General features: G+C 30.7%; 2 protein-coding genes across 4 annotated transcripts; both read left to right on the forward strand.

Annotated features, from left to right (window-relative positions):
- Window positions 1-1,127: 1,127 nt before the first annotated feature.
- On the forward strand, window positions 1,128-75,151 carry Ect3 (Ectoderm-expressed 3). Its single transcript, XM_075370228.1, has 12 exons — window positions 1,128-1,773; window positions 4,196-4,377; window positions 26,682-26,832; window positions 36,899-36,962; window positions 40,231-40,325; window positions 44,949-45,129; window positions 48,712-48,942; window positions 53,905-54,029; window positions 59,223-59,480; window positions 64,143-64,277; window positions 69,974-70,192; window positions 72,757-75,151. Exons 1-12 carry the CDS (start codon window positions 1,702-1,704, stop codon window positions 73,006-73,008), a joined length of 1,965 nt encoding a protein of 654 aa, XP_075226343.1. The 5' UTR covers window positions 1,128-1,701; the 3' UTR covers window positions 73,009-75,151.
- A 14,325-nt stretch (window positions 75,152-89,476) lies between these two features.
- Window positions 89,477-139,456, forward strand: LOC142327920 (uncharacterized). Of its 3 annotated transcripts, XM_075371292.1 has the most exons (4): window positions 89,477-89,736; window positions 106,771-106,910; window positions 136,194-136,318; window positions 136,483-139,456. In XM_075371292.1, the coding sequence occupies exons 3-4, from the start codon at window positions 136,208-136,210 to the stop codon at window positions 137,197-137,199; spliced, it is 828 nt and encodes a 275-aa protein (XP_075227407.1). In that variant the 5' UTR covers window positions 89,477-89,736; window positions 106,771-106,910; window positions 136,194-136,207; the 3' UTR covers window positions 137,200-139,456. The 3 variants fall into 3 exon arrangements, 2 of the variants coding, with proteins under 2 accessions (XP_075227407.1, XP_075227408.1); XM_075371293.1 differs by lacking the exons at window positions 89,477-89,736; window positions 106,771-106,910 and adding an exon at window positions 124,170-124,307; XR_012757126.1 differs by lacking the exons at window positions 106,771-106,910; window positions 136,194-136,318; window positions 136,483-139,456 and adding an exon at window positions 100,628-100,809.
- The last annotated feature ends 4,723 nt before the right edge of the window (window positions 139,457-144,179 follow it).

Genomic DNA, 144,179 nt, shown 5'->3' on the forward strand with positions numbered 1-144,179 from the left:
CTTATTGTTATTTTTAAGAACAAATAAAATAAATATTTTTAAAAGTAAATATGTACAATTTTTCTCAAAATCGAATGATAAAAATAAACTTTAATATGAAACAATGGTGTTATTTAAAATCTCATTACATGTATTCTTAAACAAACATGGCCAGATTTCATAAAACTTTCAGCATATACGAATACAGTTGGTTAGTTTAACTTTTGGCAAATTCATATATGCCGAAAGTTTTATGAAATTGATCAAAATAAATTTGGCAAAAACAGAATTATATAAATAGTTATTACAAAAATTTGAATGTTTTCAGTTCTTACTTTTCTTTTGAGAAAAGAAAATCAAAAATTTTTTTTATCAATACCAATTAACATTTAAATTGATGAAAAAGTAGTATTGAAGCTTAAAAAACATTCCAGCAAGGAAAATAATTTTTAAAAAAAATTTCCTTTACTGGGAAACTGTTTTTAGTGCATTCATACAAAGCATAAAAACTAGTTACTTTTTTTGTACTTTTTATTGTGTCTTACAAGGTAAAAAATATTGATGAGAGTAAAATTCTACACATATACCCATAGAGAATAACTATTTATGTCATAACCAAACATTCTAGTATACGATATTCCAGTCACTACTGAAAAAACTGTATCACAATTTCCAAAAATAGTAATTCTCCTCACTCGCTTACTAGGGAAAGTAAACCGATTTCCTTTTTTCACCCAAATATAGCATTGCAAATGACCGTACTGTCCCATCGAAATGCAGGAGGCCACACACTTTGTTCTTCACAGTTACTGGCCACAAAATAGACTCAGAGAAAACAGTCCTTTCAGTTTCTCGATTGAAAAGACTCGTCCCCTTATAATTCAGATAATTTACATACATCACAGCCATAAGAAAGATTGGGCCAGATAGTGTAAAATAAGAAATTAATATAGCCCTTTCTGTGGGAAACTACGCTGACTTACCGTCACTTCATCTAACTAAAAAACTAAAGTATATAAGTATTAAAATATATAGCAGGGTAATATTTGTAGGTGCTATACTGTAAACTTCTGAATAACGCCATAAGATAACTTAACATCGATAATATCGGTTCTCGATCGTATCGACGTGGTCAGTGTAGTTGAATCGTTTTAAATTGCGTACATTAATTGTTCTCCGTGACTTCGAAGGCCAGCGTTGAATAAATAATAATTATTATGATTATTTTCAGACGCTTGTTAGTTAAATAGCTTTGCCTCTTTGTGATTAGTTGTAGTGGTTTTGTTGTGATTGTCCCTGGTTTTTTTTTGCATTTTGTACTGCGTGAATGAAACTCATTGCATTTCAACAGAACGAGACGTTAAACAACAGATAGCGTTGCAGTACGACCGAGATACTCCCGTTTCTATTTATAGACTAAAGGTTAGGGAAGTGGTAGTTGTAGTTCGTAAGTCGACTGGATGTACAGTGCATGCGTCGTGTCGGTTTGCGCGTCTTATTTTGGATCCGCAAAATTTTCTGTGCAGAATAATTGAATATTAACGAAGTATGTTTATTATAAATTAGTTTTACTTAAATATCTAAATGGATTAAACTATTATCCGATGTAATTAATGATAATTTTCTTTCGAATTTTTATTTCTAATTCAAATATAAAGTTCAAATACCGTCGCGCGGTTCTTTGTGTTCTTTTGAGCCGATCGGTTGACAGCGTCAAGAAAAATGTCTCGAAGCATCATTACCGCCCTAATTGTCTGCTTCCTAGCAGATATATTGTGTGAAGAACCAGATAAAGTAAGCTATAATTTTTAATTAAACAGTAGATTCATGATAGCGAAAAAAATATTCTTAAAGTTCACTAGAGAAACTATCTGATGATTATTATTATTTTATCTTTTTTTTAACATCAATTATTCTGTAAAATTTGTTGCAGTTTTTTTTTTGTTTTCTGTCTGCTTTAGGATGTTTTTAATTTTAAAATTATGCTTATTACAATCATATAATGATTTATTTTTTATACATTTTCTTTCATTTCTAAGACGCTGAATAAATTATAACTTTCTTGTATCTTACTTTATTTTTTTATCTTTTGTCGTGTACTTTCTTTGTCAATTTTTATAGTTACGTTTTATCAGGTCTGTAAAGTTTTAACGTCTTGTTAACCCAAAAACATTATTTTTGTCTTCAGTCATTTGACTGGTTTGATGAAGCTCTCCAAGATTCCCTATCTAGTGCTAGTCGTTTCATTTCAGTATACCCTCTACATCCTACATCCCTACCAATTTGTTTTACATATTCCAAACGTGGCCTGCCTACACAATTTTTTCCTTCTACCTGTCCTTCCAATATTAAAGCGACTATTCCAGGATGTCTTAGTATGTGGCCTATAAGTCTGTCTCTTCTTTTAACTATATTTTTCCAAACGCTTCTTTCTTCATCTATTTGCCGCAATACCTCTTCATTTGTCACTTTATCCACCCGTCTGATTTTTAACATGTAAAGCTGATTTATTTGTATATCGGCTATCCTTTGTTATTAGAACAGCAAAGAATTCTTCCTGTCGATTTTAGGAAGAAAGAAATTCTCTAATAATTTATGCACTGTGTAGAAGAAGGTATTAAGCGGATTATTATCGCTTCAAAAGTTCGATTCCACTTTATTTAGGGTTTAATGTAGTAAACAGCATCTAAATAAATTGTTAGATTTAACGGTAAATTAGACTTACATAAATTAAGTTTTCCTCTAGTTAATTAACAATTGTCATTATTCCCCTTTAATTAGCATTATGTTGCGTGGTCTATTAAATATTTGTTTGGAATTATTATAAAATAACGTTTTATCGGTGCGAAGGAAAAGGAGTCTATTTTTAACTCTTGTGTAAAAAACGCTATTTAGTCGTAAACACTCCCCGTTCCAAAACTAAATTACTGGACGAAGTTGAACGTATCGATGATAAACCGATATACTAAATTTCATATATATTTCCTCGCTGTACGTATTTCTTAAGTAAAGTAAAATTAAACCGGAATAAGTGTAATTTCCAAGAGAGCCGGCAAAGGGTTGTGTAACTTTCAAGGCTTTGGCTTGAGAAATTTTTATTTCAAATGCGCTGTAAGGATTTTAATTATTAACGATTTAATTGTTCAATAGTTAGAGTACAATTGCGAAAAAATGGAAATATTCAGTGAAAAAAATCATCAGTCTGCGCGACCCCCTTGAAATAACGTTTATATCATCAAAATTATACCGCGTTTGGAATTAAATTGATAAAAAATTAAAAGTTTTTATTAAAAAATTGAGTTCCACGCTCAATAGAAACCTCACGAATAACAAATATATTATCAGAAATTATAAAAAATTAACCAGTCGAGTCTCATGGTACCCTCTTTTTTTAAAAATGTTCCCACGTCGTCTAGATTAATACTAGATAGAATCAGAATTTCAGTCTTGAAAATTAAAAAAATATTTAAATTTAAATACGAGGCCCCTATTCAGCCCCCTTGTTTTTTGGGGGTTTAGAAGTTTATTTGAGTAATTATTTACTCGGACAAATATTTTATACTATTCATAAATATTTGTCGTTATTAAATAATATTTATAGACAGATATCTGCGGTCGACGAGTTTTGAGTTACGAGGCAAAATCGGTTTAGAAGTAATGTTGAACGTCATCCTCGTTCCTAAATAAAGCTTTGGAATTTCAAATAATTTATTATGCGCTTTCATTACTGAAGCTCGGTTTTTACAAAAGAAGAATCGTTATAGAAAAATTTTAAATGTTGAAATGTATCTCTCCCTCTTTTTTAATTTTTTCAAAAATTGAACGGCACCATATAAAAATTTTTTTAGCCGTTTTTGAAGAATTTGAGCCAGTCTGAAGGTACAGATTGGCTCAACATAATGTACTGCGTTAATACGCGTACATTAAAACAGCTTCTGGAAATTTATATTAATCTTCTTTTTTTTGGACTAAGGGGTTCTTGAAACTCGACTTGTATAAAAATCCCGATTCTTAAATGTTTGGAAGGTAGCCGTACTTTCTCTCCATAGCTGCAGCAGTGCAGCTGGGAAAATAAAAAAAATCTTACAGAGTATGTACGGTAGCTGAACTTTTTTCAGTCGATACGCTTATGCGGTTTTTTAAATTACATTTATTTTTCTGTTAATAAAAAATACTATTAGTAAGTTTAAAACTTATTTAGTTTAATTTTTTTTAGATTTTAATCGTAGAAAAACAGAACAGAAGCTTTGTAATCGATTACGATACCGATCAGTTTCTACTCGACGGAAAGCCATTCAGATATGTTTCTGGAGAAATTCATTATTTTCGAATGCCAAGAATTTACTGGGAAGACAGATTAATAAAAATTCGTGCTGCAGGACTTAATGCCGTACAGACGTAAGTTGTAATTGATATTTTAATTAGTAAAACTTTTATATTAATTACCGATAATAATTTTTGTTGGTACTTACGTATTAACGCCACCGCAGCTACAGCTTTATTTAAAAACAAAGTAGTCGATCGATATAGAGTTTAACGTAGATTCAAAACAGTCTCTTTATTAATTTGAATAAATGGTTATTTTAATTTTTTTTTAAATATAATTTAACCAAACTTAACCTACGCTCGCTTGGCTCGCTAACCTTGACTAATTAACACCGTGATTTTTGAGTATTTATTTAATAAATTCAGTAATTATTGTTATTTAAATAATTGCAATAATTACTGAATTTATTAAATAAATACTCAAAAAATTACGGTGTTAATTAGTCAAGGTTAGCTAGCCAAGCGAGCGTAGGTAAAGTTTGGTTAAATTATATTTATAAAATAAATAAATATAAATAACCATTTCTTAAAATTAATAAAGAGACTCGATTAAATAAATACTCAATTTTAAATTAAGTTGTAGCTGCGGTGGCGTTAACACGTAAATACCTTTTTTTTATTAGCTGTATTATTAATTTATTATTTTTTATTGCTGTCAATCACCGCTTAGCCATATCGTTTTCAAATATTCTCCTGTCGAACAGAAATATATACGTCTACGTACGATTCCCTTTCCTTTATTTTCGATCCGATTCTTTTCGATAACGTTGTTTAGGTTTTTTGTTATTTGACCTATCGGTAAACAATAAGGATCCGTTTAAGTTACTACATTCTTACAATGATACCGGTTGATCGACGTGACGGGTAATCGTGACCGCTATTTTCCAAGTAAGAGAACAAAAAGCCTGACCTTAAACGAGATGGTCTTCTATTCCCTCCAAAATTTTATTTCATCGCCTTAAGGTTTACTTACTACCGACGACTGTTTTATTTTCACTCCGACTACATTATAAAGAATGTATCGCATCTTGGTGATATGTCGAGCCCCAAACACTTGTTTTTACAAACTTTTTACGAAACAGAATTCGGTTCAGTCGTACAACTACATTAGATATGTGCTGACCTGAACGAACATAAATGCCTTCAGAAGAACAAAAACTTATTTAAAAAAAAGAAACGTATATATTTATTTGACGCTAATCAAACAAGATAATCGAATCGCTTGATAAGAAGAGCTTAATATAAATCGACTGATTTTTTAATGCTTTTAATCTCGCATACAGGTGCGATTTGCAATGTTTGAAGATACATCGTGCAAGAGTTAAACGATAATATAAAATTATTAAAAAAGTTTTATATATATATTTTTTTTTTAAATTTTTAATCGATAATCCACGACGATAAATGAAAACATTTTGTGATTATTTTACGTGTTATTTATTGCAATGATCGTCGCTTCATTCTTAATGAAGCGACGATCATTGCGAAAATACTACAAGAAATAAAATACAAATTTCAATATAATGAGTACAGTAATATATAAGAACGTACAAAATTGTTATAAATTATAAAAAATATCTTCGATCAAACAGAGATGTCTTTTTTCTACTTCGACTTGGAATTTATTTTCGGTACGGTTTACTTTTTATTTTACACATTCTATTATTAATTCTGAAGTCGAAATTGAATTTTGAAGTATCGTAATATTTTATTTAACTTCGATAATTACCTATTTACTTTTATCGATTTAAAAAAAAAGAAACTCGTAAATGTTTCTCAAACCGATCCTTCTGTTTTTGTGTATATTTAAAAGTCTTATGTTTTACCAAATTTATTCATTTTTATCAAATTCATTTTCGATATTCCTTTTTTATTCTATAAAGAAAGTTCGTAAAAAAGCGTGTTTTTGTCATTTTTTTGTAATTATGAGCTCAGCCGTGATATTTTAATAAGAAAGAATACGATCGCAATCTCTTTCCTAAATTATTCTTTCTTGAATTAAATCTAACATCGTCGGACCTAAAACCTTTTATTCCGATTATTTTACCGACCGGTACAGACGATTCATTAATATTTTTAATGAATATTGTCATAATTATTGAATAATGGATCGTTATATAAAAATATGCAAAGTAATATCAATTTTATATTTAAAATATTTTTCTAAAAAAATTCAAGAAAAGCGATGAGAAAACTTAAGGGAAAAAATCCATATTGCTGAATTTCAGAGAGCGTTAACTTATATAAGTCGTTATCTTATTCCCTTATAATATTTTTTTTTTTTTTTTGCCTTGGCAAGGTTAGTATTTTCTTGCAAACAGCCGCTTGTTTTCATATAGGCCGTGATTTTGTTTAGTTTTAGCCGTATATTAAATAAAAATAAAATTAGAAGTGTTTATTTTAAAATTTGTTATTTTTAAGATTATTTGTTATTTTAAGGTTTGTTATTTTTTCTAAAAAAAAAAAAAATAACAAATCTACAGTTCTGTAGATACTTAAGCTAATGTCAAATTAAGGGTTAGCGGTAGTAATTTGGGACCGAGCATCTCCCGGGATAAGGAAATCCCCTTCTATAAATGCCAACAGCTTCTATGGAGGGTGGAAGGCAGGGAACCCTCTTGCCCTCGGAATGGGAAACCGTTCCTAAAGGCGGATGAAACCAAAATTTCAACGGCGTAGGATGCGGAAGGCAAGGGGAAACCACCGCATTAAAGATCTTTGAGGTATCCCTACTCCCGCTGGACTGCGCTCTAAGTATGGAAGTTCCTGAGAAGAAATTGTCCGGAGTAATATACCCGCAATCGGATCTCCGGGTGGCGCTATCCAATAGAACTATATATCAAGAACGGGAGAAGTTATAAAGAAATGAAAGATAACGCTCGGTATCGAGATTTAAGAATGAGAATTAAGTTAACAAGTGGAGAGCGTCCGATTGAAACCTATCGTAAGACAGATCTATAAGAAAGAGAGAGAGTGAGAGAGAGAGAGATGTAATTAGACGTCGGTAATTGTTGGTTTATAATTTAGCGTTATATTGAACAAATTAAAAAAAAGGGTTGAAAAAGAGTACTTATTGAATGTTTTTTTTAATCAGTTTTGTTGTTATTTTATAACATTGATACTTCCGTATTTATTTCAACCAATCCGTTTGTCATGTAAGCAATCATGACAAAGTGAGATTAGGTGTAATCTTAGAAATATCCGAAATTCTTAATCGAAGTTGTATTTAATATCTTTTTAAATTGTTATATATATATATATATATTTATTTATTTATATTTCCATATCATCGTAAGATCATATTATTCCAAATCGATTCCTTATTTTAGATCGCGATGAAAAATTAAGTATACTTTGTACTTTTGTGTACGAAATACGAGACGACTCAGGCTGAAGATTGATTTGATCCTTATCTGTTATTATTGCTCGTTATAATAAGCGTAGTTACCTCCTGCGGTTCGCATAATCAGTCTCGATCTACACACTTAAACCTTCTAAACACTACCGACCTCAGCGGTAGTGTTTAGAAGGTTTACCGACCTCTGCCTTTTTCTGGGTTCTGCAGGTTCTGGGTTCTAATCTCTTTCACCCTTTCTACTTTTAATGCTATAAAATTCTTTTTTTCCCCTGTTTAACCTCCGGAACCGCCGTTAGGTACCGCTTCAGAGGATGAGATGAACGATTTGTAGCGTGTGTGAAAATGCCGTACCTGACCGGGATTCGAACCCGGGACCTTCGGATGAAAGGCCGGGATGCTACCACTCGCGCAACGGAGACCGGCACAAAATTCATTTGGCATCAAGAAACCGTAATTGAGCGACGGTGATTTTTTGTAGTAAATAAATAAACCGAATAAAATTGAGAAATAAAAAAAAAAATCGGAGTTGAAATGATAATAAAATCATAAAAAATGATAATTTATTTTATTATCATAAAATTATAAAATAAATATCGTCTATTCAAATGATAAGAGCGATATTAAAATCTTTATTATTATCTTCGTATTCGATTCTTATTTATTATATATTATATAATTGTAATAAATTTTAATTTATTTCTTTGTAATAATTTAAAACGATTAAAATTTATATTACTAAACGCCAAATTGTAACAAATATTGCACCTCAATTTTTACTGGTCGTAACTTTTTTCATTCCTTTTTCTTGAGTATGGATTCTGAGAAGTTATCGAAAGATTATTGTTTATGAAGAATAGAGCTCTCAGAGTTTTAAGTGCAAGATAGCATTAATTTTCTGTTTGAAAAAGGGATTAATAAATTTTGTTAAGTTTTATTAAAATCAGTTTCTCTGTTTTTGGATATCAGAATTCAGAAAATAAACCGATTTAAAAAGCATTAATATCGCAACAGAAATGGGTACATTAATTTGTTGTTTTACTCTCTTTATCCCTGTGACGTATTTAAAGCGACTAAGATACAAAACTCAACAGACAGAACTGGTTTCTCTGAGAGTTAGGGTGTCCAACAGTCCCTATTTTTTAAAGAGGGGAAGTGTCACGATGCCGAATATCACCTGGATTTTAGAGAATTTGCCATCGCCCTCTGAAATATTCAGTTGATACGCAACCGTATATTTTCAGAGTAAAGAAAGAGCTGTATTCCTCGATTTCCTTCGTAAGTCTGGTGCTTGTTATTCTTGAAAACGACTATGTATTTTTCACGGATGACTTGTAACTCATCAAGTCCGTCTTATAACCGTTACGATTACAGCATTTATCGTAAACATCATTTCAGTGCCGTTCAGTAACCCTAACCGACAAAGAATTTCAAAACATATTTATTTTAACGTGTAAATTTTTGATTTTATTAATACGATGGCATTTAATTACGTATATTTTTCAGTAAACAAATTAATTTTGTTACTATATAGTGTATGAGGATGTTTGTTAACGGTGCAGAAATCATCGAGACGGTTATTTATATTACTATTAATGGTTTGTTACAGTCAATTATTTGCCTATTGACTAATCGGTTATAACGATGAAGTTATTGCGGATATCTCTAGGACATTTTTAATTCGGTTAGATTTAAGTAATTAAACTTTCTATTTTTATAATTATTTCAGTCGATTATTAAAATAAAGTGTATATTTATTTATTCATTTTATTTTTTTTACGTAAAATTTGTTGAAACAATAAAAAAGGCTTAATAACGTGTTTCTTTAACTCATCGCTTGTTTTGTCGCTAATTTACTTGCGATACTTAATTTTTTTCTTACCGTTATTTTACTTTTTGTTTTAAAAACAATCGTTAAAAATATTACCCAGCCGCTGTACTTTAAAACAACATTCAAAAAAAGAGAACGCGTTAATACATAAACACTGTTCATTACGCATAGAATAACCCAAAAAATTATACACAGGTCACATACAGTATAAAACTTCCGCACGATTGCAAATTACTTCTTTTTTAATAATACCATTCTGATAGTTTCATTTTCCATCCGGTACGAATTAATAGCAGGTTTTGTATTACATATGTTTCTAAAAGTAAATAAGTACTGCGGTATTACAAATGCAATTAATTATCGCAGAGCTTAATCTTGAGAGAAAATAGATATCTGTTTCCGACAGCCTGTTTTGTAGATTAATAGCAATATAAATTATTTAAAAAAGTTATGGAAAAATTTCTCGTTATCTGTTTGAAAAGAATCTGTGGATGAAACTCACGTACCTGTAATTCTGTAACATATTAAGTATAACGATATTCTCTCATCCGAATAGCAATACGCTTATTTTTATTGTAGCGTTTGCAAATTAATTTTGAAATAATGAAAGAATCGATCACACTATGAAACGCATTTCTGTTTTTAATTAATAAATATTTTTAATTTCCTATTCTAAAATTATTTTAACCGCGATAACAATATTCAGAACGTTAATAAACTACGGAAACTCTTAAATAACTTCTCAGGAATTAGAAGTAGGAAAATGAAATTTAGATCTTACTTAGAACGATTTACTTTTAGTACGAGACCACCATATCTTACAGCGCCCAAGAGACCCCCACGGAGGAGCAATTCAAAATATTTAAATGAAAAAGCTAGCATCGCGACAGATATTTTTAAAGGCCGTTGAAAAACAAAATTTTGACAAAAAACTTCGGGCAACAACACTAATTAAAATGGCAGCCACGTGATACTTTTTGTTGCTGTTTCAAAAGCGGTCTACAGTACCTTTTAAATAAACGTTCGACAGTGAAAAACTAAAAAAATAAGATTTCGTTAAAGCGAGCTATTTTCATTATTAGACCGTCGCTCGGGATGTACTGCGGATAACTTTTGAAACTATACGTGGAAAACATTAAAATGCCTCCTTTTTAAGTACGATTGTCATAGCCCGTAGTTTTTTCTCAGAGATTTTTTATCGACGTCCTTTAAATAATTTTCCGTAACCCTATCTTTTCTATTTAAAATGTTTGAGTCGCCCCGCCTCAGCGCTCGGGATACAGCGGTCTCACACAAAAAGTAGATAATTTTGAGCTACAAATACCCGTTAAATTTTATTTTTCTACGTTTAACTGTTGAAAGATTATTTAAGGGTCGCCGTACTTTGTTGTACGCGTAATACTTTAAAAGAAATAAAATATTTACTTAAAAGAAATGTTTTTTTTTTTTTTTTTTAGGCGTACATGTATGTTTTTGTAACGGTGATAGGACTTTTACGATCGCATAAGGCAAACCGGACATAAATTAACGTTATAAAAATGATTATTTAAAATATTACATTTAAAAACCGATAATTATTGTACTTTTAATGAAAGAGTAATTTATTTACGTAAAATAAATCAAAACCGTAAGTAAGCGCAGTTACATATTTACATTGTATCCCGAGAAATTGAAACAAAAGAGAAATACGCATATTACCAATAATTACAGTTAATTAACGGTGTTTATTTTAATAGTTAATCTAAGTGTAACGATTTAATTTAATCGCTTATAATAAAAATTATGTAAATCGATAAATTTTGAATTCGATTACCGGGTACCCAAATATAAAACAATTTATACGTTCTGAAATATTGAAAAAATATTGTGAAAAATACAAAAAGCTCGCCTTAGCGGGTTAAATGTTTGGTAAATTATCAACTCCGCACATCTTTATTGAAAATAACCAGAGAAGTTCATCTTTTATAGGTATCCTCTTTTTATCGATTCAAAGATCCGCTTCGTTTTGGAAATAGCGTTTTGACTTCCGCAAAAATCGTTTGTATCTTTGATAATAAACTTACAGCTGCCGTTACGTCTGGTATTCTTTAAGAACAGCGATATGTTTAATCCGCACAAAGGTATTTATTTCGGCTAATTAAACGTCTTTTTTCTTAAAATTGTCAAGTAACAATCGCATATCACAAATTAATTAGAATAAATTTTAAGAAACATGAATAGTTAGACGCTCTGATGTCGTGGCAGTATAATAATGAATAAGTAATAAATAATTTTTTCTATGTATGTACCTGAATAATAAGATGTAGATTTAGTGGATTATTCGATGCGATATAAATATTAAATTCTTGTTATGAAAAATAGTCTTTGATATCAAATTAAGAAGCCGGAACAAAGATGATATCTCATTTTTAATTTATTTACCCTGATTGTAAAAAATTGACGACAAAAAATAATAATAGAAGTAAATTCCACACGTTTACTATATTAAAAAGTACGTCGTTTCTTCTCTTCGGTAAAGTTTTCACGCTTTATTTCTGATTTTAATCTTGTTTAGATTACGTAACAAAAGTTAATTATGATGGGTTATTAAATTATGCGACTACGGGTTACTTTTGCTTTTAGTAACTTTTTTTACTTTCCTGACGATACAACAAACATACATTATTTAGCTTGTTTAACAATAGTTTAATTTAATCGTATTAATTGTTACTATACGGTGTTAAAGATTAGAATAATGTTTTTTTTTTTTTAATAACTTGACTCCGTGAAATTCCATATGGAGAGTCAAATGTTCAATACGGAGGTTCCAAATGTTTACATTTTCATTAAATACTAACTCGGTATTTTAATTAGTTGTTTTTTACTATCTAAAGAAAGTAAACGATTAATTTTTACGGTCTTAGGACATGAGATCCCAAATGGGATTTCACGGCCTCCCGGTGGCACATATTTTTTTATTATATAAATTCTATACAAAAAGAATAAAATATATCGTATAAAATAGAGTATAAATTGCCGGTGTTAGTGTCTTTTTCTTTAATCAAACTTAATCGTGCGGTTTCTCACTTAAAGGTCGGTAACAGTTCATCTGTTGCTATTCTTGCCGGTCGGTCGCTATGAGAGTGATTTTTTATAGATGTTTGCTCCGATTCTTGCTAGATAAAATATATAACTACTCGATTTTTATAAATTTCCAAAATTTATAAATTTTTATAAGTTTTGTAACGCGCAATACAACGACTGTTTTCAGCTTACTAGCTTTTCACTAATTATTAATAAAAACTCAAACATCAAAGTGTTAAAACCCGATATTTGTCCGTAAAAATTACAAAAATATTGACTCCGCTAAAAGTTAATGTAAGAAGATGCTAAGCGTATCGATCTCTTAGAAAGAATGCGGCAAACGCATGTACATATGCCGTAAGAATCTTTGCGTCCTCCAAATTATCTGCAAATGAGATTCCAAATCGGATCTCACGGACGATTGAAGCGGGCTCGAAAAATCGGTATTGGACCGAATAAAATAAAGATCGAACAAATTTATATTAATAATTACGCAGTAACGGATTTCTAAATAAGCTAACTAGGCTATAGCCTACGGCGGCAATTTTCGAAGGCGATAATGGCCGCACGGCGGCGGCTCGGCGGCAGCGCCGGCTGGTCGTTCAACCGATAGGCGGAGCATTTGTAAATCCGCCTCTGTAATGACGTTTCGTACGGAAGGCCTCCTTCTTGCAAAAGAAACCTGTGTCCCCTTATGAAAGTTGGAACCGTTATCGTCTGGACATTTTCTTATCGGTCGTCCATTTACGTCTTTACCTGAACCCGATTACAAAGAAATTCAAATTAACCGTTTAGGTCGTTAGCATTTATTCAAGAAATTCGTCCGATCCGTCAGGAAACGACAGTCTAAGAACTATCTCCATTATCTCCAGCGGAAAAATAAATGGCTTTTTCCTTCGCGTAATCTGTCTATTGGAGACTTAGTATTAATCTGTAAGGAAAACTGTTCACCAACGCGATGAAAATTCGGAATTATCACTAAGGTTTATCCAGGTCCTGACCGATTAATTATTCGTTGATTTAAAGACTGCTGATGGTCAGCTCCAAAGACCTGTGCGTAAGTTGTCCTGCCAGTGTGTGATAATTAATTGAATATTATTTAAAATAAAAAAAATACTTCACATGTTACTAATTGAGAATATTGTTAATATTATACTTATTTTATTTTATTAATGCGATTTATATTATGGTCATAAATGTTACTTATTATTAATGTAATATTCTGTATATTTAGATCTTACTCTCATATGCTCTTCTAACACTCTACTCTATTATACTACATTTACATGTACATATACTACACACAAACACATACGCAGACAACACATACAATATAAACACACACACACAACAAACAGACATTGTATGTATGTTAGACGCAAAAAGTCACTAAATTTGTAATAAGTCACAATTATTTACACTTTAAATCCTATGGCACCATGGTCATTCGGACCATTGGACACATCTCCTGTGTCACGAACAACACACTTTCCTTTAAAATGTGAAATAAACAACATTACTAATTTTATATCTGTTCTAGCTAGACAGTATGTTTAACAGATATTTAAAAAAACCTACAGTCAGTTGGTGACAATTCTTCTGCAAAAATACCATCAACTCGGATGCAACATGTCCCTTAAGATCCATTTACTCCATTCACACCTTAACTTTTTCCCTTGTAGTTGTGAAGTTGTCAGTGATGTACTCTGAGAAAGATTCTATCAGAATATTTGTAACGAAACAAAGATATCAGAGGCGTTTGAATGAAGCAATGCTTGCGGATTACTGTTGGTCTGTGTGTAGGCATGCTCCAGGACTCTTAAGAGGAAAGCCAAAAAACAACGATCTCATGAAGCCACTGCATGATTCTCTTTAGACCGACCAACTGCCAGGTATTCTTTCATCTATTAATAACTCTTACAATGTAACTGTCGTTAAAAAAATGTCAAATGGACTTTCTATGTTGTCGATATAGGTAATTAAATTGTATCGTTTTCTCTTAATCCGTTAAAATAAAGTACTTCCCGCCTATTGTATATCGTACAAACTAGAGCTAATAAAAATTTTTACGTGTCGTATTCATTTTTCTCAACCAAAATTAGTAATATTTGACTCGTGAAGTGAAGGAAACATTCAAAAAAACTTTTTGTCGGGCAGTGTAACTATCTCCAAACGTAGATATATCTGTATCACCCACAAAGAGATTAAAATTAAGAGGTCCAAGGTTTTCAGACAGTTCATTAATAAGTAATAGAAAGAGGAAGGGACAAAGAACGCTTTCCTTTGTTACTCTGTAATCTAGATAGTGAAGCGAGGACTTAAATTTTACTCCTGTATTTTCATAGAAAGATGAAATTTCAACATTACGTTTACGGTCAGTAAGGCATGACTGTAACAGACTGTTAAATAGCTCGTCTGATTCCGTATAATAGAGTTCTTTCAAAGATAAGAAATGCAAAACTATCGAACGCTTTTCTGAAATCACAAGGAAATTGAAAATGGAATCCTTTTGTTACCGACACTATGTAAATAGAACTATTTTCCATTCCGTTCATTTATAAAAACATTAAAATAATGTGAAAACTAAAAAGTTTAGATTTTTTTTAAATTTTATAGAAATAAAATTTAAAATCTTGCATTTTTTTGTAGAAAGTCTTTTGCAATAAATTCTGATGAAAAAACTGAAGTGTTCTGCCATTTTCCAAGATGATTTTCCACTTTTGATTCGGTTCATTCCCTAGAATTAGATTAGTAGCTTCATTTGGTATTCTTAATTTAATATTTCTATTCCATATATATATATATATATATATATATATATATACAGACTACGTAAAAATATATCATATTTGTTTTTAGTCTCAATTAGATATCTATGTGACTTGAAACACTTTTTATAAATAAATCGCTTTTCATTTATGCTTGCAAATGTATAATTTTATGTTATAAATGATTAAAAGCTTAATAGATATACATAAAATGTTTTTCAGTGTATATAAATATAGTTACTGATAAAAAGTATTTAATAATTATAAAATAGATTATTTACAGACTAGCAGTAAACGTAGTGTTGTTATACTACTGTTACTACTTATTACGAAGAGTTAATTACACTTATCAATAAATGTTGAACACTTGTTCAACATTGTTGAATGTTATGTTAACTAAACAACTGTATTGTTAAATCGCAGTTATTTCATTATAGTTAAATTTTATTAACTACAAAATCTTTCAGTTCGGTATTAAATACCATTCCTGGTTTTTTTTCTGTTTTTCACATTTTTTGCTTTTATACCACTGTTGTAGTAATTTACTTATTCGTCGACTACCTTTGATGTTATCTGATTACTCCTTAGTTTATTTACATAATTTTGCAGTCGATTAACGGCATTTATGGAGTATTCATCGCCTTTTCCGAGATAAAAATTAAATTATTTTTAACTCTTACTAAGCGTTTATGAAATAAATAGGATTTTAGCAGATATGTTTAATATTGAAACTAAAATACAAGTCGTGATCTTCAGTAAAATTTAATCATTCTGTACATGAAATCTATTTTTTATTTTTATTTTAATTTATAAAAATGTGAAAAAAAATTATTTGAAAATATTATTTGACGTAGAACAATTTAAATAACATATATTAAATACTTCTTAACTGTTAAAACTAAACCTCTCAAGAAATAATTTTCATTTATTAAATATACCTGTACAAAAAACATGATTATTTAGCGTGTAATTATTATGCGTAACGTTAGCGTTTAAAAATTTTAAAGCCGCTGACTTAATAATGTGTTAAAAAGGTTTTGTATCTTTTTTTAAATTAGTTACATTTTTTCTACGCTAACAATATAACTTTTACAGCTTCACAAGTTCAAAGGAGTTTTTTTTAAATTAAAAATGTTAATAACCTACTCTTGTGTTTACATTAAGAATGCCCAATGTTTGCTAAAAATAAAAGTCATTTTTCTTTAAAAAAAATAACAGTAACCACCTCTATCAAACCGGAGAGCATAATTGTTTTCATATAAATCAACAATAGTTTGACTTATGAGAAAGGCCTTAATCTTATATCGTTTTTAATATATTACCAGACCTTTTAGAACTTTTAAATTATATTAATAATTTTTTTTTCTTTTTTTATAAAAATCTAAAATAATTTGTTCATTATTACTCAGATAAGTTTTTTAACGCCTTCGACCTGTAAACTACTTTGTTAAAGAATAAGATATATTTATTATCTAACAAACATAAAATTTATATTTAATATCTAATGTTAACCTTAACGTTAATCGTATATTTGTATTTTAAATAATTATTATAAACTTTAATCACCGTTTATTATTTATCTTATATTAAGTACGCATTCTGCGATGCTGTTCTGATGGAGGTTTTACCGTCTGATTTCCTTCGATCCATCAGGCAGATTGAGGAGATGCTTCCGTTTTTTAATCCGTTGAGCAGCATAATTATCCGTATGTGATGCGATCTATTATTATACAGAAATTTGAAATTTTTGTTAATCAGCAACTCACGAAAATAGGAATAATATTAATCTAATAATACGAGTAATAAAAGGACTTTTACTCTTTACGGGACTCTTTCATTATTGTTGGTATGTGCTTCGCATGACTGTCCCCCAACGCAGTCACATTTTGAAAGGGATGCTGATTTTTTTTGGTTATTTTGTACGTTGTGATGTCTTAATTTCGTTAGCTTTTTGAAGTCGTTTTACATTACCGTTTTTAATCGCATTATCTTTTTCAGTCGAATTACTGGTTTTCTCTTTTTCCTTTTTTTTTATTTACCGCTGGAGTAAATTCAGTTTGGTCCTCTCTCTCCTGCACTTCACCCCGCACACCAGAATTATTTTTCAAGCTCAGTATTGATGTCTTCTGTTCCACTGTGGTAGATGTGTTGTCGTGCACGCTTTTCAAACTTTTTATTTCTTCTTCCGATACTCGAATCGAGTGTAGTATATTTTTGGTGTCCTCTTTTAACGCTGTAAATTTGTTACACGGAAAGTTTGTTTGCGTTCCATTGTCGACCGACATTCGAGTAAAATCAAGACCCGGACAAGCTGCGGCAGAAGAAATGTCGCACTGGATACCGCAGTCTGAGGTCGCGGAGGATCGATTTGCTTTTTGGACAGTAATGTCTCGCCACTCGCGTCGTTTATATTTTCAACAAAGACCTGGTCAGTAAATTGAAGCGGCCTGATGTCAAACTCGATCGAGCGGTCTAGCACGTTACGGAGTTGCTCTTGTAGTCGGTGGATTTCTTCCTTTAACGTTTATTCTGCACGATCAGATCGCATGAATTTTCTAGAGGAAACGGAAAGAGCAGTAGTATCCGGAGCAAACCGACTGTTATTTGAAGTTTTCTCAGGTGTGGAGTGCGGTTCTACTAAAAGCGAACGATAAGCTGTTATCGATGTAATTGTAGATGATAGATCAAGAGGCGAGGCAGAGAACGCGGAAGACGCGGCGAGATTCGGTGTCGAAGGGACGGCCGGCAAAGGTCGTCTCGAAACGGGTTGCCCGCGCGGTAGTTGCGCAGACGAAGAACGGCTCGGGAAAGCACGAGTCAATAATTGGCGAATGTAGAGTGATATTGTATGCGTGTTTGATGCAGCAGGCGAAATGAGCAGGTGACAGCGACCTGGTGGTAGGCAGGGTGAGGCCGATGTATTTTCAGTTATTCGCCAACTTTGTTAATGCATTTCCGTCTGTTTTGATTGAGGCACCACAGTTCCTTCCCGTGCAGCGCCATGAGATGTCACCGTTCTTCGGTATTCTATAACGCCTGTATTTGCGGTCGCTAAATGTAATATACGGCACGCCCGTTTGAAGTTTCTCAACTTTAAGATTCATTTTTACCAAGTATAAAATATTAAATTTTATCGGACTAAAATTTTAAAATAAATATGAACTGCGGGTTACGTAGCCGACTGATAGAAGATAAATAGTAAGCCTTATATGGTTCACGAATAAAAAAATATTATAAATTTATCGGTATAACGACTTGTAATATACCTAATTTACGAGAATAAATTGCTGTAATTAGACGCCACAACCTTGTAAAAACTAAGTTAATATGTTTAGCCATTTTTAAAATTACCGGTAATTGTTACTGGTGTTTTTAAAAATAATCTATTACAATATTTTCATAATAATTTTTAATTTATTAAAACTACTGCAAATTTTCACTTTCATTATTTTCATAAAATGAAGTAAAAGTCATCTTTAAAAAAAATTTAAAAAACTGTAATAAATTTTATTTTTATATTATAATGAATGTAATGTGATGCGCAATAAACAAATTTTATTGTGGTCTTAACATAATTCTGGTCGCAATAATTATCTGTATGATTAATGAATTACACAGATCGCGTCAATATAAGATAAATTATAAATACAAAAACATAAATTATAAGACAAAAGTTGAAGAGATTTGTTTTTTCGGATCATTAATTCACCGTACAAACTTCGAAGGTTGTGCGCACGGGAATATGAAATGGAAATTTTTAGCGTATGAAAAATATCACGCCTGACCGGGCTTCGAACCCCGAATCTCCGGATGAAAGGCCGAGACGCTACCGTTCCGCCACGAAGATCGGCAGAAATTACGATTAAAGTTTACGTTCGTTTTTTTTAAAATAAATCCGTGAAATTTTCAAATACATTAAATATAAAAAATTACTACGAAATATTTCATAATTCGAAAGCCGCTAATGAAAATAAGTTTTAGTACTTATTTATGTACACGTTAAACGGATGCAGATAAATTGTTTTTTTATTTTTTTTAAGATTAGTATTATTTAAAAATTCGTCATAGGGTAATATCGTTTACGTAAAAGAAAATATTACAGAGATAGAAGAACAATTGCTAACATGTACAGGAACCAAACAGCAACAGTAATAATTGAAGAACATAAGAAAGAAGCCGTAATAAGAAAGGGAGTCCGATAAGGATGTTCCCTAACTCCGTTACTTTTTAATCTTTACATGGAACTAGCAGTTAATGATGCTAAAGAACAATTTAGATTCGGAGTAACAGTACAAGGTGAAAAGATAAAGATGCTACGATTTGCTGATGATATAGTAATTCTAGCCGAGAGTAAAAAGGATTTAGAAAAAACAATGAACGGCATAGATGAAGTCCTACGCAAGAACTGCCGCATGAAAATAAACAAGAACAAAACAAAAGTAATGAAATGTAGTAGAAATAACAAAGATGGACCACAGAATGTGAAAATAGGAGGAGAAAAGATTATGGAGGTAGCAGAATTTTGTTATTTGGGAAGTAGAATTACTAAAGATGGTCGAAGCAGGAGCGATATAAAATGCCGAATAGCACAAGCGAAACGAGCCTTCAGTAAGAAATATAATTTGTTTACATCAAAAATTAATTTAAATGTCAGGAAAAGATTTTTGAAAGTGTATGTTTGGAGTGTCGCTTTATATGGAAGTGAAACTTGGACGATCGGAGTATCTGAGAAGAAAAGATTAGAAGCTTTTGAAATGCGGTGCTATAGGAGAATGTTAAAAATCAGATGGGTGGATAAAGTTACAAATGAAGAGGTACTGCGGCAAATAGATGAAGAAAGAAGCATTTAGAAAAATATAGTTAAAAGAAGAGACAGACTTATAGGCCACATTCTAAGGCATACTGGAATAGTCGCTTTAATATTGGAAGGACAGGTAGAAGGGAAAAATTGTGTAGGCAGGCCACGTTTGGAATACGTAAAACAAATTGTTAGGGATGTAGGATGTAGAGGGTATACTGAAATGAAACGACTAGCACTAGATAGGGAATCTTGGAGAGCTGCATCAAACCAGTCAAATGACTGAAGACAAAAAAAAAAGAATTAATATTTTGAAATCTTCAAAATCAGCTATCTATTAAAAGCGGGATAAAAGCATAAGGAACGGTTCCATCGGCTGATTTGGTAAATGTGGAAATTATTTTATTTTTTAAAAATAAGCGACCGTAAATTTTAGAAAACATTCCGCATTAGTAAATACAAACACAAAGTTATCGTGTTTAATTTTCTAAATATCGGTCTACACGAATCGTACGTAGGAGCGCCATACGATGATCTGATCGCCCGTTTTTGTATTTTAAAATCTCGTTTGGCTGTTTGAGGAAAACCCAAGATTATTATGTAGACACAATAAACACGGTAATGGGGTTTATTAAGGCATTTCAAACCAAAACAGTACGCTTGTTTAAAAAAAAAACACAAAAAAAACGAGATTTATGTAATATTCCACTATCAGTTTTTATCACCTAGAAATTTCACATTGTGAGCAACAGAAATATTATTGTTATCGTTATTAGAAATTCTATCCACGCGATCAGCAATGTTACGTATATGTGAGAAGCACAATGCCGCGGTCGTATCCGTATTTAACGCGATTACAATACAGCTAGTGAATACTTTTTTAAGTTACTGTCGTACAATTTTCAATTCCTTTTACATACTTATCTTCAGATATAACTGCAGTTTTCTGGTCTTTAAAAAGTATTACGATGAATGTTTTGAGATTTTGAGATCTGTCATTAATAAACAATGAAAAAAATCCCTTTCGGCACGCCGGAAGACGGAGGTAGGTTTCACCGGTGCTAAGTCGGGGATAAAAAAGATTTTCACCTAAAAGATAAGAAAAACTTCAAATTTACTCGATACGACAACGTCGAATGTGAAAAATGTTTCACGTATTTAGCATATGACAAGCGTATCTTCTTACAATCCAGCAAAATTTTGGACATCCCTTGCCGTAAGGGTTGTTCGTATCAAAACTTGTTTCAGACAAAGGTCTTAGTTAATTTTTAGTGGACTAACGACCACTTTAAACCGATTCGATACTGTGCCTATTAAGGGTGGAATTTTTTTTTTATCTTCGAAACCCCATTTTTTCCACCTCCTGGAGCAACGGTTGGTGATATCAAAAAACTTTACTTAGATACGTTTTAGGCCCTTATCCAAAAAACGGTAGGACTTTAAACAAATTCGATATTTTACTTAATAAGAAACAGTTATAGCAATATATTTTTTTTCGAAAAAGCCCCCCTCCTATTACTATTCCTATGGTCCTATTATGGCAGTTAACGAACTCGACCGAGATTTTGGGTCGAGTTTTTTTAGGGAACGATTTAAAAGTGATTGTTGCAAAATTGCGTCGGTTATCGTGTCCACAAGAAAGTGAAATATAAATTTATATGCATATAAACGTTTGAGCTGACGGTGGTTTTGGAGTCTGAGGGATGTGAAACGCGAAGATATGTCGAAATTTTCCGGAAGTCGAATCACGGTACCTATTACAATAGGTAGTTTTGTTATGAGATCTACCTAAAAAAGCACGGGACCGAAAATACTTCTGCGGCGCTCCGTGAACATGAAACGAGTACCTAAATTTTACTTATGTGTTTTTATTAAAAGATGAAATTTCGACTTCCTGTTTACATTTTCTAAGGTTATGACTTTAATCGATTGTAAGCGGTTTCTCTGATATCGAAACTTCACATTTTTATATCGATAAAAAATGCGGCGCTAAATCGAATACATTATTGAGAACGAGGAAAAATTTTAAACGGAATCGTTTTGGTATAAATAGAATTTAAAATATTCCCAAAACCTAGGAAACGACGGCTTTGTCAGCCGGGCTGAGCATTTGTCATTAAAGAGTATGCTTTCAAGAAAGGTTTACGTCGATTTTTCGTAATTTAAAGAGTACGGCTAATAATGAATTCGGCCGATATTTTTGTAAATTAACTACCGAAACTTTCATAAGGAGGGATGAGAATAACAACATAAGTTTTAAGGAAGATAGGGAATACTTTCGCTGTAAAATGCATTTATTAAATTTTTAAGGGGGTAGATTACGTCGTTTAAGACTGTTTTTAAAATACGAACAGGAATATCATCAGTACCCGCGAAAAATTTACTCTTTAAAAGTTAAAATACAATTTTTAAATTTCTGGGTATCAACAGGAAATAAAAATTCTGATTATTAACAGAACTATTCGATATGAATGATGTTAAAACGGATAAATATCACTTTTTTAAATATCGGAAAAGAAATTCCTCCGCTACGTAAATAGCGGATGAAAAACGGAAGTCGACTCCTTTTGTATTTTGGTAGTTATCTGACCGATTTTTTTTTCAAATCCGCGTTTGATTTTGTCAACCGCCCGCACGGTTTTAGATTTATTCTTTAAATTAGATATTAAATTATCATCGTAGCGGTACGAATAACTTTAGTGTAAATTCGTTTGTAATTTTTCAAATAATTCTAGAAGTTATCCGTCAAATTATATTAAGATATTTCACGAACATTTCTTACCTTAGTCGTAGATTTTACAATTCCTTTAGCGATCTACGCATTTTTCTTTTTTCGTTTAAACTGTTTCTTTTTAACTAAAGAGCAAGGTAGATAGAAAACCTTCTGAAACCGGTAAAGAAAATGGTCAAATGTTTGATCGAAACTAATTTTGTTATTTCTGTTTTCAAATCTTTATCGATCACTCTTTTGAAAAAATAAAAGTAATCATTTTTTCGTCGCACGAGAAATTTCTTCACCGTCGATGCATATCTTTAATTATTATTACTCTTATTCGTCGATAGAAACGGTACGTTAATTTGTTAACGGTACGTTATTTGTTACATTAATTTGTTTTACATTATACCATCTGCGTCGATCATTCTTGTAGCTATTATGCATGTAAAGAATCTACGCGTTCAGGAGGCGCAGGTCAAAACTGCTTTCTTTGATAGTAACTGTGATCAACAGAATAAAGGTATCGCTTGAAGAGCGGAAATTAATATTTTTACAAACGAATACTTGTAAATAAAAAACAGTAGGGCGACAGAAAATATTTATTTCATAAAAACTTAATATTATTTTTATTATTTGAATATTTCAAAATAGGTGTCGTTTTATGAGCATTAAAATGCTCTTTTTCTTTCATTAAATTTTATTACAGAACGACCAGATTTTAAGAAATTCATCATTGAAAATTATGAATTATGAATGCCAGTATTTTAAAGATTTCAAATAAGTTTTTATTTACTATGCTGTTCGAAGTTCATTTACGATTTATGAATACCAAATTTTTAACAGATATCTTATCTAAATGAGAATTTATTAATTTTTACAAAAAAAAACCCGTACATAAATAAATCATTTTTATGTCTTTATTGACTGGACGTGATCTTTTGACACGGCCTTTTTCTAAACAGTATGTAATTGCATCATTAATTCGACGACAGCAAATTACAAATATTACTAATACGACGGTAAGTCAATTATTATGCGCACTGTAGTTCTAAATTTTATTGCAATACAAATAGGAAACTTACATGTACATCATTTTTCAACATAGTCCCCTTGCATTTCATCGCACTTAGTCCATCGTTACACAAGCTTCCTGACGCCCTCATAAAAGAAGCTTTTCGGTTGAGCTGCGAGTCAGGAATGCACCGCTTCTTTCACTGTTTTGTCCGAGGTAAATCGACGGCCCCTTAATGTCTCTTTGAGTGGACCAAACAAGCGATATTCAGAAGGGACAAGATCAGGACTGTACGGAGGACGAGCCGGTACTTCAAAGTTGAGTTTCTAGAGCGTTTCAGCAGTGCGGGCAGCAGTATGTTGACGGACATTGTCGTGCAACAACACAACACCTTTCGACAGCAGTCTTCGGCGTTTGCTTCGAATTGCAGGCTTCAGCTTGGCAGTAAGTATCTCACTGTAACGCGCACTGCTTGTTGTCGTGCCCCTTTTCTCATAATGTTCCAGTACTGGGCCTTGTGAGTCCCAAAAAGCGGTAAACATCAGTTTTCCTGCGGACGGTTGGGTCTTGAACTTTTTTTTGATGTTTCCATTTCGTACTCTGCCGTTTACTGTCGGGTTCGTAATGATAGATCCATTTTTCGTCACCGGTGATGATTCTGTCTAAGAAGATGTTCCATTCGTTACCATAGCGATCCAAATGTTTTTGGCAGATGTCCAAGCGCGTTTGTTTATGCGACTGTGTGAGTTGTTTTGGGACCCACCTTGCACAGACTTTATGAAACCCAAGTCTGTTGCGGATGATTTCGTGGGTAGAACCGTGACTAATTTACAGACGATGTGCCGCTTCATCGATAGTTACTCGTCTGTATAAGAAAACCGTGTTGCGTGCACGCTCAATGTTTTCCTCATTTGTGGCGGTAAATGGTCATCCGCCTCCTTCGTCGTGCGTAACACTTGTGCGACCGTTTTTTTTATTTTTCAATCCGTTCGTAGACACTCCGTTGCGGCAACACACTGTTCCCGTACTGTACCGAAAGTCGTCGATGAATTTCGGCCCCTGATACACCCTCCGACCACAAAAAACGGATCGCTGAACGTTACTCTTCTTTGGTGAGAACAACACGCGGGGCAGCCACGGTTAACGGCTGGGCAGCGATAATGGAGATAACCTAGCAACATCAAATCTGCACAGACATAACAACAATTAAACCACGCACGCGTCATCTACGCAACACAACAGTACTACCAACGTAAACAAAAATATAACTAATTTGCGGATAATAATTGACTTACCCTCGTATAAGTACATTCTTTTAAAAAGTTGTTAACAAACATAAACCTGAACCGGTAATAGGTTTCAAAACAAACTTTCAGTAACGTACTGGCCTTTAAGAAACACAACGCTTAAGAAACTAAGAACTATCACTCTTTTGAAAAAATAAAAGTAATCATTTTTTCGTCGCACGAGAAATTTCTTCACCGTCAATGCATATCTTTAATTATTATTACTCTTATTCGTCAATAGAAACGGTACGTTAATTTCTTAACGGTACGTTATTTGTTACATTAATTTGTTTTACATTAAAACCCGAGTTTTCAATTTTGAATTAAAGGAAGATAGAGGCTCTGAACGTAAGATAAACTGTACCGATCGGACGACGTTGTTTTTTACTTTTTCTGAAGGTAGAACACATTTAGAAAAAGAATAGTTCAAATGTAAGCGATTTCAATCTTTATCGACCGCGGGTGCTAGAAAGCTAGAGATCCTTGAGGAACAAGGAGACGATCGCATAAAAATAATATTTGCCGGTAGGATTACTGACTTAAAGAAATCGGCAGTTCGTTATCAGATATAAAGCATTCCAGCACACCATCTCTTAGCGTCGAAGTCAGTCGACAGCATAGGAGAGCTAAGTGAAGAGTCCTAAGAAATCAATACGGACTTGTATTCAAGAGAACAAGACGTTGGAGTCCGCAAGGATACTGCAAATTTGCATTTGATGCGGATGTACCGAATGAGAAAGTGATAAACGATGTTTATAATACCCAAATCGCGTCAGGAAATTAAATTGGTTTTACCCATCTTAGCGATGAAACGTGTTATAATGACGCATTCTGGAACACGTGCTTCACGATCGGATATATCATAATTATTCCTTTTGTAGGTTGTTACAGTTTAAAATAAATATTTTTAAGTGTATTTTAGTGCTAATTATGACGATATCCGAGAGCAGTAATTTTGTTATATAGGTGTTGAAATATACATATCGTACATCAAAAACATAAAAATCATAATATCAGAACTCTAACGATATGAAATTTACTATCGACAAATCGAACAGAAACGGCTTCTTAAAGGAACAAATCCGACTTAATTACTCGTACAATATTTTATTACATACTTAAGGGGTTCGCTAAACTTTTTAAGACAGATGCCATTAACGATGGCACCGGTTCCGCTAAAGAAGTTGCTGCTGATTAGCTTTTCTAAGAAAAAATTCTGATACTTTGAAAGACTATCGTTTAATATTTAATAATTTAAAAATTATTAATTAATAAGCAATTGTATTTAACTCTAGCCGATAAATTAATTTTAATAATAGGATAGTCGAGCCTACCTCACGAACAGGATACAGTTGAATTCCACTTCACTGAAACTAGCGTCGAGGAAATTAAACCTCCTTTTCTTGCTCTAATTTAATTAAATATATGTTATACAAATTAACTATTTCAAAGTATCCAGAATCGCTTTGAAAGCGATGTATACTTGTTCTACTTAAAAACATAATCTTTCTTTCATCTATTTCTTTTTCTTAATTATATGATTTCAGATATGTAGAATGGAGTCAACATGAACCGTCGCCTGGTGTTTATACTTTTAGTGGAGATCTTGATCTTGTACATTTCATAAAATTAGCTGAAAAGCACGATCTGTTGGTTATTTTAAGACCCGGTCCTTACATCTGCGCTGAAAGAGATTTAGTAAGTAAAGGATAATTTTCTATTTATTATGCTGATTTTTTTACTGTAAAATTTTCCTAATACGAAATAGTTACACGATTACAAAAATTTAATAATAAAATAAGGTGAATTGAACACGCCCAATCCTTACGTTTCATCAAACGGACGTATTTTGACGATTATTTTTTATTTATGCGTTTTTAACAAACGCGTGGTAGAACTAAATTAGCAAAGGCAAGGGAAATTTTTAATAGGAGAGGGTTATTAAACAAGAAATGAAGAAAGACAGCACCAAATTCCTATAAGTGGAATGTAGCGTCATATCTTCCTGAAACACGGACACTAAGAAAGGAGGATAAAAAAATATTACCGGCACTTGAAACGGATACGGAGGAAAATGAAAGGAGTAAGACGAAAGGATAAGGTAAGAGATGAAGAGGTGCTGGTAAGGATGGAGAAAGAAAACAAGTACTTAAAACTGTACGAAAAAACCCGACTCGAATATATAGTGGTCGAGAAGAGAATGTCTGCTGAAGAAGTGAGGGAACGACGGGTGGAAAAAAGGATGAAAGAGGTATATTATCTGATACCTCTTTCGGAGGTTAAGATCGGTTAAGATCGGAGGAAGACAAAATAGCACTAAGAGCGGCAGAAAATGATGAACCACTCAGGAACATAAAGCAAGGCCTAACAGAAAACAGAACACGATTGATCGATTGCTATTTTTATTTTGTGGAGGAATATTCAGTGGTGATGCCATTCTAAGGTTTTTTCACGTAACTTAACTGGAGTATTCTTTAACTGAAAAATCACTCCGCTAAATAAATTTGAACGTTTTAAGGAGTTTTTCATTTATTTTATTTTCGTAATTTTTATCGCTTTATACCAGATCGTTAAAAGTAAAATGATATAAATATAATGTAACTTGATTCTATATTCAAAATATTTTCAAGAGAATAAAGTTTCAAAAATATCGTCTGAAAAATTAAAGTAAATAATAGCGACAAATGCATATTCACATGTTTCATATGTCTCCTTAGTTCACGCAGTAATAGTATTGTAACAGGATCAGTATAACGGACCAAGGTAAAAGATTTCTTCCGATTAAGAAGAAAGAACGAGAAAATAATAACGAAAAGAAGAATCGAAAAGGAACTAACAGGGATCATTTTCTCAGAGTAAAAGTCCGTTTACCGATCTGTTATTTATAATACAGACAACGGCATCTCCAAAGGCTGTAGTTCGACTAAAAGGTTACCGGACCGGAATAACAACCTATAGAAAAACCTAAGGGAACGGACGATGAAAATTATTACGCTTCGACAATTAAAGGGAAGAGGCCGGTAGCCGGTTCTGCAGGCCAGGGGATATAAATACTGCTAGGGATCGGCGGATATAGTCGGTAGTTCTGCAAAGCCGCGGTCGTGTTCGGCGTAGCCTTGATAACAAGCTAAGAATAGTTTCGCAAGCCCGAGTTCGACGCGGTTGCAGTGGCGGCGATATCGATAAGCGTGTGGTAATAACGAGTGAAGAGTACGTCACGAGCATTCCGTTGTGGACATCGGGTGAATGCGGAAAGTTGTTAGGCGAGTTATTGGTAAACAGTAGAGCGAGTGACGGAATTATTATTCATTCGTAAAGTGGTAGGGTAGTTCTCTTGTATGCAGTAAAAGTAATAATAGTTGCAAAAATTGAATCGTATGAACTTTAGATTTTTCTAGTGCGGCTAATGTAGTGTGGCTTAGGTATTAATATTAGCAGTTGTAATAACGTTTTTAGTAAATCGGATTGTATTCTGGTTTTTATAATTTAACTCTCTTTAGAGTTAAAGACGTATAGTATTAAGTTGTTACAAGGGGTGCGCCTCCCCGATCTAGTTTTATGTTTGACAAGTGAGCGATTGGGACACTTCAGCGGGTGCTGTATGGCGCCCTGCTTAATTCGCTCACGCACGTTAGGTAGCTCACTAGGAGCTTTTAGGATTTGGGTTGCTAAACCGTTCTGAGGCTCAGTAGCCGTTTTTGGCACGGAACATTTGGTCTATGCTCTAGGGCGACCGAATGGGGTGGTGGTGGGAGAAATGCCAGTTAACCAAATTAACTCTCTTTAAACAAATCTTGTCCTTATTTGAGTTACAATTTGTACGTCGTAATATAAAAATTATAATTGTTTTTGTATTATAATTATGTATTATAATTATTTATTATAATTTTGTATTATAATTTGTTTTTTAAGACAGCATTAAAAGATTTAAATGGCAGAAAGGCTCCTGGAATAGACGGAATACCTGTAGAATTACTGCGCAGTGCAGGTGAGGAAGCGACTGATAGATTATACAAACTGGTGTGTAATATTTATGAAAATGTGGAATTTCCATCAGACTTCAAAAAAAGTGTTATAGTTATGATACCAAAGAAAGCAGGGGCAGATAAATGTGAAGAATACAGAACAATTAGTTTAACTAGTCATGCATCAAAAATCTTAACTAGAATTTTATACAGAAGAATTGAGAGGAGAGTGGAAGAAGTGTTAGGAGAAGACCAATTTGGTTTCATGAAAAGTATAGGGACAAGGGAAGCAATTTTAGGCCTCAGATTAATAGTAGAAGGAAGATTAAAGAAAAACAAACCAACATACTTGGCGTTTATAGACCTAGAAAAGGCTTTCGATAACGTAGACTGGAATAAAATGTTCAGCATTTTAAAAAAATTAGGGTTCAAATACAGAGATAGAAGAACAATTGCTAACATGTACAGGAACCAAACAGCAACAATAACAATTGAAGAACATAAGAAAGAAGCCCTAATAAGAAAGGGAGTCCGACAAGGATGTTCCCTATCTCCGTTACTTTTTAATCTTTACATGGAATTAGCAGTTAATGATGTTAAAGAACAATTTAGATTCGGAGTACAGTACAAGGTGAAAAGATAAAGTTGCTACGATTTGCTGATGATATAGTAATTCTAGCCGAGAGTAAAAAGGATTTAGAAGAAACAATGAACGGCATAGATAACAATGAACGGCATAAACAATGAACGTCCTACGCAAGAACTATCGCATGAAAATAAACAAGAACAAAACAAAAGTAATGAAATGTAGTAGAAATAACAAAGATGGACCGCTGAATGTGAAAATAGGAGGAGAAAAGATTATGGAGGTAGAAGAATTTTGTTATTTGGGAAGTAAAATTACTAAAGATGGACGAAGCAGGAGCGATATAAAATGCCGAATAGCACAAGCTAAACGAGCCTTCAGTAAGAAATATAATTTGTTTACATCAAAAATTAATTTAAATGTCAGGAAAAGATTTTTGAAAGTGTATGTTTGGAGTGTCGCTTTATATGGAAGTGAAACTTGGACAATCGGAGTATCTGAGAAGAAAAGATTAGAAGCTTTTGAAATGCGGTGCTATAGGAGAATGTTAAAAATCAGACGGGTGGATAAAGTGACAAATGAAGAGGTATTGCGGCAAATAGATGAAGAAAGAAGCATTTGGAAAAATATAGTTAAAAGAAGAGACAGACTTATAGGCCACATACTAAGGCATCCTGGAATAATCGCTTTAATATTGGAAGGACAGGTAGAAGGGAAAAATTGTGTAGGCAGGCCACGTTTGGAGTATGTAAAACAAATTGTTGGGGATGTGGGATGTAGAGGCTATACTGAAATGAAACGGCTAGCACTAGATAGGGAATCTTGGAGAGCTGCATCAAACCAGTCAAATGACTGAAGACAAAAAAAAAAATTGTTTTTATTATTATAAATATTATTTGTTTTATTATCGATGTTTTTAGAGTATTAAATTGTATTTATAAGAAGTTTTTAGTTTGTTAGTCTCTCAATATCCTGGTCGAGCTTCGAACACGCGACAATGTATTTAGTTAGTTTCTCTACGCTCTTTTTTTTTTTTTTGAAAAATTACGGTTTCTCATCTTTATTTACGAGCTTTCACATGAGTATCGTGTAACCGTATTTAAAACAACAAAAAAAATAGTAAATGCAAAGTAAATTTCTTTAATAAAAAATAATACTTAATCATAAAAAAAACTACAGTAAAAATTAAACATAACTGTTCAATCCTTTTTAATTTTTTTTTCATGACAGTACGAAATTACGAATTAACCAATAATTGATAACTTTTTTTTATTTTAACTTATTGTCAATAATTAAAGATTTCAAAAAGTACTATTTTATTAATTTTTAGCACAATTCTTTTTTAAGTCGACTTTTTTAAGAACTTTATCTTACTTTCACACAGTGTTCCGCTCGATTCATTAATGCTAACTGAGAATTCGTTTTATTCAAAAACAAAGAAACTCATTAAGTATTTAAATTTATACTTTGCAAAATCAACACGATATGTTTTTGAATAAATTAGTAATTGTATTATTGTGAAATAAAATTAGAATAAAAATCAGTGGCATGTACAAATATTTTTCATAATGTATCGAGGAATTGTTTGTTTAAAAAAGGCCAATCACTTAAATGCGTGTGTGTCTGTGTGCTTGCGTGCGCGCATTATTTACATTATTAAAAAAAAACATTAATCGATGCACAAGACCTTCATAACTTGTACTTTAAAACTGTCTACATCACTTCATAAATATGTTCATTTATTTTAATAACTGTAGCTCATTTTAAATATTCTAATTACAATTAAAAAGAATTATTAGCGACCTAATAACATAAAGATCCACATAATGTATGTAATTTTTTAAAACCGCTACCTTAGTCGAGTTTAAATATTGAAATAAAATTTGTGTATAATATAGCATAAACAGCGGTTCATACAACAGGTGGGTGAAGGAAGGTTATAAAAGTCTACGTAGAATTTTTCCAGCGAACTCAGTTATATTTTTAAATTCATGTTGATAATAACAGTATAATTAGGATGTCTTAGAATTTTTCCTTGAATTAGTCTTTATTTTTAACCGAGTGAAATTGACACCGCCGTTCAGTGGCGTGCGTACGATTTGGTTGCAGGTGAAAAAAGTTTTGCATGTTTAGCATACGACAAGCCCATCTTCTTACAATTCTAGCAACATTTTGGTCACTCCGTGTCGTTAAGTTTAGTCATATCAAAAATTGTTTCAAAAAAAGGTTTTAGGTAATGTTTAGAGGACTAGTTAACACTTAAAAAAGATTCGATTCTGCGCCTATTAAGGGAGGTATAATTTTTTCGTCTTCGAAACTTCATTTTTTCCATCCGCTGGGCCAACGATTGATGATATCAAAAAACTTTACTTAGATACGTTTTAGGCTCTTATCCAAAGAACAGTAGGAACTTTAAACGAATTCGATATTTTACTTAAGAAGAAAGTTATAGCGATATTTTGTTTTTTTCGAAAAAGCCCCCCATTTCAACCCCTACGGTCCGATTTTGCCCATTAATGAACTCGACCGAGATTTTTTGTCGTTATATTTTACTTATCAATTTGAAAGTTATTGGCGCAAAATTACGGCAGTTATCGTGTCTACAAGAAAGTGAAATATATATACAAACTTTTGAACTGACGGTAGTTTTGGGCGTCTGGAGGATGTGAAACGCTAAGATATGAAATTTTCCGGAAGAATTTTCAAAACAAAAAAAACAATTATTGTCAACAATTGAGACCTTCATAATAACATGACAGATAACGTTGACATTATTTTACCTTTTGACGATCGATTGTTATATTTATAATTTTTTTTTTTAAATTCAAGTTAGTATAATTACTTATAACACATCAATGTTCCTGAGGATGGATTACTAATCCGAAAGCGCTCGAACATACTATTAAAGGTTGTTGGTAAGTGGAAACTATTACATAAATAAAAGATTGTATAGTTTTTGAACAACCATAAAAAATGATGATGTCTCTTTGGCTGATCAACAAGATTCAGGGAATGAGCACTGCATAGTACAAACTCTGTAAAATTATTAATTTCCTTGATATCCTGATATTTTCTAGATATATCGACAACATTATCATAACTTGAGGGCGGACACTTTTTATATTTACATCGCACTCATTTAAATATTATACAAATTCTTGAGTTAAATCATTTTTTTAAAGGCGCAAATTTTTTAAATTGTTCTGTCAGTTCAAAAGTTTGCAAGTTTACATTAATAATTATAACTGTAAGCGATCGTCATGTGTCACATCATTAGTAGAGTCGACTGTAATTCCAAAATATTTTGATTCTTTTAAAACAGATATTTTGTTTCAAAATTGAAATAGTTATATCGTCTCCTAATAGTTGAATAAATTCATCGCAGATTGTTAAAAACAAGTAAGATATTTTAAAATTCTCGATATGATTTGATAGAAACGCGTCATATTTAGCCAAATGCTCGTCCGATACGCCTAAATAATTCTCGATGTTTACCGATGCAAAAATGTCATATTTACCTCTTAATGGAAGCCCACGTTGACGCAAAAAAATAATTAATAGTTCTTCGTAAAACTTTTTCTAGAACCCGCATTTCCTTTCAAATATATAGAGAAGTCGGGTTCCAAACGCTGCCGATTTGATCTAGAAAACCAACTGAAGCGCTTTGAATGTGAAGCACTATTTAATGTGATAATAGTCTGGATGCGGGATTTTTCCAGTCGTTGAAGCCTGTAATAAATTAATCTTGAAATTCTTCTAATAAAAATAACTTACAAGGTCCGCAGTACACGTTTTCAGCGAAAATATTAGCCAAAACTGATATCCTTTCCCATCGTTTTACATTTTGCGTTTAAACTTTGATTTTGAAATGCATATTTAAGTTACTCCGTTAATTTGTAACGTACATTTTATCATTTCTTTGTCTTTAAAATCAATATTCCGTACAGAAAGTCTTTTTCGATAAAACACTGTCTTAGTTCTTCAGACTTACTCCATTCAGCCGGATCGTTATAGATGGTGAATCGCTTTCGATTTCGATAATTTCATGTTCAATCTGTGATAACACGAAATCTTGTTGAACATTATACGGAGCCGAGCTGATGAGGAATCTTTTTGTTTCTGCGACTGATGTTTTTAATACAGATGTTTGTCCTTTATCAGATTCTTTAACCTTTTTTCCGCAAAATGTTATGTTTTCTACTCCACCGGCATATTGTCTTTTCATTGAAGTATCTACGACCAAAACAAAAATGAAACCAAGTTATTTTAAATTAAAGAATTAAACCGACGAGTAAACTTAATTTTCGGAAGATATTAGAAATTTTTATAAGTTTTTAGTATTATGTGTGTGTTGCAAACAGCACGGTTTAACGCAAAGTGTTTCCAACATGTTTTGGAGTTATGTTTCCTCTCCAAAGGATTTCCAGTAAACAGTCGCTGAGTCGGGGTAATGTTGGTGGGGTATTAATACGCTATTAGTACACATAATTGTTGATTGAAATGCCTGTCTTTAAAGTCAGTTAAACGTACAAAAATTATTTTCTATTCAAATTAAATATTTTATTTTATAAATTACAAGCTTAATAGGCTTCTTTTAAAACAACCAACAAAAGGTTCTTGAGAAGGAGGCCTTCCTGAGACTGAGCCCCTAGGGAAGTGCTTTATAAATAATCCATTTCTGGTAATCCTCGTAATTTAGTATTATATCGTAATATCATAATAATGTTAACAATATGTAGCCAGATGTCATTGAAGTATTCAAATAAAACTTTTAAAAAATTGTAGGAAAACTTAATTTAAAAACATAATACATATTCCTACATTCCGGCGAACCTTAGAATTAGGCAGTATTCTCTTTTAAATCTTTTTTGTTGGTTTAAAACTAACTTCAAGCGTTCTATTAAAATCCTCCTGACAGTTCCTTTTGAATTTTTTATGTCTATATATATATATATATATATATATATATATATATATAGAGGCCTATGTAAAAAATTTATGGCTCAAAAATCTCCAAACTACTGGATAAATTTCATTGAAATTTAGTTATGCTGTAGTAGTGTACCTAAAATTGTGCGTGTGTAAATTTGATGAAAATTGGTCGAGTTGTTCCTGAGCTCAATTAAGGCCGACAACAGACAACGTAACCTCAATTTGTGGAATTTTTTTGGTCGCAAAATGGGATTGGTGGGTGAAAATGAATTTTCTCTTAAGTTTTGAGGTATCAGGATTATGAAGATATCATTCGCGTATAAATTTTTTTGGCTTAAAAATCTCAAAAGTAACACGCACGAATAAAATTTTGCGGCTCGAAAATCTCCAAAAGTACTCGATCAATTTCAATGAAATTTAGATATGCTGTAGTAGTGTATCTGAAGCTGTGCGTGTAAAATTTTGATAAGATTGATCGAGTTGTTCTTCCTGTTACGCTCGATTTAATTTCCACAGTAGCAACACAAACTCAATTTTTGTTTATGCTGAGTTTGTATCGGATGTATTTTTCATTTGCTCTTATGCAGAATGAAAAAGAGAGTCACAGCGGTGAGTAAGGTGAAACTTGATGGTTGTGTGTAGGGTCTACTCATTAATTGAAAATATTTAGTGCGTTGTACTCTGAAAATCAGCATTTCTGACTGTGAAATAATAAGAGCATCAAAAATGAAAAGTCAGTCTTATTGCGCAAAACTGTTAAAGAATTTTTTTTATTAATTTTCTTAGCAATGAAACTAACAACTGACTTTGGTCACAGCTTATTTCTGTTTTTCATTAATTATTTATTTTTCTAACGTGTAAATTATTACATTATTGACAACCTCTTTTATTTATATAACTATTGAAATTTTTGTTTACCCATTTGTTTTTTCTAGAGCGTGCAAAAGTTTTAACACTTAAACCGATTTTTCTTTTTTTGAAAATAAGTTTTTTTTACGGTGAGTACATGAAATACACGAAGGAAATGTTTCATCAAAAGTTTCTAGACATTGATGTTCCTCCGCATTGTTATGTGAAACATGATTGAAATTTTCCAAGAAATTGGATGTGTCAAAAGTTGCATCCAAGTCTGCAAGTCACCCATCCTGAAAGAGATAAAGTCAGATATGATATTTCTAATCGCATTACTCAAAGTCCAGATCTTAAAGATTACTACATAAACATTTAAAACTATACAGTAATAAATCACCGCAGTTCATCAGTTACACAATAAATTGATCTTCCTAAATGTATTGAATACTGCTTTTGGATTTTATACGTGAAAAAGTTAGACGTTCTTGATATAACATTTTTTTTAGTTGTAATGTTATTTCATTTAGCAGGCCTGTCAACAGCCTAAACGGTTGGATATAGTCTGCGAATAATCCTCATGAGATCTTGATACAACAAATTACATGATGTTTTTCCAGAACCTACTATACTGATAATATTATCACAGTGAGATCAATTATCCTTTTATTGCCCTACTAAATGAGAAAGAAATTGCTTAAGTGTTCTTCCAACAAGATGGAGCAACAGCTCACGTCACCAATGTTTCACCAAATTGCGTGTGAAGTTTTCAAAAATAAATTCATTTCAAAGCACGTTTGACCATTGAAATCTTCCGATTTTATACCTACTAGATTTTTATTTACGGGGAGAACAAAAATAATCTGTTTACAAGAACAACCCTTATAACCTGAATGAACTGAAAGTTAATGTAACTGAATTTTTAAATGCAATCATTCCTGTGGCACTTCAGCATGTATTTTCAAACATGTTGAAACATGCTCAAGCTTCCTTGGAAGCAGATGGTGGCCATATTGAATATCTCCTGTAAATAAAGATTCGTAGTATTATTCCCGATTCTATCATTATTATTTGAATTTAATAAATTAAATGTTTGTAAATATTGACGCTAAGTTTTATTTGGTATATCCATAGCCATTTCTCCTACTTCAAGAAGTGGAGCCTATTTAATGTCAAAGAAACATGTAGTGAAACGTTTTTAAAAAATTCATCTTCAAGAAAGTGAGTTATCCTGTTGATCATCTTGAAGCTAGAGTGAGTAATGAATTCTATAAGGAGCCTTAGTAATTAGGCATAACTAAGAATTGATCCTAGTTATTGAAGATGATTTTAGTTTTTTATTTTAAATAATTGATACTATGAAATACCTTTTTATAGAATATTATACATTTTCTGAAAAAAAAAAAATTAATATGCAAACCTTTTTTGCTAGGGTGGATATCCACCATGGTTGTTTACTCTTCATCCGCATATAAGGCTGCGTACAAGTGATTTAGGTAAGTAAAAGTAATTATTAAAATACGAGTATGTTATAAGGTCTTTTTGTTTTCTTTACTAAAGTCCTGTGAAGTTTTTTTATACTCTCTGAACTATTTTTGAAAATTGGAACTTGGGGATAGATGAGAGAGAGGTGAAAATTCCATAACAGTCAAAAGTGATGACAGGATTGCAGGAACTTGATGATTAGCTTTTTGGGGTTTGTATATCTAATTTTGGCATATTGAATTTATTACAAATTTTAATAACTGTTAACTAATAATAATTCAAATAATTTTATCAATACTATATGTTTTTATATGGTACTAGTTGTTCTGTTCCACGTCGAGCCATCCGGTGCTGCGATCTAGTGGTTGCTAGCGCTAACTAGAAGGTGAGGCTTGTACCAGTATTCTACTAAGAGTCCTGCACAGTGCGGTCGCATTATTCATTTTGTCCAAATGGACAATTAGTGTTAATCATATTCTATATCAGGATCCCGCACAGTGCGATCGTGTTTTCATTTCAGTCCAAGGGAACTCATAGTTTCTTGATAATGTTCAAGTTCAATTATGACTAAAGTGTCATACATTCTTAAGTTTAATGTAACTATTGTAATTCAATTAAAATGTCAAGGGTGACAACAGATTAAATATAACGATTCAAGAAGAACATAGCGTTGCTTCATTTCATCATCTACCATCTCATCAAAAATACAGTCCAAACTAGCTCTAAATGATACCATTAGTAAAGAAAAAAACACTTCAAATACAAATTTCAGCAGTAAAAAATACAAAACATTTGTTGCTTGATTGAGAGTAGAAATAGAAGGCCTAGCTTTACCCAGTAAGTCCCTCAACTACTACTTTGACTTTTTGAATGACCCTCAAGATGGGAACGGAGACCTTGTTCAGTGCCACACACAGTCACAACCCATCTCAGATCCAATAAAGAAGAGGCTACCAAACGATCACAACATGCTGCCACAGATGGAAACAGGGGGCATAAGAATGAGGTAAAAGAGGAAAAGTAATCACCAGTAAAGAATCTACCTCTGATGAAGGTAATTTATTAACCTGATCAAACTATTTATTACCTTCTTGATTTACTATTCTCTTGTCTTGAACCAAAACACAAATTATTCTAATGAACGCAGAGAATACACATCTTTTCTACAAACAATAGAATGAAATGAACTGAAATAGTGCGTAAAGATTTTTTATCATCACTACTTTGGTTTTTGAGGCCGAGGTAGAGAAAGCCTATTCTCAAAATAAACTAATATATTCAAAAAAAGTATTATTACTGTAGCAATAAAGACAGACAGAAAAAGTAAAAAAGAAAAATTAGAGTGAGGAAAATATCAACCAGTAATAACACAAAATAGACATTATAAAAAACAAAATTCATACAAACAAATTTGATTTACTTGATGTCTACACAAATTTGACAGCTAAAATGATAATAAGTTCTCCATAGGGCAAATAGGATGTGGTTTTCAGAATAGTATAAAATTATATAGAAATATTTCATTCACTCTATTATGGAATTTATGTTTGCAAATCTAAATTTATTAAAATAAGCTACATATGTACAAACTTCAATGGCCACATCTTACATAAACATTAAAAGATTAAACCAGATATATTTGAGCGACTCTAAATATAGTAAATAAACATATAAAAGCACCATTCTGAATGAACAAGTTATGCATTTATTTACTCCATCAATAATTATATTTGATGGAGAAAAATAAATTTTATAACAAATGAAAAATAAAAAGGCTGATCACAATCTGAATGTAGAGCCTGCCACAAGAAAGACTTATCACTTACCGACAGTAAAAAAGTGGGTAGCTGAATTTAAGCATGGTTGTATATACATTCAAGATGGACACTTCTCTCTTTCTCTGTTTAGTCTCTAGAACCAACATAAGGTATTACTTCAGAGGATGAATGAGGATGATACATATGAACATAAATGATGTGTAGTTTTTTACAGTCTCAAGTCAACCGTTCCTGAGTGTGTGGTTAATTGAAACCCAACCATCAAAGAACATCGGTATCCACGATCTAATATTCAAATCCATATAAAAGTAACTACCTTTAGAAGGATTTAAACCTTAGAAGTCTCAACTTCAAAATCAGCTAATTTGCAGTGACAAGTTAACCGTTAGACCAGCCTGGTGGGATAAGATGGACACTTGGGACACCCAAAAACCACTACAAGAAATGAAATCATCACAAAAATCTACGATGCTATATTAAATGATTGCCTGCTGAAGATACCTGAACTTGCTGACATGCAAACATCTTGATACACATGTCCTCTATATTTTACATGATATTTTGTATACATTAAAGCTTCCTACTTGATGGGTGCTGCGCTTGTTGGTTGCTTCGTTTTTTACTAAAAACATTTGATATTTGAAAGAAGTATTGAATACGTTTTACAGCAATAAAAAAAATTTCAAGGCAATAGTAAAAAGTAGAAACAAATATAAATATTTTATTCTAGATCGTTATTATTTATTACAAATTATTTTCTTATTTTTTTTATCTTTATTTAATATTTCAAGAGAATTGTGTTTAAATTAGTCCTATTTAAATATTTACAAAAATATTATACTACAGCTTCCACCAACAAATTGAGAGAAGCAAAAAAAGATTGTTTTTGGACCATAGATGGTTATTAAGCTGTTCAGCAGTCAGCGTTATCATAAATGGTACAAGAATTTGGTGGGTAGGGGTGAGATGGAGCATTTCTAAAAATTCAGTAGGATCTTCTATATATATATATATATATATATATATATTATAATATAATCATATCAGGAATAAAAAATGGAGCTGCCACAACATCTGCCTGGAAGAATCAGGCAAAACTTTCATCAGAGCAGAACTGTAAAATATAAAATTACATAAATAAGATGGAGTTACATCTCCAAGTTATATGAAATATAAGTGGAGTTCACATTAGTACATAAAAATAAGAGTTATACACATAATAGTAAAACAAATAACTGAATTTAATAAATAATTAAAATCAGTACAAGATAAAATAACAATTTTGAAAATATTAATTAAAATCGAGTACATAATAATTGTGCATGTTAAATGAGGGTATAAAAGTCAAGTTTATTTAATTACTTTATTATATAAAAATTCATCAAGACAATATATGAACAAGCTTTCTACTTTAAATAAGTTAGATTAAGTTTTAATTTATTAAGCAATGTTTTAAATTTGTGTTCAAAAATGTGTAAAAAATATTTATAAACTGTTTCAGCTCATAAATTTTATGTTAACCAATGGATGAATGTTCTTATGACAAAAATTCAACCTTTTCTTTATGGAAATGGTGGACCAATAATAATGGTTCAGGTAATTGCTTTGTGTATTACGAATACTTTCATATATATATATATATATGTGTGTGTAAGTTTCAATTTAATTTGAAGTATGTACTCGTATAAAAAAGGATGATAAATAATGTATTAACAAATGCACTATTAAACAAACTATCGTTAAATGTTGATGAAGACTATATGCATGACTTTCAGTAACTACTTTGTTAGTGTACTAACTCAACTACAATATATGCAAGAATTAAAGGAAACATATTGTACTAAAGAGGGTTGAGAGTCGCAAATACTTAGGAATTATTTTTTATTTTAATCTAAAATGGAATAAATATATTCAGTACATATTAAAAAAAGCTAAATACTTAGTCTACATTTTTCATGAAATTTTTAAGTCTATGCCAACAGAAACGCTAAGAATGATATACTATGATTTTTTCCATAGTGTAATAAATTATAGAATAATAGCTAAGGGAGGTGATTATAAAAACAATCGAGGGTCTATTACAAGATTTAAAATAAGATTATTAAAAAAAATTGTAAAAAAAAAAAAACAATTTTATTATCCACAAAAACTCAATGAATTTGGAATAACTATTTACTTTGGGAGAACAAATATATCATTGCCCTAGCTCTGAAAGCACTAAAACAGTTAGATAGGTGAGTGTTCTTACCTTTTATTGAACTATATCTGATGGATTTAAATATTTGTTAAGAATTACATGAATCGGTGGAATACAATGTTCAAAAATTAATTTTATATATATATATATACACACTTGAGGTCTGTTCAGAAAATAACCAAACTTTATTTTTTTTTTTTATTATTAATTTTTCAGATTATTGGTCCTTGCCCCTTCAAAGTATTCCCCTCCTCTATTCACACACTTTTCCCAGCGATGATTTCACTTAAAAAATGACATTAAAATTAAAAGTGAAGCAGTCCCTAAAAGTGACTGGTTCACTTTTACGTGAACCAATCCTGGATAGCTTCATTTGAAATGGCCTTTAAGGTCCGTGACGAATTGGCTTTAATGCCATCAATAGTCTCAAACGACGTTCTTTTATCACTGATTTTAATTTCGTAATAAGAAAAAATCGCAAGGAGCCAGGTCTTTCTAGTAGGCAGACTGAAGGAGGGCAGTCATGTGATATTTGGCACAAAACTGACGAATTGACAAAGCTGTGCGCGAGCGCATTGACGTGGTGAAGGAACCATGATTTGTCTCGCCACAATTCTAGTCTCTTTTTGTTGATTTTTCCACGCCTTGATAGTACGCACGGTTCACTGTTTCACCTTGAGGCAAGAACTCAAAATGTACAATTCCATTAAAATCGGAAAAAAGAGTGCATCACTTTGACATTGGAACGACACTGACGTGCTTTCTTGAGTCGTGGAGATCCTTTGTCGATCCATTATGACGGTTGAACTTTTGTCTCGATCTCGAAGCCGTAAACCCGGCTTTGGTCTCCCGTTACGATCCTTTGCATGAATGTTTCAGCGTCATCGGCTTGTTCAAGAAGTTGCCGACAAACATCCACTCGATGTTCTTTATGCTGTTCGGTCATCAAACGAGGAATAAACTTTGCTGCAATTCGATTCATGTTCAATTCTTCAGTCAAAATGTCATAGCATGATGCAATCGAGACGGTAACCTCTTCAATTGTTGTGTACCTTTCATTTTTTAAATCTTTTAACGGCAATTTTTAACAGTAAATTTTGTTTTTACAAACTTTTCACATCACCAAAAATTAATTTGGTATTTGTTTACATTTAATAAGTACCTTACCGACAAATGTAGTAATGTACTATTTCTAAATAAAATTCGAATTTTTCTAACCTTTCTTTGTTTTGGTCAACTTATCTTGCACCATTTTGTTCAGAATCAAATTCTCTACAAATTTTATTTAAAGGTTTTATGTGTTTATTATCCGTTTAACAAAGTTATTGTACGTCAAAATAAAAAAAGGTTTTTTACCCCAATTTATTAGTTTTCATCCCACATTTCACAAAAACCTCTGCAGATAAGGTTCTGAAACCTATTTTATTCGACGTTTCAGGTCAAAAACCAAAAGAAATCACTAATTCTACTTCTTAATAAACGTCCCAAAATTTCTGTACGACCTCATTTCACCGGGGTAGCTGAAACCCGATCGAAATCTTTCACTAGCCGTAACTCGCAAACGAAGGATTTTAAGACATATGTTTATATGAACATTATTCTTATTTTCAAGAGGAAAACATGTTTTGGAAGTCACGGGAGAACTTCATGATACCTTCTATAAATAAGTCATCATATAAGGGGTTTAAGGCATGAATTAAACAAAAATAAAATTTAAGTTAATTTTTTTTTATTTGTCAGATTCTCAATTTCAAATAGTTCGTTGCGTAATCAATAAATTTCTACATGCGCACTCGTCATTGCTCGGCAAATGTCCAATGCTATGTTCAGTTTCTGCCCGCACATAATACAACATAATATCGTCTGTTTCAGTAGTATAGCTTGTCCAAGCCGAACTGGCACAGATCTGACGAACAGCATAGCTGAATATATTGTTGCCTAACGAGCACGGGTTCCTAATACTACTCGATTGAAGACAATATGTATACGGTACAACTATTGTTTATTCCAATCGATGAACAAATTCACGTCTTATATTTATTAATTACTTATTTAATCCTGAGTTTATATATTATTAAATATTATTTATTTATTAGGTACTGAAATATGTACGTTAATGCAATATTATGCAGACTAATCGGCTGTTACTGATTAGTGTTTAGGCCTAATGTATTTATTTATAATTTTATAACTGTATAAAATATCCACGCCAAACACGCACAACATTGATGTCTACTGTTTATGCTACTCTCTTCGCCCTTTGTTCTGGGAACGGTTGTTCCCCAACCGCTCGCTAGCGTACATACATAAGAAAAATCTCTTAATTAAAGTGTGTGTAAATAATAACCGAAAGCTATTTTATTCTAAACACATAAATGAAACATTAAATCTTTATTTATTCAAACTGTTTCTGATTTATTCAGAGACTAACTTGTTTTTGTAAATGATTCCTTTCTGATTTATACTGTATTTACAGTTAAAACTTGTCCAGTTAATTGTGTGTATTCAAAGAGTAAGGGTATCGTCCGATTATAGCGTTCTTTGAGTTTCAATTCTTGAAAGTAGTTGAAGTCTTAAGTGAAATTTTAAAAGTAATTTATTCGCCGTTAAATTAGTAAATTTTTTACGGCTCTATTCTTGTGGTAGTGAATTGATTTTATTATTTTGCATATTATGTCTAATTTACGTAAAAAAGACAATCACCGCCAAGGGAAAGAAACCGTACACAAGGTTTTTAATTACATAGCAGGAGAAGCTGCATTTGGAATGTTTGTTAATGACCCTAAAAAAATGTAGAACGTGTTGCGTGTGCCACAGGAGTCTCAAAAAGAACAGTTTAACGAATTATGGATGAAATAGTTTCGGAAAAATTCAGATTTCCTCGCAAAGGAATAAAACGCAAAAAGGAAGTGACAAACCCGGATAGTTTTGATCAGAATGCCATACGACGTAAAGTGTTAAAATTTTACTTAAACGATGGTAAGGAAACTTACCGCAAAACTAAAACGTGATGGGGTATTTAATGGCCAAAAGGGTAGCTTACGGACATTTTTGTTCAGCACGGACTTCAAATGTAAGAGAATCAGAAATAACAGGGCAATTCTTATTGAAAAACATGATATTCAGTACAAACGGTTTGTGAATTTGAATAAAGTTGAAAATGACCAAGAAGACGTAGATCGAGTTGAAGGAAGACGAACCAACTAAAGGATAATAATTATCCACGTCGATAGTGAAACAGGATTCGTTTCCAACCGCTTGTCAGTATGGAAAGCCAAATCTTCCTCAGGTCATTATCATTCTCAGATGAACTGCAACATGTTTTTAAAGCGGATAAGAGAAAAATTAATGCCTTACTTGCCAGTAAAAGGTGTCGTTATTTTAGATAATGTTTCTTATCACAATGCTGAAGAAAGCCAAGCACCGAATTTAGCATGAACATAAATTCGGCTTATCGTTTCACGAAAATTTGACGAAAGTTCAGTTGTATGAGACAAAAAAAATAAAGATCATCTGAAAACATATGAGGTGTTGGAGGAAGGGGGGTTCCCTGTTTTAAGCCTACTCCACGATTTGAATCCCATCGAGATGATATGGGCACCGGTGAAGAACCGGGTAGCAGCCGAAAATGTACAATTTACGAAGCTGCAACGACGGAAATTTATCTTAAAAAGTTTGCAGAACTCTCAGTCGAATGTAAAAAAACAAAGATGAGTATCGCAAGCTGCAAGGACCTCTAGAACAAAAACTTGAACGTGTCATCATCAATTTGGGAGTGAGCGTTCATCAGAATCGTCAAAAGAAGACGAAAGAAAACATGCAGTAGAGAGTGAAGTGCTACATATTCGGCAACTTTGTAATTTTTTTACTTTAGTTAGTTGTATAATGCTAGTGTTAGTTACAGAATTCATAACGAAATACATTATCATTGTATATTGTTTTCAAGTAACAGCTCCTTTTCCTGTGTATGCTGGATCGGATGAAAAGTTATGTCAATGTTTTGTTTTTGTTTTTTTTTTTAGGTAGAGAATGAATACGGTAGTTACTTTGCTTGTGATTTTAATTATACAATATGGCTGCGAGATCTTTTCAGAAGTTACATACATAACAATGCTGTGCTTTTTACCACTGACGGAGCTGGTGATGGCTTTATGAGGTGCGGTCCTATTCCTGGAGTTTTTATAACTGTTGACTTTGCGCCAGGTAAGTGGTCATTAAACTAGCTGTTAGTATTAACAAGTATAGTCGGTTTTATATATTTTTTATCTTTCCTTTTCCACGCTTATTTTTTTTATTTCTGTGCGCATGTTTTATCCTTATCAATAAATGATCTTTCATTTATTGAAGGAATCGATTAATAAAAATTTAGAAATTACAGAACCTCTGAATCAAAGTTGAAATTTAACATCAAACCGTCCGGTAAAATAGTATTTTAATTTAATGTCTGTTGCTTAACTTCCTTCAATATATTGGTGTTCTTTACTTCTCAGAATGCTAGATGAAAGATGAATTGGTCCGCATACTCTCTTGCCTGCAGGAAGAATTTTAATCATGACAGGATATAAATCTTTTTTCAGCTAAAAAATTAATGTAATAACATATTTAATTCTAACCCGATTATTTGAAATGATTTTTTTACATCCTTTAATAGAAACAATTAAAATTAATATTATTGTTTTGTGTCATTATGTAACCCCAGGAAACCGTTATCTTCGTTAATACTTCCTGCATGTCCAAAATAAATCTTTACAGAAGAAATCTTCACATAAGATTTTTCCTTTATCATTTAAACTTTGTATCGAGTAATATTTATAAGGCGTCTTTTCATCTGTTCCTGATTTATCTGAACTACAGTAATGTAAATCACGATTACCACTGATTTGTTCTTCTGACACGAGTGGTCTTCCAGAAATTTTTTTTATGTCAACACTGTTTTCTAATTGTTTATTCCAGTTGCAGATATATCGCCTTGTCGGTGGCCTTGTTAATTATTCTTTGTTCTGAAACATCCCCGCACAATCATAAAGGAGTTTTTTTTTCATTAATTCAAGAAAACATTTTTTCCCATAGTAATAGCAGCCACCTTGCCAGACCAGTTATGCAACACAATAATCAATATTGACATCAATAACAGCAATTATACAGACTTAAAAATATTCCATATAAAACCATATAATTATGTTTTTACATATAAAAGTTTTTTTTTTTTTATAAACCATCAAAAGTGTATTTTTCATTTGTAATCAGTTTATTGTAAATATTTTACATTTTTCTATATTACATAGAATAAATACTACAGTACACAGAGACAGAGTCTTGATGTTGTTGATAATAATAATATTTTTTAATAATTACTTTTATTTGTCAGCTTATGCACTTTATTATCCTGTGTAATATTTTTACTTTTTTTTAGTTTTAATAAGAAACTTTTCTTTATTAATGCTCAATTAGTTAAATATTTTAAATAGAATTCAATTATCATTCATACTTTTATAAGACTGCATCATTTTCCATGTTTTTACCCTAAAATTTTTTAAGGCATACATCAACTTACTTTATAAAGAATTTTTCTGTTTCACCCTCTTAACATATGTGATCCATGAATAGTACCTAAGACAAATATGGCGCTAGATAAAACTGCTTTATGTTACAGTAACAGTCTTCAATATACAACAGTTCCGACTGTGAATATATTCAAAGAATAGGCAATGAATTAAGGGAAATATTTTGAGTAAGGCTGATAGTCATAGTGGGGAATTCTTTAACACCTGACAAGCTGAAATAAAGCTGGGCTTTAGAAGAATGGGTGTCAGACTGTTTCCACTGCAGCAGAGTAATTAAATATTATAGAGGTAGATATAGATAAAAACCTTAAAAATGAATTTTTTAGACAATTTTATCTTATGATAAAGAATCTGGGGACTCAATGGAAATTCAAAACACTCAGAGATAGCAGAAGAACAAATACCAGTTTTATTAACGTAATTCCTGAATTCAGGAAAGAACTTTTGGAGGAAGGAGGAACTTTTGGAGAAAGGTGTCAATAGACTATACACCAAATATTACAAAGGATTAATTTTCTATTTCAAGGTATTTTAAATGTCAAAGTACGACCGCATTTTCAGGCACTGCAAAGAGACATCACAAATGCTGTGCTTATTTTGCTACAATTGGCAATGACTTGAGGCCTGCTTGAAAAAGAATACGCCAGTTGTATATGCAAATTGTAAAAGACAAAGACAATCCTCTGACGATTCAGTCGATTTAGATATGTGCCTGTTTTACTGATATTTGCTTTTAACAGCATATTTGCTGTTATTGCTAAGCTTTTTATAGCTTACTACATTTAGTTGCTATTATTATACAGCCACAATCAACTACAAAATGAAAGTGAAATTTATATGACTAAATTTGCAGGACTACTTCCCATAGCAGACACATTTCTACTAAATAGAGAGGGCAAAGGTGGTAATTATTTAGAAACCTTCTCTAGCAAAATTCAAAGTTTTGTAGTAAAATGGTTAGTTAAACAACCACTCAAAATCATAAGTAGTTGTGAATCAAAGAATGAATGAATTAACCACTGTGCATTGTTTTTTAGAAGAGCATTCTGGATAAAAATGGGGTTTCATTAGGGGATAATATTACTGGGGAGGGGGATTCAAACTTTAGATCTACTTTCTGGTATAGCGATGGAAAAAGTAGAGATGGTGAGCATGAGGCTAGATTCATAATGATCTCCATGAATTAAAGAAACTGTACTCAATTTAGTCATGTTTCTTAATTTAATATGTTGCATTTTTCAAAACAGTGTGTTTGCCTATTTCACATTCTTTAAATTTGTTCAGACTAACATTAATAATAGTAATATTAGAAATTTCTTAAAGAAGGACTGAAATTACACTCAAAGTGTCTTTGGGAGAATAATTTCCATTAATTTTAAAATTAATATATATATATATATATATTTATAATATAATAATAAATATATATTTATAATATATATATATATTTATTTTACGTAATTATATTGCATAATGCTATTTAAAAAGGAATTTTTCTTTAAAGAAAAGCAACAATTAACACATTAATTATTCACAAGTCAAACACCTAATTTATCAATTGTAATACGGTTGCAGAATGGTATAAAAAGTTGCCTCAATTTTTTCAAGATGATTTAATCTTCTTAGATTGTTACCTAGACCTGTAGTTAATCACTGCCAATTTATGTACATTCAATGTCAACGAGAAACTCTGTTCTTGTACAAATAACAGCCACCAGTTTCTGACAGATCCATATTAAATTTAATGATCTTGTGATTAACAACATTTTATCAGTTGCTCTCTGATATGTTACTAAATTAGGTAGAATCATTTTCATTTGAAAACCAATTAGTTCCTTCAATTGGTAACTGTCATCAATACATTTGACACAGGTTGGTAGATTATCCAGTTTCTTTAATTCATGGAGATCATTATGAATCTGGCCCACATGCTCACCATCTTTACCTTTTCTAGCACTATACTAGAAAGTTGATCTTAATTTTTTTGAACCTCTTTAAAATTAGTGTCATTAACAATAGGGCCACTAGAAACTACACTGAATAAGCTGTAGATAATTCATTTTGAAAGGCTTATGAAAAATTAATACACAGTTTCTTAAAACAAACTTGCTCAGTATTTACGATACTGTGCAACTCAGTTATGAGGTAACTGAAAATACTATTGAAACATTTACACTAATCCTCTTACAAATAAAAATTACTAATAATTTTTTTTTAATAGGTACAAATGTGACTAAAGCTTTTGAAGTTGTTCGTAATGCCGGTCAACTGAATGGACCACTAGTAAATTCAGAGTATTATACCGGTTGGTTGACACATTGGAATGAAAAGTTTCAAGAAGTTCCAACACAAAAATTTATAGAAACTTTAAAAGATATCCTAGATTACAGTAACAGCACTTCAGTTAATTTATATATGTTTTACGGTGGAACAAATTTTGGATTTATGGCAGGTAAATATTTTATATTTCTTTTAAAAAGTACTTAAAAAAAAGGTTTTTTCTAAAAATTTAAACTATAATGTAATATTAAAATGATGACCTCTTCTTAAGCTATCTGATCATCTTACTTATTTAATCAATAATGCTATGGTAATAATATTGGGTTTTGCCTATTGAAATCATTATCTAAATAGCACTTCAGTGTATTACATATATTCATTTCTATAAAAATGAAAAACAAAAATAAATCATATAAATATTTAGGTATTTATTAGTTTTGCTAATAAAAAAATATCATCCACTTACATAACAACAGAAAATAGATTTATTTACATGTTAGACAGCTTTTTAATAGCCTGTCAAAAAAGAACTTACTATTCTTCTCTTACCATTTTTACTTTCCCGGTTACAAGTATATAGTTATGCTACAAAAGCAGTACAGTATACTACTGAAAGAAAAGGGTCAGATTTGCTTGTTTTATGAACCCCTCTAACAAAAAATCACAATTTTAGTTTTGAAAAATTCCTGAAGGATGTACATATGCATGTTCACCTGTTTATTGTTTGATATTTGCAGACCTACTCTTTGAACTATTTGACCTTCTTGTTTAAAATTTGGCAAGATAATTTCTGTATGTAGATGTTAATACCATTTAATTTTGGTCACAAACCTTCAAGGGGGCACAGACATATAGATTCTTGTAGGTGCCTTTTCAAAATTTTATTCAAATAAAAGGTACATTTTTTCATATAATTTGATGTTCTTTAAGTAGCTAAGATACTTTGTAATCCTGGTCTTATTCTGATACCCCTTGAAGGGGTAAGAGCAAAAAAAAAGTGTTATTTTCTTTTTTAAAAATGGTCTCGAAATGACATTATGTAATTAGATGATTCTATTACACTAATACGTCACTTTATGTATTCAAACAATTTTATTTAAAGGTGGGGAATGATACGTTAATTTTTTTCATCAGTAATCATTTTGCTTGGTATTTTCAGACTGGATTACCGATTTTTATCAAATCTTATACAATAACTTCTAAATACGGGTCACTGATTTCATTTTATTTTAGCTGCAAAACAGTCAAGGGGGTAAGGAAATAATAGTCACCATGTTTCCTATATCTCAGAATTTTACTCAAAGAGTAGAATACTACTATTTTTTGTATAATTCTTTACTTCCATACTTACATGCTATAATGTTCCATTTAACTTTCCTTTTGAGTAGTAGTTTTCAAGCATGAAGCCCTAAGTAGCCAGATTGCATAACCTTCCTGGCGAAGCCAGGAATATGTAAAAGATCTATGTAAAAATTTATTTTAGACTAAAATGTTTTTTAACAAATAATAAAAAATATAATTACTTAAATAACTACATTTATTACATTACTCCTCTGATCTTTGTGGCGCAGTGGTAGCATCTTGGCCTTTTATCTGGAGGTTCCAGGTTTGAATCTCAGTCAGGCATGGCATTTCTCGTATGCTACAAAATTCCATTTCCATATCATATCCCGACCTTCAAGCTTATGTAGCAAGATCATCAAGAAGAAAAAAATATATATATAATGGAGCTAAATAAAGTAAGCAAGGATCAACACAAAGATGGAAAATTACAGTAGAGATTATAACATAAGATCAGTTTATTAGAAAATCTACTAGTAAGGATCAAGGTGTTTCTGACTGATTTGAAAGGAGTGACAGTGACTGACAATGGGTTTCTGAACCGTTATCAATTACTTCCTTATTATTGAACCCTTATTCACACCCACTACAAGTTATTCTTCAGTTAGCTCTGAGTGCTCATGTTTGCAGTATACTTTGGTTTCTAATGTTGAATCAGTCATGCTTTTTGGTCAGCCTGAGAATGGAAAACACCAATTTCAGAACTGTAATTAGACTTACTGTCATAAATATTGTATGCACTTCTTTTTTTTTGGAAAAGTAATTTAAAAAATAAATAAAATAAATAAAAATAGAAAAAAGCAAAATTTTATTTTTATGTAAAGAGAAGCTTGCTTAACAAAACGATTCTCAAATCTAATATATTTTATACTTCAAAGAGAATTGCAAATTTTATCATTTTTAAAAATGGTTGTATCAAAAAAGCTTATCATTGAAACAGGCAAAATCATGATTTTATAAGCACTTGATGTTAAAAAACAATTTAGATCTGTAGTAACAGTACAAGGTGAAAAAATAACGATGCTACAATTTGCTAATGATATAGTAATTCTAGCTGAGAATAAAAAAGATTTAGAAGAAACAATGAATGGCATGGATGAAGTACTAAGCAAGAACTACTGCATGAAAATAAACAACAACAAAACAAAAATAATGAAATGAAGATAAGAAATAATGAAGATGGACCACTGAATGTAAAAATAGGAAGAGAAAAGATTATGGAGGTAGAAGAATTTTGTTATTTGGGAAGTAGAATTACTAAAGATGGACAAAGCAGGAGCGATATAAAATGCCAAATAGCACAGGCGAAACAAGCCTTCAGTCAGAAATATAATTTATTTACATCAAAAATAAATTTAAACGTCAGGAAAACATTTTTTGAAGTATATGTTTGGAGCGTAGCTTTATATGTAACTTGGACGATCAGAGTACCTGAGAAGAAAAGATTAAAAGCTTCTGAAATGTGGTGCTACAGGAGAATGTTAAAAATTAGATGGGTGGATAAAGTGACAAATGAAGAGGTGTTGCGACAAATTGATGAAGAAAGGAGCATTTCGAAAAATATAATTAAAAGAAGAGACAAACTTATAGGCCACATATTAAGCCATCCTGGAATAGTGACTTTAATATTGAAGGAGCAGATGGAGGGAAAAAATTGTGTAGGCAGACAACGTTTGGAATATGTAAAACAAATTGCTAGGGATGTAGGATGGAGGGGGTATATTGAAATGAAACAACTGAGACTAGATAAGGAATCTTGGAGAGCTGCATCAAACCAGTCAAATGACTGAAGACAAAAATTTAAGTTTAAGACTAAACAGGCAAAGAAAAAAATAATTTATTTTTTATCATTGGAGAAAGATTTTTTAAATTTCTTTTGAATATCTGCATTTGAAATCTGTAAAATAACCAATTTTTTTGTAAAATAATCAAGAGAACATTGCGTTGTCCCAACACATACAATGAAAACAAATTCAGGTAAACAAAGGTGGTAATGTACCATTATCATTTATTTAAAATAAGTAGATGATAATAACTAGGAAATCTGATTTTGTTCTTTCCTCTCACTCCTAGACCTGATGATTATCTTGTTGTCTTTAGTTGTATAAGTCTAATTTTTGTTATTTTAAGACAAAACTGAGCAAAAAATCTACTTAGATACAATTTCCTTTCAAAAATGTTAAATTATTGGTTTTTTTAGTTTTTTTCAATAACTTAATAAATTATGCTTATCTAATAAACAATACATATTTTATTTCATATTATCACAATTTTAGAAATTAATAGATGACATAAAATTAAATATCATGTGTTTCAAAATGAATATTGGGATGTTTAAAGTTATATAATATTTATTAAATTTTACTTGTAATGATAAATTAAACATGAAATGAAGGAGCAACAAACAGTTTTCCTATAAGTGTTCAACGTGAGCACCATTTGTCACATGGCGTACATCCAGCTGATAGAAGAGTTCATCCCATACTTTAATCAGCAAGTCTGCAGTAATTGATGTGGCAGCTGCTTCAATCCTATGCCTCAAGTCGGACAGCTAGTTCATTTGGGAAAGCTTCATGAACGCGATTCAATGAAACTTTTTATTTGTGACACGTTGTTCCGTCTTGATGGAAGAAGCTGAATTCTTTTTCATTATCAGTTAATTCCGCATAGAATTCTTCGAAAATTGTGAGGTAAATTTGTTTATTAAAAATGATTGGTCTCACAATACGATTACCGGAAACGGCACACCAAACACCAATTTTCTCATCGTGAAGTGGATGCTCAAATATCTCGTGAGGATTCCTCACCATCCAATACCTGGTGTTTTGCTAATTAACATGGCCGGATAAATGAAACCATGCCTCGTCTAACATGAAATACAAAATCGGGTCTATCTGTCCACCAACAATGTTTTCGAGAAGCCGGTTACAATAATCAAGTAGTTTCGGTTTTTCTGCTCCTTCAGCTGTTGCACAGTTGTAACATGGTATGGTTTCAATTTTAATTAATGAAGAATTTTACAAGATGTGTATTTAACATCAGATTATTGGGATAACTTACTTAGTGATTTTTTTGTCCTTTCAATATCGGCAATGGCCTGTGGAGTCCTTACGGAAAGTTGCTTATTTCGTTTAACATTTGAAACCGAACCTGTTGTACTCCATTTTTCGGGAATTTTTCTACGAATACTGGGAATACGATTATAGACCTCAACTATAGCTATCCTCTCCTGTTGAATACACAAACAGAACTGCACACACAATACTGCACTGCAACAAATCGCTGTGCTGCACGGAAATCACTTCTGGTGACTGGAGTTATGCATTTAACAAAACTGTTGATATATTTTACACATCATGTAGCTCTCCAGTGTCAATTTTGGATGCCAATAACTATTATAACGTTAACAATTATGTGAAATCTGATTGCAGAAATGAATTCCTGGTAAAACATCAATCTGTTTTGATACATCACTGATCCCCCCCTTCCCATTTAAATGAATGGATGGCGATTCAAAATGGCAACCATTGTTGTGTTATGCCCCAAAGGTGGGCTCTGGTACCTAATTTACGTTGGTGTATCCAAATGTTTCATTTTCTTTACAACTTCTGAAATAATAGGCTGTGACCACTCAGTATATTTTCAAAACTGCAGAATAAGTATTTCTAATTAAATTTTATATTTCAAACGTTGTACCTCATTTCTTTATGAATATCATCAAATAATAAAAATGTAAATTCATAAATTTTCTTTTGTAAAATAAATCTTATTTTTATAATTTTATTTAATGCAGGAGCAAATTGCGATGACTCTAATGGATATAGGCCTCAGTTGACATCATATGATTACGATGCTCCAATAACTGAAGCCGGTGATTTAACTAGTAAATATTTTGCAATCAAAGAACTTCTAAAACAGGTAAAATATTGTCATTATACAATAATATCGAATAAGTAAATACAGTAATCTATTAAGAAAAAATCAAATTGATTTGAAAATTATAATTATTATTACAGTTATCTCTTACCTTGAAGATATCAGTTGAAAGTGTCTTCATCTTCTAATTCCTCTTGGGCTTGTAAATTTTACATAGCATCGGATAGGTCAGCTTTTAGGTTGATGCCGATCAGTGTACATCAACAACAAGAAAAAATGAAATATTTACAGTTTTAATATGATATTTACTAAGCGATTAATTTAAAAAACTTTTAAATCAGCATTAAGAGAAAATGTTATAGAAACTTATTTATAATCTTTTACACATATTATCCTCCTACTCTTTACCATCCTTCTTGCTCTCATGTCCTTTTTAGTATCAATCTAAAAAGGCTCTTTTTTTAAATAAAGTTTGATTTCTTTATAAACAGCACTTGAACAGAGTAAAGATGATAGAAAAAGATGGAGGTATGTATAAAACAGATAACTATCAATATCTTATACACATGGTGTCCCAATAAAATGTATACACAACTGGAATAACTATTACGTAAACAATTATTAATATACAGCAAAATTTCATATCTCAAACTAATTAATACAAACATAGAAGCTTGTCAGTTACTAGAAGAGATCAAATTGTCAGCCATTATTTTCCAGGCACTGCTGATAACGCTAACAGTGGGATTGTCATTGGACATACCAGTCTTTGCTAAGTACGATAGCATGCAAATTAATCGAAACACAGATGTTATTTAATAAAAGGTAACTTAATTTAGAAAAAAAAGATCATAATCATACCTGTACAATTTTGAATATCTAGTTACTATTATGTCCTCCTTTATTCTTAATCACTTCACGTACACGATTTAGCATCAATTCAACAAGTGTACTATGTAATTTTTTTTTCTTTGTAAACCATTCCAGTATATTGCTTTCGTGAGGTCATTTTTTGTGGTACAATTCATTTTTGAGAGTCGTTTTTTTGCCTACTGGCCAAAGATTTTCAATCAAGTTGAAGTCTGGAAGCTGCCTGGCCACAGAAGCACTTTAATGTTTCATTCTTCAAAAAATTTTTCAACTTTTTTGGCAGTATAACACAGTGCCAAATCTCGTTGGATAGTCCATTGCTTTGCGGGAATTTGTTTTGAAGTTGTGTCACAACCCTTTCCCTCAGAATCTTGATATATCCATCAATTTTCAACATACTATCTACTGGAAGTAATTAACAAGGGCCTTCAAACTCAAACAAACCCAAAACACTTTTTCTGGGAATTTTTAACTGATTGTTAGGTACGGTGATGTATTTTCATCCGATCCTTTTTGTATGAAACCGTTTCTCCCCTGAATGTGACTAAAAACATAAAATCTTTCCGATCTTCTTTGGTCCAGTTGCCATGTGTTTTTACCCACAAGAGCCTTTTTTTGAAGATTGCTGGTGTTGAAAGTTGCTATTTAGCTGGCTGGTGAGCTTTCCAATGAGCTGCAAAAAGTCAGCATCTAACAGTTGTCATGTGTAAATCTGTAACACTGGCTGCTAATTCTCGATTTTTATCCATAGCAGATAATTTTAGATCAAGTTTACTTTTGCTCAGTAATAACCAATCCTCTGTCGGAGTAGTTTTTCTTGTACTGCACATTTTCCTTTCCTTTGAGATGAATAGGAACCAATTTCTTTAAATTGTTTTAAAATAGCACTCACTGTGCCTAGTCCAACACCAAGCTCAGAAAAAGAAGTATTTTTTTTTTTAAAGAAGTATTGTGAGAACAATATTCTCACATTACATAGACAACTTAAAGAATGGTTGTGGTCAAGCAATGTAGCCACAACATAGAACTAAACTAATAATTCCCTGTGTTTGGCTTAATTTTCAAGCTACTGTATATCAATTGGTATTTGGGTACATTCTCTTTTAATAAAAATTAAAAAAAATGGAAAACTAGAAAAAAGTGAGCATCCCTCCTGTAAGCAAGATAAACTAGTGGCACAGTTGTCAATGTAAAAACTGTTACATAATTTTTCAAGTGTCCAATGAATTCAATCAAATTTTCTAAACATTCGTTTAATGAACATTGCCCTTTTACATTCGTGGATGCATTAAAAACTGGGATAAGGTTCCTTCCTTAATGACAAGCCTGTTCAGTAAATAATATCCTTTATCCCAATCAATAATTGGGACTTCTTCAATTACAGAGGTCAATAAAAAAAAAATAATAATTTGGATGTGAGATAAAAGTAGGTAAATTAGAATGTATTTTTAATGCTGAATCTTAAAATGAAATCAGTTTTTCTTCATCACTCTCACATCTTCAGTAAACTACTGAGAAACTTCTTAAATAATAGAATACAAAAATAATAATAATAATTACAATTAAAATTTCTACCTTTATTTTGCAGACTTTTACATTTATCTTTTCTTTTTATTATTTTCCTTTTGTGTTCAGTGAAGTCTTCTCTTTTTATCATCCAGTATTAGTTCACCCATCATAGATTCATCCCATCTGCCTTGATAACATTTTTCTACCTGCAATATATCTTGGTGTTACCTTTCTTCTTGTTCATCGTTGATGTTGCTAGAGTTTAAAGGGAAAACATCCAAATGAGGAAGTAAAAAATTAATTTTTAATGACATTTTGCAGGCTAAATTTTTGTGTCTCACTAACAGTTCATTTATAAGCCGATTGTGTTTTCAGCCTTTCTGTTTCCAAGAAAACCAGTAATCACATCTTTGAATGACTTCCATGCTGCTAGTACTTTAGGATTCAGTTTGCTGTCAAATATATTCTCACAAATTAATGTTCTTATTTGTGGCCTGATGAATATTCTCTCAGCCGGCTGTATGCCACTCTCCATGTTTTGCACTCGGAGAACGGCCATCTTGGTCTTAGTGTGTACCTTTCCTTCCTTAATAGTATTTGTCAATTCTGCTTTAATAAGTCTACTCCAGACTTACATATGGAGAGAATCTCCGACGTCGGTGGTACTACAAGCTGTATCTTAAGAGATCTGAGTAAATCGATACAAGTCACAGTAGTTGTAATCATCATAGTCTTCGCCTGGTGGGAGACATCAAGAGAGGAATCGGTACTCCAAGCAGATGGAAATCTGGCAACCGACGCGATTATGTGTAGATAGTGCCCAGACACTCTGCCCTCACATTCTAGTATCTTTCGTACGAAGATCGCAGTATTCTGCCCGTATATCTCAGTTTGTATTTGCCCCAGGCAGCCGCCACTGTTTATCCTGATTCTGTTAAAGACGTCCACGAGAGCCCCGGCAAGATCCCCCATCATCAGAATCAACGCAGGCAACATGAAATATGTTTGAAACTGGCGTCTCGTCTCCTCCAGTTTGTCCGATAAGTCGTGCCTCCAACGTAGCTGAAACAACACTTCCAGCTTTGATATATGATTTACCCAGGAGCCAGGCCACCTGCAGGTGACCAGGCGTGTGACGTACTAACTTATTTGTATTGTTTGTTCTGCAAATGATGGAATGATAAATTTAAGGGGTTGTAACTTAAGATTATTACATAATGGGGGTTGTTTCGGAATACATATTCAGATTCAGCATATAAAATACTATACAGAACACCTACTCCCTTTTCACTCACAAATTTTATGTTAACCAGTGTTATTCCTCACTGACAATTACTGTTTGTATTTTCCTTTCCATTGTAAAATTTCCCACTTCTTTAATCTTCGTTGTGCATTGTGAGATTACTTGGCAATCTAGGGTGCTCATCTAGCCAGAGTAAACTAACCTCGTATCTTTTTTCACCCGATATTTTTACTCTACCTCAAAATTGACATTTGACTAGTCACCATTCTTCTTTGTTTCATTTTGCTTAGACTCCTCCAAACAGAGTAGGTACTATCTGTTCTTGGCCTACAGGTTCATATTTCATTTTGTTTATTAATCTTTGACTAATGTCGAAGGTTGTGAACCCATTCACATTCCCTCTTACTTTAACCAAGTGTTTGCATTAATACCGTACTAAAGTTTGTATTAAATGAACTTACATCATATTTTCTCATCTGTATTGACCTTTCTATCTGGACCCACAAGCAGTACAAGTTTCCCTTTATATATACAACTACTGTTTAATTCATTTTTAACCTAACATGTCTATGATGAGAACTCATAAATATAATTTTCTAAAAGTATGCTCTATTAACTAAATACTTAATTACTAACCTTTTCCCATTCCCTCACCAGTTTGGATGACTTTCAACCAGTGATTTAAAAAATTATAACCCGTTTTCTATTTAATGGCTACTTCAATTAGGAATGGTCATTGTTATTTTTTTTTTCAAATAAATATTGGTTCGTCTCAGTAATCTGAATAAGAAAATTATTAAGGTAATTAAAAGGAACAGACGAGAACCAGTGTATTCAACGTGGTATGACCCCATTGGCAATTAAAAGGAACATCTCGATTCCCCCCTGAGGGGAGAAGATCCCACCTTGTAGCGTGTCAAGTCACTACACCACCCTCTCCGTTCCTTGCCAGTAATGGCTTTAACGGAGGAAATTAAAAGGAACAGCTAATATGATAAGAATGATGTATAAAAAAAATCTGTAACTGTTAGCAGAAAAGAAAATGTACTGTAATGGTCATGTCACATTAGCCATAAGCTATTACAGAATGCTGCTCATAAGATTACGCCAGCTAATTGTTTTCTTGAGAGTTATTATGGATTGTCTCGGTAAATAATATTTAATCACATTTTTATTTACAAATATCAATTCATCCACAAAACGATACGGTTGTTTTTATTTAGCAATGATTTATTTTATATATGGTTATTTGGTAAAGAAAAAACTGAAGTTGAAATATTTCTTTCTCAGTCACCAGACTTTGCACTCAGAGCATTGGCTGACCAACAAAGAAGCCATTTCTGGGCTACATAATTATAAACTTGGAAATAAAAATGACACATTCTATTTGAAATTTTTAAGTTTGAAATGTCACAGCGTTGCTGTGTAATGGTATTGGAATAGAACATAGAGTACAATGCCACGTTACATTTAGTGATACAAATAACTGATCGATTGGGATAAAAGTGAGAAAATTCATATGCAGCCAACATTTTAATAGTTAATTTATTCATATTTATATATTGCATTCTGAGCATGATGTTTTTTAATAATAATGTGTTCTATCTTTTTAGTACTTACCAGTACCAGATACATTTGTTAATACATACACAAAAAAAGGTAATTACGGAGAAATTAAGCTGGAACCAAAAATGTCATTGTTTGATATTTCATTTGACGGTATACACAATAAATTTCCCTTAAGTTTTGAAGATATTAATCAACTTCATGGTTTTGTACTTTATAAGCATAAACTTCATGGCCAAATTGCTGATCCTTCACAACTTTATGTACCTGGTATTAGAGATAGAGCAATTGTATTCATAAATCAGGTATGATAAAATTTAAATTATTTATATTTAAGGCAAACTGTCTAAATTAAATATTTTTTCTTGTAAATCTGAATCTGAAACTACTTGATTTAAGACTATACATAAATGTTAAAATGATGACTATACTTTTGTATATACGGGTCATTTTGAAAATTCTCGGAATGATGCAAGTTAACCAAATTACCATGATATTTGTCAAGTATGATCCTTCAGATGGCATGCTACAAGTTGCAGATGCATGCGTTCAGTTTATTTTTTTATGGCAATCAAGTAAAGCAGACAATTTTTACATTTTCTGAAAAGTGGGTAAAATTAAATTTTGAGCTGTTATAAAGTACTTTGTTTTATAACTTTTAATTCCAATGGATATACAAAAAGGGTTATATTCCATTTTAATGGGTTCCTCCCGTTTGTTTACAACAGTCATGATGTCCAAAAATCACTAACTGACAAAATTGTCATAAAAATCTATAATTCTGCATTAAATGATCAAGACAAACAAGCTCACTGACACCATAAACACCTCTATAACCTTTCCACTACATTTTACACAATGTTTTGGGTATGAAAAAGTTTTGCTGCGAGCCCAGCGACTCCTCTTGCTGGCTATTATAGGCGATATGAAAAAGTTTTCATACCCAATGGGTGTTTCATTCAAAGCAGTCAAACAAAAACACCAACTGAACACTTTTCAGGGTGTTACACTTATTTAAATGTGATTCTGCTGAGTTACTTCATATTTTTAACAGTAAATGAAATGTGTATTCATCATTACTCACCATAGGGACAAAACAGCAGTCAAAACAATGGATGGGAAAAAGTGAAAGTACACCAATGAAAACAAAAACAGTTTCATTTGCAGGAAAAATCATAGTTCCGGTTTTTTTCGGATTCTTATGGTGTGGTGCTCATAGACTACCTGAAAAACTGCAAGACTATCAACAGGGAGTATTATGCTTCATTACTGGACCGATTTAAGGATGCTACTTAGACTAAAACCACATCTGGCTGAAAAGAATGTGGTCTTTCACCAAAATAATCTGCCGCACGTACCTTTTGGGTTGTTGCAGCGAAACTCCAAAACCTACTCGTTGAAGTTCTTCCACATGTCATATTCACCAGACTTACTGGACGATTCACTTCAAGTGACGAGGTCAGTGCCGAGACAACCACTTATTTTGTAGAGTTAGACTAATCACATTATAGTGACAGTATAAAAAAGTTGGAAAGCTATTGGTCTAAATGTTTCGAATTCCAAGGCGACTAAATTGAAAAAATTTTGAAAAATCTTGTGTTTTCTTCATCAGGCCGAGAAATTTCCAAACAACCCTCATAAAAACAGCCACAATTCAAAATTTTCTATGTTCTTGACATAGTTAATAAGTCTGTTTTAAACTTGTAGTTCCTCATAGAAAATTATTACTTTCTAACTTCTTAAAGATTTCCTGTTTGTGCTAAACTGGAAATAACAAAAAAAAGTATGATATGTTAAATAGCAGAAATAAAGGTCTGTCATTGATTTAAACTGAACAATTTACATTTTTACTGTGTGAAAAGGAGCAAGGTATTTATGAAGTTTTGGAGTGATAAGAGTATATGTTAAGTATAAGTAATGTTAAGAGTATAAATTAAAAACTAAAACGTGTGCTTGTAAAATAAATACATGTTTAATTCTGATCTGTAGATAACAATATAGATCTTGTACCATATACCTAATTTTTTTTATATAGTGAATCAACTTAAAAGAGGCCCTATACTTAGTTTAGTCTATAAATAATAGTTTATTGGCAAACATTTATATAATAATTTACAGAAGCTGTTGAAAATAATGTCCTTCCACTTCTATGCACTTAACACGTTTGACCATGTTGCTGGCTAGTCTTGTTAGCAGTACTCTGTCTATTTCCCGAATGACATTGATAATGTTTATCTTCAATTCCTACTGGTGTGCGGATTGCTCCTATAAATAATTTATTTTAAATAACTTCCACAGAAAGAAGTCTGTACTAGTCATATTAGGGGATCTTGGTGGCCACAATATTTTAGAAATTATTCTACCACTGAAAATATTATGTAGCACCTCCATAGTAGTGTGTGTGAACTGTACAGCAAGTGGTGCTGTTCTGTTGCAATCATCAATCATGCTCATCCTCTTGCAGTAAGGTTATGAACTGTTAGATAATTTCTTGGAAGATGGCAGCATCCACAATTTTTTATAAAACCAAGGGTGCGTCGCCTTGAAACCACATACCATTCACCTATTTTTTATGGGTGTATGGGAGATTCAAATGTGCAGGTTTTCATTAACATACTCACCGTGCCTCATCTGTAAAAATACTTGATTTTAAGCGCCAATGTTGCCTGTAATGAAGTTTTTGAACTATCGACAATAGTGAACCCTTTTAGTATTAGTTAGCTCATAGAAAACTCGCATTCGATACGGATGACATTCAGAATTCTCCTCACTGCAGTGTGTGCTGTACCTAATGAAATTTTCTTTTACCGGCTTAGTCTCCACAAAGATTTATGAGAACTTGTAACTGCCGCTTTAATGTCCTTTTTGAGCTGCATCATTAAAACTGAACTGTGTCGGCATGTTTCTGATATAACACTAAATCTGTTTCACAAAATTTTTTAACTAACTTCTGAATAACACTTTTCACTGATGCTTCCTTTCCAAATTTCTCCCTGAACTTTAGCTGACACACGACATGAGATTTCATCTATAAATAAGTTTCAGTCACACATACACATTCAAGTTAACTGCATTTTAACAAAAAAAAAACATACAATTACAAACCTTATTCAAAAGCCAATACTCTACAAAGACTGGCAATACTTAAATGTGCAGCAATAAACAGTCCTCTTCACTCCAGCTCCAGTTGTATCAAAATCTTCCATATTATTTTACCCATCTCATGCCAATATATGCAATTTAACAAAAATATTCATTTAGTATAAACTACTGTGTGATGGGGGCTCTTTTAAATTGAATACTCTATAGATATAGGAATGAGTACACTACCCATCAATAAAAAAAAACCATTTGCCTGAATGAATCAAGGGAAACCAATCAAAGCTGCTCCACAGAATACACAATTAATTATAAAATAAAAAATAGATGTGACTAAACTCCATATTAATTATTTAAAATAAAAACAGTGAAATAATGTAAAGGTAAATACCTAAATACATTAGATATAAAAAAAAAAACTACAAAATAAATAACAATTCAGATAGTGTTAAAAATTAATTGAGCACACAATGTACCAGTTGCTTGGTAGAAAATTTCTGGTTTTTAATTTTAAATTTTTATTATTTAAAAATTAATTGATAAAGTAATATTGTTTCTATAAAAGAAATTTTTTTAATTAAATTTTAGATAAATTGGTGGCAAGATTTTTTACATGCTTCAGTAACCTGTTAAAAGTAGCAAAGAACCATAATAAGGCTCTTTTTCGTAAGCTGCAGTATTGTGCTGAGTTACACAAAAACCATTCTATTGTCTGGGTCAATAGAGATGAATATTGTTATTTTTTAGAAAAAAAGTGATTTCATTTTAGCAAAGATTACACATTCATAAATATTAACACATCGATAAGTAAAAATGTGTTTATATTTATAAGTGTAAATATCATCATTCTCCTAGATTAATACTTATAGGCATCAAACAATGAACTGACAGATCATTTTCGTATCTTGAAAACTCATTCTGTGAAGGAACCCAAGAGATGATATTACACATCAGAAGGAAATATACTTCAAACACAAATATAAGTAATCATAATAAATACTGAATAATTAACAAGTTTAACAGTATTAAAAACCTTCAAAGCAAAACATTACAGTTTGATTTTGTTACAAACAAAATCAGTTTGACTATCCCATGAGAATTGTTCATCTAATAAAACACCCAAAAATTTTGTTTGATTTATTGGCAACAGAAATGTATCTTTAAAATTAATGGCGATTCTGTTCACACAGTTAGCAATGTTACATCTATCTGAGAAGCGCGATGCAAAGGTTTTACATCCATAAAGTTAGTAGTCAGTTGCAATCCATCCGGTCAATAATTTTTTGAACAACTGATGTAAAATTTTCAAGTTGTTTTAAATAATTATCTAAAAAATATAATTTTGATAATTAAATAATTAACATTTCCTTCCTCAGTAAAGTTTCTTTGTTAATGAATCACTGTTGTTAATGGTTTCCATCTTAAAAAATCACGAAACCCCATAAACATGTAACCAAATGATATATTTCAACCAATCAATTTTTTTTTTTTTTTTTTTTTTTTTTTTTTTATTTAATACATAATTTTTATCACATTTAATGCTTTTATAAATTTCATATTGTTCAAGTATACTGTGATCTTGATGTATATGTGCTATATATTAAGCTTGCCTGTTATAATTAATGTTTTTTTTATATACATATATTTTCTATGAGTTTATGTAAAGTCCATTTGTTAACTCCTAAACAGTTACTTCTAAAACAACAATGTTAAATATTTTTGTAGTACGACAGTTAAAAATAGGAAGTAAGTTACCATGGCTTACCGGACAAAAACCTATATATGAAAAATGATAAGGTATATATAATATATTTACATTTGAGTCACTTCAATTATATTCATATTATGATAATAATTATTGTTTATAGGTACCAGTGGGTATATTAAGTAGATTCCGTAACATTTTCAGCATACCTCTAAAAGCACATTCTGGGGATACACTGAGTTTACTTGTTGAAAATGAAGGCCATATCAACTATGGAACTTATATTAATGACACAAAGGTTAGTAATCACTCTTTTATAGTATTTTCCCGACTGACTGAAAGACATTACAGTTTGAGGAACAGACTAAAATGAAACCCGTGAAGCATTATTACCTGTAGCATAAGAATAAATTTATACCAAAAAAATATATAAATATCTTAATGTTTCTTAGGTGTTATTTCTGTGTTAATTTTTGCATACATTACTGATCTTTAAGAAGAATGTTTTATCACCCGCAGTTTAAAAGAAATAACACCTTCATAGATAATACATGAAATTTCATTTATTCAAATAGCACAGTATTAGTATTTGGCTAGCCACTTACAGGTTATTATAGTTTTTATTTTATTTTATTTTTACTTAATGACTTCATATGCATTTGCATATGTGTACGTATTTTTAATCTTTTAATATTTTGTGTTTTATATGTAATTGTATACAAATTTTATATACGACTGATAATGCAGGATCCCACGAAAGTACTATATTAAAAATGATAAAGAAAATTAAAGTAATAGATAAAGAATAAGGTAAGAGTTTTCTTATTTCTATACTTGGGTGGATTAAGTTGATTTATATTATACATTTAAATTAAATATATTATAAAATAAGTATATTATTTAAATATATTATTATATTTATTTAATATTATATATATTAAATATTATATATTTAAAATAAGAGTTTTCTTATTTCTATACTTGGGTGGATTAAGTTGATTTATATTATATATTTAAATTATTAGTGCAGAGGTGATGGAGTCTTGAAAGAATTGATTTTAGAAAAAAAAAATACATATATATATATATATATATATATATATATATATCACCTAAATACAGAAATAATAAATTAAATAAGATGACACTTACCTTATTTTTTCATATCTTACAATAGCGCTTTTGTAACAACCCATATTTTCAGTTGTAATTTACTTTTTAAGTGTTTATATCAAACTACATATTATACTCAAATACAATGAAATATATAAAAAAAATTTTTTTATTAATATATGGAAAAATTTTTTTATAAATTAAAATTTAAGAATTAGAATATAAAAATTTTTGAAAATCACAAATTAAAAGCTTTTTAAAAAAAAATATTTAAATTATCGAAATTAAAAATTTTAAGATTTAAAAAAACACTTAAAAAGTAAATTACAAATTAAGATGTGGGTTGCCACTAAAGCGCTAGTGTAAAATATGAAAAATTAAGTGTCATCTTATTTAATTTATAATTTCTGTACTTAGGTGGACCAAGTTGGATTATTATACAATGTAAATATATTTATATAATGTTATTTTCACACTGATCCTGCATGTTTTGAAGGTACATTCAAAATGAACTGTTTAATATAAAACAATACGGCACTGCAATAGTGGTTATCATTGTAGACTAAAAAGCCATAGTAAGTAACAAAAAAAATCAAATGCATGATAAAAACAACATTAGCCAAAGGAAAAGAACTTATTTTATATAGATGCTCTATTATAAAACATGTCAAAAGTAAGCTTGTGAAAAACAAAATAGACTTTTTATGTAGACCAGCTACACGATTTATACTGTAGCTTTCTTACATAATTTATTTATACCATCTGTTTGTTAAACATCATCCAAATCCATTTATAACTTGATAGTTCTAACGATCAGATTAAGGATGTTAAATAATTTGAAATTTGTGGATGTAGTTTTGACTGCTTTAATAATCAACAGCTAAACAATTAGATGGTATATTGACTGAATTTACTGAAGAAGGTACAATGACAGGATTGAGACTTAATTCTAATAGTTCAAAAGTTATGGTAAATTCAGCACAAACTGTAATAAAGATAGACAGAAAGATTATAAAATATGTAAACAGGTCAAACGCTATCTTTCAAAATCAACTACAAACTGGAGATCACAAAAAGAATAAGTATAGGCCAGAGAAAATATTGGAATTTAAAGAAAATAATTTAAAGATCACTGGATTTAAATTGGATATATATATATATATATATATATATATAACAAAGGTATATAACAAAGTTCTCCCAGGACATTCATAATCTAATAATGGAAAAAAATTAATAAAAAATATGTCCTAAAAATGCTTTGTTTATGAATTAATACTAGAGAAAGACTTCGCTCAGATTGCAGCTACCCAGTGAAAGAGGTTGTACTGAAATTTTTAGGATGTTACTTAAGAGAAAGAATTAGCAATTTTTTACAATTTTAATCTGAAAAATCAAATAAAATGTCACAGAACCGTATCTGCAGTAATTTTTGAGAAATCTGGGGTGAAAACCAATAAAGTGGGGTAAAAAACCCAGTGCTGCGACGTTGATGGGACGCCCTTGATTAACAGCGTTGCGGTAGATTTTAGAGTGAGGGTGTATGTGTTCATAGGTGATGAATGAAGACAACACCTTGTTGATAATTGAAGGATTGTTTAATTGTACACCGTCTTGGCAGTTTAAAATAATTTTGTAACATAACACTTGTAACAATAACTTAACATTAGAGATGTTAACTCTAACTTACCATTAAAGATAGCAAACATAAACTAAATAAAACTTAAAGTAATGTTCATCCGAACAAGAATTGAGAGAGACCATCCGGACGCAACCTCCTTGGGTCAGGTATGAGTGCAGACTGGTAGAAGACTACATACAGTGCTCGAGGGAGCAGCTTGTGATGTAGAGTGGCGTGATGGTCTGGCAACCAAGTTTGCCATGGGCACCCTAGGTTTCAAGACCCAACGGCAAGAGGGACCCAGTTTTTTATGTTTGATATACAATAACTTCGTTAAATTGGTAATAAACACATAAAACTTTTAAATAAAACTAGTAGAGAATTTAATTCTAAATAAAATGATGTAAGTTAAGTTGAGTAAAACAAAGAAAAGTTAGAAAAATTCCAACTTTATTTAGAGAAAATACATCATTATATTTGTCAGAAAACTACTTTTTTAATGTAAACAAAAACCAAATTTTTTTTTGGTGATGTGAAAAATTTGTAGAAACAACATTCACGGTTAAAAAGTTTTTAAAACACTGAATTTACACAATTTTAAAATAAAAAATTAGTTAGATAATAAATTTTTATTGACAGAAATGTAATAAGTTGTTTGAAAAATTATTATTTGTTGTTTGCAATAACAACAATGAGCAATACTGTATTAGTGTTTAAATCATTCTTTAACGTAAATTAAGTAAATTGGCTACTCTGAACTGTTCTGTCATTGGCGAAGTTTTTCTATGAATTTTAGTTTAAATGTGTTATCAGTTTGCCATTGAAGTAATGCCATATTTATTTACAACAGAGTTATATACTGATATGGTATTCATTTTAGGTGTCTGTAATGGTAATGTTACAGCTGCTGCCATAGAAATGAAACACATTTTCCGGATCACAGGATTCCCAATCTCAAAACAATTAGCACGACTTTTTGCAATTTATGGGTGATGGGTTCACTACCTAATATTTGTACCAGCTATGAACGATCTGTCCAACCCGACACTGTTATTGATGAAATTATTGTCACTGCAGTTCAGCGCAGACCAGGCATCATTACACGATGTCTTTCTAAGTGAATCGGAATTCGATGGTTTGGAGGACACTTAAAACAAGTTTTACTCTTATCATAAACAGCAATTTCAACATCTACATCCAGGAGACGGTCTGCTTCGCTTGAAGTTCTACAACTGGTGGAATACAAGTCGACAACTCTACAGACATGTTTTGTTTACTGACAAGGCAAATTTCACTCGACATGGCATCTACAACTTATGAAATGCAGCTACACAGGCAGAAGTAAATCCTCATGAAACAGTAGAAGGTAATTTTCAACCTGGATTCGGTGTTAATGTATAGTGTGGCCTTCTTCACAATCAACTGTTTGGACCATTCATATTACTGGCCACATAAACGCTGAGGTCTACTTGCACTTTCTTCAAGAAGAATTGCCGCAGAAACTTTAAGATGTTACTCTAGCACTGCAAGGAACTTAGTGGTATGCTGGAAGTATACTTTCAGCATGATGGTGCGATGGTGCATCTCCCCCACTTCTCTTGTGCCGTTTCCACTCACTTAAATCATAATTTCCCTGAGAAATGGATCAGTCATGGATGTCCACATTGCTCACCACCAAGATTGCCTGATCTAACACCTTCAGATTTTTGCATCTGGGATAGGTGAAAAATCTGAATACAAAACAAGAATACATTCTCGTGAGGAATTAATTATCCACATTATCGATGCGGCTGAGCAACTTAAAGGCAGCCCTGAAGAACTAAAAAGAAAAACAAAAGCAGTAGAAGCCTGCTAAGAAATGTGTTGAAAATGGCAGGCTCATTTTTGAACATTTATTATAATCTGGTACGTATAATACTCTTTGGTCTAGAGTACTGTTACTAGTTATATTGTTGTTTGGTCTAAATAAAATTAGAATTTTTTTAACTTTTCTTGTTTTATTCAACTTACTTGATTATTACCCATTTAACAAAATTATTGTATGTCAAACAAAAATTACCCCAGTTTATTGGTTTTCACTCCAGACTTCTAAAAAACTATTGAAATTCAGTTCTGGGACCTATTTTTATTTAATTTTTCATAACAAAAACCATAAGGAATCACTAATTAATTTTTCCTCTTAATTAACAACTTAAAAATTTCAGTACAAGTTCATTTCACTGGGGTAGCTAAAATTCAAGTAAAATCTTTCACCATCCATAATTTGCTGACAAACCATTTTAGAACATATGTTTATATGAATTTCTTCCATTATTTTCACAAGTAGAATCGGTTATGAAAGCCCAGAAGAACTTTGAGATATACCTATACATAAATACATATATACACATTAGCCAGCAATACTGAAATGATTACAAGTATGGATGACCACAAAAGGATAAGAATTTGATGGTTAACAGAGTGCGGCTTTAAAATAGGAATTAAAAACCCAAAAAAAATTAAAACTTTGGATATCAAGAGAAAATTCAAAAGTGCAAAATCTGCAGTACCAATATGTAGAAATAGATTTGGGCAGATCATCTTGCAAAATTGGTTGAAAGCAACAGCATGCAAATTGGTTATCAAACAGACTACTAGATACAAAGATAGAAGAAGTATGTATAATATGATGCTATATACAAGCAGATATTTTACTAATTTGGTAGTTCTACAAAGAAATCATTTATTAATTTTTTAAATGAATGGTTTAATAACTTTTTTTAGGGACAAGTGATGGTATTGACCATGGACAAAGTTAGATGGAAGGGAGTATTAATACAGATTTATTTTTTTTTAATGTCAGTCCTTAAGCAGAAGACTTAGTACAGTGATAATTGATCGAAATTAATTAGCGATATTTTTAAATCAGAGTAAGCTAAGATATGATTTTTGTCTGTAATGGATGTATAAATTTTTTGTTGTTAATACTTTATAAATATTAGGCAATACTTTTAAGTTTACTAACTCGGTACCTCCTTAAAGCTTTTATCCAGAAAGTGGATATCAATAAAACTATTAGAAATAATTTATATACAGTGAGTCATCACATTTCTGCCTTTGTTTTAATGTAAAAATAAATAAATATATATATATATATATATATATATATATATATATATATATATATATTCCATAAAAGCATGATTTTTTGATACATTATTTATAATTTATGTATGGAGCACTATTAATTCAAAATAATTATATTTGTTTCATAATTTCAGGGAATTGTTTGCCAAGTTCTTTTAAATGGCAAAGAATTGATTGGTTGGGAAAGTATAAAGATTCCACTCGACAATATTTCTGACTATGAAAATTTACAAGTCAAAAACAACTTGTCAAATTTTGTTATGGTACCTAGATTTTATACTGGTACATTTCAACTACCAAAAGATGAAAAAACTGCTTATGATACTTACCTTAATCTTGACAGATGGGGAAAGGTAAAGGATATCATTTTACATTTTCATAAGTATTGTATTTAATCTCTTTTTTTCTTTATATGCATGAAGTAGAATTTTTGTATAATCTTAATTTTAACACACTGACCAATTTAGGTAGGGTATCTGTACAGCATTTAGAATAACAATGATAGGTTTTTGATAAATAATTTTTGTCACCCCACATATTTGCAAACAACCAGTCAGTCACCTTATCGCATAACTAGCACTTTCATACTACTGCAATGCATTTTCTGCCAAATGTAATTAAAATTTTGTTGATTATGTAAGTAGCAGGACCTTGTAATTTTAAAATCATGTCTGGTACTGTAATAAGCTCTACCAAAAGTATAAGTTGAATAGTTATTTTACTTAGTAGGTAGTTCTACAAATCTCAATGATATACAATAGTATGTTCAGCTGGTGAAGACGGCAATGAGAAAACCACACCATTCTTCACTCTCCTTAGTAACAGTATAATGGGCTGTTTGTTTTTCTTGGAATGGGTAAACCTTTTGTCTCATGTCAGTTGACCGATGATTAATAGCGACGGCATTTAACCCTGGGGATGAATCTTTTTTGTGCCTTTATATAGCAGCATTACTGGATGAATATTTTAGAAGAGTAAAACCAGAGAACAAAAAGGTTATGAATAAAAGCATATAAACCTTTTTCAGCATTTTTTTTTAGACAGTAGATTGATGGCACTGTTGTTGATTTTTTTGATCCTTAATTACTGCTTACCTGTAAACTACCTTAAAAATATCAACTGCTGAGTTGGCCTTGCTTATCTCTGTTCAATTCATTAATGACTAACATAAAAAGAATGTTAGCTACTGTGATAAATGTCTTAATTTTTTTCATTTAGAATATCTGGACTCAAATTTGTTATGTATGACATTTTTTATTCACAAAAATACTTATATTACATATTCCCACAGGTAAGTTCAAACTTATGTGGTAATTAATTATCTGAAAAAAAATTATTCAGAACCACTTTCAAATAAAGTTTCATATCTATACTTTATATATATATATATATATATATATATATATATATATATATATATATATATACTTCATATCTATATTGGAAGGTGTTCATAGAAAATATGGTTCAATATATATTTTGTTTTTTATTCTAAAAATTTGTATAGATGTAAACTAATAATAAAAATACAAAATAGAATAAATAGATCTGCAATATTTTCCAGATAACACACACACGGTCATGTGCGCGCTCACACAGATTAAAGGTACAGGAACAAAGAGATTTAGTCCTTATTTTATGATTTGCATCATGAGAATCTTAAAGATGATGGGTATTGCCTTGTTCATTTAATTTAAAAAAATAGCTCAGTACAACTAAATAGACATTGTTATAAAAATCATCATTACTCAAATACAATTTAGTGTACACTGAGCCACGTACAACAATTTACTTCATTGTTGTCCAAATGTTATGCTGTTTTTACTATTATTCAGTTTCATTTTTGGCTTCACTTTAAGTAAATAATTTGTATTTTATATTATCACTAATGCAAATAGTAGCAAGAGTGGAGGAGAACAATAGAAATATTCTATTTACGAAACGTAGACCTTTGTCAGATTAACTGATGCTAGTAAAAAGATGAAATAATCAAGTAGTCGTGAGAGTAAGTAGCCGTATAAGTAGTCATGCAAAGGAATTAAATGTTTTGATGCCTTTTCAGTTGAAGATAGAAAAAACAGGTTGTTTTAATAAGGTGAATAGTAGTGACAAACAGAATTCTTATTTATGTGTGTTAATAAGTGCTGTTATAATCCAACAATCATAAATATAAATGTTCTTTTGAAAATGATGCAAATTTTCATTATAAAGAAAGATTTAACATCGACAGATTAGTTGAGGAGATTGAAGTCTACAAAATACCATATAAGTCTGAAAAAATTGAATTCTTCCAAAAATTGATTAAATTTACAGATACATCTTCTAAAGACCAACAAGGTAAACACAAAAATAGGCTGCCTCAGTAAATGAGAATACTACCACTACTCTAAAAAAAATCATACTGTATCATTTAAAGATCAGTCATTTAATGACCAGTCATTTTATTATATTATTTATTTATCAAATATAATTTTTCCAACATTTTTCTAATTAGTAACTTTATCTATATATTTTAATGTATTAAAATATGAAAAAGTTATACAAGCACCGCAACGAGAAACATATTTTAGTAAGCATAAATTAAGCAAAGATTGCAAATTCAAGAAATTAAAAATTTAAAGTACCATATTTTTTAATTAAACTTTTTACCAGAATATGTTTAAAGAAAAGTAGAAGTAAATAGAACATGAAAATGGAAAATTGATAAAGAATATGGCCAACTAGTCAAAACTGGCATTCACAGTAATGTACAAACTGAGGCTAGTAGTAGCAAATTACTAGCATCACACTTAGTATAGATAAATGAGATAAATCAGTACATTAGCAGATAGAGTGTGCCTAACTATGTCCAATTTGCAGCATTACAGTTATCATCTGTAACCTTTTAAATTTGTAACAAGTGTTTTCTTTTTTACAGGGTGTTGCATTTTTAAATGGATTCAATTTAGGTCGTTATTGGGTAAACACAGGTTCTCAAGTTACTTTATACGTACCTGGAAATCTATTTAAATCTTACCCAGATTTTAATAATCTTACAATATTAGAACTGGAACATAAAAATGTTAACCATTCTGTATTATTTCAAGAACATCCTATAATTAATTCAACTGTACCCATTTTAGGAAGGTATAATAGAATATGTCAAATACAATGTAGACCGATCATGTAAACTCATCTAATACATTTGTATTTTCAACTGTTAAAAATGAATTTCAGATATTATATTTTTTAATTGTGAAGATTATATTTAAATTTACTCTACTTAAAATTGTAACAAATAAATTTGTAATTGCCTAACCCTTTTGTGAACTATTTTTCATGCGATCATCTGTTAAGAACTGTTATTTATTTGGTATTAGATTAAAAAATTTTAGTTATCATAATTAACATAATTTCTTTTACATTAACACCTACCACAATCGAGCTAATTTTATAAACAATTTGTTTTTTTTTTTTCCAAGACTAATATTTTGAACCGGTTGATTCATCCTGGCTTTTATGATTTTGAAGGTAGAAAGATTAAGGTACACTTGTAATTTTTTAAATTTTAATTGTGAACAGAACCAAGGAACAAGTACAATAACGTATTCTCTGTCACTTCATAAACAAGGAACTTAGGATACCGGCTAAAAAAGCTGCACCACATATTCTACACTATTCTGTATTATATAATTCATTCCATCACATTGTATTTTGAACATTACAATTGTGAAAAGTAGATCTCATTCTATTTTTCATAAATTTGAAAAATAGAATTTATGATATTTAATTATTCAGGGAAAATTAATGTACAAAAAGGAATCGTCATTCATAATCAATTGTAAAAGGTTTATCCATCTTACAGTGTAAGCAATGTTTTCAGAGATCAACAGATATTTCTAACTGATGATCAAGTCTAAGAAATTTCCACTATATCTTCAAGATTATTTTTTTTATTTTTTGGTAAATAATGTGTCTGAAATGAAAACGATTAAAATGTTTACCCAAACCCAAGATTAACTATTTAATCAGTTAACTATTTTATACAGTTTCCTTTAACTTCCCAGGTTATTATGAATTGTAAGAAAAAAGGATTATCTCAATAAATTCAAAATGCTTATTGACAATTTACAAACTTTCGCATTTACTAAGTTATATTTTATTTTTTATTTTTTTTGGTACGAAATTACATATTTGTTTTTTATTTATTGTTATATTAACAGATTTATGTAGAAAAGGTATTAAAATGTTAACATGTTTATGAAGGTAGTAGTAGGACTACCTTGGAAAAACTATTTGAGCTTAAAAGAAATCGAAATTTAATAATCATATGATGTGAAAGTATTCATCTTCTTTTCAATATAATTCATATTATTGTTTTTCTTTTAAAATACTTTCAATAAATTAAAAATGGCGTAGTCTGTATTATTTTGTAATAAAATAGCTTTTTCAAAGTAAATCACACGCTTCAAGCTTATGTAACGATATCAAGGAAAAAAAATTAAAGATTGAATGATGTACTGTAATAGGAGAACACTCTCAGGAACAAACAATTGGATTTAAGAACAGATTAAAACATTAAAGAGTGAAGAATGTTACATTTTACCACGGAAAGGTTGATTACAAGCAATGGGTTATGTCAGGAACGACAGGAAGATCTCATTTTCAATCTATAAAGTGGTAGTTTAGCAGAAGACAATTTACCTCCATTGCACTTTGTTTGAAAAACAGACCTTTTACAAACTGTAAAATTATGGCAAATATATAGTTCTACCTAACAAGCAACTATACTGAAAAATTTCATATAACCTGGAAAATGTGTTTAGCTGTAACTACATCATAAATATACAAACAAATAGACTTAGTGCCAAAAGTCAGGTTAAAACTCTTGCTTCACTAGAGAAGCAAGAGTTGTCTTAAGTATTTATATACAGTTTCCTTTAACTTCCCAAATTATTATAAATTGTATGAAAAAAAGGATTATCTCAGTAAATTCAATATGCTTATTGACAATTTACAAACTTTTGCATTTACTAAGATATATTTTATTTTTTTGGTATAAAATTACATATTATTAATCTATTTATTGTTATATTAACGAATTTATGGAGAAAAGGTATTAATGTGTTAACATGTTTATGAATGTCTACCTTGGAAAAACTATTTGACCTTAAAAGAAATCAAATTTAATAATCATATGATGTAAAAATATTCTTCTTTTCAATATAATTCATATTATTGTTTTTCTTTCTAAAATACTTTCAATAAATTAAAAATGTTGTAGTCTGCATTATTTTGTAACGGAATAGCTTTTTCAAAGTAATTCTAACTTTCTGTATTCATCTCCATTACAATTATTAGGCCTCATATTACTGAAGTAATTGTAAAATATATATATATAGATTGATAAAAATTTATTAATTTTTTTTAAATTATTTTTTTATCATGTAACTAAACGACTTAAATATCAGACATCTAGTTGTTCTTTTTGAGAAAGATAAACATAATATTTTTTACTACTATGATATATCATAAATTGACTCAGAATTAATTTATTTTTGGGTGCTATAGTAAGTTTTAAGTGTGATATAACAAAGCCTTTCACAGTATAATTTGAGATTTATTTAACCAGTAAAGAAACTAACAATGATGTTACTGGCTTCATACTAAAAACCATTGCATTATAGTATTAAGTTTATATAGTCATGTTTACAACACATAAATTATCCACTGCTGCTAACACACCTTCAATGTAACAAAAAAAAAAAATTATAATGGAAACAAATTGAATTTTTATAAAATCTATGTAATAGAACCTTTAAAATTATAAGTTTATGACAATATCATCCCGTAATAACACTAGAGATCATTTAAGAATAATGTTGTACAAATACTAATGTAAATAAAAGTAATAGAAAAAGGTTTGTATATCTATACAGCTAATAAAGTTTGTATATCTATATAGATAATAATTTTCTTAATTTTACTAGCAGAAGTACCTCTTTCCATACAGGTGCTGATTGTATACCATCATCAATCATAGAAACAATAAATATTGTTTCCAGAAACAATTTAAAGCATTCATGAAATATATTCTGTTAAGCAACAAGACTCCCAAACTTCAATATCTGGTTTTACTAAGTTTTTACTGGTTCTCAATAAACATGATAAAAAGTAAGGGTTTATATAAATATTCTGATCTTTCTGGTTTGATTGAATTAAATGGAACCAAAGACTTAAGGCAAAGAGAGTTGAACTCTTGGAAAACATTATATTTTTTTATTTTTTAGAATTTGAAATAAATTTATTTTATATATAAAAAATTACAACTTAAATTTTGAGTAACTTAACTTAAATTGAGCAGAACTAGAGAGAAGACTTAGGAGAAGAAGGCAGGACTGCATTCTTCCATATATTTTATAAATTTTTTAAGAAAGAAATCATTTTGAAAAGAAATATTTTAAAATCAAAATTCTTCAATTTGGGGGGACTAGTAGAATAAAGGCCCACAGGACTGAGAGAACCTGAGAATCTTAAACAACTTTATGTATTATATTTTTTTATCGCAGCACATTTTGAAAAAAAGAGGTTCACATGTCACAATAATTCAAGTTTTATTAATTGAGAAGACATGCTAGAGTCCATTACAGACAAGAAGGTCCCCAAACCTGTAGGTCTTTATTTTTATGTTTTTTTTTTTATTAATTTTTAAAGTAGATCACATTTTGAAGAATAACAGATCAAATATCACAATATTGTAAATTTTTTTATATTTGAGGACTTTTTACAGGAAGCTAGAGGGACTTAGGATGATAGGGAATCAGAACTTCTTGGTTATAATTGTTTTATAATTTTTTTCTGTAGGAAAAACAGATTTTGAATAAAAGACTATTATTTTATTGTACTTAAAAAAAAATGCAACGCTTATAAATCGTTATTAAGCAACTCTCATATAAAGTAATTATTTGTGTTGAAGTTATCATTTGAATGCTGTGACCTACTTAGTTCTGTAACATCAATTTGTAGTGTCTCGATGTTATTAAAAGCATTTGCTAAATTATTTTTTTATTTACTATTTTTAACATTTCTGTGTTGAACAGTTTTTTGAGACAACTTAACTTAAATTGAGCAGAACTAGAGAGAAGACCACTTTTTCAACATTCTTTAAAAAATTACTTTCATTCACATTCAACTTTTTTATTTTAGATTTTTGAGTTGGCCCTCCCAAGGGGCATGGGAGGTGGTAGTCTCATACTGAAAAACAGATCATTTTTTCGAGGTTAAACTGAATTATTTTATGTTTAATCGTTGAAAAGTTTTTTAAGGGTTCCCATGTCTTACCAACATCTAGTACATATATAAAAATTAATACATCTTTTTTTTGATATGAACAATTAATTTTATTTAGACATAATAAAAATTAATCACAACATGTTGACATTTTCAGTACCAGAGTTTAGTATTTTTTTGTTTTTGTTTGGACAATGTTTAACTACATAAAATCTGTTAAATAAAAAAATTTTAAATTAAAAGCTTGTTATCATCAGAAGTAACTGCTTAAACCTTTTACTTTTCATTTTAATACCGACGTTTATTCACATTTTCATTAAATTAAAACAAAATTTTATGGCATTTTACCTCTTACATCATTTTAGACAGATTATCGTAAAGAACTTTACTTCTTCCATGATAATTAAGAACTATCAGATTTTCTAATAAGGATGGATTAAAATCATAAACTGTATTTATAATCCGACTTACACCAGAATTAAACAAAACCGGTCTATTCTCAATACTATTATTATTATTGTTATTAATATTATCATTTTTATTATTATCACAATCATCACTAATTCCATTAACAAAACCGCTGTTAATTTCATTTATCGTGTTCAATATGCAATCTAATCTGTTAAGCACAATATCACTTATTACATTTGATATTAATCTTTCTATTTCTTTGGTGACATTTTCGATTTCATTACTTCCAACTTCAGTATTAGCTTTGTTAACGGTGAGTGTTTTTTTACCGGCTAATTCTTCAAGTGAATTAATATTTTCTAAACTTTTAAAAACTTCAGATTTCTGGGAAACCATATTCTTTGGTACATCTACGTATTCAGTACAGTCATAAGTTTCAGAGATATAGACATCATTTATTTCTGTTGTAGCATTACTAGTTTTTTCTGATAAATACACAACACTTTCATTATCATCATTTGTATATAGCATTAAACTATTTCCTTCATATAAAAGATTAATAGTTAAAATTTCTCGTTCGCTTGGATTTTCTATTACATTTGAATATTCATCATTAAATAGTGAATGTAAATTATTTCCCTGATTCGTTGTATTACTTAAAGGAAGTACCGAATAAGTTATTGTTTGTTGTAATCCACGCGATATTGACCTAGGTGTAGATAATTTCGGTAATTTTGATAATTTCCAGTCTGAATGAATAGTAAAGGTAGTACTCGACGTATTTGTACTAACAGACGTCACATTAAAATTTTCCTTTCGGAAACATATATTGACATTACTTTCATTTCTTACTTTTTGGGTATCGTTTGATTTATCTTCTGCTGTTTGTTCCTCATTCGGTGTCGTCATAGGTAAAGAAGAAAATATGTTTTGTAATCTTTCACATATTTCTAAATAATTTTTTTTTACTTTTGATTTTTCATTAGTACCTTCTTCGGCTTTCTTGAGCGATACAATCATTGTGCTTGGACTGTCATAAATTGTTTCTATAAAATACGCTACATCTTTACTACTACTACCTGCTTTGTTTTGGTCTTCATTTGCTTTTGTTTCTTCCAGGTTTGCTTCAGGCTCTTGTTCCACATTAGTTTCTTGTCCTGTCACCAACTCTTGTATTTCTTCTAGTCCTGCTCCTGACTCTAGTATTTCTTCTAGTCCTGCTCCTGGCTCTTGTATTTCTTCTAGTCCTGCTCCTGACTCTTGTATTTCTTCTAATCCTGCTTCTGGCTCCTGTATTTTTTCTTGTCCTGATTCCAGCTCTTGTTCTACTTTAGCTTCCTCTTGTATTGCTTCTGGCCCTTGTTTTATTTTTGTTACTTCCTCTGTTTCTTCTGGTTATTGTTTATTTTCATCTTGCATTGCTTTAGCAGATACATTCTGCATAATATCACTCAGAATTTGCTTTATTTCTTCTGCCTCTTGTTTCGCTTCCAGCTGTGGCTCTTGTTTCGCTTCCGGTTCTTGTTTTGCTTCTGGCTCAGGTTTTGCTTCCTGATCTTGTTTCTCTTTATTTTCTTCTTGTGTTGCAATAAGATCAAACACCTCTTGTATTATTTTGGCTAAATATTTTTCTATTTCCCGTTTTATTTTTGCTTCTTCACTTTCTGTCTCCGATTCTTTTGTATCTTCATCGTCTTTTACTACAACTTTTTCAACAACTACTTGTGGAATCGGATTATCTTCTCTTTCAGGTAGATATTTTTTTAAAAGATACTCTATAAAAGATTTCACAGTTTCAATAAAACTAAATCTGTAAACATCATCAAATAATGAATATTCATAATCTCTGGCTGAATCATCCTTTTTTTCTACCCCTTTCTCTTCTACCTTATCTTTTTCTTCTTCTACTTTATCTTTATCCTCTTTTTCCTGCTTCTCCTCTTTCTTTTCATTCTCATCTTTTTCTCCCTTTCCATCTTCTTGATCCTTTTCAACTGTCTCTCCTTTCTCATCAGTTATAAAATTTACTTGGGTTTCTTTATTCATTGTTTCTAGTTCTGTCTGTTGTTCTTCATTGGATTTAATTACTTCATTAAATCCTGAGGCATCTAATTCTGACTTTGTTATATAACTACGGGATACCTCAGTAGTTGAAGTCGCCACATCTAATGACTTATCAGATTCAGTTTCAGACTCCATTTCATCTTTAGAACTACCCTTCTGCTCCACTTCATCTAATTCAGTATCTTGCCATTTATCTTTGAAAACAGATCTTTCTGTACCTAAAGTAATTTCTTTTACAAAACAGACACTCTTTTTTTCTCCTGATATTAACTCATCGAATTTGATTTCTTCACATTCAAATTCATCCAGTGGTTTCAAAAATTTTTCTTTTATCTTATCAGCTGCACAACATTCATTACCCCATATTTCCTGTAAACCAAAATAAACTAATTTATAATAAATATTCCTCCTGGAATTAATTAGCATTATTTTCTAACTTAATCTAGTTTTTTTTCTTTTTGAGTATTATGTACTGTTACACAGCAACAGGTGAAGTATATTGAGTTTTATGTGGTTTACTTATTTTCATTGCGAAGACATGATGGGCAACATGAAGTGTCCATAAAAGAGTAACTAGAACAAACAAACTCATATAAATAAGCATTGTCTTTCTGAAAATATTCTTCATGCAACTGTAAAAAAGAAGCTAATTGCAAGCAACGTCAGCATATTCCACTTCACATATCGATTTATGAAAATTATAATCAATTATGAACACAAAAATCAATTGTTGATATTTGTCGATGCAATTAAAAACTGATCCAATTTTTAATTCATCTTTTTAAACTGAGCTTCGTATTAAATAAATTATTTAATTTAAAACCATTACTGGGATTAATCTCAAACAGAAATTAAAGCAGATATTAGGTGATCCCCAGACTAAATAATCATCCGCTGAACTCATTTTTACAGATACACATTTACAAAACATCACAAAGTTGTCTACAAAAAAATTTAATAACTATATACATTACAATAATAAAGAAACACTTAATTGCATTAAGACATGAAATCCAACTCTGAATGATGGAAAGATCACAAAGAGATAATTTCCTGAACATAAAATATTTTTATGATTAGTGTGAAAATTACATAAAAATATTACTTTTTATTTCCTAAACTAACAAAGCATAGAACAAGGGAAAATATTACAGTAGGTCAAAATTTTGTGAAATCATTTTTTGCGTTTATCATCACCATGAAACTACCCTAAATCCAAATTCGCATGCCTGTATGTATGCAATCAAACACACATGCCCATGTAAGCACATGCATGTGTGCATGTGTATTCCTTAATATTAAGAAATCTTTAATGAATGAATAACCTTGATATTAGATGTGGTGTATATATTACTAGATTTTTACCATAAGTTGGACAAGAAGGGTTTTCTAATTATAAGTGGTTAATGTGATTTCTTTCGCTGGATATGAAAACAACTATGATCAAGTGTCCTAAATAAATGTAAGAATAAAAAAAGTGCTTAACCTTCATAAGTAATATCTTGCTTTTGTTTACTGGATAATAATATTTCATTTTTGATGATTAAAATTAATAACTAAATGAAATCTAGTACTTGTTATTGTTACTGTTATTCAAACTGTACTTCAAAAAAAGATTATATATATTCTTTCAAAATAAAAAGAAATTTAATAAAAATCATAGATAATATTGCTACAAAACATTTATTTGTACAAACTACAGTACTAAAAAATCATACATCAATTTGAGATGAAACTACTGGTTCCAAAACTTACACAAAGGTAAATTTTATATTACCCTATTAGTCAAGTGGCAACACTGTAATGAAGATTACCTCCATGTGGCAGATAAGATAACCTTGTAATACAGTAATGTAATTTCTGTATTCATTCCTTTGAGTTGTGTCAGTTGTTTTCCAAGTATAAGCGCATTTTTATTGTAGAGAATTATTTCATGTATAAATTTTTTTAATTTTCCAGCCTCCAATTCTTAAATCAGTACCATGTTTCATATATAAATTTTTTAGGCTGCAGACTAATAAACTAGCTCAGGACAATCATCATTACAGTCCATAAGGTTTTACAAACAAGCAAACTTCACAATTCACTTGCTCACAAAACCTCTTGGAAAGTTACACTCACAGATTAGCTGTCAATAGCTACGATTTTTTAGGGCTACAACAAAGTTAATACGCAAACTGAATTAATTTCTTAAAGTTGCTTTAATACTGCATTGGTATTTATAAATTGAAAAAACCAAACGACAAAAAATCATTTGCATTATCATAATTAGTTTCAATTTTTTATCAATGAAAACCAGATTGAGGTGCTACTGCACTGACCTAACTACAGGGGTACAGTTCACACGGAAGGAGCGGTTCACTCATCAACCGGAATAAGTATCATTTTGAAGAAAGAACTTGCAGAGAATGTTATCTCTAAAAATCTGATGAATTCTCCAAAGTAGATATCATCAATGAAATCAAGTGACTGAGAAAACATTTACAAATGGCTGAAATCAATTAAGAAGTTTGCAAGAAGCAGTCATTGTTGAACTTTTTGTAATTAAAAATTGAAATGTAATTTTCTGATTCTGTTTTGAAATTTCCTTTAGCATAAAGATTATATTTGAAAATTTGCATATCTAATGTGTGAACAGTTTTTCTAAACTTAAGTTGATTAAAAGTTATCTTCGTTTCATCATCATCAGTTGAGGCTTTCAATTTGGCTATTATATTGGTCGAACATAAGACATCTGACCAAATTAATTTTGACTATATTACCAGTAAATTTGCTGAAATCAAGTTACGAAGAAAAAATGTTAATGTTTCTAAAATCAAAGTTAAAGCAGTATAAACAATGTACATATAAGCAACGTATGTATTTAGTAAATTCCAGTTATTTAAAACGTTAAAGGTGATTTTAAATAAATCAAAATGTATATTTTGCTTGATAAAAATCGATGTTTGTTTTTATAATTTTACTATTAATGAGCTACAATACTGATCCTGGTAACACGTTGTACAAAGTATTGTTTCAGTATCTAGCACATGCTAATCAAGTTTAATATGTAATAAAAAATATGTATCCTGCTATGACTACCCTTCATATTGTTTTGATGTTGTTGCTGAATTATTAAATATTATACTTGCATTGTTGAAAAATTACTTAAAATCTATGTTTAAAACAATAAAGACCAAGTCACTAGGTGTTATTATTAAGACAATACATCCAATCATTACTCAAATCTGAGTACCATTTAAATGCTAGGATTAGGGAGTGTAATATTCTGAGGGGGTGTGACAAAACCTAAGTTCCGCTTTGTGTACCAAATAGATTAATTGTGCCCAGAAACCATCTTTAAGCCTTTCATTCTACATGATGGTGAAAACTCACATCAGTCTATAGTGGATCTTTAAAGGTCTAGGACCTTTACAAAATCCACTCTAGACTTGCATGTAGCTGATCTCACTTCTGTCTGGTGACTTTATTGCAAATAATTTCACTTAAAAAAGACATATCCAGTGTTTTATCACTAAATTTTTTCTCCATTGCAACTTTAACTACCATCTAATTGACAATGGGATCCCACTTATTTATGGCTGTTACTCTTTAGTAACAGCCATAAAAAAATTAGGATTTTTTAAAAATTAAACATATTTTTTGTTACCACACACATTTTATAGTGGTGTGAAGACATATTGATGTAGAAAATATAGATCTAAAAAACTCTCATTAAATTCTTTCCTGAAGTAATTCACATAGCCAAAAAAAGAAAAATATATAATCATTCTTTGGTGGGGAGGTGTAAATATTAAATAAAATGTTTTGTTAATTTATCTTGATAATATACATTACTTATCAAATGTTCAGTTTATTTCCTGAATCTAAAACAAGATCTGCCGCAGTCCAATTCTGAACTGCTAATAGCTTCAAAAAAGGTTCAAAATAACTATGGTACATAATGATACTGAATGATTCTAGGTCAATAAAAACATAACTCTCTCATTATTTATATTTTTTATTCTGTTATCTATGTTTATAAGTAATTTTTTAATAGATTTCAAAAAGTGTGATATTCTCAACTCAATCTGTATATACTCATTTATTTTTCAAAGTATGTGTAAGCTTTAACCTTCATTCGCAAGTAATAATATTATCGTTTTAACAACCTTTTCATCCAATTTTTAATTCTACGATAAAATAGGTAATAGTCACACATCATAATTGTGTACCAATATTAAATTCACAATCACAATAATAAATAAATCCAATAGTTGCAGTTAATCTATAATTCATTTTAGTTCATGTTATTTGGTTTCTGTGGTGTTCTTGTTTTTTAAATAGTTGTTTTATTTATTTAAGTTTAAATCAGTGACACTGATTAAAGATGAATCACTGTCTCCAAAACAGTAGAACCAGATGTTTTAGTTTATAGGCTGTTATACCCCCTGCGCTGGTACCCAAACTTAAGAGACCAATTCAAAGCATCAAAATATATAAAAAAGTTTATATGGACAAATAACCAACATCTCTTCATTTTCCCTCTACCTGCCACTTTATATCTATTCAAAAAATGCTTTTATCTTAAGAGAGATTGAAATATTTTAATGAATTTGGAAAATTTTGGAAATTTTTAATGAATGAAGCCACACTAAATGCTCATGCACACTGCAAAGCATTACAAAATTGTAGCAGCCTATTCAAACCCGCAGGAGGGACCTTTTGATTAACAGCATTTTGCTCCTCTATGACAATAAATGACTGCACAGCTGTACGGCCTCATGGTACTGAAAAAACAAGTCTTTTAATTTAAGCAGGAAAGTTTTTACCATCTAGCCCACAGCGCTGACCTGCTCCCTAGTGATTCCATCTATCCGCTCATCAAACCGAAAGATTTTTTGGGAGAAAGCATTTTAGAATTGTGAAGACTAAATAACTGACCGATTATCTCAACGATCTGTCCACAAAGGAGAATGTTAAAATTATGCAGAAATACAAAAACTAGTCTGACTATGATAGATGCTTAAGATACGAACAAGACTGTATAGAAAAATTGCTCAAGACTAGTTTAAGTTACATATGTGAAATCATGGATTTTGAAGGGCAGGATTTGAAAGAGAAAAATGAATTGTAGTATTCTAGAAGCTCAAAACTCAAATTCAAACACAACTATTTCTTTTGCACTCTAAATGTTAATTCTCTTTTAAAAACAGGAAAATTAATGGAGCTAACAAAACTTCTAGATAGATTTCAAACTAAAATTTTCCCTATACAAGAAACTATATTTAGTGATGGAAATAATTTTCACTAGAAAGGCTTTTCTAATGGAAAAATCTTATGAAAATAATATTATAGGATTTAAATCTCTTTATCTTTAGTATTTAAAAAAAAAATAGGGATCAAATACAGAGAGAGAGAGAAGAACAATTGCTAACATTTACAGGAACCAAACAGCAACAGTAATAATTGAAGAACATAAGAGAAAGAAGCCGTAATAAGAAAGGGAGTCTGACAAGGATGTTCCCTATCCCCGTTACTTTTTAATCTTTACATAGAACTAGCAGTTAATGATGTTAAAGAACAATTTATATCTGGAGTAACAGTACAATGTGAAAAGATAAAGATGCTACGATTTGCTGATGATATAATAATTCTAGCTGAGAGTAAAAAGGATTTAGAAGGAACAATGAACGGCATGGATGAAGTCCTACGCAAGAACTACCACATGAAAATAAACAAGACCTTAACTAAAGTAATGAAATGTAGCAGAAATAATGAAGATGAACCACTGAATGTGATAATAGTAAGAGAAAAGATTATGGAGGTAATTTTGTTATTTGGGAAGTAGAATTATTAAAGATGGACCAAGCAGGAGTGACATAAAGTGCTGAATAGCACAGGCAAAATGAGCCTTCAGTCAAAAATATAATTTGTTTTCATCAAAAATTAATTTAAACGTCAGGAAAAGGTTTTTCAAAGTATATGTTTGGAAGTGAAACTTGGACGATTGGAGTACCTGAGAAGAAAAGATTAGAAGCTTTTGAAATGTGGAGCTATAGGAGAATGTTAAAAATCAGATGGGTGGATAAAGTGACAAATGAAGAGGTGTTGTGGCAAATAGATGAAGAAAGAAGCATTTGGAAAAATATAGTTAAAAGAAGAGACAGACTTATAGGCCACATATTAAGGAATTCTGGAATAGTCGCTATAATATTGGAGGGACAGGTAGAAGGAAAAAATTGTGCAGACAGGCAACGTTTGGAATATGTAAAACGAATTGTTAGGGATGTAGGATGTGGGGGCTATACCAAAATGAAACAACTGGCACTAGATAGGGAATCTTGGAGAGCTGCATCAAACCAGTCAAATGTCTGAAGAAAAAAAAAATCTTTAGCATGGACAATAAAAAAAATAAAGAATCACTGAGAAAGAATGTTTAAATATTGGTAGGACAGGAAATTGAATGCTGTTCAACATGATCCTTAGGTGGTCCAAATGAAAAAAAATATTGATAGAACAGTAATAATAATAATAAGAATGTTTGTTAGGAAATTTTTACTAGACTTTTCATTAATAACAGAAGATTCAATGAATCTTCTAGTAAGAACAGTTCTTGAAATACTAGATCATGAGATGAGCAATACAAAAATAAATGTCGCTATGAGATGTTTTTTTACTAAAATTGCCATGTCTATTCTCAAAGTGTTTTAGAGATACTACTATCAGGCATCGATGTTTTAATCATAATAAATAAGAGAAAAGAGTAACAAGATGGCTCTAGATTTTGAGGTAGATTAATAGTAAACAATAAAAACCTACTTCTTGGACATCCAGCAGTCTACAACTTGAGGTGAAGACCAACATTTATGTGTGCATTTTTATCAAACGATGAAATTTCAGTTGGCTGTTTATCATAGGTAAGGTACAATTTTAACCACTTGTAGGCAGTATCTAATGGTATAACTACTACACTTTTTCATCAGTAACAAATGTTCAACTGAATGAAATGCTTTGCTGAGATCTCAAAAAATGGAAAATTTAACCTTTTTGTTATTTACACTATTCAAAATATTTTCAATAAACTAATAGCCATAGACAAGTTTTTCCTAACACCACACTGAAAGTTTGTCAATACAGTATGCTTTTCAAGAAATGTTAAACGTCTCCATAATTTTTAAAAATACTTTAGAATATACAAACAACAATGAAATTAGGGTATATTTTAAAAAAAGATATCATATCAAACTCTTTTAGGGAAGGAAATAATGGAAGTGTCTTAAGGCAGCAGAAAGAGTATTTCATTGATGAAAGATTTATTAATTAAATTTGTAAGTGGGAAAAGTAATATCTACAACTTTTTAAAACAATTGTTGAATTTCATCAATAGCCTCTAAATTATTCTTTTTTTTTACTCCTAATGTGTATGTTGGAATCTGTTCAACTAGTGAACAATAATCAACCCTCCCATGGCCCAATGAGATAATGATATATATATATATACATGACATGTTAAGGTAGTCTTGTACAGATTCAGGCTGACCATTCCTGAGACAGTGGTTAATTGAACCCCAACCACCAAAGTACACAAGTATCCACTGTTTAGTATTCAAATCTACATAAAAGCAACTAACTTTTACTAAGATTTGAACCTCAGAACCTTCGACTACAATAATCAGCTATTAAACAACAGATTTGTGATAAGTTAACCACTAGACCAACCCAATGGGCTAATTATACTTTGTATTTAAAATACAGGTTTAACTTAGTGGGTATCAACAGGAAATAAAAATACTGATTCACCAACAAAATCAGTCAAGATGAATGACCATTTGAAATAGAAAACAAGTTATTATTAAATCTGCATCATTATGTTTATGTTATTTTCAGTTACATTATAATTAAGAATCCTCTTATTTATAGTCATATATTTCATATCTGAAATACCAGAAAAGAATTTATTAAATTCCTTTACTTCAAGAATAGGGGATGAGATAATAGAAGCTGAGTCCTTTTGTGTATTTTGCGAAATTATCTGACCTGTTTTAAATCCAAATTCTCTTTCACTTCTAACACTCTTATAGTTTTACTTAATTGTTTTAATTATATAATAATCATAACAAGTGTCTTAAGGCAGTATAAAGTACTTCATTGTTCAAAGATTTATTAATTATAACATTATTTATAACATATTCATGCAGTTTTGTTTTTATGTTAAACTGTTCGCCTTTTTTTACTAAAGAGCAGGCTACAAAGAAGCCCTTCTGATTTTTCATAAAATCTAATTTTTTACTATTTTCCTGTTTGTTCTGACAATAAGGTTCTCAAATTTCTAATATAATTTTCTTTTATCACACTTTTAAAAATACTTATTATTTTGATGCACATTTTCATTTATAAATGATGCTATTGTTTTTTTTCAGTTGTATTACGATCTAAAACATACAAAAGTATTGAAAATTGCCTTTGTATCTGCAATCATAACATCAACGAGGTCTTTATGATGGATACGTAAAATGTGAAGGTAAATTTATTTTTGATGGCTAAAGTATTGCAATCTGCATCAGCTTTACCGAGACTCTTTTTTTCTTCTTCAGTCTAGCTACAGGATTTAAATCAGTATAAAAGATGATTCTTTTTAGATTCAAAAGGTTTCAACAATTTCGTCCTAACAAACATTTGGATTACGTCAACTACGGCAGAATCAGGTTTACGGAAACCCCGGGAGTATGTGTTCATACATACTACACACGATCAAGTATGAAATTAGGTTAAGTAACGTAGTAAACAGAAATGACAAAAACAATTATTATTATACTAATAAACAGTCTACTAACGTGGACTGAAAAAAATTAACATAATTGATAAGAAATGCACCAATAAGAATGCTGGATTAAAATAAATACCGTATTCACTCATTATCCCTTCCAAAGAGACAACCTCTGTCGTGACTCAAGTCTAGTTTTTTGTATTTATTTTTTTTTTTTAGTTTTATACTTTCATGTGTCATACAATTTTGAGAATGGGTGAAGATTTTATCTTAGACAGGTGAGCGTATGATCTCAGGCGCATTTCTAGTACAGAATTTTATACAGTATAAATTTGAGCTAGTCAACAATTTGCTTGCTTTCTATTTCGCTTTCTTTTTTCTTTCATCCTATCTTTTTTCAAAACAGCTTATGGAATTTAGCTTGAGTCTGCTTGACATGTGCTAATGATATGGAGTTAGGCATTGTTAATGCTTCCTTATTATTTATGTGATTTGGTTGAGAAGAGTAACTACTCCGGTAACTACCGTTTAGATAATACTTCAGAGGATGATATGTATGAGTGTAAATGAACTGTAGTCTTGTACATTCTCAGTTCGACCATTCCTGAGATGTGTGGTTAATTGAAACCCAACCACCACAGAACACCGGTATCCACGATCTAGTATTCAAATCCATGTAAAAATAACCGGCTTTACTAGGACTTGAACGCTGGAACTCTCGACTTCCAAATCAGCTGATTTGGGAAGACGCGTTCACCACTAGACCAACCCAGTGGGTTGTACCTTTGGGCCTGCCCGGTAACTCTCTTACTTAATTGAGAGCTACAATTAATGTCAGTCTAAGTATGGAAATCTTGGCAAACTCTGTATATTTTATATTTTCTTGAAGAGCAATAAATAGTCGAATCTTTAAGTAATTTAAAATGGTAATGCCAAATTAAAATAAATAAATGGTTAGGCGTTGTCAGCATGTAAATGTCTCTCTAACAGATAGTTTCTAAGTTCAGTGGTAGATTATTCATCAGAGGATATTATTAGAGAATATATTACACCAACATGAACGAAGTTAATAATAAAACTAGTTCATGAATTATTTGACTCATTGATTCATTCAAGAACTTCATTCTCTGTTAAACGAATTTGTAGTGGTGATGTATATTTTGTAGAGTTAGTTTTACGTGTGCAAATTAGTAAAAAATAAAAAGTAATATTGAATTACAGAATTGTTATTGGTTTGGCAGCTTATTGAATTGCTGCATTCTTATATTTATGTTGTAGAACTATTATTATGGTTTGCTGTTATTATTATTAGTTCAAGATTAAACTGGCAAAATGCAGAGCGTTATCAATACTGTAAAAGGAACTGCTTTAGGAGTTGCAGAATATTTAACACCAGTTTTGAAGGTAATACAATTTTTTTTTTTGTATTTGTAGTTTAAATATATATTTGCAGGCTATTGAAGGTGTAATTACGTTTTGTTCCTTATTAAAATACCGTTAGTTTTAGGTTACAAAGTAATGATGTTTTATAATTATTTTTTAAGTTGATTATTGTTTGAAATGTTTTTAATTCTCAGGTATAAAAGGAGACCTTTTTTAGAAATATTATTTTCTGTGTAATGTATTTCTTTAAATTTAGGTCTTTTTAATTATAATATAATTAAAGTAAATTACTAAATTTTGGATTGATTTGATTGTGTCTTAAAGACTGCAAATCAAGTTGCAGTCTTTAAAGACATGATAATTTCTCACTCTGCTGTTGGCTGATATTATTACTGGCTACTTTCTGGAGTGAGATTTGAATTGGGTCTGTTGATTAAGTATGTCATTTTTCTAATTATGTGTATTTCATAAGTTTGTTTGTAAAGATGTGATTTGATTTTTTATTGCTGTGGATTAAATTTACGGATTCATTGTATTTCTTAAGCACTGTTCAATGTACAATATTGTATATTGATAACTGAATATAATTAGTACTTAAATATTTAACAAGATCGGTATAGCCAGCCTGAGTAACGGATTCCTACCAGTTATGAAAGTAGTAATTAATATAATAATTGGAAGAATCCAGAAAGGGACAAGAAGGAGAACCCTGTTTGTAAAGTATAGGTTCGTTTAACAATCGCCCTTTGTAATGCTGACCGCTATCTTAATGAACACCTGTTTTACGGTGAGAAGAGACCAGGTATGGAATTCATGGGAACAAAGCCCGTTTGACTCTTCTCACACTTCATATTGGGTGCAGTCCAGCAGCTAAAGAGGGTAGCATTATAGAAAGCATTCCAGAGCTAAATAGCTCTGGAAGACCAGCTAAAAATGAGTTTGGCGGAGTTCTATTAGAACCAGTCTGCGAGGCGTTATGGTGTTGATCCCAAAAGGGCAGTTCTGCGAGGAGTTCAACAGAGTTCTGTGAACCAGTCTGTGAGGCGTTATGGTGTCGGACTTGCAAGGGCAGTTCAACGAGGAGAGGCTGCGAGTTATGTGGGTTCAATGGAGTTCTGCGAACCAGTCCAGTGACATGTTACAACAATGGTCCAGCAAGGAGAGTCACAGGTGTGAGTGTGCAAGACGTTAGTCCAGTGAGGAGAGTATCCAGTTCGACACGATTAAGGTGATGTCATGAGTAATTTCAGTAACCAAGAAATACTAATGGGTGAGTTACAGTAAAACTACAAGTGTATAAGTGAAAGAAATAATGCAATGGACTTCATTCATAAACTGTTAGGGTAGACACCAAAAAGGGATTTGCAAGTGAATTTTATAAGATTTTTTTTAATATAAGATGTGGTTTAAAATGGGTTAAAACTAGCGGTTTATTTTGTTAATGGGTCTGAATACTAGTTTTCTGTTTTTATACCTGGGATAAATCACGAACAATTATTTATTTTGAACTCTGTCTTATGAGTATTCTGTATTTATTGATTATACTATTGACATTACTATCATTATTTGATGTGTGATAATTTGATTGTTATTCTTTGTTGATTACGTTATGTATTTTTCTTTGTTTTTATGTCATGCTTACTGTTTTGATTAAGGTAGTACATTGTTCTAGATTGTATAAATACTAAATATGCAACAATATATATTATATATATATATAAAACGAAAAATGAATGTATTTTGTACTATTAATTTTTCTATTACAATAAATATTTTGTTGCTGTTATAATTCTAGTACTTTATGATAAAACAAACATGTTGTGAATAAGTAAATAAAAATACAAAAGTAAATATTTGCTTGATGTTAAGTTAGACAAATAGTAGCATATTGTTTTCACAACATATTTTTTTCTTTTCTCCGCGGATAGGCCTTCAGGGACCATGAAAATATCATTTTATGTAGTAAAAGTATCATTTTTTCTTCCAGAAATTCTTCATTTTTTCAGACTGTTAAGCAATTCTTTCTTCAGATCATTCTCCTCTGTTGTGTTTGTTCTTCTAACTTAAATGAACCTTTAATTCAAAAATATTCTTTTTGTATTTTCAATCTAAATAGTCATTTTCTGTAATGAGCTTAGCTCTTCTTTCATCTGTTTAAAGAGTATTTTATTAAAGAGTAATACAACTTTAACATAATATATAAATATATAAGAAGATATATGTATATTAGAAAAGTTACTCTTTATTTTTCTTTGCAGTAAGTGTAAAAGGATTATACAGTTTGATTAGGGAATCAAACAGGAATAATCCACAGTTTGTTGAATAATCCAAAATGTTATTTTTTCCTATTTATAATCTGTTATTGACAAACATTATTTTATAAATTTATCAGTAATAGTAGTTATTGGAAGGCTTGGATTGAGTTTTGTAAACTATTGTTGGGAATTTTGAAAACCAGTGGATTAAGTTGTTGCTTGTTTTAAATTCAAGATATCTTAATTAATACACTTTGTTAATTATAACCCAGTGAAGATAAGATAGTAACTTTGATATTAATTAATTTTTATTTCATTGAATTTTCTGTATCAATGTTAATTAATCTTGTAAATTTTATATAAATGGTGAATTTAATGATCCTGCTAAATTAGTTGGTAAAATTTTATTATTATAAATTATTTACTTCTCAGAAACAAATTTATTTACTTAAGATTATCAAGTCATAAAATTGGTATCATATAATCCGCAAACTTCATTTTGATATATGACTTGATATTTGTGTTTTATTTTTACTTATTTATTTTAACTTTTTTATAAATATTGTATATAGATTTTTTCAGATTTTGTTGGTTACAGTTTGTGTTGGAAGTAGCTCCAAGTTTATTTCTGTCTAGAAATACTAAGCAGCATACTTTGTCGGGAACTCTGTGTTCACTCAAAAGAGACTGACAACACTTATATAATCAGCTTAATAAAGTCCAGAAATCTGATTGCCAACTAAAGAGGGAAAAGCTGGCTGGAGATTGAATTTTTATGAGCTGATACATATTTATAAAAGTTATAGGTAAAAGACTTTACAGGTTAGATAATAAGGAGAGATTTCAGACTTTTGTAATGCAGTTTAGTGAAGGAAAGTGAGCTCTTGAAGTGTGAAAACAGAATTGTTTTGTAGTAACTAAATTAAAAGATCTTGAGGGTAAGTCAAGAATGGAAAATATTATTTTTTTGGGTGCTGACTTATTCTGAAGAACATTATTGTAATAAGTGGTTAGGGATTTCTGTATCCTTAAGACTTGATTAGGTGTTTGAACTAATGAACATAACTTCTGATATCTGTAAGCAAAGTCTACCTGTTGATTATTGACATTTCCCTTATGATGATGTATCTTCTAAGAAAAGTAGTGCTTATTTAAACTGCTTAATCTTTTTAGAAAAATTAAATTGTCATTAGTTCGGCAATCTTATTTAGAAGTGAATAAAGGTATAAAGATTGTGTCAGCAAAAGTGGCAAGTTTACTCAGTCGGCTTGATAGACATATTGATTAAGGCATATAGGGTAAAGATTTTGGAAAGTATTTAAGAATTAAAAAAAAACAGGATATTTATTCATTATCCATCTATCAAAGTAATTAGGTAAATTATTTTAAGGATCTTTTAAAATGCAGTTGTTTGATGTTGCCAATAATTTTTGCTTCCTAGAATGAAGTTTTAGACGGTTAGTTATCATGGTGGAATTAAGGTTTGTGTTGAACAAGGCAAGAGATAAGGTATTAGCCTTGGATCATCTACATACCTTGTGAGTTTTACATGAATGTTTTAGTAAACTTTCTTGAACAGTTATTAGATATCTTTAATGGATTACTGTTAAAAGTGAGATACCTGAAACTTAAATTTTTTTTCTTTTCCCTCCTGTATAAGGTTGGTTGTCTAATCCTGCTAATTGTCAAGGTATCTTATTCAGTAATGCAATATAAAAATTATTTACTGCTGTGTTAAACAGATCGAAGATGTGGGTAGGTAAAATTCTGTTTTGAATGAGTTTTAGGCAGGATTTATAAAAGAATACTCCACCACAGACCATATATTTAATTTATGTAAAGGTTTCATTAAAAGTAAAACAGAAGAATATTAAATTTATACTAACTTTGTTAATGCTAAGATGGTCTTTTATGAGGTATGTAGTGAGTACTAATTTATGAACGTCATGAGTTAGGATTTCATTTAAATCCATTAGGGTGTAAAAAAAATTGTATAATAATACTTGTTTTTGTGTTTGATGCGACAGTGATGTTTCATATTTTTTTTTTTTAACTGATAATGTTGTGAAGTTGGTTTAATTATTATCACTTTTATTGCTTGCTTTATTTGTCGTTCTCCACTAGTTTTTGGATGAAGAGATTTAGTTTGGCTCTACAGATAAATTTACTTTTGTACATTGCTGATTTGGTGTTCTTTGCCACCTTGCTGAAAGCATTCCAGAGAATGATTTATAAATTAGAATAGTATTGTAATGTGTGGGGTTTAACTATAAATATAAAGAAATCATTTTTCGGAGGAGTGGTAGACTTGCTAGAAGGAGTGATTGAAGAATAGAAATAGCGAATGATTAATGATGATTAATATTTAAAAATTACTTTGACATCAGAAATGTCATTTAGGAATCTACGAAGATAAAAAAATGGTTACTGCAATTTAAATAATACTTTGGAAAAATTTTATTTGTTAAAATGAGAAACCTGCAAAGTGGGAAATCTGGATGGCTGTAATGATTTTTTTTATTAACTTATGTTGCTCAGGTGTGTGGAGGTTCATGGTGTTTGAAGAAATGGAAAGTGTTCAGAGGTTTGTGGTAAAATGATTGTTGTGTTTAATACAAATGCACTAAATTATATGATTTTTTTTAAAAACAAGTAAAGAGCTTTTCTTTTTTTGCGCACTCTGACAATTCACTTTGATTACATTTGCAAAGCGGTGAATCTACCTGGACATCGTTTGCCCTATAAGTTGATCTGATTTGTTGTAGATAGTAGGATCAGATGGTGTAATAAATGTTTGGATTTGCCAGATTAATATCAGTGCTTGGTTTCTAGGGAATGGGATGTTATAATTCAATGGAAGGATCATTTATAAAAGTTCTTATATAAGTGATAAGTTTAGATAATGTGAGTATTTGGAAGGAAAAAACTGTTTGCAGTTGAATTCCAAGCTAGATAATGTCATATATGAATGATAATAGATTTTTTTAGGATATAATTTTTAAATCGAGGGGGTTACTGGGTTTAGACTGCAGGCCAAGTGTTTTTACCTGGTTTCCACTGCCTCTGGTGAGGCAGAGGAAGTCAGGCATCCGGTTGGAAGATACTTCACTGTTTTAGATTACATTAGAGGAAGTGTTTTGGGAGAAGAGTTCTTGATAACGAGGAGGTGTGGATCTTCAGATGGGAGGGATTAAATCAGTTTGATGGTTACTTTAGAAAGGCAATGGGATATAGATCAGGCTTACATCTCAGTTTAATTATTAATTATTTTGTGAGATAGTTTAGGCCATTATTATTATTGTTTAATTCTGTATTTGTTATTGTGGGCAACTGTTACTTTGCAGAATTTACAATAGGTGTTATATATGTTGTGTTCTAATAGGTTGTTTTGCTAAACGTATATATATTTTATTGAAGTAGGAGTGTTTACATAATTGTTTGATTGGCTTGGGGATGGGAGGCATTACTCTGCATATATTAAAACTTTATTGAAAAGGGTATTATTAAATTCATTACCGGATACAAAAATCTATATATTAGGTTTAAGTTTTTTGTCAAATGCTAAATTCCAAACGGATTAGAGTTTAAATGTTTGTTTAATCTGTATAAGGATAGATTGTTCTATTTAATTCATTTCCATAATGTTGTTTTTGTCATTACTATAACTATTAAAATTATTAATCGATTCTATCAGTTAGTAAACTTGTAAGTGTACATTGCTTTTAGCTTTTGAACAAGGTATAGTTTGAAGTTAAGTAGGCTACTTTAACATCGGCCTAAATTTATTTGCAAACTTTATTTAATAAATATTGCGCTGAATTTTCATTATTGTATAACAAATTCAAAAGTGGAACACGAATGAGGTATGTTTTTTGTTCAGATTAATAATTGATTTTATCTAGTTTCTTTTTTTTAATAAAATTATTAAAACTTTATATTAAGAATTATATCATTTATGTTTATTGTTTTATATTAGTTGACTGTTTTTACTTCCTTGTATGAAGTAAAGGAAGTATTGTGATTGTGAAAAATTTCGGTTTTCAGATTTCAACAGAATATCCATTTCGATTAGTTTCGGTGTGACATCTGTACGTATGTATGTATGTATTTCGCATAACTTAAAAACTATTTACCCATAGGATGTTGAAATTTTGGATTTAGGACTGTTGTAACATCTAATTGTGCGCCTCCCTGTTTCATTGCAATCGACTGGACCAAACGTGTTCAAAAAAGCCCAAAATCCAAATTTTTGGATTTTGAACTTTTCCTTAACTGCAGTAATAAGAGCCTTAATAACTGCCTTCATTGAGAGCTTTTCAACGATATATCGCGAGCGGTACCAATTTTCATAGCCAAATAAAACTTTAATTAATGAAATATTTGGTTCTTACAAGGGGAGGTCTCATCGGTTCGAATCAGACATCTCCTTTTTTTTTTAATTTAAATATATTGATTTATTAATAATTATTAACCACCGATTGTAAAAAAAAATTACAATAAATAATAACAATAAAAAAAAAAATAAATAAATGAAAAATATCAGAAGTTATTAATGAAATAAATTTTTTTGTACTTTTCATTTAAAAAAAGATGTACATATGTAATTTAATAGGCGTACAATGAAGTCATGTAGTGTCCACATCTTTTTACTAGTTCTAATTGTATACGTGTTGGTATTAATGATCATTATTTATTGATATATATATATATATATATATATATATATATATATATATATATATATATAAACACGCGGCGTGTGTACCTAAAATGGTGGGCTAGCGATACATTTTCGGTTTCTATGTGTCAAATTGAACAAAAGATGTCTATTTCCCCTTAGTTTTCCTTCTGTACGCCATTTCGTGTTTGTAAATGAAGAATGTGTATATCAGGATCGGATTGAGGATTCATAATAAAATTTGGTTCGCACATTTATACCAATTTTGTAGTAAATAAAAAATTACAGTTTAAACGCATTTAAAAAATGTCAAAATGGTGGCCACGTCAATTTTTCAATCCTTTATATCTCTGTAATGCTAAGTTGTATCGTCAACAGCGTCGTGTTGTACAGATCGTTCGTAGCTGGTACGGTACTAGATAGTGAACCTATTTCCCGAATATTTCGAAAAGTCGTGCTAATTGTTTTGGGATTTGGAAAACGAATTTCATATTCTTCTGCAACAGCTGAAGCATTACCATTACACGCACCCAAAATGAATACCACATCAGTGTATTCCTCTGTTGTAAATACGGCATTACTTCGATGGCAAACTGATCACGTTCAAACTAAAATTCACAGAAATCCTTCACCGTGTTTTCTAGGTTTTCTAGTTCACAGTACCGATTTACTTAATGCACCTTGCAGAGTGATTTAAACACTAATTCATTATTTTATTGTCCTCTTTGAAATAATAATTTTTCAAATAATTTATTGTATTTCTGTCGATAAAAAAATTATTATCTAAGTAATCTTTATTTTTATTTTACAATTATGTAATTTCTAGCTTTTTTTAAAATTCTTTAACACTAAATTTTGTTTTTACAAATTTTTCACATCATCAAAAAAAATTTGGCTTTTTTACATTAAATAAGTACTTTTCTGACGTAAAATTAATGTACTGTTTCTAAATAAAATTGAATTTTTCTAACCTTTCTTTGTTTAATTTTACTTGTATAACACCATTTTGTTCAGATTTAAATTCTCTAAAAATTTTGCTTAGACGTTGTACGTGTTTATTACTCATTTAACGAAGTTATTGTACGTCAAACATAAAAAACAGGTACCCCACTCTATCGGTTTTCATTGCAGGTTGTTTTGGGACCTAGTTTATGTGTCAGGACCGTAAAAACAATCTTGCACCTTAATAAATGTCTAAAAAATTTCAGTACTTCAATTACTTAAGCGGCGTCTTTCTCGGTCGCCTTCAACACCAAAAGTTCAAACGGACATTTTTGGTTTTACACAAAGTGACGGTTACAATTTGTCGGGTTCTCGTCGTTGTTGTAATGTGCTAGTTAATGCCTCGCGAAAAAACAATTATTGCTGACTCTTATTTGTAAATTTTAATGTAACTTTGTCGGGTAATTCAAAATCGCCGGTATGGTCTTTTGACTTGTGGAAGTGTGTTTGTTTTATGACAGTGCATATCCACATGCCACAAAAAAATTTTCAAACTTCTCTTAGTTTTCAAACGGGTGTTTTTGACTCATCAAAAAATCTGAATCTCAATTCAGATTTTTTTGATCGGATTTTGTTCGGTCCAGATCTTGCTGCGTGCAATTTCCAACCGTTTACAAAATTGAAGGAGTTTCTTGGTGGGAACCGCTATGAAAGTGACGATGTCAAAACAGCTGTTCGTGATCGGTTTAATGGACTGGTGACAGACTTCTTTGACAACAGCATACAAAAACCAGTGCCATGATTTGACAAATGCTTGAACTTAGGTGATTATGTGTAAAAATGGTTAAAAAAAATTTAGATGACGAGAGTTTTTCTGTAATTAAAGAGGTTAATGATGTAGAAGAATTATTATTAAATCAGTGAAAATGAAACTAGCACCGCTTTTCAACATAATACCCGGTTACAATTAGATACTCGCCTCATCTTTCTGCGGTTTTTCTAATTCCAGTCGTAAAGAATTTTTTTCGCTTCGGTACCCGAATCATTCTTTTACCGGATTCTTGCTGAACTTTTGTCGACAAAAAATTATGACCGAACAAACAAAAATCCGATTGTGCAAAATCGGGACTGTAAGGTGGCTGTGGCAACAACTCTCAGCTGAACGTTTGAAAAGCTTCCCGTGTCTTTTGAGCGGAAACCATTTATTCTGCCTAAATAGAGAAGAAATACACATTTTGGGAGAAAATCAGGATGTTTCTCCTCCTGATGTTGTGAGTTTCACTTTTTAGCATGTCACAATAGTAATCGCTGATAATTGTGCAGTGTTCTTTCAAATAATCACAGTTAATTGACCCTTTATAGTCTCAGAACACCTTAGCATCACTTTGCCGGCTGATGTGTAGGTTTTGAACTTTTCCTACCGGGTAAACTCGGATGTTTCCATTTCATACTCTGACTTTGGATTCTGGTTCAAAACTATGAAGCCAAGTTTCATCACAAGTTACGAGGTCAAAAAAAAAGCATTACATTACATTTAAAAATTGTTATTTAAGTTTTGTACAAATCTGAATTCGGGTGAACATGTTTTGCAGTAATTCAACTTATCAGGATAATGAAATGGGCAGTGCCGATACAAATTTCAGGCAAATTTCCAAATTTTTATGTATATGTCCTTTACGAATAAGATCATTAATGTCATTTTGTAAAGCGTCGGGTGAAACTTCTGTTGGCTTCTATTATGATTAAAATCGGTGACACTTTTCTGCCCGTTTAAACTGTTCAATTCACTCGTAAAAATTTTTTAAAGTTAATACGCTATTTATCGTATCGTTTTCTAACATCCATGAGTTTTTAATTTTTTTTTTAATTTCAGTTTTTGTTTATAATTTACGTATTTTATTGCTCTACTTAGCAGAATTTTATAACGAAATAAATAATATAAAGACTATAGCTACAAAAAATGGATATGATGATAACTCATTAATCGATAATGTATGTAAAAAAATAAAATATAATTCCAAATACTTAAGTAACATAAACATTACTACGTTAAAACCCATAAATGAATAAGTTTTATATTTTATTATTAGCTGTTTATATAATTTGTTCGTGCATATGTGTGTGTGTGTGTGTGTGTGTGTGTGTGTGTGTGTGTGTGTGTGTGTGCGCGCGCGCGCGCGCGCGAGTGCGTGCGTCTCTCTCTCTCTCTCTCTCTCTCTCTCTCTCTCTCTCTCTCTCTCTCTCTCTCTGTGTGTGTGTGTGTGTGTGTGTGTGTGTGTGTGTGTGTGTGTGTGTGTGTGTGTGTGTGTGTGTGTGTGTGTGTGTGTGTGTGTGTGTGTGTGTGTGTGTGTGTAAATTATTTAGATTTGTAGTTATTTCTATGAAAAAGAAATGCAGTTTTTAAGAATTACAACTAATTTTTCTAATGATTTTGATGATCACCGATAAGTAGACAGTATAAAGTGATACTTTACCCCCTCTCAGTTCAGTGTTGCCTCCCTTAAGAAAAGCTATCTGTAACTGATTTATCTGCTTCCGAGTTTTGGATAAACACTTGATTTTTTTTGTGAAATGCTTTGGTAATTGCCTCTTCAAAAATTGTTGATTAACTTATATTTCTTCAATTTCTGGTTTCTAAGCTTTTCCATTTCTAACGGTATCTTCCCTAAAGGAGTTTAATACTTTAAGCTTAACATTTAAAATCGCCTTTTTTAATAAACGTGTCAAATTTTAGCTCCTGCAAACATCAGATTTCTTCATCGATTATCAAATTTTTGTTTGATAGCGCGTAATTCTGATCACTTTTTCCAATTATTTAGCCAAAAATTTCCTTTTTCATCCTGGGTATTGTAATGAAAAGCCAGTAAACTGTCGATGTTTTAGGGAAAGGATTTTTGTACATTTAGGATAATTTCATTAGAAAGACAGTTATTGATATTTAATTAGAAAAAGACAAGACGCCAAAAACAGTTTATTTACTTACCGTATAAACATTTAAAACCGACTGTAATTATTTCAAGAAATTTTTATGTTTTAGGAGTCAAAATTTCGTGAGACAGGAGTGATTACACCTGAAGAGTTTGTAGCTGCAGGAGATCATTTAGTCACCATTGTCCAACATGGCAGTGGGCATATGGACATGAGATGCGTGCTAAGGCATATCTACCAAAAAACAAACAATTTCTTATTACTCGTAATGTACCTTGCTCACGTCGTTGTAAAGAGGTGTGTTCTCTAAGTGTTTTTTTTTATAAAAATTAAATTTTCAATGGAATCGGATTTTTTAAATATATCTTTTTCTTTTTTAGAAGTAATTAATTGTAGATTTTCGAATATCTTATGACAAAGAAAGAAAAAAGTATTGTCGTAATTTTTAAGTAATTGTGTTTTCTCAATTTTTTGAAATTCTAATAGAACGGTGACGTTGTGACATAATACAATATTAAACAAAAAAAATATTAAAACACCGAACAATAAAGTTTCTCGATAAAAATAATTTTATGCATAAAAATCAGTACGGTTTTCAGTTTGGCAAATCAACAAAAGATACGGTTTTACATTTAATTAGAATAATTAACAATTTTAATAAAAACAAGACTACAGCAGTATTTCTCGATTTAGCTAAGGCACTTGACACAAACTGAATAACGGGACGTACGATGATCAGTAAACCTACCTTTAGGGTATAACTCAAATTCCTAGTTTAAATAATGTCAGTGATAACAGAAAATTCACAAACTTCGACTACCACAAGGTACTGTTCTCTCGCCGATACTTTTTCTAATACACAACGATCTTTTAAAACTGAACCTTCCTGACGGTACCGTATTATCTTTCCCCGATGACACGGCTTTGGATTTTCAGGCGAGACATGGAATGAAGTATATACGAGTGCTACCCGTGGATTACTTAACGGTAAAATCTTGGTTTTAAAGCCATATTCTTACGCTCAACCTAAGTAACACAAAACATATGTCGTTCGCGCCTACTGAACTGGCAAATCCCCTCATGAGTGTTAACTAAAACTACATTTACGTTCAGTAAATAGTAGAAAATCGATAAACAGTAACTGTCGTCAGTCAATAGACGAAGTCACGCCGATAAAATATCTCTGAATAACATTGAACGATCATATCAAAGGAATTCCCAAGTACAGTATTTAACATCGAGACTAAAATACCGTATACATACGTTTTACAAAATAAATAAAATTAAAGATCTTATAATAAGAATTTTATATTTTGCATACGCTCATTCAATTTTTCAATATGGAATCGAGTTACGGGGAGGAACATATGATATCCATCTTAATAAAATTATTTATTCTCCAAAAATATTTAATTAAAGCAGCTCTTGGTAGACCACAAGGATGTATTCCTGTACAAGCTTATTTGAAGAATTTAAAGTACCTACTATGAGGCAAATATATTTCAAGAAAATAATACTACACGTAAATAAATATATAAATGATTTTGGAATTACAGATAAACCGTACAGTACTCGTTCGGCAGTAACAAATAATTATTCTTTTCAAAATTAACTGTTTGCAAACTTCAGTTTTCGTATTATTCCAGTATATTTTCTAACAAGTCCCCTGATCATTTAAACGTCGAAATAATAAAAAGTAATTATTCAAAGAAATATTCAATACGACCAGATAATAGATGTTCAATATGACCACCATCACGTCTAGCAATGTCTTCAGCACGAACGTCTGTGTTATAACTCGACGACATACCTCGGTTATCTTGTTTCACGCCTCGATGATCAGCATTCGCAGTTCCATCGCTGTACGAGGATGTTCAAGAAAAAGTTTTTCCTTTAGAAATCCCCAAAGAAAACAATCACATGGATCCAAATCAGGACTGTTCGGGGACCAATTCTTTCCACACACAAAACGATTAAGAAATCGGTTTAAACTGAAATCCACTACCTACCGGAAAGTAAATGAAGCGAGTTCAACACGCGATTACAATAAAACAAACCGACAAAAAAAACTTAGCGGTTACAAAACAAACCAAAGAAGAACGCGGGAAAATCCGGGCGACACCCTAAATGCTCTCGGCAAACCTTTCTTTTGCCAAATAGTGTATGAAATTCTCGACTATTATCCATTCGGCCTGGTGGTTCCATCAATTGACACGGAGATCCAGCGCCGACCCGGTAATATCGAACCGATAGATTGTCTCCGTGCGTATTAGCTTATACTTTGAACAAACGTATCGAACATGATGTACATCGCCCGATTGCCCGCAATGCGGACACATTCATGAGTTAACCAGGCCGAACCTCTGCAGCCTGTCCCGGAAAGCGCCATGCCCCCAAAGTTATTGCGTCACGTACTTATTCGGGTATACCCAAGAGGCGCCCTGCAGACTAACAATGTCAGGAAGCAAACCGTGCGTATAACGTCCGTCCTTTGCCTCATCCCATCAGGCGTGCCACAAAGCATTACCATTTTCAATTTTCCGAACTTTGTTAGAAGTTCTCGCCCGACGCTGTTGCCGCTCTGACGCTATCAAGTTTATCGTTTTCACGTCTGCAATCACCAAGATCGCCTCCCGTGAAATCGTACGGTGGTCACTTGCTACCGTTAAAAGTACAAGGCGTTGAGCCCTCAACAATATGTCCCGATAGCTTTTAACTTAAGCCCATCCACCCAAACAGACACCACATATAGCATAATTGCCTCATAGACGCCCTTATACAGGATACTCATGGTCTAAAATTAAAATCCCAATAAGGATTGTACACACGCCGAATACCAAAGAAGCCACTACTGGGCTTCTCCGCAACTTATTGAAGGTGTTTCTTGAATTACATTTTCTCATCGAGAAATACCCCGATACTTTTGAGCTTAAACGTTTTTATGCGCCGGCCTGCCATCGAAACACAAACCTGCCGCCTCACTGCCAATGGCCTTTGAGGCGCATCATAGTGGTCTTCTCCAGGCTGAGTCATCTTATGTTAATGATCCCACAGCTCAAGTATCCTGCAAGCCTGAGTGGCTCAGAACTCAACCTCCCTCTGCGAGCATCCTTCAGTCAGCAGGAGCCCATCATCAGTATAGCCCAATGCGACACCCATTGGGCAACCTCAGCCGCAGAAGAGAATTTAACTCCACCACCCACAAGAAAGGACCCAACATGTTGTCCTGGGGACAGTCCTTGGAAAGCATCTTGCCTCCCTAATGGCTGCCCTTGTGGAGCTGCACATCCTGATCGCTGAAGTAACTTTCCATTACCTGCAATTTACTCACAGTGGATTCTCTTTTTTGCAGTTGATAATTGGCCAAGGGCCACCTCAAAAAATTGTTAAATGCCCCTGAAATGTGTAGGAAAATTTCCGTGACATATTCCATCTCACTGGTCATCACCATACTCATCATACGGAGTATGGTGTTCTCAAAACCTTTTCTGGGATGAAACTCATATTGGTTCTCCATCAATAAGCCACGCGAGGTTAACCTCTCATTGCACAGACATGCACTTTGGCCTCAGTAATCTTCAATGACAACGCTCCCCTATGAAAATGAGCAACCTTACACTGCACCCGCAGATGGTATGTGGTCACCCCAGCTTTGTTGTCATCTGGTGGTAACTCGTCTACTAATTTGTATAAAATTCCAGACGTATCTGAAATCACTCCAAGCCTGGTCGAGAGAGCAGGCAGAAGAATGTCCTTTCTTCGTTTGTATTCCAAAATCCTATGTACTACTCCCAAAGTAAGGTTACTTACGCTACTAAATATATTAATATTACTAATAATATCCAAACAAAAGCCCTTATTAACACAACAAGAACAAAGAAATCCAAACTGTAATGATCACTGATCAAAAAGAAACTATAAATAGCTAAAAATAACACAATTTATAAACGAATTAATGGAGCCTATATAGAACAATCTGTGTCACTCGCGTTGTGTTGAACTCAATATTCATGAACTGCTGTCACTTCTGCTAACATAAAACACACTAATAATTATTAACCTAAGCAATTATTACAAAAATAAATGTAGGATCATTTCGTGCGCCACTCTGTAAATAAAGTATATTATTATTTTGGTAAGTATTGATTTATAGCCTAATCCTATAACAATAATGCAAGGTTGTATGCTAATCTCTTCAGTTAAAGTTGAAGGGAAAGAAGATGTATTTGAAGAAAGCGTTGATAATATGAAGTTAAAGTTCTAGAAGTAAATGGTATGAAAAAGTGCATTATATTTTACAAAATTAAATATATTTTTTGTCTAATGATTTCCCAAGAAGACTATAAGGGAAATATTATATTTAAATTAGCAGAGAAGAAGGGATAATAAAGATTACTTTCCATACTGCACTATTACTAAATACTGGGTGGGCAAAAAATCAGTTTCTCCAGATGGGTAGGTTATATATTTGTGTTAAATATAATACATAGTATTTTCAGATTATGCAAATGTTGACAATTTTAGTAGTGAAGAATTAGGAAAGCTTGCATGGAATCTTTGTGGATGGCAGCAATATCCTCATTTCTCTACTAACACTGAATTATAAAAACTTGTTCTGGTTTTGTTTACTGAAGTGCCATTATTCCCGATACAAATACAAAAATACATTGAAAAACACTTGAATAGTAAGTATTAAAGCTGATTATTACTAAATGCAAAATAAAATTTCCACCTGTTTAAATCTGCATGCAGAAGATATTGAGTTTTTAGCTCACTGTTTAATTCGATTGTTTAAAAGGCTTATATAAAGCAATATGACATTTTTATATTATAATTTTAGTTTAAATCATCAGATAGTGAAATGATGACTTTACTTAGTTTGATTATTACACACAGCATCTGTAGCCTAACTTTGAAACAAAAGATGTTTCAAATGCAAAAAGATGTGTGTTAAAATATTTCAATAAGAATTTGGTGAAAAATAAAACTGAACATAACCATAGCCAGAGACACAGACTGAACCATCAATTAAAAAGCCTGCCTATCTCTATTATAATTTAGCTAGTTTTTGCAGGCCATCATAATTAAATTCTGTTTAGATTTATTAGTTTACTTTATGTTGAATTTAACAAATTCAACATAAAACCATAAATGCTGTTTTTATTCATTATTCTATAATTCACAGTCTAGAAATGCTGTTTATTTTTCTATCTTACCAATTCCTCCTATACCTAGTCCTAATCTGTCTTAATTCATTTTTTTTAATTATCTAGTATATCATTTACTTTTAAACTATTAACATTTCATTTTCTGACTGTGAGAGTCATAATTTTTATACTCTAATTACCAACTTTTTACCCCTTCTCAGAGATTCAGTTTGGGATTACTTTATCCATGAGGTCATCATGAAAAGAAAAGATGAAAAATGTTTCCTTAAAAATACATTGTAGTTTTTCATTGTCTTCAGTTCTGCATTTATCAAAACCTAAAATAATTTACCATTAAATTTATTTTTGACTGCCGGCATTTGCTAGTTGATGAAAATGAGGAAAGATTAAATACATTAGTTCAGCAACCCTCAAAAAGTACTAAAGAGCTGCTGTCCCTTTCAGTTTTAAAAATAAAGTATTTAAAGTGTAATACTAATATAAAAAAGTATTTATATTATGAAAAATAATTTTAATTTATTAGCTAAGGCATCAAATATATATAGGCACTTTTACAAGAAAGAGGTAGATTCTTAATTTTCCTTTTATTCATTTGAAATCCAGTGAACAGTTATGAATTGTTTTCTAACTAGTTTTTCTTCAAATATTGCATTTTGCTCTGCATTTATCTTTGATGTGCTTCTATTACCAGGTAGTATATGCAGTTATAATTTCTGATATTCACTTGTTAATTGTAATTAGTTGAATAAAAAAGTATTAAATTCTCTATATTAATTCCTCCCCCCCCCCCCGCCCATATATTTATTCCCTATATATCTGATTTCTGCTTAAGGATGATTTTTTTATTACAGTATTTTCTATCATGTAGTTTTCACATAGAATGAAAAATTTGCAAAATTTGAAATTTAGAATTAATGTAATTTATGTAAGAAATACATTTTACTTTACAAATCTTTTAACATATACTGGATCCTTTCCACTCTATTATGATAAATATTTAATGATTTTAAGTTAATCAATTAGTATTTCTTTTTTATGATATGTTTTTATAATGTAGTAATTAATTAATCTTTTCCATTTGCAGATAGAATATTGTGAAGACAAGAAAAAGTATTGGAGCCAGATGATCCAGATGGTGGTTGGGTAGATACACATCATAATGATCCAGATGATGTCGGTTTAGAAGAAAAAGTATCAGAGATGACATTTGATACCAAAACTGGTGTAAGTGAATTTACAGTGTGACTGTCTTATTTAAGGAAAGAACTTTGCAGGTCATTAACCAAGCTTAGAATTAAAAAACAGAAAAAAAAACAGTAATTATGATAACTGTGTATGCATGTCACTAGGAATAGAGTGAAAGTATAGGGGAAAATGATGAATCAAGCAAGTGCTTGAATTGACACTACTGCTGTTCTGTTTAAACTTGATTGCTGGGATTCAGTAATGAATATTATTCTGGTTGCTGCAACCGAGGAAACCTTGAAAGGTATAATCAGTTCAGTAGAAAAACAGCCATGTGAGTTGGATGGAATATCAATTGGGAAAACCCATATGCATATATGACAAAAAGTATGAAGAACAGAATTAACAGGAAGGGTTTATAAGTGAGTGTTACATCATGTAAGGAAGCTAAGGAGATGATTTATTTGGGAGTAACAAATACAGAAGCCAACAACATGCATCTGGAAATAAGGATTATTAATAATGAGGATTATAATAAAGTCCGCTGTAACTGCAGAGGATGCTAGTTATAAAATAAAACAGAAAACCAAAATATCATACTGCCACATTACCAGTAATTTTACACTGGTTGAGACAAGGCAACGAATTTAATTGTCATTAATTCTTGATAAAGAAGCATGAGATGAGGTAGATGACAGATGAGAGAATGCTTGTAAATAGTATTTGATGATAGATTATTAAGAAAGATCTATGAACCCATAATGGGGAGACAGTACAAAGAGATGAAAGAATCGCTCAGGATTAAAGTTTATCTTAATCAGCAGATAATAAGAAAATACATTGACCAGTACTGGAGACTAAAGTATAAGAAAGGTCGAATATCAAGAGAGCTATTCTCATGAAAGTAAGGGAGAAATACACATAGGAAGAGATGGATTGATTGTGTAAGATAAATGTATAATGGAAAGTAATGAATTTAGAAAAACCAGGACCAGGAGGGATTGATGTAATAGTTGCATCGATCAAGGACCAGAGTGGTGTGGGAGCACCCAATAAGTACAAAATGTTGTATTTTAAAATTTGTCATTTCAAAATTTATATTTTTAAATAATTTTCATCACTGACCATTATGGACGAAAACACAATTTTTTTTTTGTTTAGTAAAAAAATTTAATGATTTTCTTTCACAATGTTAATGCATATTGTCATTAAAAAGAATGTTTGTTAGGAAATTTTTACTACACTTTTCATTAATAACAGGTTATTCAATGAAACTTCTAGTAAGAACAGTTCTTGAAAAACTAGATCATGAGATGAGCAATACAAAAATAAATGTCGCTATGAGATGTTTTTTTACTAAAATTGCCATGTCTATTCTCAAAGTGTTTTAGAGATACTACTATCAGGCATCGATGTTTTAATCATAATAAATAAGAGAAAAGAGTAACAAGATGGCTCTAGATTTTGAGGTAGATTAATAGTAAACAATAAAAACCTACTTCTTGGACATCCAGATATTTTAATTATATTATTTAATTTATATATTAATTATTTATATATTTTTAATTTATATTATTTATCATTCTGAAAAATGACAGAATGATATCTGTATAAAAGAAAATGACAAGGTAATTATTAAATAATTCAATGATCTATTACAAATCGTAATAGTTCCTTTTCTCGCAAGCCAAAGTACTGTGCTAAACTTAAACCATTATCAAATATTTATTAAGTTTATGTATATTCCATTTAAAATATAATATATTTTGGAGTTCCCTTAAAAAATCATAACAAGTTTTTCTAAATTCAAAAATGGGCAGATTAGTACCCATAAGTATGAATATGTAGATTGATATTTATAAAAACAAGAATGCTTATGTATCCTTTTGTTTATATTTATGAATATATAATCTTTGCCGAAGAGAATAATCACTAATTAAATTAATCGCTTATTAAAATTATTATTATATCACTTATTATATCTTACACTTATCACTTATTAAAATTAACGATATCCACTGCTAACAAACTGCTGAAAACAGTACTGTTTTCATACTACTCAACACAATACTTTGGCTTAATTAAAAACAAATTAGAAAGGAATTTATTACAGTTTAAAAAATTACCAAACCATTTAATAATTTTCTCACTAATTTATTAAAATACAATTAAAAATTTTTTACAGAAATAATGCTACCTTTGTCAATTTTTAAATAGTACTAATTAAAAATAAAACCCCAAACTTTCCATAACCCATTCAACTTGTTTCGTAAATATGAGCTTAAATAACTTTCATTAACACCTTCTGATTTTTATATTTTTTTATATTTAGTGTATTCCATGTGTTTACCTGAATATTATTTTGTGTGTATAAATAATTAATTGTGTTACAATGTGATACTGGTCTAATTAATTAAGTTTTACTGTGATTTCTCTTAATATATCCACAGGTAAATGTTGGCACAATTTTTTTTTTTATCTGTGGAATATAATATCTCTTTCATTTTTCTGTTTAGCCTCCTGAACCATCATAAGGTATTACTTCAGAGGATAATACGTATGATTGTAAATGAAGTGTAGTCTTGTACAGTCTCAAGTTGAATATTCCTGAGATGTGTGGTTAATTGAAACCCAATCATCAAAGAACATCACTATCCATGATCTTGTATTGAAATCCATGTAAAGTAATTCCCTTTACTAGGATTTGACTCTTAGAACTCTCAACTTTGAAATCAGCTGATTTGCATTGACGAGTTCATAGAGTATCATATATATCCATCCTGTATGTGATCTATGTAATATGTTATTATGTAATAATTACAATAAAAGAATTATTTATTTATTTTAGTTGACAACTACATTAAAGAACTCTGTGTTATAAAATATTTAGTCGATGTTAATGGCTACTTACTCACACTTATAGATAAAATGCTATATAAAAAAAACACATTTAACATGAAATATTTAATGCTACATATAGATTGGTTGTAAAGTAACTATTTTAAATAACTAATAGTTTTTATATTTAATAATATATTATAATGAAACAGTTTTGTTCTGTTTCTTAGAACTTACTTGGGTAGAAATAGAACAGTACCTGTTTATCGGAGAATATGCTCAACAATGCTTTATATCACTTCAGCTAATGCAGTTAGCCTTCCACTATGAAGTGCATTTAATGATATGAGTTCACCAATGGTAGCTGGACCACTCATCAAATCTTGCTGTATTTGATCCTAAGAATATTACGAACTGCCATGTAAAGCCAATATGATCTGTAGAACAGATCATAAAACGACCCAGATGCCAACCCTCTACATCCAGGTTGTGAGGTTGTATAAAAGGTGTGGGGTATATTCATAGGGTTTACTTGAACCTGAAGTCATACCCTGCAAAATTTTCTTAAGGAAGTGGATGTAGAAGTTTTATTAAATTTTTAATTCTTAGTAGAGTGTTGATATGAATTTGACGCATTCTGATCAATATTCCACTGTAGAGTTCATGCTGAAATGCTTTGTCATTCTCAAAAATTACAGTCATGAGAAATGCTGGTGCTGATGTTATGTATTAATAAAATAGGTGATCTCTTATATTGTAAGCATCACATATAAACATTTGTCACTAAATATAAAAGTTATAGCAAATTAAAATATGGAGGTAATTTACAACCTTTCTGTATACCGATAAAACTTCATAAAGATAATTTCTAAATTTGTAAGAACAGCAGATTTGATGTAGCTTTCAAAACTACCCACAAACAAAAAAATCTACATTATAAGACAAATCAATAACAGTGCTGATCAAACAACCCATAAACCCACGAGTATAAAATTAAATTGCAGTACCTGTAGTTAATATTACATTGGACAGACTGAGTGTAAATTTTCAAAATACATGGGACATGCACAAAAAACATTACTTCATATAAATGATATATATATATACTTAAAACAGGTGTACTAGACCTCCCGTCCTCCTTTTCTAAAATTGAAGGAAGTGATTTTCTGGAAGATGCAAAAAAATTCTGGTTTTGACCACGCTAACTAGATTAGACGTTAATTTTTTTAAATGGGACACACATATTTGCACCTCGAATTTGGATTCTAGAGAAATACATAAGTCTTGCCCGAAACATTTTTCCATAAAGTGGTATCTTTAACCTCTAAATAACCTTCGAACGAATTTTACCTAGTCCTGAATTCCTTTCAAAAACTCTTTTAAGCACCAGAAACTTTATATTTACAAAACTTTTTAATATTTTCTATGTAAACACTATAAATAAACAGGATGTATCATTAAGCTCTCCCGGGACTTTTTAACCTATTCTGTATGTGAAAATAATGGAAAAAATTCATACAAACAAATGTCCTAAAAAGGATTGTTTGCAAGTTACGGCTTGTACAAAATTTCACTTGGATTTCAGCTACCCAGATGAAATGAAATCGTATTGAAATTTTTAGGAAGTTAATTAAGGGACAAAATTAGTGATTTCTTATGGTTTTTAACTTGAAAAATCTAATAAAATAGGTCCCAGAATGATAATAAGCTGTACTTATTTACAACAGAGAAATACACGATGTGGTATTCATTTTGGCTGTCTGTAATGGTAATGCTACAGCTGCTGCAGTAGAATATGAAATAAGTTTTCAGAATCGCAGGATTCCAGATTCCAAAAAACCAAATCGGCATGACGTTTTGCTATCTTCTGGAGAAAGGTTCACTACCTAGTATTTGTACCAGCTATGAAAGACTTGACCTATGAACACGACCGTTATTGATGAAATTATTATTGATGCAGTTCAACGCAGTCCAGCACGACATCTTTCTAAGTTGATCAGCATTTCACATTCGATTGTTTGTAGGACACTAAAACAAAACATGTTTTATCCTCTAAAGATAAAGAAACCAATGTGCTTTACTAGTCATCTGGTGTTTATTCAACATCTGATATCATCTGTAAATTTCTTGTCATGCTCTCTTCAATAATAAAGAGTGTTATTTACAGAAAGTAAAAATGCTAGTTTTGAACACCGTTCATCAAAATCTCATCATAAATATCATTGTTTTTCTGCTTTTCTTGAACTGTAATGGATTTAATGTTTAGTCCCTTTATGGATAGTCCATCATCGATTCCACCATTTTTCAATCGTTTAAACCTGGAGTCTTCACCATTCTGAACTAACTTATTTTTATTTGCCGAGGGGGACAGATAAGCATTTTTTAGCTACGTCTTTTTTTTATAAAATTAATGTAATTACTATTGCGTATCGGTTGCTATTTTAGACGCTTAATATTGAACGGGCTGAAACATTTAGAAAGGATGAAAAAAAAAGAATTTCTTGAGATTATTTCTTTGTTATATATTACTGCTGGTGTAAAATTACACAAGTTTATTAAAGATGACAAGAAATTTGCTTCGCTTTTATTCACTCGTATAGTAAGTACTTGAGGGGTGCATACCCTCAAAGGTATTATCTTACTAATTTTCATTTTTAGTTATTTAAAAACATTTAACATAATTTTTATTTAAACTGCGGATAAACCTGTAAAAATAAAAACAAGTTTTTAAGAAATGCAAAAATGAAAAAAATTGCAGAGAAATAATGTAATGAAATCGCTATCAAATGTAATGTGTCTGAAATGAAAAAATATATTTTTCACGCGATTATCAGAATGTAATCAGGATATTTGTCATTGTAATATTTCAGTATTAAGCAATGACACGGACAATGTAATGATGACCTATTTCTTCAGATTGTCATGTAGATAGTTTTTTCCTTCGGTACCACCGTTCAGTATTACTTCATCTGAAGTAATACCTAACTTCAGATGAATGACAGTTTTTGTAGCATTTGAAAATGTCATGACCAGGATTCGAACTCGGATCTCCGGATGAAGGGCCGAGGCGCTACCACTTGTGCCACAGAAGCTGGCACTTGTTAATTTATCTGAACATAACTGACAAGACCATTAGAGGAAGTTCTTTAAAATAGAATTTACATCTGATCTATGAGGAGTATGATGTGAACATACATACCTACATACATATTCGTATATAAATTTTATAAAAGTTTTTTGTTGATTTCAGACCTTTTTCTTTGTATTAGTTAAAACGGAAGATAAACCTACAAGTAGGTTCAAAGGTTCAAAGTAGGTAAATTTAATAAATCGATATGAATATGCCACTATAGTTTAGCCGATGAAAGAAGAAATTAGAGTTTGAGCTGTTATAATTTTGATGCTAAGCGCTAAAAAAAAATAATATCCATGAAATGAACCTATCACATTTTGTACAATTTTAATGAGACATGTAAAACTTGTTGAAATAATACATTCATAGAAAAACATTGGAATACTTGATTCTCATTCCTTTTAAATCTTTATACATTTCCTATATGAATTTCAGAGCTTTATAACTTTTACATATTATGTTTATAAAATATTAATTTCAAGTTGTTTCAGTGATTATTTTGAAGATAAATTGTTCTTATAAAAACATAAAGTAATAGCTGTGTCTTTATCGTATCAAAATCTTTCTCTTTTACTTTTTGAAATTTTACTCTTCTTGGTATATGCAATTTCTGAGCCGTATAACTTACACTAAAGTATTCTGCAGAATACCTAGTTAATTTACATTAAAATCTGGAATTCTATTCGTTTATATCCTAACAATTATTTGTTTGAGGAACAAATAATTGTTATATAATAATAATAACAATAATAAATTGTTATATAATAATTGTTATATAACAATAATAACATTTAGTTATTATTACGGGATAATAATACCCCGGATATTTTGGTCTATTACAGGGATATTTTGATCATATTACAGGAAAAAGTCGCAGGAATTCAAGTCAGGTGAATAAGGTGATTGAGGAACTACAGGAATGTTTTTCTTTACCAAAAACTCATTAATTGAGAGTGCATTGTCATGATGCAGCATCCAGTTGTCTTCAGTGGCTGGTCTCACACCAGCAACTGTTTTATGGAGTCTTTCAAGATTTTCTAGGTAAACATATTGATTTACAGTCTATCCTGTAGGCAACAATCTTTATGGAAAATTTCATTACTATCGAAGAAACAGATTTGCATTGTTTTAATTTGCTCATTATTGCTTTTTTGGGACGCAGTGAATTTGAAGTATGCCACTCCTTCGTCGGTGTTTTGTTTCTGGGTCGTACTCAAATATCCAAGATACATTACCAGTAATAATATTTTTTAGAAAATCAGAATTTGTTTCAATTAGCCTTAGAAAATAGTTGCACACTTCCACCCTGTTGTTTTTCTGTTCAACAGTGAGGTTTTTTGGGACCAATTTTGCACAAACTTTTTTCATATCCGATTCGTTTGTCAAAATTTGATAAATTGTGGTACGGTTCAAATTCAATTGTTCTGCAATCATTCTGACAGTTAATCGCCGGTCGTACTGTATCAAGTCTCTGATTCGCTTAACATTGTCATCACTTTTTTGACGTTAACGGTCTTCCAGAGCGTGGATCGACCGCAACTGAATCCCGGCCATCTGAAAATGCTTTAAACCACCTAAAAACTGGAGCTTGTGACAAGAGCGCCATCTCCATACGCCCTTTTCAATTTTGAAAAAGTTTCAATAGCATTCTAACAGAGTTTAACACAAAAAAAGGTGCTCATAATAAGTATCACTCATTTTTGTAACGCACAATAAAAACTCGTTTCACGGCAAATTTGTTTACGTCTCACGTGGCATCAATATTCTAAAAATATTAATACCTAATATAAATCAGCTGGTCATATAATAACCATATGTTTACTAGTAACTTTAAAGCGGTTGTCAAAAAAATTTGTCTCATTATTTTAGATCTCGTATATCTATTACATAAAGATGAAGAGGGGTTTTGTTTGTTCGGGATAAACAAAAAACCACTCGATCAAACGCAACCAAATTTTTACCCATGTTTCTTGGCATAACTGAGAAGGTTTTTTGATGTATTTCATTTCAAAAAATCTCGAAGAACCAACTGATAGATTGCTTTCAAATTTTCAGGATACATTCGTATTACACCAGGCTTCCCTGGTGTAATACGAATAAATCCTGGTTTTAAGCCACAGACCGAGGCTCTAGCTCCCTTGAACATTAAAATATTTCTTATTTCTTCACCACCAAGGAGCGTGAAGTTGTAAATTAAAGATATTCATTACGGAAAAAAAAGATTAATTCTTTTACTTCATTATTATAATAATGAAATAAGTTATGAATTTTTAGTCGTCAAAAGTGTGTGTACTTTAGTTATAGCTGTTATTCTAACCCACCAGGTCAGTCTAGTGGTTAACTCTTCATCGCAAATCAGCTGATTTGGAAGTCGACAGTTCTAACGTTCAAATTCTAGTAAAGGCAGTTACTTTTATACGGATTTGAATACTAGATCATGGATACCGGTGTTCTTGGGTTTCAATTAACCACAATTCTCAGGAATGGTCGATCTGAGACTGTACAAGACTACACTTCAAACCCATCATCCTGTGAAGTCTTATGGTGATTCCGAAGGCTAAACAGAAAAAGAAAAGCTACTGTTATTCTGTCTTTTTCTAGTTTCTATATTTTTTTGTTATTTATCAGTATATAGGTCTGAATATTTGTTATTTATCAGTATTATTCTCGGATAATGAACAGTGTGCAGGTCCAGGGGAGCGTAGCCTTCTAGGTAGACGGGAATGGCGACTGAAGTTAACTCTTTGGGTGTTCAAGGCACCGTCCCTCTGTAACACAGGAATGGCGAGCGCAGCGCTCGCCATTCCTTGCGCCCTTGGGAGGCCCTGACTTGGGTCGAAGTTTTACCTTGGCCTTGGGGGTCCAGGTTCCGACTAGTCTTTAATAAATTACTGAATTATCTTCACATAAATTTATATGAATAAAATTAAACGTTTTTTATCCACAAATATTGCTGTTGTACAAACAGCAGTTGTTAAAATCTAATTGAAGTATAATCAACAAAAAAATAAAGAACCTTAATTTTCTTCATCTTAAAATAAAATAACTTTATATTAAATGGAATAATAGTTTTTCTCAAATGATTTTTATTAATATCTCATAAATTGCAATATTTTATATTTATATATATTTTCATTCTTCAATTATTTTTTTAACTCTTTGCCGGTGGATTAAAGATATTTTAATAATAATTTTTCCATATAAAAAGCTTAATTTGTGACTGTAGGCTCATCCTCAAAGATTCAAATATTGTATCATTTTTATTTTTGCAAGTCGCTTAATAAAATATTAATGAACAAGTTTGTTGTTAAATAAAGAATTTTTGCTCAGGAAATGGAAACTGAGAGTTTTGTACTTCAAGATTCATAATGGCATGACAAAGACAATGTTTTTTTAGTTGATTTTAATTTTTTAAATTACACTTTTTGCTGAATTAATTACATAAACAAAAATATATACAAGTAATATTGTACAAGTAATTGTTTGTAAATTCTAATAATTTTTTTTCAATTATCATTTTAGTTTTAATATGTTTTTTATTAACTAGATGTTTTACAAAACTTTTTTTTTATAGTATTTATTTCAATTAATTTTTTTTTTCCATCTTACTATTACACAGAATTTTACCATATCTAAACACATGTATGAGAACTTTTCTAAAACTAACTGCTGATTGGCTCTTAAGAGAAAAAAAACATTATTATATAAATAACTAATCTGTTAATCAGATATCATTTCTCCATGACATTATATTGCAACGCTAATTTTTGTTGACCCTTATCAAAGAACTTATCACCCAAGTATCCAACTGAGATGGTAATTAATTGGGGCCAAGTTTAGTCTATAAAGGTATTTGTTGAGAATTTAGCTTTTGAACTAAATTAAGACTTTTTGTATCTCCAGATTAGGGCCAAGCATTTTAACGCAGAACAGTGACTTAGTGAGTATCTCTAGAACTTCTTCATTGTTTTGTAACAAATTTTTATTGTAATTTTGGGACAAATATCATGAATTATCAGTAAAATTCCCTTTCATTTCCAAAACAATGTAATTAATTAATCAGTTTCATAAACAAACAGTTTGATAAAGCCTGCTTGAATTTTTTTTGTGCGTTAAATGATTGTTTGTCCACTATTTAAACTGTTTCTTGGGTTTCACACTCAATATATAACCCCACATTACTTCTATACTTAATCACTCACTATAGGAGGTTATGAGCTAACCTCATCGTGCACGGCTTGAGCAGCCATTTACCATCCACTCTTAAGATCTAGCTTTTATTGCCTTGACTGTAGTCGTTTTTCTTCGTGAATATCTTCTTCCTTGCAATATTAAGCCATTTTGGCTGGTTATAGACAAACCCCTTGATATTTTTATACAAAAAAAACAGCAGAAATTCATTGGCGTAAGGAATGATGGACAGCAATGGAACCAATAAAGATATAAATTGGATTTAAAATTAGTACTTGCAACAATAGATACGAGATGGTAAATTCATTATTTCTATTATTATTTTAATCCTAGCGTCGAACAAGTTTCAAAACCATTACATTCTTTCTGCATATTAGTCATTTTTTTATGGTAACCTCTTACACAGAACTTATGATAATCCAGCAGTTCTGTCATTTATAATAAATCATTCTTGAAATTTGTATAAATTTATTTGAAAGCACAGAAATCTTGAAACTATATCAAAACATTTTAAATTTTTGTACAAATTTATTAGTCTTAAGTATCACCATTTCTGCCTCATTGTACTTATATGTGGACACATCTCAAAATTTCTGGTGCTAGTATCTCAACATTGTCACTTGTAATATTGTTACAAAAACAATTGTTGATAAAAGAAATTACATCATACAAATCATGATTGCAAGGAGGAAACAATGAAAGATACATGTTATTGACTTTTGCTTTATGACATTAGAGAAAATGGATGGTAGATAAATATATGTTGAGATTGTAGGTTACGGGTGGTTATTATGCTTGCATTGTATTGTTTTCACAACCGGTTAATTTTCAGCAGCCAATCAGAAGTCAGTTCTGAAATATCTCTTGTGTCAGAATTTTTCATATTGCCGTAATTTAAAACAAAATATTTCTTTCATAAAATATAATAGTTTAATATCAAAAACCTAGTCTGTTTGTATTTAGTTAGATTATAATGCATGCTTTAATAATAGTTGAAACATAACTGATCAAATCTTAAATGACATATTTATTTTTTTAAATGCGTATTTTAACTTTAAAGTTGGTACGTGTTGTATAGTATACATTAGTAAATATAATGTTATGACTAACTGATCTTTTTTAAGCTCAGTTATATAATTTTATTTTGATTAATTGTAATACTCTCTTATGTAAGTCCTTGACAGTAATTATGTATATTCTACTCCATTTCTTTTATTGTTTTCATATGTTTGTACCTTTTTTTCTGTTTAAGAATTGTTTTAAAAATTTAAATAAGTTAATTGAATTGAATTTTTATTTAATTTTCTTATTTTTTTAAATTACTATAGTAGCTATACCGGATTTAATTTAACTTAGATGGTTCTATAATTATGATCTATTGAATATAAGATACATTAACATTAAAAAAAAAAAAAATATTAAATCTTTTACCGATTGAATAGAAACTATTTTATGAATAGTAATTACAGTGAGTGGAATAGAATTTGAAATTACTGGTGTGAAGGACCTACCTTAGATTTAAACATATTATATTAAACAAAAATGCATGTGCTTTTTAATAATTTTTTCAAACGCTATAATTTAATGAATTCTTGAGGGAGTTTCATCAACATTTTGATATCAAAATCTAAGTTTATGCCACATCCAATCTGGTCAGGTATCAATTTAATAATAAATTTTGGCCTACAATCCATCACTATAACAAGCTGCAGGTACATTCATTATATGAACAAGGGATGAAACTGCCTGTTAGCCCTGAATCAAGAAAGCATTATGTTATTGCTGCCCTTCAGAATATTGTACGAATAAAATAAAAAAATGAAATCTAATCATTAGAATCTATATAAATAAAAATGTAAATGTTTATTTGTTCAAAATCTTAAATCTCTGAAAGTTCTTCACTGATTGTTTTGAAATGTTGACATAATGTTGTATTCGAATACACACATGTTTTTATATTATGCCTAAGATGTCACACCTGTGACAGGTAAAAAGATGCTTTTTTTTTAAAAAAAACAGCGCTATCTATTGGATGTAAAAGCAACACATGCTATACTAAATATTATACGATTCCATTTCAATGTTTCTGATATGTGTTTCCGCTATAGAGTAAAAAACTACTGGACCGATTTACATGCAAGGAAAAATGGAGAAAAGGGGAAAGGGAAATGGAGGAAGGAAAGTGAAAGGGGAAATGGGAAAAGAGAATCATAAAAAGGGAAAGATTAAATTTTGTGAAGTTTTGTTAATGTTTTATCAAACTTTCAATTGTGTTCATTTAATCTATATATATACTCAAATCTAGCAATAGCGAAGCATTGCTGGGTCTGATATTATTTAATAAAAATCAGTTGATATAATTTTGCCTTAAGTATGACGGACTTTTTCACTGATTGACCCAGATTCAAATTTTTTAATTTTAATAAAATCTACTGGTTTTTTCTCTATAAATTAAATAGAATATAAGGAATTTCACGTATTTTCTACTCCATTCACCTGGTGTTAGCACATTTATTTCCTTATATTTATAGTTTTTGTGCATAATTTGTATTTGTATTTCTTATTTACATTAAAATTAGTGAGATACCTTTTTGAATTTTTAAAACTAATCTGACGGTTCACACAATGCATTATGTAACAGAGAAAATGATTTTGTATTCAATTGTTATTGCAAGACAATGATATTGCTCCACAAAACTTTTTTAATGTGCTTTTTTATTCTGGATTTGAAATTAAATAATAGATGATAAGACAATGATTTTGGAACAAACGATTTTAGATTTAAATGATTCAATAAAGAGCACTGTTCTTTTGGTGATATTTCACACCCCTGTCATTTTTAATTTTTTTCCTTTTTTTTATTTTATAACTTGTGTAAAATCAATATCAGATGTATCATTTTTACTCTAAACTACTCTGTCAGTGCTGGCTTCGCCCACACTTCCCGTCTGGCCAGACAAAGCCTTGTGAATCCTATTGTGTTTATTATCCTTTTACTAATGAGAATAATACTGATAAACAACAATTAAATCTTGTTCACTTTATGAAAACTATTAGTGATTAATAATTTCTTCAAAGCAACAGATGATTGTTCACTCAACAACTTTGACTCAAAATTTTGATTGATCTGAAGTAATGCGGGTTTCAGATTAGTCAGCCCCCATCTTAAAACAGTTTTTTTTTTCATTTTCATAGTGTTACCTGTCAAACAACACAAGGAAGTAACCTTACTTAGTATCTCTTTTTTTTTTCTTTTATGTTTTTTAGTCAAGTAAGTCAGGTGCAGCCAGTCGTGTCGGATTTATAGTAATGATTGCAGTGACTTTGTTGGTTAGGTCACTGCATTATACAATCATCGCATCTTTAAAAAAAATTAATTAAATTCAGTATTGAAAAATTAAATGAATCTCACTCAGAATTTAAAAATTACTTTAATTAGATTTTTTAATGTTAATTAATGGTGTGTAAAACAAAAAGAAAAGATTATGCTTACTTAGTAGTAAAAGATTGCATTTCTATAATATGGACCGTTTGATAAATTAATAGTAGTTAGAACAAAAAAAGAGTGTACGACTGTAATGCTACTTTATCCCCATGCACCAAGATTTATCATGAAATTAAGGTAGAGTGATGCCTGCTTCACCCCAATAAACTGTTTGGGGATATAGAATTTGGATTTGATCAGTTTTGTTAAGTATATTACATGCATATTGAATAATGGTTTTTAAGAACCTAGCAATACCAGCATTGTAGGTTTATTTAATTTATCTTTTTAATTGAAAAAAGTTGCTTATTTCAAAATTTAATTGAAATTTGATGAGATGCTGCCTAAAGTTTTGATTATATATATATATTTTTTTTTTTCTTTGTCGAATAATTCAATATTATACGTATTGTTAATTTATTTTTATGTTTGGAATTAGTAATATAAATATATATTTATAAATATTTACAGGATTTTTTACAGTGTTAGTCAGAACAGTTAAAAATGTAACTGTTATCAAAGAATATTCGCACTTAAATCACAGATCAAGTTACTGACTTGCAAGTGTACAAACATATTACCAGTTTAAGACATATTATTATCATTTACCAAATTTTGTCAATGTACAAAATATATGTTACTGTGAAAGACTTTCAACTTTCAGCCTCATTAAGTTAAAGAATATAATAGTAGTCAAATTATTAAAAGAACATTACATTAAAAATAAAGTTTTACCAATTAAAATAGTAAGGTTAGGTTACCTTACCTATGATTTTCCTAATTACTTTCAAATTTTTAATTTTATTAATGTCCATGAATAAAAAAAAATTTGAATTTAGTATTTTGAATTCATTTAAAAAAAAAAAAGTTGTATTTAAATGAAATATTACACAAGATTATAATAATAATAATTATAACAGTTGTGTACGATATAATTTCTGTACACAATTAATATATTCTTCTCTTGGCTTTGTTAATTTTTTATTGTAATAACTAATAAAGAAAGAATGGAAAACCTGAATACTTAAATTCAAAATTTCTTTAATTAAAGAATTATATTTTACTTGATAGATTAATGAATTGCAGTAGATGAGCATAACACGAACTATATTTAACGGGTTATTAAAAGAAAATAACTAAAAGTATTGTTAAGAACTGTTTACTATATGAAGTAAAAATCGAATAACAAAACATGCATTTCTAACTTATGCATAATCTAACTTATATAACTTATACTAAATCTAACTTATGCATAATTCTTAATGTAATATTACTGTGTTGCTCTCATGTTGTTTCTCTTCTATATTATACTTCAAAACTGCGTTTCAAAGCTTCATGAATAAATAATGACAACTAAAAATATTGATACTAATTTTTAAAAAGTATATATATTTAACATAGAAAGACAAACAGAGTTAATTTTTCAGCATAGAAATGGTGAGATTTTTTTTCATTTAATGTTTTGATGAACTGAAAACACTAATATTCTGCATAAAAAAAGGCAAAATGAATTCCATTTTTAAAACTAACTTTTCTTTAACTAGAAAAATTATTTTATATATAAGCCTAACAAGTAGATAAATGAACTCATATTCTACAACCTTATTTCCAATAACTGTAATCATTTCAAGACAAGATACTTTGAATGTCTTGGTCTTTCATCCAGAGGTCCTGGGTTTGAATCCTAATCAGGCACATTTTAAACACTGAAAAATTTTTCCATATTCCACATGCACAAACTTTGAGCTTATGGTGATTTAATCATAAAAAACCACATAAACTTCGTTTTAGCAGATGCAATTATACAAAGTTAGCTCCATTACATATTTTGTAGTACTTAGGGGCAATCACTTTATAAACAATTTTAAGTATTACTTAATTGATGATATTATCATTACAACTTCATTATAAGCTTGTTCATTTTTTTAATGTCTCAAATGTTTGTTACCTAATTAAGATCTTTCAGGTACATTCAATCCTATGTTTATGTTGTAGTAAAAAGTTATCTAAATAAGATGGTATAGAAGAATTAAGTTAACAGATTACCAGTTTACATTATTAAGATAAAGATCAACAGTATCTTTAAATAAATACACTTTTAATAATAAAAAAATTCTACCATCCACAGTTAAAAGTAACAAACTCCTACTTCAATATAAAAAAGTGCCTATTAATAAAAAAAAAACCAACATTTTTATATTTCATATAATATTAAACACACACACATCCCATGGAGAACTTTTAAGAAATTGTTCTACTAATGAAAATAATAGAAAAATCCATATAAACATAGGTCTGGAAACGCTTTGTTTTTGAGTTACCACTAGCGAAAGATTTCAACCGAATTTCAGCTCTTCTAATAAAAAGAAACGCTACTATAATTTTTCATATCTAAATTTAGGAGTAAAGTTGATGGTTCCTTATGTAATTTGATCTGGTAAATAGGATAAAACGGGTCCCAGAACTGTAACTTCAGTAGTTTTTAAAGTATACATGATGTAAAACACAAAATTTGACTTCAAGAAACAAACCTTTTTAGGTTTGTAGTACAATAGCTTCGTTAAATAACTAATAAATGCAGAAAATTTAGTAACAAAACTTGTAGAGAAGTTAATCCTAAGAAAACTGAGGTGAATAGAGCCAATGAAATGTTAACAAAAACTTAAAATCTGGTTTTTTATGAACAACCATTCATTATAGAATGTTCCTGAAAGAACATGCCCTGTAAGTTCCTCAGTTTCTTCATACGGCACTGTATAAAATGAAGTGAATTTTCTATTTTTTTTTTTTAAAGTGTGATCCATAAAAGAACTAGCCTATTTTAAGTGTTACCACTGTCATTAGTAAGATTTAAGATACCTGCAAAGTTATTTTGAAATTACATACCCTTATCTTGAGTGTTTTCAGATGACAGCATCCATCATCTCTTCAGAAATATACAATTAACAGGATTCTTTTCTCCCTCACAAATGTAACTATACACTGGACATTGAGTCCTATTTACCATCAGTCGAGTACATCACTCAACCCAATCAAAATTTACTGTGATAGTTAATTTATATTTTATGTTTACCGCTTCGGTTTTGGATTTGTTATTTATTTCTAATACTTTATTTCAATATTACTAACCAAATGTTAACAATGTTTTGTTATTATATGTGATAATGATCTACAGCATTTGAAAACATTTTCCTTTTGTTTCTGAATATTTTTCCTTTTGTATATTTATAGTTATCAATTTTACACATACCCTCAATGAGATTAATATTAATAATTTTTGTTATTCTTTGGAACTTAGATGTTTTATTACATCATCATTTTGATAATAAGAAAATAATCCGCTATTGTTATGAAATAGATTAAACTTTGATTTTAGATTAAACTAAATAGATTTACTTTGTAGATTATTTGTTGATAAAAGGTTAATTTTATTGTTTTTTAATAAATGTATTTTATATTATTTTCGTAAATGCCTTAATGCCTTAGTAGTGAACTCATCCAGTTCACTACTTCATATTCTTATGAAACTAGATTTTTTGCTCTTGATACCATGAAGAGCAAATATCGTGCAAGATTAGATATTACAAGAGAACTTAAGAGTTGCACTATTGGGGCTTACCCCCTTGTTCATGACTGTATTTTTATTTTACAGGTACAATAGCTATATGGAAAATATTTATTTAAATCTAAAATTTATGCCAGGAGAGCTTGGCTTCAAAATACACCATAAAGGGGGAAACGGGGTAAAACGTTTGTGAACCCCTGCATTAAGTTATACAGAGTAGATCAGGTAAAGCATGATATTTTCACTTTCATTACGCATCTTCTGTGAATGTAAAGCTTTTAAGATTGAAATGGTTTAGTTTTTATTTTCCTTTGAACTTTATTTTTGTACTCTATATTTTTTACAATTATTAGATTGTTTTAAATGCTACACATAGATCAACATTCAATCCCATCACCAACATTTTCTCCATTTCTAAGCTGTGGCGGAGAATTATCAACTTGGAAGTAGTACTCAAAGAATGGAGACAGTGAATTCCCTTAGAGTAGGCAAGACCCAGAAATATATTAACACCAGGTTTCTGAACAAAAGCTTAGTCATGATGACACCCTTGGGCTTATCAAATGATCAGCAGTTTCTACACAATTTGATATACTGTATTTTTTGCTATCAATAGTATTACTGTATTTTATTTGTTTGAGACAAGCAAATAAATTCCTTTTAGACTGAAAAGGCATAGGAGACCAGACTTTACCCAGTAGGCATTTAAGTTGGTAGGTAATTAAGTCGTTTAAGTTAGGTTTGCTTTTTGTACTGAATGCAAAGCAGGAAAAAATCTTTAGACAATCCATAGAGTTGCCATCCCACTATACTCCCGTGAAATGACTACTCTGCTGGCTGTCACAAGGTGTCAACATGTTACATGGAACCACGACAGCTGACGGCTCCCATGACACTCACTTTATGTAAAATGAATGAACGAAAAAGTAAAGTAGTAACAAGAGAAAACGCAATCCACAGTAAGATTGTTTGTATCATATAATCTCTAACAATGGCTCAGAAAACTTTGCAACTACTGAGGCAGGATAGTTTTGAGCCAATTTCATTTCAATAAAGAGAAAAATATACTGATTCATGGAAAAAAAATTTAAGATTTGTTGATAATTAAAACTTACACTTCAGTTGACCCCCTGAAAGTATAATGTTTCCATACTGAGCTCAGATGAGGTCATTCTCTTCAGTAGAACAGTCACATCACATACCTTCAGTAAGGTTCTAATTAAACACTTTTAGTCCAATTAAACACATCTGCATGCTATACAATTTCACTGATGTAGAATATTCATCTAGGAACACTGTACCAACTCCAAATGACTTGAAGAAAAAGGAATTTTTGTTATCTGATAAGGAACATAAGAGAGCCTTGAGCTATCCTCTGATTGGGGTTATATCCTTTTATATTGCAATTAATCTATGGAAAGACTATTCTTACTGAACATCCATTGTTTCACCTTATCTTTCATCCTTTTTTTCTTTCTTTATTAGCTTTTGAAGATATATACCAGACCTTGTAACAACCTGCTGCAGAGTTAGCCCATTCTTGGAGTAGTCTAGTGGAGGAAGATTGACTGAGGTCCCAATGCTGAACTCTTTGTTTCCAGTTCAATCAATGGCTGCACAATACATCTAACAGCTGAACTGAGTATCTAGTGATGAAAGCAACCCTCCTAAATACAAGTAGTACACATTGTTACAACTCAAATTAAATGGGTAATGAGAATCTGGCTTAATTGTTACAGAGATCAGTTAGTTGGATACTACCTTATGCCACATAATTTTGGGAATGGATAATTTTCCTTAGGGAAACCTGAGCCGGTTCTCATGTGGTTCTGTAACATCCGATGTAAAAACAATTGTAGCAAGTAGTTTTTTGTAATCTTTGAGTATGTAACATTGTCATTAATCAAAATTCTGGGTAAGATCATGATCTTCTGGGAAATTTGGAAGGGATGGATGCCCACTCTTTGGAAGGTGTTTGAAGCAATTCTTTAGATGAAGCTGTTGTTCCTATTTCCAGAAACTTGTTTCCTTCTCTGTAGGCAAATCACACACCCTTTAACACTTGATCCCCTCCTCCTTGGTGATGTTCAATGATTTTTGACTAGAAACCCAATGGATTTATGTTAAGGAAGTAAGAACCTCTAGTAATAAATCTTTGATATTAAGTGTAATTTAGTGGGGCAACTCTATGTAAGGACCTAAACAGGAACTCTTTATTCTATTTGGTGGTTTAAAATAAGTTTAGACTGAGGTTGAGATGCTTACAAAGTAAAGCTGGGTAATATATCATAAGTTGCAATGACTTTTCTATACCAAAAGTTTAATTTGTTTGCAAACACATAAAAATCAGTCTGAAAATATTGTATTGTTTTCAATGGTTGTGGTCAATATGAACAAGTGATTTTAAATACACAATTAAACAACATGCAAAGCAATTTTCAAAGTGCATGACATGTCAGCTAAAATAAACACTCAGCCTCAGTTCACTCTCTCTGATTTTGCTGTGTGTCTCTTATTTTGATATGACTCCTTCTTTCAATAATTTTCCACCATATGAATTATTTTATATTTCTTCACTTTGTGGTAAAATATCATTTAATAAAAAATGTGTCATGATATGTATCAGTTGCAATTCACTGTTAATTTACTTTTGAATATTCCATACATGCTTTCTTTGGTTTTCAATACATACAAATGACGTATCGACTTAATATTAAACATAGAGTAGTCTCATTCATAACACACATTGACAAATGTTAACTTTACTAATAATAATTAAAATAAAGATTTTCATAACTTTTAATAATAGCTGAAATGATAACTTACTTAAGGCAATATGAGCTCCTTCATCAGGAGTTTAATTTCAACTAACAGAATTAATTACACATAAACCTAATGAACTTAGTTTCTTTTCTCTAGTTTTCTTTAGTTCTGAAACAAAATACATGTATAAAAAGATCTGTTATATGACAAAAATTATTTGAAGAAAAAAAAGTGTCACAACAAATAAATAGTTTACTTAAATTAGAATCATTTGAGGAGAAGAAATTAGTGATAGACTGGATTTTACATTAACATTCTTTAAACACCTGAAAAATTATGAACTAAAAATGGAAACTAATAATCAAAATAGATCATCACACTGGAAAATTATATTTTTTTAATTGATGGTACTATGCAGTGATAGTCCATGTGGTGTCCATATCAGATTTTTTTAATGTTCAGAATTAAATCAGTGAATTTAAAAAAACTGAACAGAGTGAATACATTAATATCATATTTTTTTCAATCTAAATAATCTTAAATTAAAATTTAATCACTTTATCTACATAATAATGTTTATCACAATTAATTAGTAAAAAAAATATACCTTTCCTTTGTTGCGTTTCATTTCAGCAACACTGGCATAAACACGAGGTGTTCTTGCAGGTGAAGAAGGTTGTGAACTACCACCAGTTTGTATACACTACAATATAAAAATATATATATATATATATAAAATACATAAAAATTAATTATTTATTTATTTAACAAGTTAACTATTTACATGTAAATTGGAAAACAAGATTATACTCAAAACCATCAACAAAATAGTAATTTGAATTGTTAAATAAACACCAGCAATAGACAACGAGAAATGAATGTAAAAAAATAAATAGATGAAGAAGAAATAATACATAAATAAACAGTACTTAGAAAACTCTACAAAATAATACATTTTTAACTAGTTAGAATAAGAGTAAAAAATGAAAACAATTTGTCATTTTAGGTAATCCTAGTAGAAAGTGTAAATTTACCCTAAAAACATCTAAACCTTAAATCTGCAACTCAGACTGCCCAGTACAAAACCTCTTACATATTTTTCTAAAATATATTAGATACTTCAAAATTTATCTCAAGAAAAATAAGGGCAGGTTGAACCTTAACAAATCTAAATATCCCTGCCATGAACAAAATTGAAGAGGATGATCATGTAATTTTTAACAAATTTGAACTTCAAACAGACTATAGATATTGGTCAAATATCACTGTTCTTCAATGAAGTTTCTGCATGACTACTGATAAAGCAGGTTTTTAAAATAATCTAACTCCTGTTTATTATGTACATTTTTTAAAACCATCATTTCTAATAAACTAATTTTGTGACTAGTTTCCTAGTAATACTGAGCTACAACTAATCTCTCTGGTATTTTATAAATACTTATAATGAGTCAAGTGCTCCTTCATTTATTTTATTTTCTACCTATTCATAAGTAAGAACTTTTATTTTGTTTCTAATAATTTTTTCATATACTTTTTGTTATTTGTAGATGAATATTGTAAAGAAAATCATTTAGCATACAGTTTTCATTAACATAGATGAATTTTATAAAGGAAATAATTTAATATTCTGTTTCTATTAAATTTAAATGTCAAATTTCTTTTTAAATTATACAATAAGTTACACATTTCATTTTTTTTAAATTATACATAACACACTTTTAATTAAAAGCATATTTAAGATTTAGCAGAAATATCATAACTATGTGAAGCTGTCATCATTAGCATCTTTTACAAATTAGACTGAATATTCTATAATTCAGAGTGTCTGTCTGGAGAACAACTTTTCAACAAAAGAACTTATCAACCTGAGTTTGAGGTTATATGTGGAATTTAAGTAGTTTTTCCTAGAATAACACTATTAAACACATCACTAACATCAATAACTACTAAAGAACTTCTCCACTGACAAGAAGCCAATCTGATGCAGATTGTCAATCTGCATCAGATCAGTAGCATGATCCCCGTGCCTTCCTCTAATATCGAGGGTTTTACATAAAAGCTCTTTCTATAACTAAATTCAGTTAGACTATGCACTCAGATCATTTCTTGATTGAATCTTTAAACACCAGAAATACTATCCTCATACTAACAAAACAATTATTGATTGCAACAACAATTTCGTCCTATAATTTCATTTACTCAAAGTCCTCTTGATTTACTTAAAAATCAAGGAACAGATTCACAAATCTAATAAGCCTCTATTACAGTGTTTCTCAGTCTATCGGGCGTGTCCCCATAGGGGTGGGGGGTGTGATAACACTAAACGGGGGCACCAGCATATAAAAAAAAAAATATTAAACAAATTTATTAATTTACTAAAAGGAAGGCAAAAATGTATATTCTAACATAATAAATAATAAAATACACATTTACACTGATGTAATACACTTATAAATAAGATTGTATCAGTACTGCACAATGTATTTGATAATTAACTAAATTAAAAACTAAATTACTAAATTAAAAACAAGTTTAATAATTATTAGTGACTCCCTTGGTCCTGTCTTGCAAAGCAAATTTTTTCAAACAAAGGTTTAAAAATTAGAAATAGACATGCTCTTGCGTTCTTTTTCTATATTTAGCTGAGATCTGTATTTTGTCTTCAAAGCATCCACCGCAGAAAATCCAGTTTTGCAAAGGAAGGATGTTGAAAATGGTAATAGTATATGAAATTCTCTTGTTTTCAGTGCAGAAAACTCATCATCAACCCCTGCTCAAAATTCAAAGAGTGATCTATTACTAAATTGTCTTTTGATTTTGCCACTTGAAGTCTATGAAGATTTCTTCTTCGGCAGTTGAGAGCTCTTCGGAAGTATTTTGAAATTGATCCCAATCCACTTGTAACTTGCTATCATGTTGTCAGCAAGAAAATACTTTTTAAAATTCTTTTCCAGCATGGCTAGATGATTTTCAATGGTTACAAAAACAACTTTCACATGTTCTTCAGCCTTGTAAGTTTTAAAACATTCATCCACATTTGCAAACATTTCTAGGTTTTTTGTTTTAAATTTCTGCTCCACAGTTCCAATTTTCTACAAAAAGCACTAACTTTATCCAATGCACATGTATTTGCTCTTTGGAGTTGAAGATTCAAGGTAAATTTCTCGAATATGTCAACCAAGTAGCCAATTCCATCACAAATAAACCATCTTGAAACTTCTTGGCTTCCGATTGGTTTTCCTCTTCTAGGAAAATGGTGATTTCATCTCTTAATTCATAAACACGTTGCAAAAATTTTCCACGTGATAACCATCTTGCTTTGCAATAAAAAAAATAGTAACGCTGAATGTACTGCACCCATGTCTTTACAAAGTATAGAAGTATTCAAATTTAATATAAGATTTTGTATATCATCAAGAAGGTCATTAAGACATGGAAAGGTTGAAAAGTTGGGCTCTGAGTTCTGAAGGCGATGTTGCCTCAAAGATGTCTTTTCCATGAAACCTTTTACTGCATCATAAGTCTTCAAATTGTTTTTCTGTCCTTGCAGTTTCAAATTAAAAGGTTGATCAATTCAAAGAAGTCTGACAAATATGCCAAGTGGTGAATACATTTCTCATTTGTAAATTACCTCTTCATTTGAATTCATCAAAAATATTTCAACTTCTGATTTCAGATTGAACAGTCTAGCAAGCACATTACCATTTGAGAACCAACGAACTTCAGTATGGTAAAGAAGAGTGTTTAGTCACTATTCAATTTATAACATAAAGCCCCAAAAAGATTGGTATTCAGAGAACTAGATTTGACAAAGTATACTATTTTGATTACAAACTTAAAAACAGTATAAAGTGTTTCAGGCATACTGTTACAAGCCAAAGCTTATCTGTGATTGATGAAATGAGATCTAATGATGTGAAGGTTCTGTTTTTTTTTTTTTTTTTAAGCACAAGGAAATCCAGAACGGCATCCTGTCATGGCTTGTGCCCCATCAATGCATATTCCAATAACGTTCTCCCAAGGAAGATTATTAGCTGTCATAAAGTTACACAGAATAGAAAAACATCCTCAAACTTTGTGGTTGTCTGAAGAGTTTGAAAAAAATTTAAAAAAAAAAAAAGTGTTTTCTGTCAATATATCTACGGGAAAACAACTGATAATGCTTTGAAATGTTAATTGTCTCATTACATTGCAGAGAAAAGAAAGGAGATTTTTTTAACTTTTCTATTACTTGTTTTTTTTAAATCTTGTGCTATCTCATCAATTCTGTGTTTCACTATGTCATTTGAGAGTAATTTTTTGCAATTTTGTTGCAACTTTCCTCTCCAAGTAAAGTATTGCATGCAGTTTGTAAACATGGTTTTTATAAGTCTCACCAATGGTATGTGGTTTCATATCTTTTGCTATAAGCAAAGAAAGCTTATAAGGAACTTCAATGGCCTTTTTGGTTCTCCACTTGAAAACTTTCAGTTGAATCTCGTTTCATTCATTTAATCGAGTACCTGTTGCCATCAAAAAGCTTCCTTGGTTTGTCTTTCAGGTTGGGGTGATTGGTAGTCAAATGGCGTTCTCTCATTGCATCATTACTCAGATCATTGTGACAAATAACACGCTGAGTTAAATGACAGTCATTCTTCTTAATGTGCATTAAACCAAACCTTATATAGTCATCACTGTACACTCTTTTCTTTGGTAATGATTTAGTACTACTTTCTTTTTCTGTTCAGCCTCTGGAACCACTGTAAGGAAGGTTAATACCTTCACAGAATAAATGCGGGTGTTATGTATCAATGTAAATGAAGTGTAGTTATGTAGTCTTAGGTTGACCATTCCTGAGATATGTGGTTAATTGAAACCCAGCCACCAAAGAACACTGGTATCCATGATCTAGTAATCAAATCCATATAAAAGTAACTGCCTTTACTAGGATTTGAATCTTAGTACTCTTGATTTCAAAATCAGATTTACGATGATGAGTTCACCACTAGACCACCCTGGTGGGTTATTTAGTACTACCATGCACAAACAACTGGAACACAAAAACAGTCATCAGTCATCTGTTTTATGAAGTGTAGCCATCCATCGGTTGTAAAATTACCCTAACCATGGTAGAGTTTTCTCTAGAAACACTGTTTTTCTGCTTCCAACAGAGATGCAGAATCTAGTCGTATCAGAGCAAACTATTTGGGTATAGACCAATGTAAATAAGATGTGTGTATGAATGCAGTTAGATAAAATGATGATGGAGATCATGGAGTATGATGGAGTATTTGGGTGTAGGCCAGTGTAAATAAGATGTGTGCCTGAACGCAGTTAGTTTTAGCAGTGATGGAGATTACTGTTTGCAGAAATTAATTTTCTACGGCTGTGCATGAGCGGTTTGTGTTTGTTACACATTTTAATTGTTTGACTAATTTATGTATATTTTCATTGTTTACACTGAGAAAAAAATTTGTTGAACCAAGAACTTTTTTCTCAGTGTACAATGCCTCTCCTGAAATTCTCATACACTCCTGTTCAGGGGAGGGGGGTTGACCCAAGATTGAGAACCCATGGACTAGACAATTTAAAATGTTAGTTTTTCAATAGAATTTTAAATTTTTAATGAAGAAAAAATATCTACCGGAAGTAGATAAACCAAGTTAAATAGACTCAAGAACCTCTATTATCTTTTGTGTTCCTTTATTAAGTGATAGATTTTTAATTATTAGGGAGGGGTAGGTTATTCATGAGTATAGGAATACAAGTTTTCAGAATGAGTAAAACTTGCCTCAAAAAATGAATAAAAATTTAGTTTATGTGGTCTTCTATTCAGTTTCATTCCTCCCATTTTATGAAATTACTTTTGAGTGAAGTTAAAAATCAGTGTTTGTTAACTACTGTTGTTCCACTTCACTCATTTTAGACTTCACTGTTCTTTATACTTAAATCTTATTTGCCATTCCTTTCTTGACTTTTCTTTTATTCCAGTTTGAAATATTCCATCCCACCGGGCTGATCTAGCGGTTAACTCATCATCGCAAATCAGCTGATTTCGAAGTTGAGAGTTCTAAGGTTCAAATCCTAGTAAAGGCAGTTACTTTTATATGAGTTTGAATACTAGATCATGGATACTGGTGTGCTTTGGTGGTTGGGTTTCAATTAACCACACATCTCAGGAATGGTCAACCTGAAACTGTTCAAGACTACACTTCATTTACATTCATACATATCATCCTCATTCATCCTGTGAAGTAATGCCTTATTGTGGTTCCATTGGCTAAACAGAAAAAGAGAGTTTGAAATATTACATTTTTTCTGCTTGAAAAATTAATTCACCATAGAAGCTTGTATATGGGAATATGGAAATGGAATTTTGTAGTGTATGAAAAATGCAATGCCTGACCAGGATTTGAACACAGGACTCTGAGATGAACGGCTGAAATGTTATAACTCGCCTTACAGATTGGCAAGTTTTATTTCTTTCTTGCATTCATTTCAGAAAACCAAACAACTATAATGTCGCTCAATAGCGACATTAAAATCTTTTGGTATTCAATAATACCAAAAGATTTTATAATTGATGTCTAATTTTAAAACTGATATTACATTAGACAACTTACCCACAATAAATTATTGCCATATATTTCTGAGGGAGTATGCACAGGCACGTTGTTATGGTGCAAATACCAATTTTGTTTTTTCCATAATTCTGTTGTTTTTTGTTCATCATGCTCATCTTAAGCATTTTAGAACATCACAATAAAAGTAAAAATTCATTTTATCAACAGCAGGAACAAATTCTCAGTGAACAGTACCTTTGATGTTGAAAAAAAAATGTGATGAGCTGAGTATGCATTTTCTTGTAGATTTTACCTGCTACACCTTTGGTTTTGGTAAATGCAGGCACATTTACTGTGATGTCCATTAGTTTGTCTCTTGATTGTATATGATCCTAGAGACGAAATTAGGATCATTATTAGCTGTGTTATGAAGCTCATGACACATAAACATGACACTGCTTTAAATCAAGTGACATGAGATGAGGGACAAATTTTGCAGCTGTACTGTGGACATTGAAATTTCCAGTTAAAAAGTATTTTGGCTGGTCACATAACCAATTTCAATAGCATCATGCAATTCATGAATTGTTTGGTGACAGTCCTCATGGATGAGTTCCCAAATCTTTGTCCACAAATTTTTTCCTGTTATTTTGCTTTTGGAAGATTGTAAGTATGTGCACGAATTACTTTACATTTTTCTGGTATTTTTTTTTTTATGTTTGTATATATATATATATGTTCTATTTTACATTTATTTTATGAATTAGCAGTAGACAGTTAATTGTTTCTTTCTGTTTTAAATTGATTTTGAAACGTTTTGAAATTTGAAAAATGTTTCATCTGAAAATTCTATAGATTTTATTGTCGGGCTGTTTAACAATTGTACATTGTTGATTTAGTTATGATTTATTTAATTATTGAAATTATTTACATTTTTAAGTTGATATTTGAATTTTAAAATTGCTGTTTTGCAAATATAGCTTCCATCCTCTTTTTGTCTTTTACTTCCTTTAGGTCTCCTTCATCCAAAATGAAGTGCGACTTCATATGGAATAAGTACGCTTTAGTACATAAGAAAGATGAGCTTGGATGGAAACCATGTATAATATTTATGTGGCTATATGTATATATATATATATATATATATATATCTGATCTGTGAGAAGTAATAAAGACTGGATTCTTGGCTCATTTTTAAACCTGATTCTTTTTTAAATTAATCGATGTTCAGCATGTATCACAATCATAGATTAGAAATAGATTAATTGGGTGTAAGTTAATGAAAGTAATGTAAATATATAATGTGTTGAAAAACATAATTTCACATGTTAGGAAATGAATGATGACTGAAAAATACAAGTATTGTCTATAAAGTTATATTAAAATTATTGAAATTTTAACTTTTGAAGTTTTATATAATCTCTTCATTCTTAAGATAACCAAGCACGAGCGTATATTTACAGCTCTCCTCATAAATCTTCATAGTTATCTTTATTTCTTGTTTTTTATTTTACTATCTTCTTTTTATGTGAATTAACAAGCCATAGTATAAGCAAACACTGCTATAGTAGCATAATACATCCTTCATGAGTCAGTATGCTTAGGGCTTCAATCTTAGTAGATTGTTATTGGCAGGGAGTTTTTCATAGTCTTGTTTGCTTGTGATTGCAATTTTTTTTGCGGTAGGTGATCTGTGAGAACAGTGCATCTGTATCAAGTTCTCTTTAAAAGTTGATAAAATAGCTCCAGAAATGCATAAAATGTTGTTATAAGCATTTGGTGATGGCACTTTTGGACAAACACAGTTGTATGGTTGTTCTAAAAATTCCCATTCACCTTGGTAAATGTTCAGGAAGGACCATCTACCAATATTTCTAATTGTAACTGTTATTGCTGTATGGAATGCAGTTGTGGAAGGTTGTATGAGACTATCAAAACATCTGTAACATCATGGAATTGTCTATGGTATATGTCAGTGAATTTTGTTATAAGAATTTAATATGAGAAGGATTGCTACAAAGTTTCCACACCTATGAGTAATAACACAAACATGATCACATAATGTTTGTATTGAATTGAAAGAACTGTTCTGAGTTGACCCAGATTCTTTTTTCTAAGATCGTCTCAAGGTCAGGGATATCACTCTGAAACTAAGTAGCAGTCATCCCAGTGGAAGAACCCATTTTTACTTTAGGCCAAAAACCCTGTCAAGTCAAGAGCAGCATCACGTTTTTTATTAATCTGTTTCTTTAATACTTATAGAATTTGTACTACCTGGTCAGATGATTAATTGAGAATTCTACTTTTGCTGTCTTAAGGCAGCTCAGGGTGAATATGTTTAGTAAATGTCTGGAGAAGTAGAGCAGGATTAATTAAATCCTTCACCATGTCAGTACAAGATCACATACTGCTTTTAGTTTATCTACTGTATCATGACAGTTTATCCTCGTCCATTGTATTTGTCTGATTTGGCTCCGTGCAACTTCTTCTCTTTCTCAAGTTGAGGGGCAGTTTGATATGATAGAAGTGATTCAAGCCACATGTTTGCAATCACTGCTAATTACACTCAACAAAAAAGACTTTCAGGATGTATTCCTTTTGTGGTAAAAGTGCCACAATCAGTGTCTGAGCTCTTAAGAGGACTAATTTAAAGGTGCTGGTGGTGAATAAGAGCCCCATTCATGATGTGACTATGTTACATTTCAGGAACTTTTGGGTAGGACCTAGTATTACAATAAATTATTTGTAAATGTAAGTTCCTTATTCTTTACTTGAAATTGCACACAATTTGTTGTTTTCTTTATAGGCACAGATGGCATCATGTCCAGTTTTCGCCCTGCCAATAGTGCCAAGTTGTATGCTTCTCCAGAAGATGTCAAAACTCTTGGTTACCGTTCTAGATCTCTTCCGGCTCATTCCGCACGTCCACAGGTCAATAAATCCTATTTGTAGTTTAAATTTAAATCAATAAGTAATAGAAATATTTATTATAAATCTATATAATATATTGTTAATGAATGACATTTTCTTTCTTTGTTTGATCTAAGTTCAAGCTACTTTATCTTTTTATTATTAATTTTTTTTCTTCTGTACAGGTTCGTAAGTCATATAGTTTACGTTCACCATCGTCCACATTCAAACCTCAGCAAGTTTCTAATGTAACTCCATATGCACAACCTATTAGGAATAGGAATAAACCGATCGGAAATGCACCTCCAATTCCTGATCCCGATTACAGCTTGAGTGAAGGTGAAAGCGACAATGAAGGCGGTCAAGTAGAGAAGACTGTAGTTAGAGTTACAAACAATGAAGGAAGTGGTAATAGTAGTACCAGTTCGGGCAGTTTACCTCATAGTTTTAGTGTTGATGAAATACAAAAGGTCCGCACACAGTTAAAAAGTTCAAAATCATACCCAAATGATTTCCTACCAGGAGCGGAAGATGGGGATAATTCATCAAGTGGTGTTAGTTCCGACCAAGAAGTACCGCAACACAGCTTTGATACACCAAGCGATTCAATACAGACAGCAACAGCCACTTTACCGCGAGTGAGTCAACAACGAGCAACACTGACACGGAATGCCGTTTCATTGGCACAGCTGCCACCTCCTATTGAAGCGGAGTCGGATGACCGTGATGGTGAAATGGTTGTCCCACCGCCTCCAGAATTTACTGGTGGAACCGCTGCCTCGGCTTTAGTCGAAGAAGTTCTCGCCCCTCCTCCTCAGTTTTCTGATAATAGGTTAGTTACAAGAGTTCGTATAGTAGGAGCAGTACCAAAATCAACGACCGGGCGATTGCATAGTCAGTAATAAAGAAAAATCTTGCTGTTTTCTTTTACTATCTTCTTCCTGAGTCACAGGAACAAATTTTAATCGATTGTAATTTCTTTGTCCTTGTAAAATGTATGCACATTTTCATGTAAACGCACATAAATAGGCCTGTGCACACAGAAAACAAGCTAATTATATACAGACATTTACATATAAAATAATTGCTTTTATGAAAATGTTGTAAATTAAATTTTTTCTTTTGAAAAATCTTGCTTTTTTGTAACTGTTTTAGTGCATATTCATAAGTGATGTTACTAATTTAAATTGCATATTATTTTAATTAGTATGTATAAACAGTTTTTAATACAGGAAAAAAAAACAAATTGAAAGTGGAAAAAAATTTTGTTTTTATAGAGGATTAAAAATTATATGTTCAACAATTTGCTTTATTTCTTTTGCTTGAAAATTTGAAAACCAACATTCTTTTACTTGAAAATGTTGGAGAAATTAAAAATACATTTTGTTTTTAAACATGTACATGAATTTAATGACAAATGTTTAAAACTTAATTTACTTCTTATTGTTTTGATTTTGATTAATTAATATATTTTGATATATAAACAGTTTTAAATTTCTTATTATGAAGGTGTTATTAGGTTTTTTTTTTTAATGGAATGTTGGTCATTTTCTTAAAGGTGCATTTGTATTCTCTCTCTGTGATTTATGTTTATATTGTTATAATTAATTTTTGCAATTTTGTGGCTAACTAGATATTTTAATCTCTTAAACTGTTAATAAATTTCATTCTGAGCCTGTTAACTCCATATTGTTCTAAGCATGAGATGTGTATTAAAACGAAATCAGTATTTTTCGTAACTATAGTTTATTGTGGCAAAGTTTTTTTGTGCTTAGATTAGAATAACTGAATTTTTATTTAGTTTAATTTTTTTCAAGGATTTAATCTTTATTTTTTTAGTAGATTAAATAGTCTGAATCGTCATTAGTATTTTTTTAAACTCTGAAATAGGCTGAATTCACCACATACACATTTGAAAATGAAGGTGCTGGTAAACGTAAATAACCAAAAATTACCGACTGCTGTACAAACTGGTATCTGTTGATATCATAAATATTTAGTTAAATATTTTAGAGCACAGTGATTTTGAAATTCTAAGAGTAATTTTATAAGTGTTTTAAAAAATTACTAACTAAATATCATTAGTATGTCAAGAAGTATAAATTTGTTTAAATCAAGTTTGATGTGGAGTTGTTAGGAGTTCATTTTGATCTTACTGAGTGTAAGAAAATAAGATAGAAAATTTCTATTTTTGAACTGTACTCATGAAAGAAAAGTCCAGAAGGTTAAAATTTGTAGTTGCCCATAAGCTGATTTATTTAATTATAATTTATTTAAAAACATAATAAATAAAATAAAAAACCTTCTAAATATGTGAAATATGTTTCTGGGTGTTCTTTTTAGAACTGTTGTTATACACACCATCTTTATCAGTAGTGTTGCAAGGTGGTGTTGTTTGCTTTCTTCTAGAAGATGTACATATATTTAGAAATTGAGGTTTTTTTATAGTAACCATATTTTGTCATTAATCACCATAATTACTTTGCAACATAAGGCTAAAATTCAGATATGGTTACATATTGTTATTTCATGTTTAAATGCAAACTAATATAAAAGCATATTATTCTTACTTTTTTGGTGGCCTACTAGGTTTAAATGGAATAAAAAATTAAAAAGCATTTGCTCCAAAAAAAAATTGCTTATTCATGTTGCCACTGATGTAATAATTAATTTTTTGTTGTTGTAATAATAATTGTAGTAAATAAAAATGTTTTAATATTTATCAAAATTTTAGGCCTGTTTGTGCCTTCTTTTATAACTGTCTTTTAAATGTTTAAAAATTTACATTATATTCATTTGTTGTGTATTCTGCCATACTTTAATATATATTCATGATCTGTTAGTTGTTTTTAATATTATAACTTAATAGTTGTTTGATTTGGTCACATTGTATATTTATTCATAACTAAAATAAAATTTATATTCTGTGTTAATTTGGTCTTTTTATTTTTAAAAAAGAATGAGATAGATGGGACCAATATATACATTTTAAATAAATTAATTGGTGGAATAAAAAACTGATAAATAAATAAAAATAAAATAAATGACAAAATTATGTATAAATAAAATAAGATTTAATAATCTGAGCAAAATGTATTAAAAAGTGTTATAATTTTTATTTATTTTTATAATTTAAACTAGAAATCTAAAAAAATTATTAAAAAGATTTTTTTTTAAATCTGTACTCTGGTTTTGAATTTTTAGACTGTTAATATAGAGCTAAAAAAATCTCTTATTTCTTATTGTTAGTTTTGTAGTAAAACTTTGTAATTAACAAATGAAGAAAGTACTAAACTCTCATAATTTATTTGGTTTTATAAAAATATTTATTTAGGTAACAGCTGATGATTTAAAAACAGCTTGCCTTATTTGTTTCCTTCATTTTTAGTTTGTGACGGCATGGATTTACTAGATCATTGTTAATCCTAGTAATAGATAATTTTTTAATCAGTTTTATACTGGGTTATTCAAAAAGAAGGAACTAGCTTCAATTTTTTATTCCTAACATACTATAAAAGATAGCAAAAAATATTACACATCACTCGATAGAGAAAGATTCAAAATTTTATGGTCGTTGATGTAGTGTGCACTTAATAAGTATCAAAACAGTAGCCCACATCTTGCCACACACAAATTATTGAATTCACATCTTCAAAAATTCAATATCTTGGAGGAAGAGTAGCAGGTAATGCAGGATGGAAGAAATATGTGTTATTTTATTTACCTCCACAGAAAAAATCACAGAGGGTAAGGTCTGGGGACCTGAGAGACCACAAGTGATAAACAAGATCTTCTAATCCACCTCTGATCAATCCATCATTCTAAATGGTATTGTTCAGATTAAATCCAAATGGAAATGATGCTTGGAAATGAAGTTATTTGAATCTTCTTAAAGTCAGGGAAATAACCCATTTTATATTACGTACAGATAAAACATTCTAGTCACATTTTGCTTGACAAAAAATAAAAAAAACCATTGATTTTGCTTATAGAAATGGTACAAAACATATTTGCCTTCATGTTCGACAACCAAGATTTGTTGTCGAATTTTGTCCCGATTAACTTCAGAGAGCTGAAATGTTGCTGAAGCTGAAAAAGTTAGTCGTTTTGAAAAATGTTCCCTTCCATTACCCGCAAAATTTCATCACTAAATTCAAATCTGTTATGATCGCCAGGATGCATTGGCTGCAGTAATTGCAATTTATATGGCTCTTATGCAGATGTGTATTTTTTTAAGAACATGCTGTATCGTTGTTGAATGCTTGCCTGTGATATAAATTTCTAGGGCTTGGTTTGAATACGACTTGGATACACACAACATTTTTATTGACATGCTAGGGCAACAAATGCTTTTCTGTTTGCATATGTGACCATCTTCTATGAATTTATTATGTTGTTCATAAATCTGTTTACCATGTGGTGGCTGTTTATTGAACCTGTGGAAAAATGTACACTCGAACAATGGCTCGAAATGGAGGTATCATTTTTCTGTAAACAAAAAACAGTGGTGGATGCATAGCATGAACGGAATTAATTGGTGGGCTTTTTTTAAACTTTGAACCTTTATCTGGTAAAATGTGTTATTATATTTTATAGTTCATCAGAAATTAAAATTTGAAATCTTCAACTTTTTTGTATAAATCTGTAGTTTATTTATGGCAAAAGTACTTATTTTTGCAGTTTTCTTTTTGTTCATTTATTTATGTGAAATTTTATATTCTCTTCTACAAAGAATTGACATTGTTAATTCTTAAATGCAAGATCATTCATAAAGGAAAATATAAATATTTTATTGAAATATTTTCTATGCTATATTTTTGGAAAACATGGTTATGAAGAAATTTGTAATTAAATCGTGTAAAACAGGTTCTTTTATCTTTCTAAAGCTACTAATCAACAAACATTTAATGTAGAATAACTTGGATTTCTTTGAAATCTTTTTTAGCAAAATTGTTTGTCAGAATCGTTTAAAATAATTATTATTTTTACATACACTTGACAATTAAGTTTATATTTATTTTGCTACAAATAAATAAAATAAAACATAACAGATGATACATTTACTTTTCTTTCTGCTGGGATAAAATTAATGAAATTAGTTGGAAGCAAGCTGTTGCTTTATGAATCGCTAAGTAAATGCTCAAATCTGCATTATTTGTAATGATAATAGGACAAAATGAAGAAAGATTTTACATTTTGAATAATTAATTTATTATAAATACCAGCAATAAGATAGATTCATTTTAATTTTTAAATTTTATTCCATGACATTATCTTAAGGTGTTATAATTTGTTTATTGAATGGGATTAATACACATTGGGAGCAGTTTTCAATATTAATTATTTATTTAATTTTTCATTATTTAAACATTCAAAATTAAAAAAAAATTGAATAATTTTAATATGTACATTTTATCATGCCATTCAAACATGTGCATATGGCTGGTGCTTAATAATTATTAGAAAGTAAAATTTCTTCCTAAGACCATAATTTAATTTTTAATTAATTTTACTTCGGAAAAAAAAAATATTTCTATTTTTTCTATGTAAAAAAGGCCTATTGTTTTTTTTATTAGTAATATAATCTTTTCTGATTGCTTTATTAAACAAATTCTGTTAAAGATTACATCATTTCTTAGATGTCGGTACATATAAAATATACCTTGATATATTATATAACAGAAATTATGTCAGGATTAATTCATAAGCTGGGCATTTCAGAGAAAATAATCATTGTGATTTTTTACTTACATGTTAGTTAAACCCATCTGAACACATTTTATTTTTTCCTATTGTTTTGAATGAAAAATAAATTAGGATAAGTGCATTGATGACTTAATTTTATTAATTTTTCCAGAATATTTCACTAATGTAAAGTTAATTAATCTGAACTTACATAAAAACAAAAAACAAAACTTACATAAAACAAATGCACGTAAAACAAAAAAAAAACATAAATATATATATGAATAATTACCTAATCACTTTACCGTTGTACATAAATAAATAAGAATTATAATAATTATAGAGAGAATAACTTTAATACTTTAACTTTTAAATGTTAATATCTCAGAAGATGAAAAGCTAGGCTTAAATTTTGGTTTCATTCATATTACTTTGTTTTATAATTTATAGTAGCACATTATGAAACAAAGTTAAATTAATTTTAAAATCGAGTAATATGAATGAAACCAAAATTTAAGCCTAGCTTTTCATCTTTTGAGATATTAACATTTAAAAGTTAAAGTATTAAAGTTATTCTCTCTATAATTATTATAATTCTTATTTATTTATGTACAACGGTAAAGTGATTAGGTAATTATTCATATATATATTTATGTTTTTTTTTTGTTTTACGTACATTTGTTTTATGTAAGTTTTTTAATATTAATTTTAACAATAAATTAAGAAATTAATGATAGTTTTTTTTTTTTTTTTTTTGTCTTCAGTCATTTGACTGGTTTGATGCAGCTCTCCAAGATTCCCTATCTAGTGCTAGTCGTTTCATTTCAGTATACCCTCTACATCCTACATCCCCAACAATTTGTTTTACATACTCCAAACGTGGCCTGCCTACACAATTTTTCCCTTCTACCTGTCCTTCCAATATTAAAGCGACTATTCCAGGATGCCTTAGTATGTGGCCTATAAGTCTGTCTCTTCTTTTAACTATATTCTTCCAAATGCTTCTTTCTTCATCTATTTGCCGCAATACCTCTTCATTTGTCACTTTATCCACCCATCTGATTTTTAACATTCTCCTATAGCACCACATTTCAAAAGCTTCTAATCTTTTCTTCTCAGATACTCCGATTGTCCAAGTTTCACTTCCATATAAAGCGACACTCCAAACATACACTTTCAAAAATCTTTTCCTGACATTTAAATTCATTTTTGATGTAAACAAATTATATTTCTTACTGAAGGCTCGTTTAGCTTGTGCTATTCGGCATTTTATATCGCTCCTGCTTCGTCCATCTTTAGTAATTTTACTTCCCAAATAACAAAATTCTTCTACCTCCATAATCTTTTCTCCTCCTATTTTCACATTCAGTGGTCCATCTTTGTTATTTCTACTACATTTCATTACTTTTGTTTTGTTCTTGTTTATTTTCATGCGATAGTTCTTGCGTAGGACTTCATCTATGCCATTCATTGTTTCTTCTAAATCCTTTTTACTCTCGGCTAGAATTACTATATCATCAGCAAATCGTAGCATCTTTATCTTTTCACCTTGTACTGTTACTCCGAATCTAAATTGTTCTTTAATATCATTAACTGCTAGTTCCATGTAAAGATTAAAAAGTAACGGAGATAGGGAACATCCTTGTCGGACTCCCTTTCTTATTAGGGCTTCTTTCTTATGTTCTTCAATTGTTATTGTTGCTGTTTGGTTCCTGTACATGTTAGCAATTGTTCTTCTATCTCTGTATTTGAACCCTAATTTTTTTAAAATGCTGAACATTTTATTCCAATCTACGTTATCGAAAGCCTTTTCTAGGTCTATAAACGCCAAGTATGTTGGTTTGTTTTTCTTTAATCTTCCTTCTACTATTAATCTGAGGCCTAAAATTGCTTCCCTTGTCCCTATACTTTTCCTGAAACCAAATTGGTCTTCTCCTAACACTTCTTCCACTCTCCTCTCAATTCTTCTGTATAAAATTCTAGTTAAGATTTTTGATGCATGACTAGTTAAACTAATTGTTCTGTATTCTTCACATTTATCTGCCCCTGCTTTCTTTGGTATCATAACTATAACACTTTTTTTGAAGTCTGACGGAAATTCCCCTTTTTCATAAATATTACACACCAGTTTGTATAATCTATCAATCGCTTCCTCACCTGCACTGCGCAGTAATTCTACAGGTATTCCGTCTATTCC

This window comes from Lycorma delicatula, chromosome 7, assembly GCF_047948215.1.
Source record: "Lycorma delicatula isolate Av1 chromosome 7, ASM4794821v1, whole genome shotgun sequence".
NCBI lineage: Eukaryota > Metazoa > Arthropoda > Insecta > Hemiptera > Fulgoridae > Lycorma > Lycorma delicatula.

Bases quoted from the DNA above. Each gene is read 5' to 3' on its own strand.
- LOC142327920 (XM_075371292.1), top strand. From the start codon at position 136,208: ATGTCCAGTTTTCGCCCTGCCAATAGTGCCAAGTTGTATGCTTCTCCA. The intron at 136,319-136,482 runs GTCAATAAATCC...TCTTCTGTACAG, and splicing joins CTCATTCCGCACGTCCACAG to GTTCGTAAGTCATATAGTTT.
- Ect3 (XM_075370228.1), top strand. From the start codon at position 1,702: ATGTCTCGAAGCATCATTACCGCCCTAATTGTCTGCTTCCTAGCAGAT. The intron at 26,833-36,898 runs GTAAGTAAAGGA...CTTTTTTGCTAG, and splicing joins TCTGCGCTGAAAGAGATTTA to GGTGGATATCCACCATGGTT. The intron at 54,030-59,222 runs GTAAAATATTGT...CTATCTTTTTAG, and splicing joins TCAAAGAACTTCTAAAACAG to TACTTACCAGTACCAGATAC.